At 37.4% G+C, this 124940-nt stretch overlaps 2 protein-coding genes across 15 annotated transcripts in view; one reads left to right on the top strand and one right to left on the bottom strand.

Annotated features, from left to right (window-relative positions):
- Positions 1–3298: 3298 nt before the first annotated feature.
- Positions 3299–80081, top strand: B3GALT1 (beta-1,3-galactosyltransferase 1). Of its 11 annotated transcripts, none has more exons than XM_042041568.1 (7): positions 3299–3366; positions 26532–26636; positions 26784–26835; positions 30130–30261; positions 68414–68486; positions 74640–74678; positions 75255–80081. In XM_042041568.1, exon 7 carries the CDS (start codon positions 75484–75486, stop codon positions 76462–76464), a length of 981 nt encoding a protein of 326 aa, XP_041897502.1. In that variant the 5' UTR covers positions 3299–3366; positions 26532–26636; positions 26784–26835; positions 30130–30261; positions 68414–68486; positions 74640–74678; positions 75255–75483; the 3' UTR covers positions 76465–80081. The 11 variants fall into 11 exon arrangements, with proteins under 11 accessions (XP_041897502.1, XP_041897507.1, XP_041897501.1 ...); XM_042041573.1 differs by lacking the exons at positions 26784–26835; positions 30130–30261 and adding exons at positions 70486–70672; positions 71992–72081; XM_042041567.1 differs by lacking the exon at positions 30130–30261.
- Positions 80082–94926: 14845 nt separating this feature from the next.
- STK39 (serine/threonine kinase 39) overlaps positions 94927–124940 on the bottom strand; it is an 88560-nt gene continuing 58546 nt past the window's right edge. For 3 of the 4 annotated variants that reach the window (XM_042040754.1, XM_042040752.1, XM_042040755.1), the window contains exons 14-17: positions 115467–115519; positions 113550–113618; positions 100465–100529; positions 94927–96428 (exon numbers count right to left, since the gene is read on the bottom strand). In XM_042040754.1, the coding sequence (XP_041896688.1) occupies positions 96354–96428; positions 100465–100529; positions 113550–113618; positions 115467–115519 (262 nt within the window). In that variant the 3' untranslated portion in view covers positions 94927–96353. The remainder of the gene's footprint in view (positions 96429–100464; positions 100530–113549; positions 113619–115466; positions 115520–124940) is intronic. The other variant, XM_042040753.1, reaches the window with a different exon arrangement.

Here is a 124940-nt window from a genome sequence, read left to right on the forward strand (position 1 = left end):
AGTCTGTTTGCTTTTATCTGAGAGCCAAATAAAATATCTGGAAGTGTATGTAGTGAACAGAATGAGGAGAAGTGAATTTTGGCTATTTCTATGCTGAGGGAAAGAGATGTAGTAAAGAAGACTTCAACAACCCCAAAACCATAAAGAACCTTGCTTTCAAAATGAAAGATGGAAAATTAAAAATTTCATAGTAACATTTATGGGCAAGAAGATTTTAAGTGCCTGAAAGCTAATGATCCTTCAACACTAAGTACTGTCTCCATGATAGCTCTAGTTCCATGACTATAATTACTCAGTAGCACAACACATGCTGTTCGGCCAACTAGGATTTCCGAAAAGATGTAACACATTCAAAACACCATCGAATTTCACTAATCCCTGTCTTTCAAATAGGCTCTAATAAGATTTAATGCTAGTAGTCTTTCAAGAAACAGATTTAACTAGGGAGTCAAGGCTAAAATATATTACTATCATGGGTTAGGAATCTTTACATTCAGAAAGAAAAAACATGGCATATATCTGATTATTTGATAAAAGAATGTCAAAAAATCACATCAAGGTGAAGAGGAAAGTTTTGAAAGGATCAATACTGACAAACTATGAAAAACACTGATGTGTTGCTCAGTGATCCTCAGTAAAGCTGAGTAAGAAGTTTCAGACAAATTAGAAACTTCATTCTAACTCTGTGTCCACACCTGGACTTGAACATAAAAATCATCTAATTGTTTTTGCAAGTAAATCAGAACCACTGATATGTCAGCTTTATGACTGTCAACTCCCTTGCCCAAAGCTCCCCAGAACAAACTTTGAACAGGGCAACCCACTAGTTGGATGTCAGACAAACTGTTGGGAAAAAATGCGCAGTTCTCTCCACTACCTCTATTTGATCTCACCTCTTTCCCTCTCAGACATCACCTTAGCCACCATGGTAATGGCTATTTTAAAGCAGCATCTCTCCTTTTGTCTGCTAATGCTCGTTTCACTTGGAAGGGGTAACTCCATGCCCACTCCATATTCCAGTTCCCAGATCTGAGTCATCCTCCACCTTTTGCCCTCTCTGACTGTGCAATTATTTAAAAGTAAAATGCTAAAAGAGGGATTGAAATGATCTCTCCTGTCCCCTTCTTCTAAAATCTTAATACAAGTATTTTTAAAATCCATTCTCTCATGCCTACAATTCTCTAATAAATACCAGTCCTATATCAAAAGTTATAATTATCTATTTTGTTGGTTATAAAAGCATTTAATCTAAACACGTTCTCTCCTTCAGATATCCACTTACAGCTGTGAAAAATTTTATTTTCATATAGCTTTAGTTTTCAGCTATTTCACTGGGTTTTTTAGGTCACAGCAAAAAAACCCCAGTGTATTCATTTCTCATCTCATTTCAAATATGCTGAATAAGTTTATCAGATAAAAAAATCTGACCAATTCTTTGATTTATATCATTTCTTAAGAGCTGATTTTTCGATTAAGCAATTGCCAAAGCAAGCTATATCCAAGTATTCCATGACAAACACAAGAGACTTAGACTTGCAGCAAGAGACTGAGGCTTAGACACACTTCCACCCATAGTAAACATTAGCATTTACATTCCTCTCTTCAAAAGGTGTCAAGAATGACATTGTCACAGAACCACTTTTTCCATTATCCCCTGTAAAAAAAAATTTAAAATGATCAAATAGAAGAATGTTTCTGTGAGGTAGCTAACGTAAAAAGTGACTTGTGCTACAATGACGTAGAAAATGTTCATAACTGGCATTTGAGGAAGGGCAATGACACCGATTATTCTATCACAGACTAATCTGCACCATGTGAAATTATGTTCCAGTGTGATAACCCATGACCCCTAACAAGGATTAGACAGATGTGTCACAGCTGGTTACTACCTGAAGCCAGTAGGTACGTAGTGCACCGAGCAATGGCTGTGTGGGATGCAGGGGTGTTTACAAAGCACAGCACAGCTGCAGAGAGATGCAAAGCAGTTGTAGCTGCCTGGGAGAACAGAAGCATTACAGTCAGATCAGTGTGGCCTTGCCTCCAAAACACTGATTAAAAAACTTCTTTTTCCCTTTTCTCCTTCCTGCTTAGGCCCATCTGATGCAAGGTGTAGTCATGAGTTGAGCATATTATTGAGTGTGGGTAACACACAGAAACAGAAGGCTGGGTTTCTCCTGGGCACCCCGGGTTCATTCTGCCCATGTCAAAGGGAGCTGGATGCAAGTCTACCTTTCTTCCACAATACTCTGCTCTGGCTATGCCTTGCTGCATCAGCTTGAGCACATGCCCTTCAGGTGAGCAGCCACTAGCTCCATTCCCTCCATGATCCAGGTACATCTATTTTAAGAGACTGAGAGAAAATAGAAAAATCAAAGAAGAAGGATGGGGAGAGCACTGATAAGCAGTGAATAAGGCAAGAGAGGAAAACTAAGGGAAATGCAACTGTTGTAGACAGGTATGACATGGGGAGGAGAGGGAATTACAAAAGAACTTGATCTTCAAGAAGTCAGAGAGGACACAAGTGAGAACAACAAGAAAAAGAAGCTTCAATAACAAGGGAGAGAGGAAAACATTATGGAAATGTCCTGTCATGACAGGTCAGAAAAAAGGACAGGACAGACAGCAGCACACCTGGAAATAAAAACTGGTGGTGAAACATGAGGAAAGGCAAATGAAGTATGCTTTACAGTGTGCTGGGTTTGTGATGATGGTAGAACAAAGAGGAAATGCAAGGAAAATAGCTGGATAATGAACCTGAGGAAGGGATGAATCATGAAGTGTTGGGAAGCTGGATGTCACATTCATTACAACATTGTAACTGATTAAGATGTCAATCTCATGTGGGTAAGGCAGCGCTTCCTAAAGCTGAGTTGGGCATGATATCCTGCCAGAGTTGTGTGGATGCTTTGTACTGTACACCACAGATAGAACCCCCTGCAGCCCAATCAGAGTCTTTCACTTACAGAAGTAACTCTTCTTTTAATCCTAATCACCTTTAATAGCACCCACTCTCAATTCTCATTTCTCACTCAGTGTCCTTCAACAAGTCTTCTCTTGTTCTGCTGCCATAACTGCAATTCACAGAACCCTGCATTATGCTATAGTTAGCTATGTTTATTTGCACATGCATTTTAATGGATAGTCTGAATATAGCACTGGGTTAAAGTCAGGGACACACTAATTGAATGTGAAGCACAACACAGAAAAGACAGCATTCAAATAAGAGTTTGCTTGCTAACACTGCAAGCATATGAAATTCAAGAATCATATATCTATCTTACACTTTGTTCCTGTCCAGGATATATGGGCCTGACTCACTATTTGCTGATTGGACACCACCAGCACCATCTCATGGAGATGAACTTGGTAAGCTACAGCTACTTAGATAAAACAGACCCCACCCATCCAGAAAGACCAACATGTCCTGAGTCAAGAGGCTCCCCGCACATTTCCTGTTCCATGGTACTTGTAAAGGATTTTCACTTATTCATTGGCTTAGCAGCAAAGAATACTTTTTATGTTTGCTGAAGCTTCTATGCTGCACTCATGCTTATATCCCAGGCAAACTCAAGTCCCTGAAATCCTAGCTGGATATGGGGGGAAGGTCATCAGACACACAGAAGAGCTCATATCATTCTCAGCTTCCCAATGGTCTGTAACTTCATTCATTGTCAGGCCAGGGAGGGGGCCAAATGAGATCAGAGAGCATCTAACACAGCAGATTTATACAGGCTGCACTCACTGCCTTTTCCTGCCATGCAGTGTGGATAGAGCATCCATCCAAAGAATAAGAACCGTCTTTCAATAAATGCCTTAAGAATATATAAGTGTAACATATTTCCAGGAAAACATATTCCAATTTTGGGTCTCTAGTGACACATGAGGCAGAAATAATATCAGCTAGGAAAAACAGGACCAAAAGCAAAGGTGTTCTTAATGATACACAAAATTCTAATTAAAATGTCTCAGCAAGCATTGAAGTTTATTTGCTGCTGATATTGTGACATGCATACTGAATTTAATGTGTAATCAGTGCTAATCCATTCCAACCCATGCAATATCAGCAACATTAAAGCAGACCACAAGTAGAATTACACAAATAATGAGTACAGCTCAGAAAGACAATTTAGAAAGGTCCTTAAATATCATCCAAGACTACAGCAAGATTAAAGAAATCCTGTGACCCCAGAAAACTGTCTTGCTCTCCTTCAGGCCTAATTGAAATCTGCAGCTGGGTGCAGTACTTGTTCCTTTTAACAAGATATCCCTAGTAAGGAAAAGTGTCAACACAACTGCTATAATTATTTCTATCTTAACAATAAAGATTCTTCATGCCTGCCTACAGTCCAGACCAGGAGTTGTGTGTCTGTAGAAGCTTAATTCATTTGTTCTTCTGGAAACAAGAACATATATATTTGGAGGGGCTTACTTTTCTTGCTCCTGTTGCTTCATTTGTTCTTTATAAACAGATATATCTGTACACTTTTAAGATCTCTTAGAATGTATATATTGTTTCATATTATAATTTGCTTACAATTTAATTGATGCCAAAACAGAAGCACCTACAAACATTTTAATTATCCAGCTTGAGATTACCTACTCATGTGGTTTTATTTTTAAAAATGTATCTCAATAGCTTCCTTAAGGATCAGGAGCACCAGCTGAGCAATCAGTTAATGATTTTTATCATAATTACAAGATTTAGCATCTGTCAGACCAAAACCTGTTTCCTAAAGAACAGAAGGCCTGACCTTGACTAGAAAATAAATCTCAAGTCACAATTATGAAAATTATAATTTCTCCTTTTTCCACGAAAAGCTTGCCAAGAAAGTTAAATGAATTTCAGAAATATGTAGGGACACTGCTGTTAAATTACATGGAAATCTGAATATAAAAATTCCTTCATGATCTTCTTCCAAAGTATTCTAAAATCCAAGTCAAGCATATTTTAATCTTGCACTGGTACAGACCTGCTTGCTTCTCTAAAAGGCCACCAAAATGCCACTGAAGTTAAAATGGATGAGTTAACCTTTTGAAAAGTACTCACAGCACCACAATTATTCTGACCTTTGACTGTACAATCCTTTTACTTTGCTAGCTATTCATTTAATGCCCATTTGTAATTTTTAAAATTATTACTACACGACTGAAAACATTTGTTTAGCAATCCATCACCATGACATGCAGCAGTTTGCAACAATGAAGGATTTTGGTACAGGCAGTTTTAATTATTTAACCAATAATAAATAAGGCAAGGACCTATATGTAGGGGAGGCAAAAACTACAGGAGGTGTGGAAGCCCACAGAGAATTGCTGTGAAATGTTTTCACAAGCATCTTAATGCATAAAGCTGTTTTGATAGATAAATAAGTGTTGAGATTAAGAAAAAAAAAAACCACAAAGGAAAAACACAAAACAAAACCCTTCCAGCCACCCCCCAAAAAACTGATGTGGTTGTGGCCCATCCTTCAGCAGTAGAGAAGAAAGGCTCATCTCCACAGCCCTGGGGACTTCACTTCAGCTGTAAGAGGAGAGAAATGGTCTGGATTCCACTAAATCCTGTACAGCTAATGTAGAACAAGAATTCTTACCTTGATTCTCTTCATAATGAAATGGAACTTACACTGACTAGCACAAAAATGTTATCAACAGTCATGAAACAGCAGTCTATCCCCCCACTTCTTCCGAGTTTGGTGATTGATAAAGATTACCAGGAACCTTTCTCCTCCACTGACAACAATTCACCTGTTGATCTTTATCAGCAGCCTACTAGTTGAAGCACTGGTGACAGTACATTTTGGTCAGCAATGTGACTCCACAGCTCAAGTGATCTCTTGGGCACTTGTATATCTCCAGAAGACCTCTTCTACGTGTCCCCCTCTCTTAAATGTAGAGGATCTAAGTTTGCGAGGCCATTTCAGAGAGATAACACCCAATGCAAAAGGTTGACAAAGTCAGAACACACTTCTGCCCAAATCAGATGTTGAAATACATTCATAAAGGGAGAGGAAACAGACTCTGATGCTGAAATATATAAATCAGATGTGAAATTATGACATCCAGCCAGCAGAAGAGCATAACAGCAGCACCAAAACAAAACTAGTATTTATTACTAAGTTCCACTGGCTATGGCAGTACCTTTTAACTTACTTCTCAGTAAGAACCAATGAGTAAAACTAGGTCTTAAAAATCATTCGTGCACTGATAAATATAAAGGCCAGAAGGCAAAAGCATCCAGAAGTCAGCAGTTCTGTCACCTACACTTCTGTAAGCACTTCCTTATCAACTGGAAATTTTTGAAACTGTAAAATAGAAAAATGTCAGTTCTAAAAGAATGCAAATTAGACAACTTAAGCAAAGTAAGACAAAAAATGTATCATGAGCCAACTGCTAGATATTGAATAATTTTCAGCAACTGCAATGCACCAACCCTGAAGGCAACAACAAAACCCATTGTAAATCACAGCCAGTGTATGTAGCTCTGTTTAAGAAAGTATTCAGACGCAGTTTAACAACATTATTAACTGTTCCATAGGAATCTTAGAATAGCTAACTCTCTCTTACAGCAAGAAAACACAAAAGAAGCCTATACTTCATTTTAGGTTATTTGAATGCTACTGTATTATTTACTGCAACTCTAATGTCTCTCATTTATTTAACATTCTCCAGCTATGCATTAAAAAGGAAATCTGAGTGTTTACGGTGAATATCATTTCAGCATTGACTAACCTCTCAGCACACAAGAACTGTGACAAGTCAGTCCTACTTTCAAACTTTGACAAGATTTTTAATAACTAAAGAAGCAAAGAAACTTCCAAGAAGTTCACTAGAAACATGACAACTTATACAAGAGAAAAAAATAAAAACCCTAGAAACAAGACATTGTAGTGGAAGGGAAAAAGCAATCACTGAATTTTCTAAAGAGGTGAGAAAATTGACATGTAGGCAGGTTTAAATCACAGAGGAAATAAAGTAAATATCAAATGAGGAAAGCTGACTGCTGCATCCCAGTGGAAATGTCTTAAATTAAAGCAGAGAGATGCAAGAGTGAGAAACTTACAACAGTAACCTTTTGAGATCAGGTCTGCATTACAAAACTATTTGAAAAGGATAACTAAACCCTCATCCTGTTCCGTCCTGTGTACATGGTTCAGAATTAAAGGCTGGTATCGAGACAATTCCTTCTCTGGCTTTTCTCAATAGTCTGAACAGCAGGAATCTAATGCAGCCATTCATGAAGAGCTAGACTGAAAATTGATTATGTTAGGATGAAAAATGTTCCCAAAAACTTCCATTATATATGCTATTAAATTATCAGATCAAATATATAAGGACATAACCATAACAGTAAATATAATATACGATGAAGTCCAGTGTTTTTCCTTTTAATGGGACCTTGAAAACATGTCAAATATATCCCATATATTATTCATCAAATTGACACCTTGTCTGGCTGGCAATTTTATACTTTTCAGTATATATTAAGAATATGTATTTCTGACAATTGTTTAAAAAGAAAAAGTCTTGTCAGGTGTACACTGATGAAAACAACTACCACCTAAATATTTACTCCTGCTTACAGCAGAGGTAGTGGAAAGCAGCACTACCTCTAGACCATGCTGTCCCATAGCCGCGTATCAAAGAAAGAAAAGAGAAAGAGCACCAGAAGTTGGGGGATTTTAATGAGAATTTGCCAATTTGTCAAAATCAGACCATTATGTAGAGAACTGAATGATTTCAATAAAATTATAGCAGAATTCAAAAGCAGATCTTCAGTGGAAGCTAAGAGAACCAGCTTCTCACAAGGAAGTTTCCCTGGTTTTCTGTCAGCACATTTACTCACTTAGCCAGCCCAATCTGAACCGTTCAGGTCTTCCATTTACCATCTCTTCACACCGCGGTTCAAGCATAAGACTGAATAACTGAAATGTCACAACTTTGCAATTAAAAATGCCTAATGTATAATACTTCCAAAATGAAAGAAGTTCTTCACTGATTTCTCACATCATCCGTCAGGCTAGATTTAAGTTGAATTAGTCCACTGGAAACCTTTTCCAAACTTAAAATCGACACACATTATTACAGTTTCATTGGCTAAAATAGCTAAATAACACTGGGAGCAGCAGCAGCATTTCACTTAGCAAATACCTGCTATTAGGGTCTTATGTGCAGAGACATAATAATAGAAACATAGGTAATAGGTAATGAAACAATATCCAAAATTACATACAGTTTTTCTATAACTTTACAATTCAATATAACTTGGCATTTTGATCTTCTATATTGGAAACTGTGTTACTCCTCACCTTAAGTAATGTTTACTTTTATCTGAAAAGGTGGGTAAACTCTTCCATTTTTTCAGAAGCAAGGATGACTGTCTCAAAGCATAAATTGAAACAGTTCTCTAACTGCAAAGATCAGTGCTGGAAATTTAAGATGTTATCTTAAGATTTTCTGAAAAACCACCAACAGATATATTTGGGGACTGAGGCAAAAAAAGGTGTAAAGTTCATCCACCTTCTTTCTGTTCAGTGTAGGTATGTTATAATTCAACAGTGAGAAGGTTACCGTTTGGGAATGAGTAGATAAGAAGATAAAACTTGCCAGGCACTCTAGACATCAGTTTCTGTTACCCAGAATTGAAAAGCTTTTATCTCATTCTTTGTTGCAGTCAGAAGAGGTGATTGCTTCTCGTGCTCACTAACAGTGGAATGGGTCCAGGAATAGATTAAATTGAAGCCCTTTTTTTTTTCTGGTCATACATGTTTAAAAGCAGAGTTTACAGTTTCCCGTTCACACATTCTATGTATATTTCAGAACCTAGTCTCATAATGAACATTACATGTACTAGGTTTTCAGGCACAAGATTTTCCATTAGAAGAAAAGAATTTTGATCACAGTCCATTGCAAGAGATGAAAAATAATGGAACAGTTTTTTCAGCGATAGAATTCTAGTTCACTAATAACAACATGCATCCTTTCTATTAAACACCAAATTCATCCAGCCCTACCATGACATTCACAGGCATAGCAGCAGTACGAATGCACAGTAAGATCTCAAATAGTACTGCTATTTTCTTCTTAAACACTGTAGAGACACGAAACCCAAAGCTTAGACATTAATGGTACACATTAATCCAGAAATCTAAACGATCTTAAAAACAGGAAGATAAAAAAAGCATAAGAAAGTAAACCTTTCCAAAAATCTTTTCAGGGACTGGAATGGAATAAATGCTTCTGGAAGTTGAGAAAAAAGTAGTTCTCAAAGACATGTGGTAAACTACCATTTATCATTCTCTCTAAATGTGTGATATAGATGTATGGTTAATAACACATTTTACTCTCAGTGGTATACAAACTGGGATCTGAAAGTAATACAGTCATTTGTAAAACCAGCATATGTCCTTGTGGGAAGAAATATCCTCTCAAAACTGCATTTTGGCTTTATTGCATATAAAAATGTGAGAAAAGCACAAAAATCTACCAGTTATTGATAATCACAGATGAATTAATGGATTCACAAACTATAAGTCCTGTGAATTTCCCAAGGAATGCTATTTTACTATTCATTAATTTTTGTAGAACTCCAATTCCTGGATAGTTTATTCCAGTAAGACATTTCAGAAATTCTACTGATAAATATTGTCATGGAAAAAACATCATTTTTATTTACTTATGTGCAGTGTGTGACTCAAGTAATGGAATAATTCTACTTTTTGCTTAAAAGTGTATTTTAGTGTAATAAATATTAATATATATATTCCTAATTTTCAGAATGATTTCTCACAAAAACTTTGTAAACAATGGAAATCATTGTGGCACAGGTGTGTACTCATTGCATTTACAGGTAACTAATTAAAAGCCAAGAAAGCCTAAAGAAGCTTCCTATAATGCTAAAGTTCCATTTTCCCTGCAATGACCTTCAGCCAATAAATATCACCATATTCACTCAGTAGCATGTAAGTAGGATATAACCACTTATGATGGTTACGGACCCACCAAGGATGGTAATCCAGCAGCAGCATTTACCCCTTTGGCATGAAAGCCCAAGTGCACTGGAAGTAGGACAGCCAAAACCAGTCTGGACATGGTCAGGGGCAAACAGCTCTAGGTGGCCCTGAGTTTGCCTCCAGAGATCCCTTCCAACCTCAGCTATTGTGAGATTCTGTGAAAATGGGAGCTGTAAACCCCTCTTGTTAAAGCGCAGTGAAATATGCAGCTGTTACTAGCAGAAATTGGTACCTCACTATATGTGGCACTTCAAAAATGAGAACTTGGGCCACGCTCTTCTCATTCACTAGCTGTGACTATGCAGTTTGTCCCAGCTACCTGTGTGCAATCCAACCCAGGATCCAGCAAACACTTGGGGATATGCTTACCTTCAGATATATAAGTAGTCCAGCACAGTCAACCAGCACTTTTATATGTTTGAAGGCAAATACGGCCTTTCATTTATTTTATCTCAACGCCTTTAGAGCAGTATGATGCTTAGGATTTATGATTTACTAGAGTTTATTACTCTTGTGAGCAGTATCTGCATTTTGAACTCAGAACCTGTCATGTCAAAAAAACAAAACCAGTGAGAAGAAATCACATACCTACTATGAGTGATTCCAAAGTCAGCACATGAGCTCAACAGTAAATTTGTGGAAATTATTAATAATTTACTTGCCATTTATAATTTACTTGAGATTTTTTTTCCTTTTTTACTTACTGATGAAACGTCTATGAGTGGATCACAATTTTCTCATATTTATTATTCATTACAACTATTTGCTGAATAATTTCTGCAAACAGTTCCTCTTTTGTAGCTCAATCCCATTGTGAATGTTTATTATTCAAAATTTAGTCTGTGAAACTAATTAAGCCATGTATTAGACTTTGTTCACTGTTTGCATGAACATTATTCTTATAACCAGTATGAATTCTGCAAATAGCCTCCTCTCCAGTATGAACTTAAATTGTATTATTCTGTGAACACTCCTGTAAAGTTTCTTTGCTAAAACATCCATAAAAAGCAAACAGCATGAAATAAATGAATTTTAAAATCTGTACAAATATTAGGGGTTATTTTTTCTTCAGGACCAACTAAGCCTACCAATAAAAGTACAATCTCAATTATTGACCTGCTCAAATGACGGAACAAGATCTCATTCTTCTCCTCATAGTCAAAATAAGGAACACTGTAGTAACAAAAGCAGATGCCTTTTTTTTCTTGCATGTTCCTTGTATCCAGTTTTTCCAAGTGTTCCAAGCACTGCTTGAAGCAATATGGCAATCATTTGTTTAATTGCTACATCATTGCAGGGTGAGTCTAAAACTGCTAGGGTTTTAGTGGGAAGAAGATGATGGAAAAGGGAAATATACAAAATGTAAGCGTACAATGCACACATCACACACCTCTTCCAGAGCCCCAGAGTTTTCACATAACTGACCTCCATGGGTTTGTAGAGATTCCCATCACATGCCAAGAACTTAAAGCCTTTTCACTTTGTTTTTCTGGATTTATTATAGATTTTTAAGACTTGGCTCATATCTTCAGCCTTCTTGCATACATTTGCTCATATCTTCAGCCTTCTTGCAGTCTGAAGGACCCAAGAATTTTTTTAAAACCTGAATTTAGCAGCTGGAACTTTAAGGTAAACACCAGGTATTGAGAGATGTGCAATGAATACAAGAGACCTGCCACTGTTAAAAGGCAGTAGTGTTGCAGAGCTCCTTCACAAATTTGAGAGGGGTAAAAGATTTGCCTAGCTGCACACAGCCACCCAGCAAAACACATCAAATTACTGCTCAGGACTGTAGCATTAAGAATTAGAACTGAAATAATATTAAAATGATACTCACAAAAACCTTTCTGCAGAGGGATGAATTTGACACGGACTCACCCCTCAATGGTTAACTTAATCTGAACTCAAAGGCAGTAATACTATTAATACTAGTGATGATCTGATTCAAAATTCAGTGATTTCTAGAATTAATAGTTCCACTGGATTCCAAAGAAATCATTCAGAATTTGTCTCTTTGGGAAACAACTCTTAAAAAATGTACAAATGAAAAACAAGTTTTCTAAATTTTGCTCCATTTCCACTAGTGGATACTAAGACAATTTAGCCATATCTTCCTTTCCAGGACAGATCTCACATTTTCTCATGGAATTGCTAGTTACATTCTCTTACCAGTGTGCTTTGATCTTTGTGTTAGTGCCACTCTTGTTTACAAAATGGGAATGGCGCAGTTGGAAAAGTGGTTTACAATGAAAAAGCACTTGAAGCACAATACTGATTCAGAATAGTGGAAAAATACAGTAATTAGAATGCATTTTAACCAGAAAAAAAAAAAAAACCAACAAAACAGGAGGGAAAAGCTGGATTTTTTTTTTTTTTTTTTTTTGGTCAAAAACTATTTTGCGATATTTTTGTATTAATTTTACACATTTTACATATTCTGTAGCCATTCTCTCTCCCCCAAGAATATGAATAATTATTCTAGGATCATTACTCTTCACATCTCCAAACAGTTAATGCTTTTTTCCAGCTGGAAATCTATGCACTGGTTACATTTTTTATTATCTCTTCAGAGGTATACTGCATGTAGACAATTTTTGGGTCTTTTTCCTTTCCTTCCTTCTCATCTTAGGAGCTGAGATTTTCCCTTTCTTATGTGTTAGCTTGGTGTGGATGAAGCCTCAGACAATAGCACACAAGGCATTCCCAGAGGGAACTGGAATACATTTCATGTCATTGGGCTAGCCACAGTTAAGAAACTACAGGCTGCTAGTGAAAGCTACATTATAAACTATTCCATGCCCTTTGCTGCAATTTTTGAAAATTCAAAATTTTTACAGCCTCATTAAGGAAGCTTCTTTTCTAACATAGGTGTCTTCATTTTGATGTCAGCTCCTGAGCCATAGCAAGGTACCACCACAGCAACTTCACTTTAAATTGTGCTGTCATTGGGTTTAATGTTCCTACCACGTTTTTTAAGACACTGTGAATTCCAGTGAATCCTGCAATGAATTTCCAAGATGCCATGAAGAAACACTTCACTTTCACTATTTAAGCAAAAAAAAAGCTTTAGTGAGTGCCTGTGTAAGATCAAGAAAAATGCTTAAATTACTTTAATACGGTTGCCCTTTAAACTAAAAGAAAAATAACCAAAATGGATTTCTATTACAAATACAGATATTTGGTCACAAGATGTCAGAGCTTACATCTCCTTTCCAAATACATTATACACTATAGGTACCTGATGGCCTATTAGCTCAAACTTCTTAAGGTGCCCTTGCTGACCAGTTCATGTCATTAAGCAGTGGAGACAAAGTACTGAAAGCTAAATACATATCCTGTGATTCTTCCCTTTGGTGCTATTTATGGTTCCCTTTAGAAATACAGGAGTTAGCTGTGAAAACTGCTACTTTTGAAATAAATTCCAGTGGTCCAGTGATTTGAACCTCCTTGAGGTGTGTTTTTATCCGTGTTGCCAGGATAGGTTCATCAGGACAATCTGTATCTGTCAGCAGTTCTTCAAAAACCTTTTAGTAAGCCTGCAATAGCACTGCCACAGAGATGTACATAAGTGACACTGACTATAGAAAGAAAATTCTACCAAGCTTACTTTCAATTGCTAGCAAATAATACACACAGAATTAATGTGCATACTTCACTGGAAGAAAGAAGAATTGTATTTTATTTATTAGGAATCCCAGACATTTGGAACTTTCATCTTCCAGGACAGAGTTATTTTTCCTGGGGGTTATAAAAATAGTTTTGTAACCAGTTATATGTTTTTAATTTTGCAGTCTTCTTTCCTGAACATTAAAGCAAGCTCCATGAAGTTAAAAAAACTTAATTACATCTAACTGGCTAACACCGCTGCATGTCTATAATTGTGTGTCACCTTGCAACACTACATTGTCTAAATGTTTTCTTTTTCCTTTTGGCAATCTACTTAACAATTCCAAGCACAGCTGATGAAAGATTACTTCTAGAGAAATACTTCTTATTACAATATTGTACAGAAAATAAAAATTCTTATTCAGATGTACACAATATTTTGCTGAAAGGCATTTAATATTAGTTTAGAACCTTTGTACTGACAGCTGCTCAGCAGGACAAAATCTCTCCATTTGATTAGAGTCTTCAGGCAGTCTCATGAAAATTGTTACTGAGAAAGAGTAATTAGGGTTCTCCCTCTCTTTCACCTTCGGTAATGGGTTTATCTAAATGTGCAAGGAGGCTTACTTTTAATGGTTTTAATCTACGTATATATAGAGGGGGGTTAAAACTACAGGTCCATTTTAACCCAAACTATTCTATGATTCTATGATTTATGAAGGGTATAGTTATGTTAATACAAAAACTGACGAAGGATAAATACAAAACAAAACCACCAAGTTTCATAAAACTAAGTAGTTGCATAAAATTGAAAAATAGCAGAAATTCTGAATGATAGTTTGAAAGACACTGTTAGTAAAACAGCTGCTTCAGGGTGCAGTTCAGTATGATTTGCTGACTTGTTTTTGCTAACACCATCTTATTTAGCTGTAATAAACGACTGATTATAGCACTGTGTCACGTGAAAAGGGGAGACTTCCTTTACCCTTAGTGTGGGGACATTTACTCAACTTGACTCAGAGGATGAAAGCCAGCTGTGTAGAGAATGACCTTGATGTTTGTAATCCCACTTTCCTTTGCTACAGAATGAAAGAAGGTCTAGGTCTTATGCTAAAGAAAGTAGAGCAGAGAACTGAATTGGCTTAAATTCTGCCACTGCTTCCTGCATGAACCCAAGCACACTGGTGCAGTCAAAACTGCTATGTATTCTGAGCACACAGTCTGGCACACAAAGGCTTAGGTTTGCAGAAGTTTTAAGAATTCATAAGTACAAGTTAAGTGACTTGATTTGCTACTATTAAAAACTCCAGCTCTGAACAAATGTTAAAAATTGTGTTCTTTGAGAAAGAAGGCAATGATTATTCTGCATTAGTCACACAAACTGGTCTTTGCTTTGAGGATATATTATTGTGTCATAGTACCATGCTGTAAAACAGAAATAATAATAAACACTAATTTCACAAGAGTATTATAAAAGGGAGACACTAACATTTGTAGTTTTGATGGAACCCATCAGTCTTATGAGGAAATCGATAGTGTCATATTCAGAGAAAGATTTGAATGCTGCAGTGAGCCAGGGGGCCACACACTGAATGAAGCACATCTTTAAATGACATATTTGCAAACTGTCTGTTAAATGAGTACTATTCCATCTTGTGACCTGAATGAGGCAGGCAAGGAAAGAGTTGGAGAAAAATAGTGTTCTCACATAATTAAAGTCAGTATCATAATACAGCACATTTCAGCCCAAATACTTTAAAAGTTTGGCTAAGCTCCTAGCAACAGAATGAAAACTGTTCCAATGAGAAGTTCTGGGAACTGTAAATATAGCCTTGTTTCCTGTATTAGATCTAACCTACTGTTATTACAAAAATCCTCACAAAACTAATGAAACACTTTGCAAACTAACACAAGAACAATTTGGAATAGCATTCCAATGGTGGAAGATCAAATCCTTCAAAAGGCTTTGTTTATGCTGTAAGAATTTTGAGACAGGCATTCTCTTTTGAATGAGAGCGACTTAGTCATTTTCTATGCAAGAAAAAAAATAGGAAAGAAAAAATCTTATATTGACAAGATCTGTTCATGATTGGAGCCTGGTATAATCACTCAAGATTATGACCTCAGAGTCAGTGGGTTTAATTAGTATTTAAGTGCATGTACTTCAGCTACATTTAATTACAATCCCAGATTCCTATCTGTTATTTGACAGATGATTGCTACTATTTGGCATCCAAACAGCTTCCAAAAAATAGGAAGGGAAAAACCCACTAAGAATAATAATTAGTGATACAGCATGCTGTTACACAAAACAAGCCTACAGCAAATGCTAGATCTCATAAACACACACATACAAAGACTTAGTCATCAAAGTATTAAAGCAAAAGAAAGCCCTAAACTGAGTTATGTTTTGTGTTTTCTCTTTGTTTAGATTATGATCTCACATTTCAGTTCCACAGACTAGAGGCTTGTGTGGTAGTGCCCATGAGACCCTAGTATCACAGATAAATCTAAAGAATCAGAACCTCCAGATATATATTTCTAAGGATAAAGCTGAGCACTGCATCCATACTGATACTATACAATATACTATATGCTGCCAGGCTTTGCAATATTGCAAAGTTATTGCAAAGTGTTATTGCCTCCTTTCGTAATATTGAAGAATGCCATCAGTTCAATTGATATCCAAAACAGCCACAATGATGTTTGCAATTAAAAAGTGATTCTGCAGTTGAGCTCTTCTTGCCTCCAACTTAATAGGATTTTGCCTAACTTCTGAAAAAGGAAATAAAAAAGGACAAATACACAAGAAGCGATCTAGTACCCCTAAAGATCTGATTGTTACCACTTCAGGGCATGTTGATTTACCTCAGCATTGAGAATTTGTTTGTTGTCTTTTCCTCCATCTGCTCATATTATATAATCTATTTTTAATGTTGACACATTTACATTTTAAAACAACCCAGAGACACATCTTTACTTATATAGCTTGCTAAATGAGAATAAAATTCAAACTGAAATACATCAGCTATTTCTGCTGACACCCAAAGTATGTACTTCTTTCTCTTACTTCTCTGAAACTCTTCCCTTGGATTTATAAATCCTGTCACTTTTTTGGTGTAACAGACCATATTGTCACCATAATTTGTGATTCTTAAAAATCTCACACTATTTACAAGGTTATTTGTCTTAGGTTTACAGATTCTTCAATTAAACATGTATACGAGCAAGTCTTAATCTCTTTTGGTTGTAAATTAAAAGTGCACTTTTAGGTGTTACAGGGCTTAGAGATTATATTTTTAAGGCCAAAATACCTAAAGTTATAAAAAACCTGAATGAGTAAACACCATTAACAGGGATTGACAGAACAGTATACAACAATAATGTGAAGAAAGTGTTAAATTATTTATACAGAAATTTCATCAAAGTCTCTGCTCAACTTGCTGTTTTGTTTAATAGATGAGAAATCTAGTTAGGATGTTCCTAAGTCAAGAACTGGACAAATCCTGGAACGCTAGAGTGTGAGAAATAGGAGTATTGCCAGTAAGGGAGCTAAGTGAGCAAAACCCTGAGTGGGATTGCACTGCAAGGGGGAGCTCTAGGAGTAAGAGCAGGAATCAGGGATAATAAGCAAGCCACAAGGACAAGGTACAGAAACATGCAGTGTGAGTAAAACAAAAGCAACCTGCTGAGTGTCCCAGAGCAATGAGTGCAATTTGCTCCCATGTCTGATGGGTAGGCAGCTATCAGTCAGCCTGACACCAGTCTTCAATCCTGGAAGACCAGTTACATGCAGGTGACATCTGTAGCTGAGCATTGAAAAAAAGACTACATGAATATCCATCTGAATTTTATAAACATAGGACAATTTCCATGCACAAGTATAACATGAACACTTAAAATATCTTAGATACTGCTATGTAGTTAAGCGGCCTGATTAGGTCATTGAGAGCTTTGAGTTGACAGTGATCTCAGCCCATCATTATTTTCTGTGGTTTTAGCCTGGTCTTCATTTCAGAGACAGATTTTAGTGAGATCCTCAACTTTCTCCCTATATATAGACATCTTGCTTGAAAGAAGCAGTACTTTATATGTGTGAAAGCAAATATGTGGCTGTCGACAGTTTATTTTATATACCATAGCAGAAAAATTGTCTGCAATGCCTGTGTGAACCCATTAGCACAGAGCTAGATGAGGTATTACACTTCATCTGCAGCTGAAAATTCTGTCAGTTGACAGAAAAGGGGCAGAGGGACAGGGGAAATACAGACAGGCAATAGATATAAAGAGACAGAAGTTTAATAGCAAGTATATCAGAAAAAAAGGGTATGAAATACATTTGATGCAGGTGAAAGATGTCAGCTTATTGCTTTTTATTTATAGACCTGCATAGAAGTGTACAGTGCTTTGTCATATAAAAATTAAATTGATGCAGATAGCTCAAGGAGTAGACATGTGAAATCAGAATTGGCATATAGAGAGTAGTAGAATGAGTTAAATTATTGTGGAATAGGAACTGGTTTATCTTCTGGTTATCACAATAAAAATGCAATGAATTATATGAATTATTCTGAAGAAATATCCAGTGTCTTGCTAATGAGATTCAAAGTGTCATTATACAATGTAAGGTGTTCAAACAGGAATTAGTGATAAGCAGATAAGTCTTAGGGGAAAAAAGAAGTGCAAGACTAGAAAACACATAATAGCAAAAGCCACACACAGACCTATTTGAATAAGAGATCTAATACCCTAAGAAAAAATTATTTCCTGAAAAGATGTCGTCTCAAAGACCAACCTTTTCTATAAACTAGAGAAAAGATAAAACACAAACAGAACTTCTTGAAGCACCAGTTAATTTCTGCTCCCAAAATACACCTTAAAGGTATCAGAATCCACAAACATTATCTCAGAATAGATCTTTCGTGTTTGTACACACTTAATTGTTCTGGATGATGCATGACTATTTTATTTACTTCATTAATACTTGAGTTCTACTAAGGAATTGAATGTTGTAAGGATTCAAAGGTTCAAGAGCAGTTGAACAGACTGATTGAGGTCTAAATCTAAAATAATGCTCAGCTAAGGCAATATCTCATATTCAGACCCAAAAATTATGATTACCTAACATGCAAGTGCTCTTTGGGTTGCCACCACCTATGATCTTTGTAGAAAGGAAGTAAGTTCTGTGAAGACTGAAGTAAGAGAATGAATGTGGTAATTTTCTGTGAAGTTAATTCTAGCGAAATTACTTGTTTATTTTGGGTTTTTTTTTGTAAAATTAGCACAAGGTTTGTATAAGCATAATGGATACATGTATTGTGCCTATAAATTCTCATTCATATGGGATAGACCACTGTAGCAATGCTTTGAAGTTAACGAGCCTTCTCAGTTCATTACAGATAAAAATACTGAGTTTCCACCTTCAAATGAAATGAATAACTGTCAGCTGTGTAAACAAGTTTTGAATTTAATTTCTGGTACCACGGAAGCAGCAACAGCAATTTCTTTTCATACATTTGATATATAGAGACAGGCAGCAAACACTAACTCTTCAAAAACTTCCCAAAATGGTTTTAATTACTTTTCTAATTTTTTTTTTTAAATGAAGACTTATGACAGTAACACATAGCAGAGATTATTTGTACTTCCAGCACTGTGAAGCAGTAATGGTTTATTCTTTTTGTACTTGATAGGATGAGCCTTATTTACAAATCTAAATGATTCTGAATTTTGAAAGTCTCTATTTCACAAAGTAGCAAAATGATGTTTTAGACGGGATGCATAAGAGAATAAATACTCTTGGAAAACAGAAAATTTGAGAATATTTCTAATGGGAACACTTTCACCTGACAGAAATAATATAACATATTTTCCCAAAGGACAAGGAGTTATTTTTACCTGTTTTTCTTCTTACAGAATCATAAAAAAAAAAATACTTTAAGATCATCAAGTCTAACCATCAAGCTATCACTGCCAAGTCCACCACTAAACCTTAAGTGCCACATCTACATATTTTACATACATCCACGGATGGTGACTCAGCCACTTCAATGGACAGCCTGTTCCAGTGCTTGATAACCCTTTTGATGAAGAAATTTTTCCTGATATCCAATCTAAACCTCCCCTGGCACAACTGGAGACCATTTCCTCTTTCAATCAGCACTGATTAAATGCAAATTCTAATACTCTGCACCACACACCTTCCACATAACTAAAAAAGTGTCAAACACTTCCCATTTGCTGCTGTCATTTAACATAAAAATTTATGAGGCATCTGACAATAGCTCACTAGATCACATTTACATGGATAACTCGGTCTGCATGGGCTAAGAAGGACTGAATTAATGAATGGACTGAATTAATGAATCTACTGTTGCTTCACAAGTCTGTCACTGAAGGGATAATCTGCAAATGCAGAAGCAGGGACTGGGAGATGCACTGGCTGCAGTCACTGATGACTCCCTCCTCTGCAGTCTCAAGAAGCTAATCTTGCTCAGGTCAGAGTGCTTGATCCATGTTCCTGGGAATGACTCAGGACACAAGCAATAAGACAGCATGTGTGCACACTTAGGGTTTTCTTTCTCCTCTGTCCCAATTTCATTCCCAGAAGTGCTGTACTTATGAAAGGCACAACGTGAGAGACCATAAGAGACTTACATCTTCTCTGCACAAACAAACACAGTCTGGGTGGCAGCAATGAAGCAAAAGCTTCCCTAGGGCACACACTAGGATTATCAACAAGGGAAGACTACTTCTGGATTAAAGCTTTGGCCCGCTGTCATCTATGGCAAAACTCCCACTGAAGTCAGTGTAGCCAGGATTTCACGTCTGTTGCAGCTATTTTGACTCCCTGCCTGTTCTGCCTTGGGACTTCCAGCCAGCACAAAAAGGGTCTTAACAGTGCCAGAAGCTTTTGTGTTATGAACTGCAGCAGAAGTCCTGAAACCCTTCACATAAACAACAAAATACTCATCAGCCTTAAGAAATTTAAGACACTGCCAAGCTCCAGGGGGTTCAAACCTGCATACACAAGTATGACATTTCACATTGGCACACCATGCTGAAACACCCGTATCCTGTTTAAGTGCTTTCTTTTTTTTTTTCCTTTTTATGAAAGTGTTATGGCAGAAAATTCATGTTTTGATTGAACACAGAGCAAGAAGCAAGCTAAATTATATACTCAATACAAATCTCATGCAATAATGATGAAAGTGTAAAATGACTGTAACAAAAGCAGACACTTCATGAAGTAGTCTCCTCTAAATTCAGTATGTGTAGGCAATACAGAGAAAATGGAAATGCATTAAAAAAAAATGAAACTGTAGATCAGACTGGCCAAAAGTCTTAATGAGACTGTAAAATATTATGATAAGTCTCTGTTTAAAATATACTCGGCCTTTGTCACTGCATATAAAACAGATAGAAACTTAGCAAGATGTCAGGAACATAATTGTAAGTCAAGCTGCCATGGAATTACAGTGCTCAAAAAACACAAAAAGCCAGTTCTGAGCTCCTGACACGATAAATTTTTGCTGACTTCAGCACAAAGCAAAAATAACTCAAATAATTGTAGGCTGCAGGACTAGACCTTGGTCGTTATTTCATCTAAACACAGAAGAGCTTTAGTTTAGTGAGGATGGCATGAACTTTGCAATGAACACCTATTTAAAAAGCAGTCAAAATTCTGCTGCTGCTGCTGCTACTCAATGAAGAAGCAGCCACTTCATCTCAGACAGCATACAGATGCCCTACTTACAATATGTTACCAGTCCCTACAAAAGAAATGGATATTTATAGTTGGATTTATTAGACTTACATTGTCATGTAAAGACACACACACAATACTGTATTAGATTAGTTTAGATTAACTTAAGGTGTTGGGGTTTTTTCCTAACTCTGAGTCCATATTTTAATAGAAGCTTTAAAAAAAAAGGTTTAAACTTTAGAATGGGGTATATTTAGAATTCCATTCAGCTTTGCAAGGAAAATAAAAAGGCTGCAATTCAAGATCTTCTAGGAATAAAATTTCTCCTGAAATACATGACATTTCCAAATGGAAATACTATCAGAACAAACACTTGAGATGCAATTCTAGGTCTACAGAAACATCTACAGAAAGTAGAAACAACAAAGCATTTCATTCTAAAAGTTTTAAGCATAGCCACTGGTTTTTAGTTCTTCATCAACAGTTCATAAGTCCTTAGCTGTAATTATAGCAATTAAGATAGTGCTCAGAACTGTTTTATGCTTGCTTAAAAATATTACTGCTGAAGCTTACTGAACTACTCTGGCTTGAGTAAATGCATGGCAAAAATAAAGCTTTGGAACACCTGCTTTCCAATGCAAGGACACACAATGGCATATGATCTTCCACCTTTCCTTTTAGATGGAGTCAAGGGAATAAAGTCACCCAAATATCTGTGAAAGACAGCTAACACTAAATATGTCATACATTAGGCATCATCCTTTGCAGTGATAAATTCTTTAGCAAGCTACATGTCTGGGGGGAGAAAAGGGCTGGGGAAAATGAATGTGCCTTAAACATCATCTACATCGTTCTGATGAGATATTTAGTTACACATCCCTCTCCTATTGCTAAGAAGGAGGATGCATCATGATAGCCATTCTGCAGAACATTCATCATCAGAAAATCAGGTTCCTTACAAAGCTTCTTTGCTTAACATTTTCCTATTTGTGTCTGTACCCAGTATTTTGTATTTGTAGGAAATTTTGTAATTGTAGGAAATACATAAATTTTTAAAGTATCCAAGGAAAAAAAACACGAGTTATTATTCTGCTAAAATAGTTGTCTAAAGGCAGAAAAAAATATTGCCAGATATTCAGAACTGGATATTTTAAAAATTATTTCATTCACAGGTGGTCCTTTACTAACCATCTAAAGACAACTAGGTACTTTGATTCCTATTGCTATCACTCTAAATTATTAACACTTGACTGTTAGAGCTAAATATTCAGAAAAGTATCTTCAGACTCTCCATCCTATTTCTTCTTCAGTGTTCTGGAAATCTTTCTGGATACTGTCCCTACATTCCATCTCTTCACACAAAAAGCTTTACATTCCATGTTTTCTGATTAATTGCTGTGATTTTTTCATGTGACTATTTAGTGAGAAATTTTTTAAAAAGTATGGGGGATCATGGAATCAGACTCTGGAACAAAAGAAGTCAGACAGGTGTTAATCTTCAGAAAACCCCTCAACCCTTTTCCACTTGAATTTTTTTTTTTCCTATGTGTTCCTTTGGTTTTTTGCTATGCTATCTATAATAATCATTGTTCTGTCTTCAGACTAAGTTTCTTTATACCTTCATTTACATTTTTCTTCTTCATATTCCTGTTCATCTAAGTTTATTTTTCATTGTATGGACCTAACCACCTCCTCTCAGCTTATCCCTACATTCACTCAAGCCCATGCCCAGTGATCTAAACTAGCTTTGACCATGATTTAAAAATTTTTACATTTGCCTCAAGCCTTTATACCTCCATGTTTCCCCGCATAAAGAAGTTTCAATCTCAATAATCTCAACAGGAACAATCAGTGAAAGGAGAAAAAGTGCTTGCCCAGTGCCTTGATTTTTTTTTTTTAAATATTTTGGAATAAGTAACTAAGAATAGTAAGAACGTCAAAAATATAACAGAAATGGTGTTATCACCAACAAATACATTGAACTTCAATTTTTACTTAACAGTGAAATAACAAAGTAGAACCAGACTAAAGTAACTTATTTGAAAGGTTTATCATTATCTCAAAATGTAATACCTACAGTTTAAACATAAAATTCTAATTCCATATGCAGAATTGAATCTGCTGTTCAGTTAACTTACTTACAAGTCCCTTACACTAATTCATACATATTGCATACACATGGTGAACAGAATACATTTGTTTCAATTGCTGGATTACCTGATGAAGCTCAGCTTGACTGCAAATGATTGGATGCCTGACAAAAACACAGGAAGAAACTCTTTAGGAAGAGTAATTCCTTATATGGTAATTTTGCTGGACACGCAACTCTTGACAGATGCCCCAAAACCAGTGAATACTGGGCATTTATTCCCATCTGTACTTGTAAGAAGATTATGACCTTTCATTTGCCACGTGTGCCCCACAGCTGTTTCACCGCCATCTTGCATTACCTTAATAAGCTGAAGTGCATGAGCCGAACAGCGTAACCAAACCCCCAGGGTTGGGAGCTCCAGGAAACACTTAAACCAGCACATCATCTTTCATTGTGGGTAGAAACAAGATCAAGTACTTGAGTTTTGACCACTTTAGAGAGTTTTCCTCTTTGCTGCAACTTAGATTTGCCTTAGTCCTTGGGTAACAGTCTTCAGCACATGATAGCTGAGGTCTGCCAGGAGGTCTTTAACAAAGAGCCCTCTTCTCTGCAGTGCATACACATTCTTACTGTCTGTATGTCAGGGCAAGAAGCCCCATGCTTTGTCATCAGCAAGAGCATTGTGCAAGATTGCTGTCTCTTCTAAAAGCATTCCCTCCAGGGAATTCAAAATGATCAGGCAGTTTGAGAAAAGGCAATCTCAGCCTGGGCTGAATACAAATCAAATACATAAATGAAATTGCACATCACTTAAACTTACTGATGAGAAGTATTGACAGCAGCACAGCCTTTTCCCTTTCCCAGGATTCTTCGAGTCTAACTTATATACACCAAAATAATTACACTGCTCTTCTATACTGGTTATCAAGATGCTTCTGACACTACACACTGTCAGATTTCAAGGGGCTGAAGGGTTATCTGTTAGGGCAGACTCATTAGTGGCCATTACATCTAATAGGGATTGAATAGTCACTACTGCGTGTTCTGCAAGGACGTTTGTTTTCAAAAGTATTATAGCAGTAAATCATAAATTCAAGTCTGAGTTTAACTGTAAAGCAATTCTATGCTTCTAGAATTAATAAGTTGTAATTCCTTTCTGTCTTTAAATTACAAAAATCAGAAATAGTTTCTCACTCTTTTGACCCTGGTCAAGATTTTAAACTCTCTCTTTTGGATCAATAGCTTAAGAATGGTGTGTAGTTTACAGTTTATCTCCTACCTGCTTAAAGGAAATACTTCACACTTATTTTATTCAAAACTCAGACTGGAAAGTGAGCTATGAGTTATGAAACCAAGGCAAACCATCTTGCATCCTATTTATCCCACCACACTCCTTCTGAATTATTTGCCCAGCTCGTAGGCTACATCCCAATCCAACAGAGATTTGCTTAATGGGGGGAGAAGATGCATTTTGAACAGGATTTGTTGATGGCTGAAGAGTGTAGCCAAGCCTCTCAGCATGGATAACAGCTGGCCCTACAATGCTCACCTTGAATACGGCAATATTGGGAAGGTAATCTACAAACAGGTAACAAAGGTAAAAACTTCAGGGTTTACCACATTAATCTCTAAATTGCATTAAATAGATTGATGGGCAAAGCCTGACCAATCTTTTTACATATGATCACAAACCACCATATTTCAGTTACATTTTATTATAAAAAGTAATCATTCGAGCCCCTATTTTTTTTTTAATTAGAAAATTGGCAGATTTTTTTAAAATGTGAATTTTTAATTCAAACTATTCACAGGAAAATTCAAAAGGAAGTGTGATAAAAATATTACAGAAAACTAATTCCAAGATACTCAATTTACAGACTTTTTCAGATTTCTGCCTTTGTTGCACCAAAATATAATACCAATTTCATTCAGTGCCTCTAGGCATAAAACTCCTTGATATAAATTCAACAAGAAAGAGAGCAATTACACATTCTGACCTGTATTTCTTCATTTCTCATGTATTTCTAATACAAGGGTGATTTCTATTTGCATTTTACAATTTTCTGAGTCCGCTAATTGTAAGACATTCTAAAATAAATGTAAATTGTCTGGATGGACACCATCCAATTTCTAATGGACAGGTGTTCATATAAAAATTCAACAGTATCAGCGACAAGCTAGCAGTAACTGGTGGGGTGAGGGGTAGAGAGAAATTATTTGGCTCTCAACTGAACTTCCTGTTTAACCACAGGGATGATCAAATTAGGTCAAGGTCAAGTATGTGAAAGAGCAGCTGCACCATGCAGCAAACAAGGACTACTGGTGTATCAATATATAATATAGTAAAAATGTTTTGCTTTTCTAAACCACCATTTCATGTCTTGCAATTCAAAGCTGCTGCAGGAGAAAGTGGCCTCCTGCACTCTCAGCCTTTTTTCTGGGCTCTGTAGATTCAGCTCCTTCCCAGGCTGCTTGAAGCCTTGTGGCAGAGCAGTCCCTTAGCACTCACTGCAGTAGGCCACCTCTTGTCTACATGGAAAACATTAAAGGTGTCCAACATAGCAACTAATAACCAACTAATCTTCCCCCTACGGGATGAGAGATGTTTAAATCGCCCTGGCAGAATGAAATGACTGGACTGGGGGTGACTTCCTTATCCACAGAAATTTTTCGCAGATGTCACTCATTTAGGACCCTTATTAACTACTACAAACAGATGCTTTCAATACACAGTGGTTCTGGGACCTGTAGTGCTTTGGCTTAATAATCTATGATTTTCCTCTTTCAGTAAATGAAAATAAATTGATTTATGGCAGTTAATGCACAGGTACTGAAAATGGCAGCTGCAGTTTTTTTGATACCCATCTGTCCTCCTCTTATTCCATCTGCTTCCTTCACTCATTGCACTGGAATTCAGCTTCACAAAATGCAGTCCAAACTCTTTCATGTAGCACAGTGTAAGTTACCTAGTTACCCAGCTAAAAGACATTTTCAAAATAAATCACTCTCCTTGTACTCTGTAGAAGGCAACAGACATGGATTTTATGGTTAATAAATATCAGAGCAATGTTTTTTTCAACAAAATACACAACTATTGGTAAATTTCCTGTGATTTCAGATGGTGCACTTGAAAATATTACCATAAAGGCTCATCATTTTAAACAATTATTGATTACACCGTGGGGATTTTTCACCAATTCCACTTGATGCTGCTTTTAAAATGGTAAGTACCTACATAACTCTATGATTTATAGATGGGTTAGATCTTTATAGATAATACAACAGTATAAATGAACACTAATATATAATTTCATTTGATTATGTAGCTTTTATTAAACTGTGTTGACTGACTTTTTTTATTCTTCAACAGTTCTTTGGCCTGTTAATGATTAAAGATTTGGATTTCACTCTTTACACTAAATGTAAGTGTTTAACAGGAAAAGAAAACCTAAGAAAGCACTCTCTCCTTACAATCCAAAATGGAAGATACAATATAAAGGCTGAAATGAATTTATTGAGAAATTTTGAATAGCACAATTACAAAAGCTAATACTAAAACCCATTTTTTCTACAGGATACTATAAATAAAGGATATTTCCATTATTATCCCATCTTTAAGGCAATGTGGTGCATGAGGTCAATCGAAGGTCAAGGAGGGTGGTTGCTGTTGCTCTCTAAAAGGGCTCACGCTTTAAATATCTCAGTGTTCATGTTGTCTTTCATTTCTACACTAATGTGGTACTTTGAATACCTACATGCCTTAAATGCTTTGGTTTATGTATTTACCACTTCATTATTGGCATCACATTAAAATGGAATAGTTACATTTTATTTGCACTACAAAGGTCTTTTAACTGATACTGAATTTATACAGAATAGAATATTCAAGACTAGCATACAAAATACAGTGCACAAGAACATGCATTTAGACACAACTTTGTGATCAGGGTGATAGCAACTCTATTTATCTTTTTTTTTTTAATTACACACATTATTTTACTAAAAATTCAGTAGCATAGCTGCCTGAAAGAATTGTATTGAGTCAAAAACAATAAACTACTTTACCTCTTGAGATACAGAAGTGTTTATAACATAACGAAACTTAAAAATATGTAATAAGAATTTAGGTTGGAAATTTTTTTCCAGCATGAAAAATAGAAACAAATCCTGGTAATAGCACTTTGTAAAACAGAACTTTCATATTGCAGATCCATTATCATGATGTAGGTGACTAAAAAATGAGGATTGCAATTCTTTTAATCTTTATGCGTATTTAAATACATAAAAGCCATTTTTTCCTTTCTATGACAGAGTTTGAAGTACTTACAAACGAAAGCAAAAAACCAAACTGCTGGTATTAACCATACAGAAAAAAAAAAAAAAAGTCTGTATACCTCCTGTGGCCCTTTAAAAACCATTCATAATTAAGCATTTGCATAAGGATAAAGCAAGAAAACTCTTACATGCAAAAACATGTATCTTTTAGACATCTGCAAACTACTTATCTTGATCTGTTCCATAAATAGAAACTAATTACAGAGAGACTGAAATCAAGACAATGCCCTAGAAAATAAGAGGCAATCATTTTAAAATATACTCAAAATGGTGTGAGTAAATCTGTATTGTACAGATTCATATTTAACACATAGATCTTTTTTGGTCTAACCTTCCTCCTTTTACAAGAAATGGTTAAACTTCTACTAATTCCATTAAAAGCATCATCAGCCTTGATGCATTCTTTCTCCAGTAATATTTCCTGCCCTGCAGAGTATCAATATTAACTGTGAATGGCAGAACTGTAAAGGCTCTAGTGAAAATAAAGCATTCAATCCTCTGAATTAATGCCTGAGCTCTGACTTCTAAGTGAAGAAAGAGATCAGCAAGTCAGCTACTGCTCATATTGCTTTCTTATTCATAATTGAAAAACCAGGGGCTTGGGGAGTCCTTAGCAACCTAATCCATTCCTTCTCAGGAATTTTATGTAAGTTTTCTTTTAATATAACTTTATTCTCCCGCTTTTGTTATAAATATAACTTTAGAAACAAGTTTAATCCAAGGCTAAATTTCAAACCCCAAAACTGACACAATATAGGGGCCAGCAGCAAAGTTGAAATTTCAAATATGCTGAGTCAATCCTGCCAAGGTGAGTGTTAGGGCTTCTCAGTTTCAAAGGGTACCTCAGCTGCTGTACTTGGACAGTAATATTACCCAGTCACCGCAGAAGTGCATATCAAGCTGTTTCTTAGAGCAAATAGCAACTCTTTATCAGCAAAAGGAGGCTGGCAAAGGACAAAATAGAAAACCCTTCAGCCACTCGAAGCTGGAGACCTGAGTCAGGAACATTATTTTCTTTGGGAGCTGGGAGGAAGAGGTGGTTTGATGGATCCACTGAAGTCAGCCAAGTTAAAAGTTGCATGCTGGATTTCACAAAATGAAGCACAACCATGGCCTTTATTTTTAGACATCTGTGCTAAAGGAAGGGAGATTAAGATGCCTGAAATGATTATTCTTCACAGGCAGGTCACTCAGAAATCCGATCTGTATGATTGCAGACACTTGTAAACATTGATTCACCAGGATACAGCACTAAGCTATAACTCACATAGTTTTAGTGTTTTGCAGCAACCCAGCAGTCAAAAACCATATCCCATTAGAACAGTGTACAAAGTGACAATTTGCTGTGCTGCTTTACAAAGTCATAATGGGAAGAAATACCTTTAGGATTGCCTTAAACTACCATCTGTCCAGAAAAAGGCAAAATACATTAATTGACATACAACATTTTGCCAGCCAGTAGCAACAGTAAGCATTATCCCTTTCCCCTACCCTTCACCTTAAAAGGGACTGTTCTAAATCCCTTCAGTTTTGGCATATACATTTTCTGTGACAAAAATAAATGGAAGCAACTGAACACATAACTGTGTGCAAAAAAGCACAGCCCAGGGTGCAATACACAACAACCCAGTGCACATGTTCTGTTTGCTATATACTGCTATCCTGAAGTGTAGAATATTTGCACAAATACAGGAAACCCTCAATGGCAGCAACAGGCAGCACTTTCAGCCTAGCTCAGTCCTAGTCTGTGCCTTCAGAGACCTATTTCACACCAGCTGGACATTAACCTCAATAGCATTTACCTGAGTTTCAAATAAATCACACATTCTTAGTCCTAACTTCCTGATTCACAGTCCAACGACACTATCGCTTTGGTCTACCTTAAAGCAAGGGCAAAATGAATTATGCAGCTATGTCTACGTGGAGGTACTGGGCATGGTAAAGGAGGAATGCAGAGTGATCATTTAAAGCTAAAGCTTTAAAATTAGATCACAGAAAATGCATTTAAATAGTTACAGCAGCAATGATTTAACTTCCCACTACTCAACACTACAAGACCACAACCTGAAAATTTATTCTATGACTTTTGGTTTGTAGACAGGTGCTGAACTACAGGTTTTTAGCTTTCGCGGTTAGATGATCAGAACATGCTTTTCATTCATTCTTGGTTTTTAGACTTTATTGTTAATGCAGAAAATCTGCATAATACTGAAAGCTGAGATTCAAATAGATGGAACTTAAAGTAGCAGGGCTTGTTGCAGTTTTTGGTATTTTTCTAGTATTTAATTAACTAAAAACTTTGCTTCAGAATTTTAGTTCACTGACAAATAATTTCATTAACACAAAATTATGATTGTCTGTGATGTCTCATGTTCTTCCAGAAGGCTGACTTCAGAAACATACAAACTTTGGAGGGGGTGAGTGGCAAGAAGGAAAGAAACTGAAACAACCTTAGCTTACACTACCAAAAGCAAAATTCTCTGTTCAAGTTCAAACTAAATGGCATCTTGGAGGTGAGAATAGAACAGTAATCACATAAAGCAAGTTGTGTGAATGATGACTTGGGGAACCTGGCAAAGAAAAAGAGGAGAATCCTCAAGGCAGGAGATGCACCAAACCAACTATCTGCATTACTTCAAAGAAAAAATGGAAAATGTTGACAATATGTTCACATAGGCTTTTGAAAGACAGGAAAATAAATTGGAAGGATTAAATAGGATTTATCAGTCATCAGAGGGATATGTAATTTTCTTTTCCCCCTTTCCACCTTTTGCACCATCAAGTTCAATAGGTCAGTTTTTACCTTCTCAAAGTTATGAACAGCAGTCCAGATGCCACAAACATGGCAAAAGTTACTCAGCTGTGCCTGGTCTCTCTGCTGCTGAATAATCTATTGTAATCAATGTATTAAAGAATAAACCCAATACAGTTTTCATGACGTCAACTTGAGGAGCAGTTATGTATGTATACGGTGGGGTTAGCCCTCTGTAGAGGGCCATAGGTCCAGCATGAAGCTCTTCAGCTTGCTAGGCAGACAAAACCAAATTGCACTGATCTTCAGCTCAATATAATGGTAATGCCTCCATTGCAGAGCAAAGAGGTGACATTTCATTTTACTCAAGTGTCATATCTTCTAGAAAGAAACAGCATTTCCTTGGTTTACTTATACAAGTTCAGAGGACATAGCCATACATACAAAAGGAGCACTGACTGCTGCTATATGTTAAGGATAACTGCAGAAATGTGCAAGACAGAACCATAGGCCCGGTTTTCAGTAACGTCAAGGCTGCATATTCATCCATGACGACCACTGGTGGTACACTGAAATACACCATGGTAATGGCCAGTCTGTTACTTTCCTTATTGTGCAAAAGCACTTATAGGCAACACACAACTGCTTGGTAGCTCACATGGGAACTTTTGATCTCTTCTGGTCAGGCTAGGACAGGAACCCACATCTATTTGCTAGATTAATTCTTTGTCTGTTGACTTTACCGCTTCTTTTCAGACACTGTACAAGTTTTAGCTGGGACTGAGCTATTTTTCTTTATAGCAGTTTGCATGGTGCTGTGTTTTGAACTTGTGACCAGAGCAGTGCTGACAGCATAAGGCTATCTGTTCATATGTCAGAATTTTGTTGTGTAGATGTGGATGATTTTGACAATCAGTTTACAAAAAAAAGGAAGCTTAGGACCCAGAGGGTATATTTTCAAAGCTTAAAACAAGAGGTACACTCAATAATCCATTTAATGAATAATAGGATGAGTATATACACCACTCACAAGTGGATTTCAAAAGGTTCCACATTTAGAGAAAACTTAGGAAACAGATGAAATTAAAAAAAAAAAAGAACAACAAACCCTAGCAACCTGTCAAGCAAGTGATTACTCCTTCCTATCATTTACACACAGCATTTTGCCAGCCAGTAGCAGTCATTAAGCATTATCCCTTTGCCCCACCCTGCACCTTAAAAGGGATTATTCTACATCCCCATCTATTCATGTGTAAGATGCTCAACAGTACTTTTATGTCATTGTTGGAATTAATGCTGCTGGAAAGTGGTAATTCTAGGGCAGATTTTATTGTTTTGGCTACTAACATAGAAATGCTCCTGTCCTGCTGAATCTTCTATTTCTTCTTCCCATGTTGTAAAAACCAGCACCCTGATATCTCTATAAAAGATACAACACAGCATAACTGTGTCCTCTGCATTAAAGACAGGGTAATGAAATGTAGGACCAGCATATCTCTGACAGTGCCTGCACATCTTCTGGCTGCCAAGCTACAAAATACATTCAAATTTTGGGGGTTTTCATTTATGAAAGCATTTTTTTGGGAAAATTTCCAAACAAACATTTGTGGGTGAGACGTTTTGTTTCTTTACAGAACAGACACTACATCATGAGGATCAAACTTACCCACTTCATCTCTCACTGGCAATCTAAAAAGCTCTGCAAGTTTAGTAGTTACCTGAGGATTTGCATTTCTTATCTCTTTAATCTTGACAAAAGGACCATAAAATGCATCAGGTAAAGGCAGCTTTCACAGTTACTAAGCTAGACCATCTTATTAGGAAACAAATCATAAGCACAAGTTCATTCCATACAAGCTGTAAAAGTTTCCATACAAAATCGATTTCAGCCCAAGTAAACACTGAAGAAAGATTATGTTCAAAAAAGTCGACTCTGCATCAGCTCAGACATAAACTAGTTGACATTCCTTCCAGCTGTATTGCATATCCACCACATCCAGAGAATTTTTTCAGGCTAAGATATGTTGAACTATTAACTGTTTTCACTTACAAGAATATGCATCAGCAATATCTGATAAAGCATTTGAAGCAAACTAATGGAAGCAAAAATTGGACATGTGACTAATTCACTTTTTACTTCGTCTTGGACCAAATACTATGGTGAAATTAATTGCACAGGACTACTGCTGCTGCTAATTTTCAGCAAATAATGAGCATTTCTACCACCACCCACCAGAAAATATTTCAAAATCCAAACGCAAGGAAAACCAATTATTTCCTTACATACATAATAGAAATCCTATTTATAGAAAAATTCTAGAAAAAACAAAAATTATAATTTAAACCAATTCAAAATTGACACTCAAAAGACACATTTTAGATGTAGTAATAACTGTACATCATTCAACCTTTTCAGTTTTATGGATAAAAGTGCAATTGAATGCTTTTAATTCTATGCAGATGGTTATTTTTATTCCAGTAAAGCTAGCATGAAAATGGTCTAACAGAACTTGTATCTTCTAGTTTATTCCATAATTATCTATGCATTGCAAAGGCACAAGACCATAACTTGTGAATATTCATGACAGGTATGAAATGAACCCTAACCACAGTGTTCTAATGTCTCCTATTATGTAAGCTCAAAGCTGAAGTCCAAAGCCTAAGTATTTTGGACAGTGCAAGACGATGATCCTGAAACACAAAAATAAATTGCATTTGGATTAATACCTACCCAATTACACAACAATCTTGATGAAATACCATCAAAAGATATATTCTCCCCTAGAGTATCAACAAATGGTCCAGGAAATTGAAAAGTGTCTCACTTAAAAAAAAAGTTTGACAATTCCACTTTAATTCTTGGTGCATTTGGTGTAGTTCTGAATGCACAGCGTAGCTACAGCATCTCTGGATGAAATAACCAAAGGGCAGAACAACGACAAACTCACAGGTGGCTGCCCAAGCAGAACCCTGCTTCAAACTCCCATCCAGGCAGCAAACACTGTACAGTGGCCAAGTATGGGCATTACCTTTCACCAGTTATTCCCTCCGTTTCAACCTCCCTTTAAGTAATAATTAAGTATTGCTTATTCCCAGTTTGCTGTGAGAGTCACATTGTTTCAATCTCTATTCAAAGAACTGAAGCTACCAAGTCAGTACTTCAGACCACATGAGCCCTTCTTGCCGTGACAGGGAAATGGCTTAAGCTCATATCCCAGGTCTAATATTTCTGAAGAAAACAGAATCTGATGTATTAGCTTTAAAGGGACTGACTATAACTATAGAACTGAAATTGCATCAGGGCATGTTAGGCAAGGAAGGAAAACACTTTCCACTACAGTGGCTGAACATGCTGAAGGTCGTGCTGAGACACCTTCGTGAGCAGTGAGATTAGGAATGGGAAGCATTTAACATCTTTCATCTGTTTTAACTTGCCTGATTACCTTGATATAAAATTTTTTGTTTGCTATTTTCTAATTTCAAATTTATAATGATACTTCATGTCTCCAAAGAGCCAAAATTCCTGATTTGCACAGATAGATTATTAATTGTTCAGAAAAGCGTTGGAAATCTTAAGGTCTGCACAGGCTTCTTGACCCAAAAATTGAGTTAGTATCACACAAGTCACTAATGGAACAGTGACTCAGAACAGAAGTATTGATTAAAAATAGCTTGATAACATTGTGGTCAACCGTAATGTATATATGTCCTACCTCAGGGTAGCTTCTGGCAGATGCTTGGTCATGTTTACTGGAAAGGTTTAATTTTTTTACATTTAGGTATATTTCTATTTTGCACATAGACTAGGAAAAGAGATGAAGGGAATTTCTTTGTAAATCTAAAGGAACATAAACCAACTAGAATTGTTGTAGAACACATTCAGAGGAATGCAATCTGCAAATCATTAGTCAATACCTGCAATGATACAATCATTTTATTTACTTCAGAGCTATGTCAACATGAGGTTTCATTTTACTGCACACATATGCAGTTAAAAATTTCAGGTTTTGTACACATTATTGGAGAAAAGGTCTTTCTTTCATTCCATATGGAGCATCAAGGTATTAATTTGAAAGCTCTGTTCATCTAAAGAGACCACCTGGAGCCTTATATTGTCATTATAATGTCATCCCGTAGCACATTTCTTGTACCTCATGTACATTTATTGTACATGTTGGTGCATAAGTAGCTCATGCAAATCAACGGTTCCATGGATCAGACTTTGCCCTCTGCATGTTAGGATTCTGTCAGTTGAGGTGCTAAGAATCAGCTGTTACGCACCTATTCTATTAAAAAGTAAACCACACAGAACTTCAACTTTCTATGTGCATTTCGGGAGCAACACAGCATTTAGAAGAATTAAACAATAAGGCAAGAGGCACCAACATACACGTGACTGGATGTTTCGGCTATTCAATGGGCTGTAATTTTTTTAAGATTTCCTACTTTTATCAGTCATCAAGTTTGTCTAAATGCATACAGATTAGAAATTTCATTACCCAAAAATCTGCTACAATGAACCAGAAGGCATTTGCTTCTCTATCAAAGAATGCAGAAGGTATTTGAAAAATACTATTAGTTGACTTAGCAAATATGACAAAGGCATGGTAAGGTTACAGGGTAGCTGGTCAAGACTGTCTAACTCTGTATTACAGGATGGATCATAATTCAAAGGTCTGAATAAAAGGATGGAGAGACAATATTGTCTGGTGACTGGTTAATAGTATTATCTTTCTATATACCCAATCTGAATATTAACCCATATCTCTTTATTCTTAATGAATACAAAATATTTGTAATCTTAGTTTGGCATTTTCCTAGTGCAAATATTTCAGCACTGATTCAGCATTCCCCAAATTTGTCACCTCTGTTGTTTTCTATAGAACAATTGAGGGACAGAACCCTCAGAATTTTATTAATCCTATTACTAACAAAGCTGGAGCTTTCATAGATTCTTTATATCTATAGATATAATCCCATTCAGGTATATTACTGCTGATTATTTGACTGTAATAAAATTATGGAATGACTGATCCTTTTACAGATAAGAAGAATGAATAAACTCAGAGTAAGAGATTTGCGACACAATCAAACTTTGTATTTAGTAATGTTTAGCCTAAAAATAATCAACAAAATATTAATCCATACCTAAACGTCATTGGGAATTTCAGAGAAGCCTTTGTACAGCAAAAGTACAATCTACCTTTTGTACCTAAAGTCACAGGCAGGGGTTGGAAAAAAATAACACAAGAGTATGGTTTTAATCTTCCCATGAAAGCACCAGCACATTTAAAACCATCACTCATAACAGTAAATCAAAATCTCAGTAATGCTTGTTGAAACTGGCTTTTAAGATAGAGGATGAACAAAAAGACCTTTTAAAATAAGTTTCAGGGAATATATAAACTGTCTGAACACTGCCACAGACAATCAGTTTTAACAGCATATGTCCAACAGCCTAGTATAGTTACTTGCTGTTCTGGGAGCCTGCCAAAGAAAGAGATCCATTCGGAAAATATGAGGGGGGGAAAAACTCAAGAGAAAATGGATAACAACACATAACTGACATGCATCTCTAGCGATTCTAAAGCTTTTCATTCAGCATCCATCATCATAAAATCAGTGTTCCTGACACATCTTCATTTTAATAGAGAAATACTTTTTTTGAAAAGCCTGGAACTCCCTATTGACAAACTGTACAGTAACACATATAAGATTTATCCTACTGCGTAACTTTCCCAAGGAGCATCTGAGAATTATTAATGACACAAGCATCATGGAACCATACAAGACCACCTAAGTTTTGTAGATAGAAAAGAGCAGAGGCCATAAACCAAATCAGCAGGAAACCTTACAGCACAATTAATATCTCCTAAAATATACTCCTGTTTTAACTTCTAGGAAATGTTTCAGTGGAGGATAATATTTATTAAAGCAGCAGCTATCTCCCTTTTTCAGATTAATATTTCTGACAGGCACTGGCAACTCCAGTTACTAAGGGTTCAGTTTACTATTTAATAAAGACCTTTCATGAGACCAGCTTGAGCACTACCTACCTGGATTGTTTTTAAATAAAGCTGTGTCTGCCCTGAGGAAGCATGGCATGGGTGTGTGCTAACGAGCAGGGTTTTGGCTCACCCACTAAGAGAAAATCTTCAATACCTAACAGCAGGCCATGACACTACTTCAGATGCTCAGCCCAGAGCCCAAGAACCCAGTGTGGAACTGGCTGACAGTTCAGCTTTAAAGGTTCTCACAAGTTGGTCTCTTCTGTTCCTACTCCCACACACCTTCACTGCTCCTCACATCGCGAACTGCATCCTTATGGCTTTTTCCCTGAAGCAGTGATGTAAGAAAGGGGCTCCCGAGGCAAAGACAATACTGGCCCAAGAGGCCAGAGGAGGCCACAGGCACAGCAGGACACTGTGGCCAGCAGCTTGGGCACACTCACAGCCAGGCCTGACCTCCACCATCGGTGCTCTGCCCTGGCCCAACAGCTCAACCAGCACATCAGTCTGGGAATTAAGCTTGGTCCAAAAGTGTGCTTTTGCTTCTCCAAAGTGAAATGCATTGGAGCGACCATAATTCCAGGCCTGTCTCCAACATTACATGATACCACAGTGCCCATCTGGCCAGTTAAAATGCTTGCACTCGGTCCAGAGAGATTTACAGGTCTGAGACAAAGTGAGGAGGAGTTTTGTAGCCCAGGAGCTCTGTTGTCTAAGACTGGGGAGCTCTAAATTTACTTTCAGGACTATTTATTTTTTTTACACTTAGAATAGAAAGGATCAGATTACTATCTTAACTTGGAAGGGCTCAAACACAGAACAGATATGAAATCTGCAGCTTTCCTTTGGTGCAGTGTCTCCTACTTTACCAGCTGGGAGACAGACCATGACCACCACTGAAGCACTGAATTCAGTGTATGAGCCTGATGATGGCAATAGACTGAGGCTTTCTTTTTTCGTAGCTGACTACACCCCTTTACTGTATCTACCTGCGTGCCAAGGTCAGGACTGCAACTAAATCTGAGACTGAAGAATCCTCTGAGGTTCTTAGAAAAGGAGAATTTATCAAGGAATTAAAAAAATTTTTTGATGTATTGGGTAATAGAAATCAGCCTGCCTCTCATAGGACCTGATCACTTAGGACTCTTTTCTTCCTTGTGTTCCTTGGCTTTTTTGATGATGGACTTTTTTTTTTTGTCTTTTTAATTTATATCTACATAAACTAAGTATTTCCAGGAGCAACGGCATGTGAAATTTTATACTTCTACTTCTTTTAACATAATACTTCCATTACTCTAACCTGTGTTTTTCTACTAGATCTGATTTACACTACTCTTTTCACACTTTCTACTAGTCAGTGGCTGCAGTCATCCAAAGACTGCATTGTAAATATCTGCAACAGTAGAAAAGGCTTTGCCAGCAAAAAACATACAAGAATGCCGAAGTGTTACTTAAAAATAACATTAGTTTCTGGACAGATGTGAAAGAGCTTACTTTCATATTAGTCCATGTAAGCCTACATAATCTCCTAACAATCCGGAATCTAAAATACATGCTTTGTGCATCACTGCATACTCATTTGACAAAAGGTTTGATAAAATGCTTTGATTTGCTATGGATGACTGAAATTCTGAAGAAACTGTGTGCTGCAACAAGCTCACAGAAATGTACAATTTATGGTGAGATTTGACAAATGCTCTGTACTTGTCTGAGAGCTTTTGTAGCACAGGGGATAGTGTAGTGAATATGAGAGGTAAAATGCCTGCTGATTTTAATAAAACCTAAGTTGTACAAATGATGGCTGCACTGAATCTCCAACCCTAAGTGCCAGCCCCTCCAGGCACTGTCATCTCCCAGTATTCTCTGCACTTCCAGTTGTAAGAGTCCCATTAAATGAAATATTTATATTTTAGTTTTCATAAGTTATGCTTTCACCAGTCCAGCTACTCAAGTCTACATTAATTCAGCTCTGTTTTAATGTAGCAGATGGACCAATGGGACTGACTTCTCAGTCTGCCTAATGTCTCCCCTTAAACCACAGGTGCATTTGTAACTGTCCAATATCACACCCTTTAGATGTCAAGCAGACTGAATAGAGGCACACCTCTCTAAAGAAGTGGTAAAACATCTCGATAAATGAAAGAAATGAATGTGAACTTCCAGGGAACAGCAGACACTTTCCATCCGTTCAAACTACTACTGTTGCTATTTATAGAAGCCCCCTTCATGCTAAGGACTTTGCAAGGCTGATACAGTCCAGTTTAGCAGAAGGATTTGCACTTTATGCAGAGCTTGGAATCTGGCCCTAAGTTACAACAAAGCTGAAATGAATCAAAGCTTCACAATTTATATTTAACAGAACAATGACAGTTTGCAATATTAAAACAATATTTAAAAAAAAATCTTAAAATCACATTAGTTTCTACAAACAACACCAAAAAGCAAAATTCTAGCAAAATCAGACACCTCCATGCTATCTCTGCATCTCTTATTCTCCCTGCCTAGCATAAATAATATGAAATACAAAACACCTGGCTGAAGGCAGCAATATTTCCTTTTTGCCATGACTGTCTAGTGTTAAAGCTGAATATAAAACATTTCATTACTCTAACACTTACTTTAGGCTTCAAAAACCAGTGCATTTAAAATAAACTTTTGGTGAAAGCTTTATTCCATGTCTCAGCAGTAACAAACTCTATTACAATAACATGCATGAGACCTAGATGTTCAGCAGAAAAATGATTGTATCTTTTATATCCACAGCAGGGAGATAGCTATTTCATCTCCTGTCAGGATGATTTATTCAATAAATGGAGAAAATATAAATTCTAAAATGCACAGATTTTCTTTTCCTGCATCTCAAGAAACAGCAGAAATCTTAGGAAATTAAGAAAATTAACTCCACCACAGCTATTACATCACCAGGCATTTTGGAACAACAAACTGACTATCTTGAAAAAAGAATATTGCAAAACCTTCCATGCTTTGGACGGTTAAATCAAGACAGTCTGTTCTCTCTCTTCCCTATGGCTTTGTGCTCCTGCCCCAATCTTTTATTTTTATCCACCTTCCTTTTACAGACAGGTTTATGAATTGTTCTGTATAGACAAGGATGCATGCAGTTTATATCCAGAGACAAACTCAATCTACTTTTGGTACATTAATCAGCAGAAAAAGTTATCTACTGGGAATTTTAAAAGCAGAAGTTGAAGTTTAAGCAGAAGGGGTCTGAAAGCATGAAATATCAGGTATGAAGAAGGAAAAAGGGTTAAAAACAGAATCAGGTCATTCTCTTTATTATGCTGCTTCGTAAGCCATAGTGAAGGGTACAAGCAGTACCAGCAATAGAAAAGGGATCATCTATAAGGGTAGACAATCTTGTCCATGAGTTCAGAGCCAAAATTTTTGGTTTTCATTTCCATCTGACACCTTATCAGAATCACTTTTTCAATCTCAAGTACATTTCCCTAAATTATAACAGGAAAAGTGGAAGTAAGGTAAAATTTAGCATGAAATCTTACATTTTCCCTAGAAAGTCTGGTGGTCTTAATTTCAGAAAATGCAATTGCAGCAGTAAAGGTCCAGAAGAGAAAAATGGAGCTTAGTCTCTGGCAGCTTTATAGAGCCAATGGTACTGTGGTGACTAATACTGACGCTATGAATACTTTCAGGAGGTTCTCATTCACTGTAAATTTTCGCAGCAATACTGGAAAACAGTGAACAACAGTGTCAGGAGAGGTCATAGTAACTACATGCTTTCTAATGAAGTTTTGTTTCGTGTTACAAACCCAGAAAATCTAGCAAATCAAAACTCACATAAAAGACTATGATCACTAACTCTCACATTGGTACCTTCTGAACTGTATTTTTTTTTTAAAAAAGAGACTTTGACAGCATCAGGAAAAATGACCCTAGTGAAATCCATAACACAGACTGTGAGCAGATGTCATGATGAGATGAGAACAGAGCCTTACAACAAAGCAAAGTGACCACACGCAGTGATAGCTTATGAGGATGAAGCAAGCATCACTAAGAATAAAGAACAATGAAAGAATAAAGTTGTCCTATTTTCTCATCCAAATTTCTCAACTGCTCCATTCAAAGCCCCTTCTAATAAGCTGGTAATCAAGAACATTTTAATTATACAATTTAACATGAAGGCAACCATGATAACAAGATTCACAAGGCCACACTTAGACAATGTAGGTTCTACTGACATGGGATGTATTTACTCACTGATTTTAAACAGAGCTCTTTTTGCATTACCCTAAACCAATGTGGATTTAAGATCTCCATAATCACATTTAGCAATGCACTGTGTGCAAAACAATAAAAGCAGTTATTCAGTAGGGTTTATGAGGCATACAGGGTCACATCTGGTTGACTTTTTTTCATTTGATGTTTAGGTCAACTTTACAGACCTACATGTAAGTACATTTAAATGCACATTCTCTACATTGTTTGAAAGGCCAGCATATGTCCTCAATTTTCCCCTCTCTACATGTATATGTCTCATAATCTATGCCTGATGTTTCTGTGAAAATATATAGATGTGTGAATTCAGTTATCTTCCATCAGCTGCATTTATTCTTGGTCATCAAAGAAGAGGTTTCTAATCCCTACAACTAATAGCCCAATACTCTTCTTCCATTATCCTTTATTATTACATGCAGGCAATGAACACTCATGTTTAGATACTGAGCTTAGGAATGATCCTTTAAGTTATAAATACATTCTAGGGAGCTGTTAAAAAGAAATCAGAAAGGTGCGTTACCCAGTAAAGTGAGTTCATAAAACCATACACTTTAGACGCTTCAAAGAAAATTAATGTATTCCCCCAGACTCCTTTTGTAAAATCCCAATCAGCCAAATAAATGACCTGTGAAATAAACCTCTATCTAAATTAGTCTATAACCTTCAAGTCTTTCCTCCACCAAAACCTCTCAAGTCTTTAACATGACCACATTCCTCTTATAAAGCAATCCCTAAGTTCCATAGGTTCACTCCTCGAGGAACATATCACAAAGGAACAATACAATTTCCCCTCTATTCACTTTGAGTTTAGGAAAAACATCACAGGAATGTCCAAAGCACCATCAGGCTGCGGAGAACTGGTTACCATTGCAAAATGCAGCGGTCTGATACTGCAAACATCCTCTCAAGAACATGCTTCTCCTACCCAATGTGTAACTGCTGAGTTGGCTTATCCCCAAATTTATCAGAAGCTATGGAACTGCAGTCAGTATTCATAGTAGTTTGCACCACTAAAGGTCCTGGTGTACGAGAGCTCATTGTGGAAAACACGAAGTGGAAGAAAGCAGCACTTGTACACTATTTCTCATACGCCATTTCTTTATAACACCACATATTGTTATTCCAGATACACATTTAACTATTCATAAAAATTCTTCAGTAGTTTACAAGGAGATGAACCCACACAGTGCTGGAATATGTAACTTAAATAGCAGCATTTTGATTTTGTACCACAGACATAAGTCACTTGCTAATTGGATTCTTAAATTTGGACATCAGCCTTTAATCTCATGCTTCATTGCCCAGGAAAGAGTTGCATTTGTTCTGGGCTTCCTAATTGTGATATATCTCACTGATAGTATACCAGTCATTCAGACTCACCTGATGCTTTAGATTTTCCCATTTGAAAGAGGGCCAAAGGACATGAAAGGCATTTTGTCTGTGATGTGTCCTTCTCCTCACAGTGTTCTTTAGAAGACATTCACAGGAAAAGTAGGACATCAGCGATCACTGTGTCCCATGGCTCCAAGTGAGACAGGTATAATATGGATAAGCAAATCTACATGAGTGGATAATGAAAAAAAAAGTTAACTTCCTTAAATTTTTGCATAGTAAATAAATGCTTAATGAAATATTTACATGAGAATCAGAAATTTCTAAAATAGATTGGTTTAAAATCCACAGGGTAGAATCCCACAAGTAGACACCCACCCACAAGACAGCACAATTCCAAATTGTCGCAGCAAATCCAAACCCATTTCAAGCTGTTGTCAAGCATCAATGCAAGATCCACTGATATGATGATCTTCTGCAAAAAAACCCCACCTTGTTTTCTGAAATAACAGCTATTTTTATATAAATTTGAAATAACATATGTATATGAAATAACAGATATTTCTATAGCCTAGGTTATAACAGTCTTTTTTTTTTATTATTTTCATCTCTAATTTAGTTGAAGATTTCCAATTAAAAATAATAACCCCGATCTCATTTTACTTCAGCAACTGCTAAATTATTGCTATCATATTGTAAAGTTGCTCAAGTTTATAAGGGATCTTTCAGAGACCCAACTGATAAATTAGGTAATTAAAAAAGAATATATGAACATCCTTCACCATAAAGAAGAAAAATCAAAAGTCGAGAGATTAAGAGCAGTAGAATCACCCCTGTACTCAACAGAAAATTTATAATCAATGCATCAAATGCATTCAATACTCTGTTCAGTTTCTAAGGGTTACAGTAATTGATCCTCTTTTGAATTCATGTTTTCTGAATTATTTCCATAATCTCTTCACTCTTAATACTAATTAGGAGATAATCAAGTAAATGTTTAGTCTCCAATGTTATGCTTATTACCCCACTTTTTCCCCCGTAATTTCCCCCAAAAACACCAGTTTTTTAATTTCAGATTCCAAATCACCTATTTGATTTTTTCCAGTCTACTTAGTATTTTCTTTTTAGAATATTCAGGTACTTGTTGGCACAAACAGAAGAAAAATTTCAAAACTGAATGCATGAGAATTCATAGAAATAAAATGGTAAATTCAGGCACACAAACCAGTTCTAGAAACACAAATTTATCCAGTGATTAAAATAAAGCGCTACTGTTTTGCTTATCCAAAGAGGCACAATTAAGTAGCACAGCACAATCTTTTTTAAATTGCAGTTCTTCTTTGAGACAAAAACTCAAAAGAGATTTCGGCAAATAAACACAAATACTTAAGAAATCATTATCTAAATATTGATATTGCACAAACAGAAAAATGTTAATCATACCACATTAATCATACAAATTATTCATTCCACAAATTATAGGAACAACTAGGATAATACATATCCAGGAATTTCACTTTAATAATTTTTAGGCAAACTAAAATGTCAGTTTTTAGCATTTATATGTAATTCCATGTATTGCTATGACTCACAACTCTTTATAACTTTAGAAGTAGTCACCACTACTAAAAAGGGAGAATTTGCTAGCAGTTAACACCTCAAAATTATTAAGATAACAGGAAGCAAACCCACTAATAATTTAGCAAATAATATATTGCTAAATGTCAACTTTTACATAGCAACCATCTCTCTTTTTAAAAAGTGACATGGAAGCAAAGGTGTCTATCCTTAGTTACAAAGTCCCTGCAGCAAGTCAGTACATGAATTTGTTCACTTTTGATCTTAAAAGTTCATTTGAGTTATTTCATCTCTAACATGAGGTTGACAAAATAAATAAAAACCCACAGAGATCCATTTCAAAACCAGGCCACAGCGATACTAACTTTCCAGCTAGCTGAAAGTCTCCATAGGCCTTTTAAGGCATCAGGCAAGTGCACACCACACACACACAAATATCCCAAGCCCAGCATGGGACTGTTTGTTACACGTGTGGGGCACACCCCTGCCAGGCAGATCCCCCTGTACCTTCACAGGCTGGCACAGCTCTCGCTCCATCTCACGTGTCCAGCCACAGATTCTCTGTGCCAGGGCTGACGAGCTGAGACGGTGGGGGGAAAAAAGGGAAGGATACTTTCCTGCAGTAAATTCATGGTTTGAGGATGGAGCATCATTACTTCAGATTAATCCGACTTTTCCCTGCCCTAAAATGGCACTATGTTCTATCTCCTCACCTGCTCTTCAGCACTGGCTCTGTCCAGCACCTGTCCTCAATCCTGGGCAGCTCTGCAAGAAGAGGGAGACAGCAGTGTCATATCACCTGTATTTAGGTGAATCCCTGATCACAGACTTCCATTCAGAGATGATTTTTTTATATAGGAATGCAATTTGAAAATATAAACCTTCAGATATCCTCCATAAATACCCAAGAATTACTTTAATGGGGCAACAAAAACTTTATCAGCTGAAGTCCTGTCCCGTAACTCCTACAGGTCTTATAGGATTAAATTCAGTGTCTTTTTAAAGTCTCACTACCACATAATTCTTTACTTTTAAGCCTCTTTTTCACCATCTTTTGGTCCCAGAAGTTCCCTCAAACCATGCAAATACATTTTTGAAGCATGGATTAGGTCTCTCATGTTTAATAAAAAGTCTACTTAAATTATTTTTCAGCTTTGTTATAAATTAATATCGTGAAGTCTTTCAGCAAACTGAACATATCTCTATTCTGTTCAAACAAATCCACTCCAATATTAACATTTTAAGGATTTATGTAAAATATAACCAATATACATATTGCACATCCAGTCTTTGTTCCACAGTAGCAAAGCAAAACAGAATCTTCTGATATATTCCCTGTTGAATTGCAAGTCAGAATCATACTCCAGTTCCTTCATTCTGTTTTGCATAACATTATCCATAACACTTTCACTGTTTGGTTTTCGGGATTATTACAGTCAGGCCTCACTCAAATCTACAATCAACCTGCCTCACACCACAGCTTCTCTGCCTACAGAAAGGGCAAATAACTCAAAGGACCCTAAACCTCATTTTCATTCCCAAACTTGCATCACAAATTTGGAAACCATTTCACAAAGTGACTTACTTTATAAACCTCTGTGATCTGACTTAACCCTGTGAGATAGGGCTCACACTGTGCAGGTGACCAAGCAAGGCCACTTGTGCACCAGCATTTGGCTGGGCCCCCAAGAAGGGGCCAGCACCTTCCTCCTCCCTGGCAGTGGCCTGACAGAGTTCCAGAGAGGTGGCAGGCACAGGCAAAGCTCCCAGCAGATGAGCAGGCAGGGCCTCACCTGTCAGAGACCCTGTGGAGGATGCAGAGGTTGCTCTGTCCCAGCTACCAGCAGAGCTTTTCCTGAGAGCAGCTCAGCACTGGGGAGACACCTGAGTTCAAGGCAACACCATCAAGACTAAAATATCTCTTTTCCCCTGACTCCCATCTTTGCACGTGTGCTGTGCTATCAGCCTTTCAAATTATCCCTCCATTTGCTTCCAAGTTCACTTTTTGACAGCCAGGCCACTCATATTTTGTATTTAGTCAGAATGGAACCACAGGATTAAATGATTTCTAGTTAACGTCACATTCTAGTTCTGGTTTTCTGTCCAGTTCTGTAGGAGAGATCTTATGCTCTAATCAGCATGCTTAGATAGGATTTTATGTTGAATTCCTAAATATATCTTATTTGCTTTTATGAATGATATCCACTTTTTTCTACTTACATGGTCTATATTTTGAAACTTATTTGATTGTAATCCTATTAAAACAAAAAAAACCACCTCACAGTTCTGGACTGTTAAAACCACTGTACAGCTTCTCTCACCCACATCTTCTCTCAAGAAATTTATTTTTAGAGATTTGCCATGAGCCTTTGCAGTGCTTAAGACAAATGGATTGTATTATTGAATCCCACCCTCAGGAATCATACTTCAATATAAATCAAAACCAGAACCATTCTTTCCTGCAGGCCCACTAAAAACCTGTGTAGAAAAATAATTAACAGCTTCACAAAAACAAAATAAAGTCTAGGCTTTATGTGACTAGAGTAATGTATAGAACACTAATAGCATGTTTATAATGACTAAATAGAAAATGCAGATAACAGAAAAATACTAATAACCCTCATGTACAAGGACAGTCATTTTCAAGTAGGAAAAATTAACTAATAAATTTCTGTGCAAAGTTGTCATTTATATGTAGCTGTCAACTGCTACAATTTCATTTTTTCCAAGGTCTGGAAAATGAGGTCAAGATCAGTTTCTGCCAATTAGTTCTGAGAAAACTGTTATAAAAATCACAGACTTTCTGAAAAGCAGGCATTTCTTGTGGGCTTATTAAAATCCTATTTAGGGAAAAAAAAATCCATTTCAAAGCTCAAAATAAAGAGTTATATCATTCAGCCATAGCAAACCATCAGTATCTATATATTTACAGAGAGCTCTCTCTACAGGTATATAGAAATAAAAAACTTTACATAAGTAATTACCCATAGGTTTAGTGACTTACATTGTCCCCCTACACATATGTGGGGATAATTAATATGAAGAGCTAATCCTTTACTCCTTTATAGTTGTGCAAGCCACAGGCTGGTGTCAGTGCAGCTGGTTCTTCCCTCCCTTGCATTTCTAATCTCCTGCTGTGCAAAGCACTCACCTCTTAGACAAAACTCGAGGCTGCCCTGCAGCTATACCACCATTGGGTGGGCCCTGCTTCTCTGCCCCACCTCTTGAACACATGAAAGCTGTTTGCACTGATTTGTTCCAGGGGGCTCTGGTCCTCCCACGAGGTCATCAGTGGAGACTATAACTCATCATACATAACCACCCTGCTCACCTGCCAGAGCCCCATGACCAATACAAGATGTTTACGAGCATCTGCAAGAGGCAGCTGCATCAATTTCTGCCTGCCAGGAAAATCCTGCTGAGGGCTTGAGAACCTGAACACTTGTAGAAAAAGAAATAAACATTAATATGGGAAGGAGAGACATAAAATGCTTTAGCATTTGGTATTATGGGCATAGTAACTGATATTAGATTTTTGCTTATATTATCAACATTACTCCAGGTTGCTCTTCGTGCATAAAGAATATATTGTTCAGTTTCCTCTGCAAAATGCAGCTGAAAGGTAAGAGCATTCCCTGAAAACTGCAACTTTAACCCATGAGTTCCTCAATTTCCAATGTATAGGAAGATGTGGCTGGTTTTATTGTTGTTGCTTCACCTGTCCTCACCAATTCGTATCATTTCAACCAACAATTGCCAACAAATCAGTTCAAGACCCTAATTTGACCTATGAGCCTGCCAGATTTGGAAGCTAGGTGGAGGGATCAGCTAAAAAAGCCTGTGAGAGATTTTGGTGTCATTGAGCACATTTTCATAAGAAACCTGCTCTTAATGGAAAATGTAACTACAGAGGTTTGGCCTATCTTGGGAATGAATATGGCCTCAGAGCATACAAAGTTTGGCCTTCCACAGCCTAAGCTATGCACATTTGCCTCTAACTTTAGTTTTAACTTGAATCTCTGAGGCTCCTGATTTGTTTTAGCTGTGTTAAATCAGATTTTGAACACTACAACACTGTTAGATCAGATTTCCTATCTCTGCTGTAAATGGCATTCCGTTTTCATCCAAGCAGCGTTCCCTGAGGTCCTCTTGACCCAATCAATTAAAAAACTTATTTTTCTTGTGGCCAAGCTACAAGAAAAGGTACATTTTCCTTTCATCCATTTAACCAGCGTACATTTGGTCTCTATGAGGTGAAAAGTAGAGCCACATCTTGGGGCATTTATTTGCTCTGCGACTTTCTGAAAGGAGCTAAGTTGCCCATATAAAACTACACTTCTCTAGCATGCATTCAGAAAGCTCCACACAGCTTCTGAGAGTGCAGGAGAAAGCAATTGGACCCAGAGTGTGCCATGTTCTAATTTCTGCACATGCAAAACCGGGGGAATGCTACACACCCATCCACACATTCACTGGGTGGTCCTACAGTGTGGCATCAATAGAAATTACTTAAGTAGAGGTGAGTCACTGCAGTTGATCTGTCCAGTTTTTTCTGTGCACAATATTCACTATTGCAGAATATTACACTGATATTTAAAACTAGATTTCCACCCCCCCCACCCCCCAAAATAAAGCTAAACACATGAAGATGTAATTGTGCCTTTCTATTGAGAATCAACATTAATCCCTGTTGCTTTTGGCACACCACCAATTCATCTTCATATCTCAGTTTGGTTTCCTGTAAGTTATAGCTTAAACCAGACTCCCACATTTCTGAGATCTACGCAAAATCCTTGTTGCACCACCTCCCTCACTTGCTGTACCTCACACATGCCGCAGAGCCTTTCCTGCCCCATCATACCAAACACTGCTTCTCACAAGCTGTCTAAGCCTTCCTCACTTTATCATCAGGACATTGACTTCACTGTCCCCATAGAGGATGCAGCATCTACCCCACTAAGCTAAAATTCAGCAGTAGTCCAGGTTCCAGCTCTGGCCTGGGACAGACAAGTGTCATGTGTTTAAGACACCAGCCTTTTCTTTGCAGTGCCTTGATAAATCACAAATGCTGCTAGTGCTCTGTACTTCTGTATAAAAAAAGCTAGTACATATCCTACAAGTTGGTCTTTAAAACTTACACGTAGGTGATTTTTCACATTTAGATTGGGTGTTGGAATCTGAGGATATAATCTTCCATTTTATTCAATGTGTCACAGCAGAGAATACCATAGTATGAAGAGAAAAGGCTGAGATAGGAAAAGCCAAGTCTTGGTTGCACATCTGATGCCAATGAGCATGTAGTGACTTATGCAAATCACAATGCTCTTCATACACATTTACAATAATGACAATTGATGATGATGATGAAAATAAAGTCACTGTTCTGGTATTTTATTATGAAATGTTGTCAATTTCAGCCCGTATCTGTGTTCAATAATTTTATTCCCTTCAACTATTTTAAAAATTCTTTCTGGTAAAGAGTGAGTCCAACACTTTTATTTTTGTCACTAGACAAAAACTGCTTTCCTCTTTTGTAAGAAGCAATACCAGATCTCAAATTCTGTAATGAGCTGTAATGAGGTGGTAAAAATGCAATGAAGAAACAGGACCAAAATTCAACACTAATCACTCCAATTTTCTGTAACATTCCTGAGCACTCAAAGTTTCCTATTTCAGATCAATGCATAAATTATATTTAAATTTTATTGTGACTTACACTATATTCCCAGAAGCACTCACAGCAGTAATTTGCCATTTTAGTCTAAATGAAAGGAGTACATTTTGCTCTCACTTAACCACATAACCTCATTCAGTGAAACAAGGAGCATGAGAATGAGTCAAGCCTAAGTGCAATTACAGTATGTATACAGAATGCTGTATGTGCTATTTACAATGTGAAAACATTTTGGAGTGAGAGGTAAAGCTGATCCTACTACATTAGAGCAAGATAATTTTGTCAAAGGAGCAGCAGTAATACACGATGTGTTACTGAGTTCTGCTTTAGTGTTTTTCATTTGTTAGCATTTTAATTTGGTACTGAACAAAACTATCAAGTTCACAAAAAATATTAACGCTACCATAGTCCTGTGCTGCAAGGTTAAAAGATGGCTACAGCATATTAAGGTTTTCCTGTTTAATTTAAATCAGGGAATGGAAAAGGAAATTTTATGACCTTTTTTGGAAATATTTTCTATATAGAGAGAACACATAAAGGCATGCTATATAATTAACCAATAAAACAGTGTTTCAAGGCAAACATTAGCATACTAAATAATGAGTACAAGTTTAATTTGTTGCAACTCCAGTGACTGGATATAACTGCTCCAAGCTCTTCAGGCAATCTTTAGAGGTTGAATTTTCACATCCCCACACCCACGTTCTGAAGAGCATGCTCAGCAGCCACTTCACCTCCTCCTCACCCAGCCCTCAGCCCTGTTCTGCCTCAACAGCTTATCATGGGTCACATGCATATCAAAGCACTCATGATACAATGGCTTCATAAAATCACCCAGAATTCAAAGTTACATCTTTACAAAGTCCCCAACTGCCAGACAATAGTGTAAATGTATAAAAATATCCACATAGGCATTTTATATTATAGCTTGGCAACAGAAAATTACAGTAATTATAAATAATGAAGTCTTTGTCAGGCTTCAGTGATGGGAAGACTGAAAGACACTTAAAGGGAACATCCCTCTGCCTTCCCCACACAGACATCTATTTAGTGGTGCTTTCCAACATGGGCAGAGCCTGAGAGTGAGGAGAAGCAAAGAAGTAGCTGCTCCATCCACCATGTCTCTCAGACACTGCAGGGTGAAGATCCCTTTGGGAATCAAACTTTAGGAGGGGCTCAAAGCAAACACAACTTCTGCTCTGTGAGCCAACAGCAGTGGTGCAGAGGACAGCTGCAATTTGACAGTTCCTGCTGCTCCAGCATGCACAAGGCAAGTCCCGTAATTTGGGATCTACAGCTTTGAGGAATATGTCCTTTGCCTATCCTACATCACTGATGCAAATCCTCATGGAGATTAGATTACTGTGTTCTCTTCTCTACGCTTTCTATTAAACCATGTTTGCAAAGGATTAAAAATAGCTCCAGTAAGGCTCCAATTATAATACGAAACAAACATTCAAAGTGGGTTAGGTAATATATGCAGAATTCAGACCCATTTTCCTCAGGTAGAATTGAGAGGAATAAAGCAGGTCACGGTAAGGACAAGTCAGCTCACAGACACAACCTCAACTGGCTAAAGCAAAAGATTACTTGCTGGCAAACGTTAAGCTTTCCCTGTCCATCATCTGTGCTGGCGCCACATGGTTGTGGTTGGCCACAAAGTAGAAACAGAAGTCCAGATCTGTCTGAGAAACACTAAACATATGCCACAGCTTCCACAAGTCTCCAATTTTGCAGCACATTTTTATATTCTGAAAAGCAATGACACTTTCTTACTGGCAAGTTAGAAAGTAAAAACAAGTAACTATATAGCCACACCCTCCTTTCACTCCATTCTGCAAAATTACCTGGCCATGAAGAGGAAGATAAAGATTTTAAAAATATTAAAACTTTAAAAACATGAAAAATTACATCTCAAGCCTGGACTTTAAATAATGTCATCTGCTGAAATGTCGTTATTTCTTTATCAGAAGGTTTAAAAAAGACAAGTACCCAGTGGTTTAATGGCCTTGGAAGAACATTTGGTGAGGATTGCTCACTGAATTTTGCTCCAGCATAGCTCTGTTTGGTTTGAGGTGCAAAAATAGGCTGTAATTTGTTAAAGTGGATCTACAATTTTGGGAAAATAAACATTGCTCTATCTCCCTTTGACAAAGACAGCAAACATCACCAGCACAATTGTGGGAAGAGTGTAGAATGGCTTGGCATCGCTCTTCCCAAATTCATGACCAAATTGTAAAAGTGATCCAAAAAACTGTTGGAGAAGGAAATTCATGTCAATTCAGTCACTACAGCTGACTGCAAATGCATAACAACGTACGTTTTCTCATGTTTTCCCAGACAGACTAGCTTTAAAATCCTTAAATGATTGGATGTAATCTATGATTGGAATAACAACATGAGCATCATTAGAGAAGCGTGTTTCACCAAACTGGAAGGGTTAAATAGCACAGCTACTCATAGAATTTGTACTACTTTTTCTGGCAATCCATATGCAGATTTGTCACTTGTTCAGCTGTCCCTAATAGGGTCATTTGCATAGCAGGCCTAGGGTGGCTTATACTTCAGGATGATATGAAGTTTGCAATAGCACTCTAAAAACATTCTACATTATAAAATCACTGAGCAGAGTGATTTGCTTGCTATGTGAGATGATTGGATAGTCTGCTCTGAAAAGCTCAAATTCACTTCTGTAGATATGCCTTGGCTTTCAAAGTGCTTAACCTCATTTCGAGGCTGGAAAAGGTGTTATCTGGTCTGTCATTAATGTTATGGAGAGGGTAGAACTTCTCTCTTTAATCATCATCATAATGGTCACAAAATTGTTTGTTTCAAACTACCTTAAGTTTGAGATTCTAACCCAAAACTTGATGACAGAAATGTCAGTGCTTTATTTAGACATGAAGGACACTTGAAAGCTAGGGAACATTGAATAATGCCCCATTACACTTGTCCTGTGTGGCAGTTCATCAAATTAGTAGCACATAGCAATTAAAACCACTCAGTCAGACTTTTAGTTGGTGACACTTCCCCTTGACCCCCTGGCAGCAGCAGAACTTTCAGTGCTTAACTTCACAGGCTGGATGAGCAGGAGCCTAATACAAAGGGAACTTTTATAATAAAATAGAAAATTTGAAATAAAATGCTCTACAGTAAGTACTGGAGATATATTTATTAAATTAAAAAGCATTATGAACAATTAAAAAGCATTTATGAACAATTATTTCACCTACTTATGTCCTGTACTACCTCCCGGCATCTTATTCAATCAGATCCTATTAAGTTATATCCCCAAACTTAAAAGCTCACAGTGTAATGAAAAAAACCAAAGCCAAGCAAAGCAAATTACATAAAGCTATAAATAGAGAGGAAAATATGCAAAGTAGAAGGATAATGGAAATTAATTAGTGTATTTTCTAAGTAAGACTAAGTTTGCAGGGAGAGGTAGCACTGTTCGTGAGATGATATTATATAACAGACAAAAGAACAGACATGACTTTAGGTATGCAACACCAGCAAGGCCTGAAAAAGAAGCCACAGACTTCAGCCTAAGGGCAGCTTGCAAACAAATCTCCATGTTTAAATTAATTATGATAATCATTTATTAAATTTGAAAGAAAAAGCACCTTTGGAGAAGAAGGTAGTATTAGCAAAAATGGAGATGATTAGGTCCTGTGGGATAAGCTTTGACAGATAACCAATTAATTATTATCCTTGGAACAATGAGGGTATCCTACACAGAAAACTGCTATGTATCATTAAAAAAGTTACCTATTGAATACACGATTTGTATCCAAGAGTACCCAGAAATTTCTTTTCCAAGCTCTTCTTACATGAAAGGATGATGTTAGACATGAAGCTGTATTCTCACATTCTCTTCTGTAAGAACTTTCTCATGTCAACAGTAGCAAGAAACAGAGGGTTGTTAGAAGGCAGGGAGAGCAATCTCTGGAAAAATTATCTCACCATATGACCTACTGGAAGGAGAAATTATAGTTTAAATGTACTCAGCATCTAGTTAATTTGATTACTGTTTTATACCAATGTAAAAGTCAAATACATTATGGACTTGCTTGAAACAGATTGGGTCAAAATACAAATATTTATACACCACAGTCCACTGAGAGTATACCACAGGTTTTATTTTATTGAAGTTTTTCAAGGAATTTTTAAAAAGAAGTATTCCCTGAGACAAAAATATTCATTTCCTTTGATACAGAGACTTTTTTTCCCCCTATTTTTTTTCTCTTAAAAAAAAAATTAATAGATTTTTGGAACAAAAGTAAACTGGGCAATAGGTTTGCCACAATAAAGGAGTGGAATGGAAGACACACCAAAGTAGAAGTGTAACAATGAGCCTCCTTAAAATGTCAGTGTCTCATTCAAACCCATACTAGTCACCGAAGCAAAGTTCAGGATGATTCCAATGAGAGTTGTGTCTAATAAGGAAAATGAGACCATAGCTGTCTTTGAATGAGAAATACCCCTACTTTTAAATAATTGCCTGATACCAGAGCTTTTAAGAGCAAAATGAGGTATTTTCTTCTGATGTTTTAAAAGAATTCTAAATCTAAAACTGTATATATCAACTTAAGCAATGTTCTCTTAATTTTATCTCCAAGCTCTGTAATCAAGAAACCAAACTAAAGACAATTTTAGTAAGAATTGCCTGATTAGCTTCATTTTACATTTTAAAATATAAATCTTTGAAATCTACATTCACATTTCCAAGTTTTATTGATATTCCTTTTTGAAAACTGGAGGAAAAATCATTCCCAGAAAGATAACTTTTCCAAGAGAAATGTAAAATAAGTGACAACAAGACCTTCGTTCTAATTCCAGTGACTCTGATCCTCCTAGAATGCTTCCTGGGCAACAACCAGTGCTAAGGAGACCACATTAGGAGTTCTTCATTTTAAGTGTCTGGATATAGTTACAAAACCCCCCTGTACTCCTCAATTCAATTTGGAAAAATACTAATAGTAATTCAAGATGATTGAACATATTACATAAAAACATGGAAAAATAATTCTGCTTTCATAATTACCCACGGTGAACTGCTTCTTCTAATAGCATCAGAGGTTGAAGGACACAATGTTTCCTGGTGGTGTGGCTTTGGGGAGGCTGGAGAATGCTAGAAAACTCATGCAAACACACTGACTAGTTCATAGCAGAAGTCAACTTCAGCATGTACCATGTCTCTGGTTCTTCAAACCATATGCAAAACCCCTGTGGGAAACATGTGCAGCTAGGTCCAAATAATTGCCTGGAATTTACTCTCTTATATTAGGCTTTGATACGGAAACATAGAGTTGCTTGGGTTAGAAGGCACCTTAAAGATCATCTAGGTCCAACCCAGTGTAGTTTTGAGAATTCTGTCCACGATTGTATCTTTCTATATATATATATATATATAGTATTTAGCGTGGTTATTATTGAAAACAAATAAGCAAAATAAAATAGTGTTTATAGGCTGTTTTTTTCTGATTTACTTTTCAAGTAAATAGAAACAATTTGTTAATTCAGAACTCAGACAAACTGGTCCCTGGAACTATGCTAGAAAGACAAGAACCTTGGCTGTGTGATTGACAAAATGATCAAGGCTTCTACTTTTCCTAACATAGAAATTGGCAGCATCATCAGTGCTGGACCACCGATGCAGGTGATCTTCTGACAGACAAATAGTATTGTCATGAGCAAGTGCACTACGCAACTGCTGGGCACATTTCTTTTGATATCTTCAGCAGCATCTGTAATCAATGTTAAAATCTGGAACTGTCATTTGTCAAGGGGTGTTCAGGCTTGCTTTAAAGCCATTACACTTCTAATGCTAACCTGATGGTGCCAAGAAACATTTCCACCAAATTTTTTTCAACAATACTTAAGAGAGAGTTTTGTCAGATGTGCTTCCTGGCATTCTCTGTTATGCCAGATCTTTTGATATTTAGAAGAAAAGCTAAAAGGATGAGGGTCAGTGAAATGTAAGGAATATAAAACTTTTCTTTCACTATTCCTGTTTTCATGTTGTTCATCAAAACCACAATTTGAAAACCTCAGATAGCATGAGTTTCATTTTTATTTTAATTGCTTAACTGTATAATGGTATAATAACTTAATGGCTATGCAGCAGATTTATCATGAGGAACAGGCGTTATAGTCTGACAATTCAAGATTACTGTTCTTTATACAGGGAATTCAGTGCCAATTATGCACTTTTTGTGATCTCATATTTTCACAGGAATTCCTATACATCAGAAGACAAATATAAAGGTCTGAAGCTCAGATGAGTGTCTTATTTCTGAGCATGCAATAGTGAGCTGTAAATCTCAAGTGAACAGGCACTCTGTCTCCAGTTATGTGGTGTTTACATTTCTAATGATAAGAAAAAAAATAAGATATATTTATGTACTTTAAAGCCTTTAAAATTATTTTTTTTAAAAAATAAATGAACATTTTCCACATCTAAACACATTCAAATCTAAATTAATATAATATTGGGGGATACATTTATATAAAAATTCTGATCATTAATTTTCCCTTTAAGCAATATCCTCATTAAAGAAGATGTAGATCTTTAGCTAAAAAATTAAAGAAAATATTACAGTTGCACTGACCAACAACTATTGCAACTATCTAATGAGCTCTTCTATTGGACTGTACATATTTATTTTTACATGTGTCTCAGCATCTCTACTACTGACACTACCCATCATAAAGAGCCATTTCATCAGAAATGGATTATTTTTCTCTCCACTGCAGACTAGGTATAGCAGTTGACACACAGGAGCTGCAGATGCAGTGCCTGCTGCAGTTTAGATTCTCTCAGGAGAATCTGAGACTCACTTTATCTTGACTACAGAAGGTTTATTTCTGTGTTGCTTGTAAAGCATAACAAAGAACACAGAACAGTAACTTGTATTGAGAACATCAGAAGTCCACCGGCATTTAAAAATTTTTGTTTGCCTTGTAGTCTGCTTGGTTTTTATCTTGTTTTTTCTAATGCAGAGTAAAGACTCTAAAGGCTTTATTTAATTTGAAAATAACTGTGTTTATATTAAAATGCTTGAGAGCATTAAAAACTTGATCTGGGCACAGCCCAGTTCCTATCTGTCATTTGCTCTTAAGTTTAGCTCCTGTAACAACAAAAGAAGAAGGCAGCATCTTGCTCCTAAAAAAGCTGTTATAGAAGCAATAAGCAGGCATGCTGGACATGGAAAAGGCTTAGGGTGGTGAAGGAACAGAGGTGATAATGAGAATTCTGAAAGTAGCAGTAGAAATAAAGGCCCATTCGTTTGTGAGCTGAAAATCATAGGTCCTCTTTGAGACAGACACCACTTCTTTCAGTATTTACTAGACATAATAAAGTACACAGGGAATATAAAATTCCCATCTGGTATTTAAAATTCCAGAAGCCTAACCAGCTCTTTAAATGCTGTCACATGTTAAAATAGGAAAAGCCAGATGCTACATTTATAAAGTCAATGTGCTGCATCTTCTCAAAATCCAAGAGCTGCCACTGCTCAATCTAATGTGTTGGCATCAGACAATTAATCAGTTTAACAGTTAACCTTTACCAGAGAAATAAAGCAGTGTATGGTGTGAGATACAAACAGCCATGCATTGCCCAGGCCAATTATAGACACCAGAGACAGAAAACCAGGCATCAGCAGGACTTCCAAATGATCCTTGGTAAATTAGCTTTTCCTCAGAACACATGCCGGTATTCTCATGTTTGGAGTCTACAGCTGTAGCTGCCGATCAGTAGTTAACTAGGCTGCCATGGGGCAAGACAGGGGTCACAGTAAAGAACTATATTTCTTCCATCTGTATCTAACAAATCAATCTAGGATCTAAAAAAAGAAAAAATCAGCCAAACTACAGGCCTAAAAACGTACCAGGAACACAGTGTGGAGCCATTTCAGAAGTGTTTAATACCATCTTGGGTGCTCTTGAAGAAAGAGACTAAAGCAACAAAAAGCTTGCAAATGTCACAAGTGCCATCCCACTAGAGATGAAAGAGAGATGACAGCAACAGCAGTAGCACAAGAGGCTTGACACACATTCATAAATTTAGAAGTCAAAACTGTAACTGGAAGTTGTATCTGTATGCGCACATAATCTTGGAGCAAAGAGGGTGAGTGAGCAGCAGAAAGGAAGAATCTCTCCTAAAGTAACTGCTGACAACAGGGTTTGTGTAAATGCTATTTACACTGGGAGGCCCAGGCAGACTACAATAACCCCACAAAAGTAAGAGGAAAGACAGCCACAATCTTGGCCAAAACCCCCCTCTTAAGCCACTGAGAGAGCACTGCACTCCAAGCAAGTTGTGAGTCCTAGGTGACTTCAGCAATAGATGCTGAACCTGGGCTGGGTTTGCTCCCTGAAGGTCTTCTTATGCACTGGGTGGGATAAAAAATATAACATTGTTCAGGCAAACCCTCAGGCAAAGTCTTTGCTGTAACAGAAAAGTCCAGATGACATTGTTGGGTATCTGCTACAAACCAAAGAACTCTTCCCAAATGCAATGCCTATAATTAAATGCACCATTTAAACAGAAAGCAGAGCAGCAAAGAGAGATGCATGCTTACTTTTAGCTGGCTGAGACTACTTCTGCAATCACCTTGTTCTTACTCATCAAGTCGTTAAATTGCTTAATATCCAGTGGACATCAAGGAAAAGTTTCCATCAAGCAGTAGAGCAGAAAGTGTATTATTAGGCTGCATACAATCACAATTATATAAACACCTTATGAGACCTCTTCAACCACATGTTACCCTTGAAAGTTTAAGATCATTTCAGAGCAGGAAAAAACACTGAAAAATGTGTTTAACTTACACATGTGTGTCCTACACTTGCAGAAGTCCATTTCCATGGACTCTTCTGGGTTTTTTTTAGAAAGATACAGAACTAGATTCCCAGGCCTCAACACAGATTTGCTGAGATGCTGCCCCAGAACCAACATGAGAGGTCAAACCTCGAGGCACTGGCTCTTGACCTCCTTTTGGACTCACCCCCACTGCCAGCTGTATGGAGAGCAGTCCAGGTGGGCACTCTTGGACCAGCCTCTAAAGCACCCAGGACTTCAGCCTCCATCTCCTTCAGAGTAAATGACAACTGGGTGGGTAAGAATACCTGTGCAAAGCATTGTTTTAGGACTGAAAAATCTTTTACTGTAGTGTTGTAGCACCAAGAGTCACCACTGCTTTGGTAAAGGAGTTATTCTGTTTTGTAGCTTATCAGACGAGAGGAGATAAGTGAGCACTGCAAACAGGGAAAATCCAGGGCCCAAGCACTCACAGCTCCCATTAAGTTCAGTTGCAGTAACACTGCTGAATTTTGTATAAACCTTGGAACAAAGGGACAGTAACTATGCTAATCAGAAATATTTTCCCTAGGCAAGAAGAAATGATTGAAGTAACACACCACAGCAGACTGTTACAGTCTTTTGGTCCTGACAATGCTGTATTGAAACAAAAAAATCATAGTCCTTAAAAATAATTCTTTCATACCCTGGCATTTAATCTCCAATGTCAATAGTAAAGCTATAGCAAAATGAGTTTAATGGGCTCTGTGGGCACTCAAGATCAACTGCCAAAGAAGAAAGGAAGAATTACGTGGCGCACTACATTCCTTTTCTGCATCTATCACGTAAAGTTATAGCTAAACAATTTCCAAAAAATACTGCAAAAGGAGCTTCACACTTCTCTCGGCAGATTTTTAAAGACTTAAAGGAGATCCACCAACAAAGATTATTTAATTGGTTTGGTACCTGTTTTTCAGATTGGTTTCTTATGAGCACTGTAAAATGCTGAATCCATCCTGCAGAAGGTTGCTCAGTCCCTCTGAAGCGCAGTTTTTAAGCAGCAGATGCCTAGGGACACTGTTATTTGATAGGAGCCTAATTTATGAATGACATTCAAGGCTACAGATGTCAGCTCTATAAAGACAACTCCCTGCAATCTCTCTCTGTCCATCCAGAACTTGAGATGCCGAAGCATGCTGAAATTTAAGATTTTCTTCAGTGTCTCTAGAAGTATACAGAGAAAGAGGTAGATGCCTTAGAATACTTAATCTTGTGCTGCAGTCCCTGACTTTGGGATACTGAGCAAATGTTTTTTTATCTTCCATTTTATTTTATCTAAAGGGGTGGCTGACAAATGACCTACCTCTCAATCTAATATATCTACTTTTGGAAACTAGCAATGTTATTTTTGCCACTGCTGGTTTCATCATTTCTCAGATTAAAAGATGTTATGCCTAAACCTTTTGTTACTAGACCAAGGCAACCAATTTTTCATGTATGATACTATCTGATGGCTTTTCTTCCATATGTGCCAGATATAGATATAATTTACAGGTTATTCCTGCCAGCCAGGATAATAATCTATTATTTCTTGAAGAAGAAAATACTTTTGGTGTTCCAAATACAGTGTACTGGGCACCTAAAGAGTGATTGTAGATTTTTTCTGTTGTCATATCACTAAGATGCTAAAAATCTCATCCATGCTCCTTCCAAACAGCCTAAATTGGAGAGCAAGCTTACTTGTACTTAGCTTGTCAAGTCACTTTTAAAAACTAATCTTGTTTTTTGGAGAACTTTTTCCTTTGTTTTATAATTCATAGCAAAACCATCTTCTTACATGTGTTTGTCATACAGGCTGTCATTCTGAAGTCTTTAAAAAATATTACTCAATACCAACCCTGCCCTCTCCTGCTACAGGAGAGAGACTATTTGTAGTAGTTTATTAAAATGGCAGCATAATCCCATATTAAAATTGCTTTTATTATCATAAATGTCAGCACACTGAAGTCACCATCACTTTGGATGCCTTGGGTGGCTGCAAGGTCAAATGAACACCTAGAACAAGAACAGTTTATATAAAATAAAGTTACACCCAAAGATGACAGGGAGGATTGACTTCCTTGACTGTTTTGTCACTAACCCTATCTAGATTGGAAGTTTTCTCGAGTACAGTGACTAAATAGGGTGTATGTGATACTCTCAAGGAGTAACTTTGTTCCTAGATGTGTTTTACCCCCTCAAACACCTGACAGAAAGAAGGTGGATCATTCTGCCATTGTGTTACCCAGGGAAGGTGCAATTAACATCAGGTTTATTTTGAAAATGCATGTCAACAGGAGAAAGATGTATATATCAATCTGGTGAAAAAATACACACCCTTTAGTAAAAAATCTTCTTTAGCTCTACTTATTATTACAACATCATTTAAGTGCAAGAAATTATTTTTTAAAATTTTAAAAACTCAATTTGTTTCAAACCACAACCATAAAAGTAAATCATTTGTGACACCAAATAACTTCTTGCTTTTACTTTATATGTATACAGAGAAAAACCGCAGGCAAACCCAAAGCATTATTATTTTTAGCTGACCTGAGCAATTTAGCAATTTAGGTTTGAGGTACAGATTCTTAAAGAGGATTAGCTACATATTGGCTCTTACCTTCCTAGCAGTGGACACTTTAGTCAACATTTGGAGAGAAAACATACCAAATTTTGTCGCTCTCAAAACATTTGGATGAAACTTGTTAATAGGCTTGGCCTGATGACAGAGGTTTGACCCTACATGCAAGAAATATAGGAACCTGAAGAATAAGTGATTGATATGCTACCTTCAAAACTGAGGCTTGGGATTGCATTTTGCCACAATATTGTACAACCCTTGGCAAGCAACCAGCAGTCTATCCCTCGTTATGCCATCTGGAGGAAAAAAACAATAGCAAAAAAGCCTTGGCACACACTCTGTTTTGGCAAAGGCATATGTGGGAGAATAGCCTACCTGAGCCAAACTGTCTTTGGCTTCTAAGAAGAATCTGGCTGATTCAGAGGCTTGTGACACCTCTCACTATGTTTTCATTTTCTGTCAAAATCACACAATCACATCAATCTTCAAAACAGCAGCATATTCTCAAATGCTATACTATTCATGCCCCTTAAAGCTGTTGGATTCATGACCAGATTCCTGTTAAAATCCAATTAGATTTCCAGTTTAAGTTCAGAGTGATCTTGGGAGAGTCGAAGGATGCAAGGGATCACTTGCTATTGTGAAAGCAAAAAAATTTTTAAAGGGAGAGTATTTTTTCTTAATTCTCAACAAGTCCTTGAATTGTTTTCCAAAACTTTCCAGTAATCACTGAAATTTAAACCTAAATATTTAGCAGCCAACCAAAAGCTTTTTGGTTTTTTATTTGTTTGCAATTGATGCAAGAGGAGGAAAGGAGCTGTGTGCTTGGTCTTATACTCTTGTGTAAGGAAATCTTGGGGGTACTGCTTCAGTTCTCAAGGGAGTAAGGGAGCCTTAGCTCTCTGATACTCATTTAAGGCAGGAGTGTGATCATGAAAACAGGTCTGCCCTGTTTTGCCTCATCCTCTTGTTTCAAGCTGATGATGACCCTTGGCTGTGCTGATCCAGGCTTTTGACCATGAGGCACATCTGACTGGGGAACTGATCAGACTAAAAATCATCATAAAGTATTAATGAATGCATGGGTATTTGCGTGGCAGTGCCAGCTTACAGACACACTGGCTCTAATTTCCCAGATACAAAGAAATGTTTTCCATCTTGATCTCAGGTAGCAGTATTTTTCTCAGCTCTTGAAGCACTCATCTCCAAAGACAAGGCACAAGCTGTTGAGGAGGAGCAAGATGACCCCCTTTCTCCTGCTCTCGCTCTCCCTGTGAAGGAGGGCACTGTTAAATCCCCCTCACTCACTGAGGGGTTCCTGCCTCCTGGGAGGGCCATTTCCTGGCTGGAGGTGAGGGGCTGCCCCATGGTGCCCTGGGGTGACCCAAGGACAGGCAGCCTTGGCCCTGCCATGTGCCCAGCGGCACCACTGCTCCCCTATCTGCTGCAAGTGGCATGTGTAGCAAGGGGCTGAGAGGGAGGGAAAATGATCTGGAATAAGGGTTAGGAAAAGTAAAAAATTATTGGACTTAATCTCAAAAACTTGCTATATGGAGTTTAATTGATCCAGCCAGCGCATGGCAGTAGGAACTGAAATGAAGTTTTGACCCAGCATATTTCACAGAATCAATTAATGCCTCGCTGAAAAGGTGATTTGCAGTTGGCATTTCAGGCAGCCGTACTGCCTGGCTCTGGAATTATTGTTGTATTGTTCACACAAAAGGAAAATAAACTCAACCACTTGAATTCCTTTTCCCTGAAATGTATGTCTAAGAATGTAGCTTAAAAGGGAAAGTAAATGGCAGATGGCAGCATCTTTGCAAAGTACACACACTCTGAGCTATACAGACAGGGAAATAATTTTTTTCAAAGAAAAAGACAAAGGAAGAATGAGAAAGAATAACAAAGCAGTGAAGTTCTCATTAAAAGTACTGGAGTAGCTTTTGGTTACATTGTTACCACATAGACAAAAGATAATCAAAAAGTTATTTACATCCCTTTGTTTTGTGGCATTACTCTTCACTGCATCTAGCAAGAAAGGTTTTTCAAGAAGAAATTGAAATTTTGTGCACTTAGATCATTTGTCTTCTCACCTTGAACCATTCCCTATGGGGAGGCTTCACTCTGCAACCCAGGCAGGATTGCCTGACTTCCTCTGTGTACCCAGGAAGGTTTAGCCAGACACCACCTGCCTCTCCAGCAGCTCTTGCCCCACTTCCCTGAGACTGCCAGGAAGTCAATCCTTTTCTCCCAAGCAGCAGGACGAAGCACTACTGATGTTTGCATCAACTTTCATGCTTCCTGCCTTTTTCCATGGAAAGAGCATGAGTTTTTTAAAACTTTAAAAACTCAATTTGTTTCAAACCACAACCATAAAAGTAAATCATTTGTGACACCAAATAACTTCTTGCTTTTACTTTAGATATATATATAGAGAAAAACCACAGGCAATCCCAAAGCATTATTATTTTTAGTGAGTCTGAGCACACCTGCTTCCTTGATGGACAGAGTGCCAGTGGAGACAGACCGTGGCTGTGTCATCGGCTGCAGGCCCACGTCAAGCATTCCATCCCACAGCAAAGGAGGGTTCCTTCCGCGGCCATGTGATCCCACAACAGTTGGCCTGACAGCTGCTTTACTGCATTTCTTTTCACTTTTGCGTCATGCTGCCTTTGATAGCAGAGCAGCCGGGAAATAAATGGAACCAAAGATTGCAGACTGCTTTAAACTCTCTTTTGTTCAAGAGATCTTTCAGATTAAAATAATGCTGAAAGGAGACTGCTAGAAGTGAGAAAAGGGCTTAGGATGTTGAGGGAGCCCTATACAGAGTTAAAACAAGCTCAGGAGAATCCCTGTTGTTTCCAGCCACCTTATGAGCCAAACATCTTCCTCCAGAGGTCTAGGTTCACATTATTTATATAGCAATCTCTCCTGATTCTGCTCAAAGACTAAGCACCCCCAAAGCCTGGAAAATGATCAAAAGGGGAGTTTGATCTTATGCTGCTTCTATAAAAAAAAGTCTCCCCGAAGAATGTCTCTCTGTTAAACTACTCTATTTAATTCTTACAACCCTGAGGTATGTATCAAGATTTGGACCCTTAAATTGCTTAGCATATTTTATTACTGTATTTTCTGCCTCCTTGGGGTATACAGCTGCTCAGTGAGCTTGTGTTTATAGAGCTCTTGAAGGTCCACAGATGGAGAGTGAAGAGAAGCAATCTATATTTTTACACTGTATATTCATGTACCCTCTTTTTCCTTAAGGCTTGGCCTCAAACACATGGATAACTAAGGTTTCATATGATTCCCTTGAGCATAGTGACAAAACATATTTACTGTTTATTGCCACAAAGTTGATTTCTATCAGTGGTGCACTACATTTCCATCCAAGCAGGATCCAACACATCCCAAAGAAAAGTGGGTGATAAAAAGAGAATTTTTTCTGTTGAGGTGCATCAGAATCAAGGCACAAGACACCAAAGCAGAGCAACCTCACTGTGGTCTTCAACACAAGGGGAACTGGAGGGGCAAACATCAGTCTCTTCATTCTCAGGACCAGTGACAGGATCCAAGGGAATGGCATGAAGCTGAGTAAGGGGAAGTTTAGATATCAAGAAAAGGGTTTTTACCTAGAGGGTGGTTGAGCACTGGAATAGACTCCCCAGGGAAGTGTTCACAGCACCAAGCCTGACCGAGTTCAAGAAACATTTGGACAATGCTGTCAGGCACATGGTGTGACTCTTGGGGTGTCCTATGCAGGGCCAGGAGTTGGAACAGAAAACACTGAGCAACAATGTGTGCCAGTTGCTGCATAATCCTCTCTGGAGCTGCCCTGTAATCACACACTTTACCTGTGCCACAGCAGAGTTTCAGTAAGAGTCAATATGGAGGAGCAAAACTGTTTTCTCTTATTTTCAACTCTGAATATAGTTGAGGTCATCCTTTACGTAACAGTTCTCTGCCTTTGTTTTGAGAAATCCTTCAATACAGACAAATAAGTCTACATTTATACCTACATCAGCCAATGCAATTACAGGTGGAGAAGCCGACTGGAGAGTTTCCAATTATTCTGAGAAGTTTTGGTTATGCTTCCATAGTCACAATAGGAAAAAGAGAAAGTAAAATGTGCTATCAGCATAATGAGCCCACAGAAATGGCCCCTGTTACATTTAGTGACAAACAGACAAGCACATATGCACAAACATTAGGAAGAAGTTTGTTTAGCTATATTCCTAGTTACCAGTCACTGCACGCACTCCTAAATAACAACGCTCACCAACAAAAGATGTAACAAATCAGTTAGTATTCCTGACTACTCACACAATATTTGGGATTTGAAATTTATGCTCCCTAGTGAAAGCTTTAAAAGTATATATGAAGGACATCTCTAATAACATAAATTATAAAAGTAAGTTGAAACAGGAATTCAGCTTTACTCTTTACCAAAATGCAATTCTTCCTGCTGCTTTATCAGATACCTAAGATTATCAGACATATTCTGCTCAGCTGGGAGATAACAGTTATTAACAAAGAAGTTCTTACAGCATGTTCATCAATAACACTTTGCAAGAAAACTTCCTCAATTTTTACTTTTAACAATTCTCATAGAAGTCAGGTTAAATTCCAATCTGAGCACAAATGGACAAGCTGTTTTCTTGTGCTTTCTACAGAGACACCCAAGTTTCTTCCACTGAGATTAATACACAGTTTTCACAATTCTCATAAAGGAGATACAGTGGAAAAATAAAAAGGTTTTTGAGCAAGAGGGTGGACTAGGCACCATAGTGCATATCATAGCTGATAACCCAGAATGGGTTTTCAGTTTAGCTAAGTAGGCAGCAACCCATTCATGAACCCAAACAGTATTTTTCAAACTTGTGTATCAGCTGAGGCCACAATTTGCTGCACTTTTGAAATACCATAGAAGAATGAGGACAGTTTTACTCCCATGGATCCACCAGGATATGTATTTACCAAATAACTACAGCATGCACTACTTTATTTGATTCATCCAAAAAACTCCAGTTACTATAAGCCCATTTTTAAATCATGCCACAAGAGAGACGGCCTCTTGTGTTGAGTGAATATTTAAGTGTAATATTGCCCAACCATCTATTCAAATGCAAGCTTCAGAAAACTAAATGCTGACAAATAGTCTGGGGTCATGTCTGTGAAATGCTCCATATGTGCTAGCTGAAAGAGTCTGATGCTAGCTTGCTCTCAAATGTTAATAGCTTTGCAAAAACAATGCCCTCTCTTCTGCAGCAGAAATTTTTCTTGTTCAATCCCCAATAAAAGTAGGTTTTGATTTAAGTTTGAGAAAAAACCCATCTATCATTTAGTTATGACAAAGTGAAAAGAAACCTGTTTCTTCATTCTAAGGCAATTATATACAGCTAAGAGCCAGAAGTGCTGGCCTTGAGCTACGCTGAGGTCAGTGGGCCTGTGAACACCTATGTTGGCTGGTGGCCACACCAACACTTCTGCAGAAAAGTGCCACTCCAGGTATTTAACGCGAACATCTAAGGCAGTAATTCCACTTCTTTCCAGTCAAAGAGCAAGGAAGTCCCATTTTCCCAACAGGCCTATCCCTTCTCTGCAAGGTAACTTGCTTGGGAAGCCCAGGAAGAGCTGCAGGTGCTCTGTGTGGCAGCTGGAGCAGTGTGGGAGAGAGCCCCCAGGAATACCAACCAGCTGGAGGAGAGGGCGCACAGCCAGCTGCAGGCAGCCACCGCCTGCCCGGGACAGCTGAAACTGTGTCTCTGCCAGACTTAAGGCAATGCTTTCAGAAAGCCCTGACCAGGAGAGCCCAAATAAACTGAGTAAACTGAGAGATCTCAATCATGACTAACCAATTGCCTAAAAAAAAGAAAAAAAAAAAGAAAAAAGTGTATGTCTAGGAAATGTTTTTCAGGTATCTGAGAATAAGTCATCTGGCTGAAGTATGCACTGTATCTTCCAAGTTGAAAACAAAAGTCACTCGTTTGGTTGTGGCATTTTTTCAAGTTACAGTTGATGTGACAGACATGCAATTTTAAAAGCAACAGCCTGTGTTAAATTTATCACAACTTCACAATGGGATTTAGAAACCTGAAGCTTGACTTATAAACAGCTCATGGGGACAAATGCTTTGCAACATAGCTTCACATTAATTACAGTAATCCAAACATGAAAAAAACTGTACTGCAATCTGTTTGTACGTGGACAGGTCAAGGCTCTAGGGACTCCTCAACATGAAGAATATTTCCAGGGAAAAGAAAGAAAAAAGGCCACATAGACACAGTGTCACAGTATCCAACAGTTTCCTTGGATATCTGATAATACCTAACCTTTTCCTTACACAGAAAAGTTAAATCTATGCTATTGTATGATCAACTAAATTCACTAAGTACAAAATTTTCTAGCCTCATTGCTGTGGAAGAAATGGGAAAATAACATGAATTCTAGCTACTTTTCCGCCTTAAAAAGAAATAGCTCTCCAAGAATCACATGTAAAGATACATAACAATTACAGTAAATATAGGTATTATACAGATATGCCTGAGACATTGCAGAATCTTGCCAGTTACTGTCAATTAATAAGAGGTTATAACAATGTATTTATATATAGCTGTTTCCAGCCTGAAGCATCCCCAGTTTTGATGAAGTTAAAAGCCAAGTTCCTCAAGCATCATGACTGATACCTTAATGAGCAGGCTCAAAACTATTTTAGGACTTCTCCCAGTAAATCCAAAAAGCTTTAATTGTTTGTATTTTTCTTTCAATGCCCCCAATAGCATGTGAATTATGGCAAGTAGATTCATTATCCAACTTGATGAGTTATCATCACCACAGACACTGTGATTACAGGTATTTCAGTCTTCACGTAATTGTTACTCCTCCTTTTTTGACAAAGACTAATTGAGAATAGGAGTGCCACTACGGTAGGCATTTATATAATCAAGGCCACTGTCATCTATTCTTGGTGTCATAATCCAGACCACAGTTTCACTGCATTGCTGTGAATGCAAAGGAAACATAATAGTGAAATTTAAGAAGGTTAAGACAAAGACAGCAGTACACTTGATTTCAAACCCTATTACTCAAAGGTAATTTAAAATATGGACTCTTAAATTATGTACAATTGTTTCATGAGTAATAAATATTCTATATTAAAGCAGTTCTAAAGGTTTTCACCCTTGAATTTTTTCAAAAAACTGAAAGCTTCTTTTCTTTTTTCCTTGTCCTAAACTTTCACTAGATGTAAACAATTTGGTGGTGACATGCACTAGGGAACCTTGCTGTGAGATTTTGCACTAGAACACAGCACAATAGCTGAAAAAAATAACAGTCGTGGCTATGGTAACCCAAAGTGAAACATGTTATTTGCATCAGTTTATAACCATACTGAGATGCAATTTACACATTACCAATGTAGCAGGACATGATTGGTGTAATCACAAATCACCTATCACATCATGAAGCCACAAAGTGTTTTTTAAATGTTTCTGAAAAGCATTCATGGGGAAAAATGCACAGATCTGGCCCTTGACATCTCATGTGTGATTTAAAAGAAAAGATAAAAAAAGAAAATAATAAGATTTCTGGTTTAAAATATTCTGTGCTTTCATTTTATGTTTTTAATTTCTTTTCTCTCCCTTTTAGTTAGTGCAAACGATATATGCTTAAAACGCCTTCTACTAAAGACAGCAGCAAAACTCCCATGAACTGGCTCCAGGTAAATCACTTGCAATCAGCATTACAGCAAGACAACACCTGACTGACATGTCTCAAGTTCTAGTATTATTTTGAGTTGAGTAAAATCTAGCTTATAACCATTCTAGATTGGTATCTGACCAAGCATAGCTGATTTGCTAAAACGTTAGAAACCTATCCCTCATACAGACAGTCCTTGGGTCTGTCTGGTCTGTCCTTCCATCTCCTTCCACATGGAAGCAGCTGTGTGATACCACTGGTGACTAAGTGGTCATAGTCATTGTATGCTCATGACAGAGAGACTCGGTTTTAAAATACAACCAAAACAGTAAGAGGGCTACTGGAAATGTGCCAAATGGGATAAAATCCCATTTCAATGTCAAGTGAATATCATATTTTATAAAATAATACTTTTTTTTTTCTGATTAGCTCAGAGGAAGCAGGGGGAAAATTTCAGCATAGAAAATACTTCCTGAGCTGCAAAACTTGAAGGGGAAGTTATAGCTATAATGTTCCTGATGCACAAACCAAGCCAGAGAGAAAAGCTGCTCAAACCAACAGTGAGATCCCATCTCTATATAATGTCCTTCATGACAAGCTCATATTTCCTAATAAGTAATGTATCCCATTCCCCTCAGTCATGGTAAATCTGGTGGTTTTGTTAATCAAAATATTCCTAAGTACTTTTTTCAACAGATTCATTGTCTGCAATTGAAAATTGCACTTGACAGCTTAGTCATGGTGGAAACTGTTTACTTTTTAACTTGTAAATTATTTTGCTGAGAAAGAAATAGTTGTGTAATTTGTTCTTAAACATGAGAAAGCAAGCAATGAAATTGTAGTTTAGTTGTTTTATGTGGGCTGTTTCAGCACGTCTTGAAAACAAACAGATAATCCTGTTTTTATAGAGATAGATTCATTGAAAAAATCTAAAGTGGAAAATACAGAAATGTAACTCAAGCAGATTTACTTTCATGTAGACAACTTTTAAAAGACTACAGTAGCTCTTTAAGGATTAGGGAACTTTCAGTAGCACAGGCACATTTGCTGAAAATTCTATAACTTTCATTTTCCCTAGAGAAGCTTTTGGTAAAATTCCCTAACGGACAGTACATTTTTACCTTTTGTTCACATTAGGAGCAGGTAGTAAATATTGAAAAATAATTTATAAATACCACATTTATTTCCAGAGATCAAGTATTCAATTTAATGATGAACTGCATTAAAAACTATGTGCAAATCAGCATTCACGAAAAGAGAACTGTTAGCATGAAATTTGCACTTATGCAAATACTTACTTTCACATTCAGGTGCTGCCTAGGGTAAAGCCTATCATCAATGTGTCTGTGAAGAAGGAATTATTCAGTAAATATTTGTCCTCATTGTCTTTGAGGGAAGAGAAGGGAAGACAGCCTCTTTTAACATATGACAGCTATGAGCCCCCTGAATAGAAGAATTTATTTTTCTAAAAATCATGGACCTGAAATGAATACTTGTACTTTCCTCCCTTCAGCCCAAGCCTGTGGCTTCTCCATCTGTTCCAGCCACTTTCCACAATGCTATAGAGAAGAAGGTCTTTCTTTGCAGAACTGATTTGGTTTCAGATCCATTACACCCAGGCAGAAAAAGCATTTAGAATATTTAAGAAACCTTAAATGAAGTTCCCAGAAAGGAGGTTGCAATCTCCTGCTAAATTACCTGTGCCATCTGTCCAGAATTTCCTCCACAAATTACTATGAAAACATACAGCCTAGAACATAACAGATCCCCAGATTTCCATGTAGATGTGTTCTTAATGTTCAGTATAATTATCTTCTCAACAAGATTCAGTAATAATCACAGACTTTTCCTTAGGTAATTTAAGGACTTCATAAATGGTGAAGACATTTCAGCATCTTGGTATATATACAGATGAAAGCCATGATCACAGAAAACTTACAAAAACGTCTCTTCAGGGAAAATGAGAGGAGTTTGCTACATTTACTAAATAATTTAGCAGCTGTATTCCCTGTTTTTTCCAGGAAGGGAAAAGGTACATTTTGGCAGAGATGCACAGTGTTAATTTGACTCAGTTGTGCTCTGCATAACAGACTCCTGGGTGTCAGGATGAACAGCTGTGATCTCCCTCAGCTTCTCACCCAGGATCATCCCCAGGACTCAGCATCCTGACTGCCTGCACTCAGCACCTCCCTCAGCAGTAGTGACATGGTATGGATTACAATTGTGACAACCAGCCAGGCTTCAAGAGCTGTGGTTTCTATCATGGGTATCCACTGTGATCTAGATACCTTAATGCAATTTACATTTACATTTACACAGGACAGGCTTTCTTGAAAGAAAGATCAACAGCCTCTCAGCAGAGACAGCCGCATTCCAAAATATTGGCAAAATATTGCCATGATGAGTAACGTTTGCTGAACTCATTTGGTGTCTGCCTGAAAATTGCTCATGAACAGTTAACAAGATTCTCAACTGTGCTCATTATCTGGAGGATTATTCTTGATGTGCAGTCAGCTCATAAAAGGTTTGCTGCAAATACAGTCCTCATCAAGACAATTACTTACAGAAGTTACACAGTACAGCTTTCTGTGCTCTGACTGGGCGGCTTCTCTGGCTTGCACAGCATGGGCTGTGAATAGTGCAATTAAGCCCACAACTTCGTGTCACAGTACTGAAACACAATGCTGAACATTTGCTTTTTGCAATCATCTATCCTCAATGCTTGAGCCTTTTATTACTTCTAGTATGACTATCAGGTTAGAAAAAGGGACAGATTGAATTAAAACAATTTTATAAGCAAGGATCCAAGAGCTTAAACACTGCCACTGCCCTGCTAGAAAGCTTTCTTTCACTCCAAAGAAGACAAGAAAGAAGGTGACAGCTTCCTTTGCCTGTGTAATTGCCCCCAAATGTGATAAAGTCTATTCCAACAGGCAAAATCCAAAGCTGATAAAAGCTTTCCACTCTCCCTGTGACATCCTATATGCTCCTGGTTAGAAGGTCTTTGAATTTCAACACCAAATTCAAGAAGATCATGGCACAACTGAAAAAAAAAGTCATCCTTATAGTGATGATATACTGAATCCATTATCAGGACTAAAATACAATATATAAATTAATTTGCTACACAAATATTGAAGGGAGTTTTTACTAATAAATATTTACTACTGGTGACGTTAAAAATATTCTGAACAACTTCTGGGCAAACTGCTAAAGGAAGTAAAGTAACATGGGCATTGAAGTGTTTTCAGTTGTTATTCTGATCATAGTGATCTTAGTTCACATACATTATTACTCCTCTTTTCCAAATGAGTAATTAACACAAATTTTTTAATTCACTACAATTTGAGTACATTAATTTTAGACTCTGATTTCATTCCTTTTAAGTCACATCCTTGATATACAAGTCCCACAAGGCTGTAAATTTGTTTCAGGTCACAACATATGACAACAAAAAGGTTTGCTGTCACAGACTTTGATACTGTGAATAATTTTGCAAAATTCCTAGAATTATTCCGATGTTGCAGGTGCTTGTTTAGGATCTTGATTAATTAGCATCATCTTTAATAATAGAATTTGGCAACCTCTGAAATTCTTGTCTGCTAAAACATCACTAAGTAAGTATTTCACTGCTTAGTTCATATTTCTCTGCCTAATCAAGCTATGTATTTTCTTGTCCGTGCAAGCTAAACATTACTGAAATTACTGGGCAGGACCAATGTTACCAGAAATAATTTGTAGGAGCATTTGCCCTGTGGCCAAAAAAATACACAACATAGCTACTTATCCAACCCCCTCTGTGATACTACAAAGCAGAAGAGAGATTGGTCCTGGAGGCAAAAATAATCTCACCTAAATTATAGACCAAGACTTCTCAGCTAATTTGGTATTGTATTTACACTATTTGCCAATTTTGCTTACGCTGTTTTCTTTCAAATCTCTTCCCCATGTGTAGCAAAAAGCTCAAGTAAAGAAGGAACATGAACTTTAATTTTTACATTTTCATCTCACAAGAGCTGGAATAGCAGAGAGACTTCCTGTGAGGAGGAATAGGAGGGAGCTTTCGTTTTGATTTTCCCCTCAATCTTCCCAAAAAATAATTAAATTTAAAATTTCACTCATCAGAAAACTACAGCCAGCTCACTCTTAACCACTTCACCTACACTTTGCTCAAAAATTCTGCAGGGTTGGTGTAAAACACTCCAAACCAAAGCACACCATGTCAACTCTTATTTTTCTTTTTAAAAGGCAAAGTAAACCAAAAAAAAAAAAAAAAAAAAAAAAAAACACCACCAAGTACACAACAGAAAAAGAGAAACCTTTTTCAGGAAACAGCAATCCAGGGGCCAATACAAGTAACATTCATCCCACATAGTTACCTACAGATTTCATATCTGAGAAAAAAATTCCCTACAAAAGCTCAAAAAGTTTCTTCAAAATGGAGTAAGGCTTTTATTGCTTCTAATCCTTTCAGAGCACACAAGATTGGATGTCACAGCCATGACATTGCTGGACTGAAAAGCTATTTTATGTAATTTTGCAGTTTGTAAGAAGCATTGGTTACAATTTTCCTTTCCCTCAGATATCTGTACAGTGCTCATGGTAACTAATGCACCTGCCCTTATGAGGGAAAAGAGGTAGGACATCATACACTTTTAGATAATGCGATATATAGTTTCCTAAAATAATACATCATATGCAGAATATTGCATTCATTTGTGAGACCTTAATGCTGGAGTCCATTAAACACACTGACCTACATATCTCTCACTCTACATCTCCAATCAATGACTGCTGTACTTCTTTCTTTATTAACACAGTTTTCTAGACTTTACACTCTTGTCTTCATTACATTATGGCTTTTTGCACTTGGTGGTTTTCCTCACTGGCATTGCCAGTGGAAGCATTAGCAGAGCTTCCCAGTGAAGCCAGAAACAAAACCAACTTACCAGATCAGGGATGGGTTTTGCCTTTCTCAGAACTGTATCACAGCAGGTTGATAAAGCATGATACATCTCCTCTCCAGACATTACAGTAGCACCTGTGTATATATTTATCACAACTGTATTTATTTACAAGGATGTACATGTGTCTGCCCTGCCAAGATCATTGGGTTCTGCAGTCCTATGGAGCAATTAAAAGTCTCACTTAAATGCACTGCTCCCAAACATTTGCTGCTACTGCTTGGTAGGAAAAGATCACAAACCCTGAGTCCTGTGACAAGTAATGAAGGAGACCACAGCCCACCTCTACCTCATTAAATTGCCCCAATTATAGGGCAAAACCAATTAAAAGTGATGAAGCTCTGAAACAGGCAAAAAATTCACATTACCCTATTTTGTGAAAGGGAAGAGCAGTAGGTGGGTTCTGGTCATTAAATAATTAAAAGTGCATTAATGAAGACTAGCTATAAGACTTTATGAGGAGATGACAGTCTGTATAGACTTAGCAAATGTTCAGGTTGTTTCTCTGCTGTTCTTAAGCCTCGGAGTGAAATGATGACACAGGGTACCTAACTGTCCTTTCACTCCGATTGCCTGACTAGAGGGGCGTCTGGCTGCAACGTGTCGGTGGTGTGAAATCAGAGAGGACATTTCTAAGACAGGGCTTCTATTTTTTACCTGAATATATATTTTGTTCTATCCAAAGTAAATGTTAAATATTTCAGAGACTCTTGCAGAGAGCTCCTCTGTTGCACGCTTCTACTATCCTTTAGCTCTGAAGTAATGCAACAGTAAAACTCAGGAAGGTGGAGCCTACAGGCACTCTCCAGCTACTGATGTGCCTTGGAGGAGTCAGCACTGAGCTGGCAGGCTTGAGGCAGCTTGTCTCATCCACAAAATGATGATAAACAAAACTGGTTCCCAGCAAACTTGCTAAGAGTAATGGAAGGTTCAGGGCTGGCACATGCCCTCGATCCAGGAAAGTCTCAAAGCTACCTGATGCTAGAGGCAAGACTGGAACAGCACAGGATAGGGCTGCCAGTGCAGGAACCCTGCCTGTCCAGGCAGGCAACTCTCTGCACACCAGCCAGCAAAGTGCCACCATTACTAGGCTGCCATGGTGATTTATCTTTCATGGTACACAAATGATGTTTGCTCATTGAAAGACTGGTCTGGGGGGAGAGGAGAAGGAAGGCAACAAGAATAACTGAACTGTGTTAATTTATTTTTAGAGTTTTACGGAGTCTACTCGAGTGCTGATCTTTACATGGGTAAGACAGCTTACATATCTCTCTCTCTTCTGTACCTTTCCCAGTCAGTTCCATTCTGTCTGATTTCCACCAAAGCATGTTCTTGTTAGCAGGAAAGACATTAACATTTAGACCAAATTAGATTTGTAGGTTTTTGGGTGCATAGCTGCCACAGATGTTGTCGATCCTAGAATAAAGTACACTATTTTTCACTCTTCAAATAATTTTAAAATGTTCCATAGCACATTTTGAAAGACTGGCCAGAAGAAATTCTAGGAAGCAAGAAAATGCTCAAAACCATAAAATTATTTTCATATACCTTTAAAATTATCTAAATGGTCAACATGTTATGCACACTTTCTTTCTTTTACTTAAAACCATCTGCAAGAAATTACCAATTATAAAGGCATTACCTCAGTTACGCTGCTCTATTCCAGTATGCTATTATGCATTTTGATCCCTCATGAGAAAAAAAGGAATATCTGAGAAATGCATTAAGACACTTAGCTTATTAATGGCCAACCATATATAAGCTCATTTTTCTTGCCTTAGGCTTTTATAATCTCGCAATGGAAAATTTTTCTTCATATTTTTCAGAAATAACAGAAAATTCCAAGAAATGGAAGCTGCTGCTAGTAAAAGAAGAAAAGCTGAGTACCATCAGGGTTAATAGCTCCTATTTGAGATCCATGAATGATTACAGAGTTACTTTTCTATATCGAACTTTCAAGTTTCATTAATAATATGCTGCCTCTCCAGGATACAGGTGCACTCACCGTACAAAGGCTATTTGTTCATCACATGAAATAGAAGAGCTAGAGGAACAATGGCTTCAAAGGTCTCATGTTTATACATTTTGACAGTAGTTTGCTGGGCAAGCGCTCTTTGGTACTTAAGTATAACTCGTCCTACTTCTTCCTACACGGGCCACAGACAGGTCAGTAGCATATCCATAGCCAGAAAAAACGTTTCCTTTGGCAACATAAGAACTCGACCTATAAATCCACATTCCTTTGACTTCCTTATCAATGAACCCAACAAATGTGAGAAGAACGCCCCGTTCTTGGTCATTCTTATCAGTACGACTCACAAAGAGTTTGATGCAAGGCAAGCCATTCGAGAAACATGGGGAGATGAAAACAACTTTAAAGGAATTAAAATTGCCACACTGTTTCTTCTTGGAAAAAATGCAGATCCTGTGTTAAATCAAATGGTAGAGCAAGAAAGCCAAATTTTTCATGACATTATTGTGGAGGATTTTATCGACTCTTACCATAACCTCACTCTGAAAACGTTGATGGGGATGAGGTGGGTAGCAACATTTTGTTCAAAAGCAAAGTATGTTATGAAGACAGACAGCGATATTTTTGTAAATATGGACAATCTTATTTATAAGCTGCTCAAACCTAACACCAAGCCAAGGAGAAGGTACTTCACTGGTTATGTTATAAATGGAGGACCAATAAGGGATGTTCGCAGTAAGTGGTACATGCCCAGAGATTTGTATCCCGACAGCAATTACCCACCCTTCTGTTCAGGCACTGGCTACATTTTTTCAGCTGATGTAGCAGAACTGATTTATAAAACCTCCCTTCATACCAGACTTCTTCATCTTGAAGATGTGTACGTTGGACTCTGCCTTCGGAAGCTGGGCATTCACCCCTTCCAAAACAGTGGCTTCAATCACTGGAAAATGGCCTACAGCTTGTGCAGGTACCGCAGGGTGATCACAGTGCACCAGATAACACCAGAAGAAATGCACAGAATTTGGAATGACATGTCCAGCAAGAAACATCTCAGATGTTAAGATTTTTACAAATGTAAATACCTTTTTTTAAATTTTGGTTGAGTTTGGTTATTTTTTGACAAAGTGATCTGCTGATTTACAGGTTAAACTGTGGGATATTAACTGTGAGAGGATTTTTAATGACTGATTTTTCATTCTCGCTTTGACTACTGGTTTACAAACTTCAGGCTCTTTTTCATAAGGACATTATGCCAACTGAAAGGATCTAGAGTCAAATCTCAGATTTTGTATATTATCATCTATTGCACATATCCATTCTTGCATCTGTGTGTAAAAGGACAATAATAAACTATTATGAGCTGCTTAACAATTCACACCCCAGCCTCTGAGATAAGGCTCAGGCTTCTAAGAAATGAAGAATTACAAACATACTTTTATTCTTTTTTTGACGCCCTACAACCATCTCTATTTGGAGCATTGTTAATAAATTAAGCAGTATACATTTGCACTGAACTTATACACCTACTTTGACATGTGTATTTTACAGTACATATGTAATTCCCAAATAGCTTCCTAATGGCGTAGTAGCAGAATTTAGACAGGTAAGAACATCAAAGTTTCTTTGGCCTTAGAAACAAACCCACATACTGAAATATACTTTCATCCATAAAATAGTATTTCTTTAAATTATTTCAGAATAACCCATTTCTTTACACTTCCTAAAATAGCCCATAAAATATGTAACACAATTTAAAAATGAAGTAGAATCTGTAGGTGAAATAAGACAGGAGAGATGTATGAAAAACTATCTTAAAAATATATGGGAAAAGCATGAATATCTTAACTTTTCATTTCAAAGCAAGGCACCGTCTCTCACTAGTATCAATGGATTCTCCATAGCAATATATAATTATATTGAATGCAAAAAGTGTCAATAAGCAGCATATTTCTTCAAGATCAGTCAGTGCACTATTAACCTAAAAACAAGTAACACAAAAGCAGCTTTTTAAGGGGAAGCTTTACTTTTTGCTGCAGTACATATAGGATCAAGATTCTAACAGATTTTTAATGGCATAGAAAAGAAGAATTTAGTCAAATAAAAGGATGCAATCAATTTCTGTTGATTGGACAACAGAGTACATAACAGTTATGTACACATTTCACAGCAAAATAGAGGGCTTTTAAAGAAAAACCTATTAAAATCCCCCAAAATCTAGCCTTCTTAAAAACCTTTTAAAGCCCTCAGTTTACTCATCACAGTCAACACACACTGAGGCCCCACTCAGGAGATCCCCTGGACATGCAACAGAAATCAAGTCCACAAGATTTATTCAAGTTTCATAATGTGCTTATATGTATTTTGAATATGAATGTTTATGAAATGTTATGAAAACTCTTCGATAAATTCAGGCCATCTCTATTTGGTACCACCTTATAACAAAGAGGTGAAATATGATACTGCTCAGCAAGCAACTTGGAATGAAGAACTCACACAAAGTTACAAAAAACCAAATCTCACCAAATATATTATTGGCTGTAGGTTACTCACACCATCCTCAGCACACACAAAGTCTCATTCATTGCAGCTGGCATTATATGTAACATATGCAAAACTGTTAAGTCTGTATGTTATTCAGGATGTCTATGAAGTTGTCGGAAGTTAACTGAAGAAGAATTTAAAGGGAAACTTTGACCTGATTTTGCCATAGATGTACACAGCACTTTACAACAGTAACAGAGGAATGAAGATGCTACCCTAAAAGGTTTGCAGTTTCATGGCAAATTGTTAGTCTTGTTCACAGATGCAGCACTATCATTTCAAAAGAAACTACTTGTAAATAAGGTAAAGTGTACCTGGCCTCTAAGTCACTAGCAGGAGCCATCTCAAGCAAATCAATGTCAGATCTAAAGGTGAAGCTACACAACAGGCAGTCTAGGAGTTACTGTTAACAGGAGCTTGTGTACCCTTCATAAATAAAAATAACCCAAAACAAAACCCCAGTAATTTTTATAAAAACACTAAATCTCTTGCAGCGTAATTAAGAGTTATCCTTCGCTAGTCAATCTAGTCCTTCTTAAAGCTGCTATGTCCTATCAAACTCAGGACTCCCAAGGTACAACTAAAATTGTGTACGTGAATATATAACATGCAGATTGGGTGAAGTTCAGATTTCCTTACACAAGTCCCACAATATTCTTGTTTATGAATGGAAATGAGGGTGAAATTCATGCCCAGCCCTTGGGTAAATCAGACAGCACAGATGCCATCCTACCCAGAACACACTTTGTAGTTATTTGAACCCACAGGCTGCAATCACTTCTGCTATCCCTCTGCACGGTGTAGTAATTTGGGGGTTCTGAATCACAAGCAAATGGATTTGGTTGCCTTACTTCTGCTGATGCTTCTGTGGCCTTTGGTTAGTAATCAGGAGGACAGCAGGGCTCCCAATCCAGATACCTCAGGGCTCAAGTAGCATGGCAGCCTTGAATTTCTCCTAGTACAAGTAGACTTGCATTAATAATTGCAAGGTACACCTTGAAAATAGTATCTGAAAAAATGTATTTCCTGCCATTTATAAATAGATAGACCTTCAACAGAAATGTAAATGTTCATCTTGAAACTGATGTACATATTTCTCAGGCATTTTCTTCTGTATTCAGCTGTATATATGTGTAAGTCTGCTTGCTATGTAGCATTCTGTTATGCATGGAGTTGAGTGAGGCATTATATTTGTCCAGTGTTTCAAGAGCCTTAAGCATGTGTGCCCTAACTTTTGAATGTACAAGATACTTTTTCTTTTGCTGTCAAGTGAATTGAAAACAACACAACAAAAGCCTAATTTTCTACTTCTATTAGTTTTCTGATATCAGACTTCACTAGCTCGTTACACTTAGATTTATTGTTTTCTCTTTGCTCAGAAGTTTCAGTATTGGAACCTGGATATAGAAAGGTAGCAATACATCTACTCATATGGACAGCTGTCCCTTCCAGTCAGTAGTATTTGTGCCATGTGGGATACTGTTAAGAAACAAATGTTTTCAATAGACTTCCTTTACTCAAAAAAATATGTACATTACTTAAAGGTCATTTTGTTTCATTGGGCATGGGACAAATGACAACTTGGTTATACATGCTGGCTTCTAGTCACTTCAAAAGTGACTGTAATCATATTTTGTTTCCAAAATGCATATGAACAAAGCACATTAAGCGAAGCAGCTGGGGAGGAAGTGCCTCTCTTTAGGAGGAATTTTTTCACAAAAGTGTTTTTTCTTTTTTATTTTGGTAAAACCATGAGAGTATTTAAACAGAAGTCTCAAGGTTCATTTTCCATATTTCCTAATAATAATGTTAAGTATCAATTTTGATTCCTTGAGATTTTTTTTGTCTTTATAATGTAGACAGCAATGGCAATCTGTAAATGAAGAGTGTAATTAACTAGAAAAGCTTGTCAACAGTAACCGAACTTTAGGTGTATCATTATATATGACTGGCTGTACTTATGTATTTATTTGTCTAAACTGTATATATTGTTTTATCTATAGTGTCTGTAGGAGTGCATTCTTTTAGATTAATGTATTATTTACAGTTTTGTGGGATTGCCAGCTAAGCTGCTAATCAAGATACTATTTTTTTGTATCAATGTCAAATAATAATAAAAATCAAGTGAAAAATTGAAGGTGCCCTGTAAGTTTTCTTCTTCGCTTCTTTCTAGAAATGTAAACTGTATTACCTGAAAACACAGTATCAGTGAATTGGCTCATTTTTCATGAGGAAGAATATTGTGCTGTAAAAGCAGATTTTAAAAAAAATTTGAAAAAAATAAAAAGCTAAAATATTACTTTTATTCATCATTTGTGCAACAACTTCATCAAGCTGATGTCCACACAGATCAGGTGTACTACTTCATCTGAAGCCAAAGATGTAATATTAATGCAGTCATGGCAATGTCGGGCAATATAATAGATGGGTTCATCCTCTGCTCTGCCCTATTCAGCTGCTTTGGTATCCCCAGCCAATGAGACCCAGGTTTGGCCGTTCTAAGGTGGCAAAGCTTTTTGACACCCTCAGCATGGCTCTTCTGCTACTTGCATGGTGTCTTAACATGTGGGCTTGCAGCCACCAAAAGCTGCACACAGGAGAAAAGGTGAAATGCCCCAAACCCCACATCTCATAAAACCACAAGTTTGAGGTTGCTGTGTGACCACCAGGGTCACACATACAGAGGGAAGGGGTCCTCCCCAGTCTCTCATAGACACATTGACCCTGACAGAGCCTTTTGCTTCACCCCCCACAGAAAAGCACCAGAAAATCGGTGATGAATCACAATCTGAATACACCCAGATAACCCAGTTTGTCTCCTAACACAAAATATTAAAATACTGTTTTGTCTCTCAGGAAGGTCTTGGCAACTTCAGGGTCCTCATATCAAAATAAAAGCGCAAAACAAAACACAAAAGTAGGGAAAAGTCCCTTTTCTTGTAAGAACTAGCGAGAAAAAATTCCTCTCTTCCCATTCTTCCTTTTGCAGTTTCTTATATAGAACAAAATATCTAACCTCTTTTCCACTGGCTTTAGAGCTCAATGCCCAAAATTCATTCATGAAATGGAGGGGGAAAAAAACCCACCCCTGAAAAGAAAGGTAGCTTTTGCATACCAAAGTGTATTTCCTTTGGGTCACCTGTTCCAGAAGTAGTTGAAGCCTGCAACAGAGTCCTCAGGCATCCCAGGAGTGTCTGCAGCAACACAGCAACCTTACAAACTATAATGAGATGCCTTAAACCAACCAAGAGTTTCACATACAGTAAAACCCCTCCAATCGTTTTCATCTCCCTTGTTTCCACCGAAGCAGCCTAATTGCAACACTTACATGGTGTTTAATTAATAGACAGCTTGGAGATATACAGATATTAGCACTAGTAGGGGGTAGATTTCATGTAGCTTGATTATTAATTTCAAGCATTCTATTTTCTCATTTACTTAATTGATTGTCATAGATTTCCAGTGAAATTTGCACTGCCCTAAGTGAAAAAGTATGTAAAAAAACCTTCTTAAAACTGCTGACTCTGGCCTATTAAAGCAGAAACACACCAAAAAAAAGAGATCTGTATGGCACAGAACACTGTACTGAATAGCATCTGCTTCCTTTTCTCTTGTTAAAGATACGAATTTATGAAATGGCAGAAGAGGAGTCATCCGAGGAGAAAAAAAAGAAAGAATGTACCTTATTTATTTAACCACACCTGCAATTAAGTTGTGTCAAATATCACCTCTGATGACTTGCCTAACACAGGAAAAAAATCTATTTTTCTGCTAGGTCTGCATATTAGCTGACTACATTATATCTCTGCCTCACCTGAAAGAGCCAAGAGCAAGAGGCATTTATTTGCCATGCAAGATTTATCCTTGAGCACTTATTCTGCAAAGGCAGCATTACATAACAAGCTGGACAGAATTAAGTGCAGTGATTTTGTAATGCAGACAACTTTTATTTCGGGGAAGCAAATGCCCCACACTTGAAGTGTGCTGGCTAACAGCTACCATATCCGCATCTATCAAGCATCCCTTTTTTCTTTAAGAGCTCCTTTCTCTGGCGTATTTTCTAACATGACCTCTTTCTTCAAAGAGAAATGGGATCTCTAGGTACCTTAGGACAGCAGTAAAAGCAAGGCGGGAAGCAGAGAGCACCCTACAGCATCATTACAAGCCTTTTCCTTGATTTACAAAAATCACTTAGCTTCACTCTGTTCTTCTGTACTTTTAATCTGCTTCAATCTGGTACATTTCCCTGTTATTTCCATCACTCTTTCCATTTTCCTTATGTGATTTTACATAGTTCAGCGTTCTCCCATCTAAAAGATGTAACCATTCCTACCAGCCACAAAAATAAGAACCCAGTGTTTTTGTGAAGAGAGGGCCCTTGCCTGAAGAGTTTACAGTCCTACACTGTCTCATACCTGGCAAACTGCATTCAGCTAGTTTCAGGGCACAAGTAGCACTTGAAGTAGTTCCTTCAAGAATCTTTTCTTTGATATTGCCTCTTTTAGGTATATGGAAACAAAAGATCTATCATCTTTCATCTTGCCTTTGCCTGCAGAGATCATTATCACAAGTCTAAGATTGGCTTTTTTTTCCTTACTCCTTCTACTTTCCTCGCATAACGTTGGGTAGTTCATCAGAATTTAAAACAGCATTTTTTCATGTTTCCCTTTAACTCCCACTTAATCAAGTATACTTTATCCCACAGTTTCAATGTTTTAACCTTTTTAGCTGCTTCTGCTCTCTGTGTTGCCTCCACTCTCCTCACATCTTCCTAATAGTCAGACATCTGGTATTGAATCTATTACAAGAGTATTTGCATGAAGCCTGAACACAGCAGTACTTTTCTCTGTCGCTGTCTGAGGTATCAAGAACTGCATTATTGGATTAGTTTCACCACACAGGACAGCTTATCTTACTACTATCACATACAAAGCAGAAAATGAACTTCTGCTAGCATCTGGAACAGACAGTAAGTCTACAGGGCTACAGCAGCTATAGACATGGGAGGTGTTGCAAGGGAAACTTCCCAGTCTGCCCATGCCCGAGGCTCTGGCGGTCGCACTCCCAAGGCCACACTTCCACAGCTGGGACCGGGGTAACGCAGAAACGGCTCAAGCTGGTGCCTCCGAGGAGCGTCCCTCAACAAAAGAACCCCTGGGCTTTGATCCCCTCAAGCGCCAGCGCAGGAAAGTCTCAGCTCCCGCAGTGTGCCCGTGTCCATTCCCCGGCCGGCAGCACCGCCCTCCTGCCCTTTGTCATGCAGAGCTGGCAGCTCACGGCCTCTTCTCTCCCACCCAGAGCTCAATCTGCAGCTTCAAGCCAGTTACCTGCACCTGAGTATTCCTCAACAGCTGTCTGCACATAGCCCTAGTCTTTAAAAGTATGCAGTTAATGAGTTTTACATCGAACACCATTTCCCCTCACAAAGGCCACAAAAAGGTCCAGAGCATTCAGGACAAACTCTTCAAGGTGCACCGAGGCTTTATATAATGTTTACCATCACTTTGGCAGGATGGGTTATGAAATGAAGTATTGCTGCCTCTGGAGAGTGGTATCCCGTACGGATGAGGCTTACTGTACTTCCCAAGCACCGTTTTATTCTAAGCATATCTGTACTTTGAACTAGTAAAGCGGCTGATGCCAAGGTTGATGATAGGCTGCTGTAATTGGTCATTAAAAGGCAGTATTATTTACTGCCTTTTTTCTTGGATTCAGCATTTCTACACAAGGGGATAAAACTAATGGGCTAGAACAAAGAATATATACAGCATGTAATTAAAAGCACATTTTTAATAGGGGAACACACATGCACACAGTGCAGGTGCTGTCACAGAAGTAGAGGGTATGGAAATACACATTTTAATTTGTATTATACTGCAATTTAGCTGTTACTTCAAACAGATGGGTGAGTTTTGCAACATTTTTAAACTGATTTAATTATTTGCAAAGGTATTGGCTTGTGTTAATTGGTGCAATAAATTACACAATGGTTCACAGATTCCATTAAAAAGGACTTTGAACATGTAGTACCTATAGGAAAATAAACCGAGCCTTGCAAGTCAGTATTTGACAAAACAGTTACTGGATGTTTGTTTTATCAGTGCATAAACAAGATCAAAAAAGCCCACCATTCACACAAGACAATGTGCTTAACATGATAGATAATGATGTGTAATTGTATCTCAGAGACAGGTGAATGTTGGAGACAATATATCCAGCCATATGCCTAGAGGAATGATCAGACTAAGTAAATGTAAGTGGGTTACCCCTACTTTTTCCCAAAAAACCCCACTAGTTGTGTGCAATTTATCTAGTGCGGGATGATTACTGTCATCCTTCTTTAGGACAAAGTCATTTCCCGAAACATGAGACATGGGGAAGAAGTTCCACAAGCACAGGTAATAGCTTTTGAAATATCTAGGCCTCTACTCTAGTCAATTTAAGGTTTAAGCTCCAGATGTTGCTTCTTGTCTTGAACTCCAAGAATTTCCAAAATTCCCTAAAGGCAACAAGTAGAAAAATGTCTAGCCTGTTAAGTACCACAGAAAAGTACACCTGTATTAGACAGCCAAACAAACTCTGTAGTAGCAGTAATAGGAAAGCTTTCTAGTACAACCAGGCAAAAACCTTGCAGGATCTTTGGTTACACTTTGGCATAAAGTTTACACTGGGAAAGAGCACATTTTACTTTGGAGAAAAGATGATGGTGGCCCAAAGTGTTACATTTTAGGATTTCTAGGAACTAAGGAGAGTAAGGAGAGTGAACCTTTAGCAGACAAATGTACCTCATTTGTGATAAATCATCTATTTCCTGAACATTTAAAATGAAATGCTTATAATTTTTTTTCATGGTTTTGAAATTGCTGTGCTGGAAATGTCATTGGAAACAAGCTTGCACTCTTACCTTCTGCTGAACACCAGAGATATACCACTTCAGAAGAGTACATTATGTTTTATTTGAATGCTGGGACAGACTAACAGTAAGTAAACTAAAAATCATATGAATTGTCAGTGTTAATACTACCACGTGACCATGTTTTCCCTTTCCACCTCTGATCATCAATAACTTAATTCTTTTCTTTTCTATGCCTTTAATTTCAATAGCACCTAACAATTTATTATTTTTTAATGCGTCACAATTTCTGCAAAGCTGCATTTTGTTTAGGTGGAAAAAAATGCTTAATGTAATGCAAACTTTTAAAAGAAAAACCAGAAAAAATTGCATCTGGAAAATTGTACTTGCATGCACATGGCTGGCTGGAAATATGAAATAAAGAAATAAAATGAGAAACATTTGCTTTTTCCTCAGCAAGTACTGGGAGGATAGGTGACAGCTCATGAGGAGAGATTAGGGCAAACAGCACTGCCCTTTCCCAGCTATTACTTTTACTAGTTGTGCTGTTGTTTGAGAGCAAGAAAACCTGATCTAATCAAAGACTGAGTGTTGGACCAGAAGACCTTTAAAGGTCCCTTCCAATCCAAACTAGTCTATGGTTCTGTGTTACTGCACCTTGCAGGGGGTTGGACTAGATGACCTTTTAAAGGTCCCTTGCAACCCACACCATTCTATGATAGGAAGCAAAAAGAACATCACATCATCACCACCCACAGGTGAAGAAACTCCAGACAGGAGAAGAAACAAAGGAGCCTTATATACAAGGACTAGACACAAAAAATTTGGGAACTGCAGAAATTTTAGTGGAAGCGATACACTATGGATAACAAAAATACTAATTTCTCTGAAGCCTATGTCAGATAACAAAGCTTTAGAAAAATAAACATATTCTGAAATTTCACGTACACCAGTGCTTCTAATTTGCACGTTTATTCTCCGTTTGCTGTAATGCCAGGACATGTATTTGCTTTAAGCAATAATTCACAACGGGTGAGGCAACATCATCTGTGCGATTTTCAGCTGCCTAGAACACATCAAAAGATTGTCAACAGATTTATCTTAACAGTTCTGAAAGTACATATTTGTGAAACTGTAGTTTTAATCATATCAGGACCCACACCTTGATGAAAAGCAGTGTTTTCAAGAGGAATAGTACACACTCTGTCTTCTTCCCACAAGTTTTTCCAACATCCTTTCCAATAAATTCAGTTCACTGCACTTAGGCCAAAATTACATGTTTGATATATCAAATTTAAATTATAACAGACCTAATTTAGCCATAAACCACATTACATTTCCTCAAGTAATAAGTCACCAATAGGTAAAATTACTAAAGCTTACTTCATTTTTTTTTTCCAGAAAAACTTCTTCCATGCTAGCTTGAAAGAACATCCACAACAGAAAGAAGTAATGTAAATGGCCTACACCAATAACTTAGCTTCACCTGCCTGATTGTTACAATGGAATTTATATAGGTACCGTTTTGTATCTTGCAAAGTGCATTTATATCCTTGTTCCTAGATTTGCCAATATCTCCACATTATATACAAATAATCTTAGTGTTAACTTACCATAAATTCAGACAGTAATATGATTCAGTTCTACAAGAACAAACCACCTCTCGAGAAGGCAATAAGTTTGCATTTAAGTATAAAACACTGCTTTCAGAATTAAGAGATTTCTTTTGTGACTAAGATAAGGACTGTGATCATTGTTAGATAAGCAGTAGAAGACCTAATTTTCACAGTTTGTTACCTATTTATATTAGCTAGTGTTAACATGCAAGCATATTTGTCTCCAACAGAAGCTTTTGAAAGGTTCTCATTGAGATCTGAGCATGTACGGGGTTTAAATGGTTTTGGTTTGTTTTTTCAAATGCCTTTAAAAATAGTAACAAATTGTAAATTGCATAGATTTATTTTGTCAAGCATTAGTAATGCTCCATTAGCTTAATTTGTGTTGACAGACAAACAGAACTGAGGTCTAGTAAGAAAAACGCAAGTTCAGAGGTAACAATCAAAGAAAAACACAGCACAGACATACCAAAAGCTCGATATTGTGAGAGAGAACCAGTCAGGTTTACAGCTACAGAACGGGTTTAGGTTTTTCCACCACATAACTCTTCAGGTATCAAAGCCCTGCTAGATTTTTTCACAGTTACAGTGGTAGCTTTAAAACCACAAATGGCTGCTGGAGTAACTAAACTAAACTCCTGGGGGTGTTTGTTGTACAGAACATTTAGGAATTGCTCAACATGTAATGCAGCTGCACCTTGGGCTCCAGAGCTGACCATCAAGAACTAAATCATGTAAAGCTGCGAGGAAGCTCTGAAATGGTTTTCTAGAAGGGGCAGTTTCCAAGGAAGAGTAGTTTTAAGTTCTGAAGGAGTCTGCACATAGACCTCTGCATGAACCACAACACATCTGTGGGTCCCAGAGACTTCCTTATTAGACAGCGGGATGTCCATGGAAAAGCAAAGGCAAGGGAGGGCTAGGGAAACTCAACAAGGGGCCCAATGCCTTACGTTTCTTTCAAGTGCTCATTCAAGTACTGTGATGCTAGAACCCAGACAAAAAGATAAATCTGCTTGTAAAAAGTAACATTTCAGAACAGAGGAAAAAGAAAACAAAGTATTTTGTGAACTGCAAGGTTCACAACAGTTTTATGTACCTATAGATTGGGACAGAAAAAGAAATACTGTGGAGAGCTGAACAATTACTGATGTGATTTTTGGAAAAATCAAATGTCACTTATTAAATTCGTACATGAAGTAGTAGAGTTTTGTTTGTTTAGGAAATTGCTGCCATGTACTTTCTAGATAGGAAGCAAGGACAGCATATAAACAAGCAAGAGCAGCACAAAAAGGTGTGCTTCCTCGAGGAAGTATTAAATGCTTTTATCAGGATCTTCATCCTCACCCTGAGGTTTTTACAGTCATGTACCTCTCTACAAAGTGAGTGCTGTAACCACTGAGCGAAAATAAAGAATTGTACAAGAGAAATGTGCTGGTGCAGGGTGAGAGAACCAGAGCCCAGGTACTTGCTCTCAGGCACTTACAGTCTAAATATAAGCTAGGAGGTAACAAAATACCCTGTATCTACTGGCAACACTGCACTTGCCACCCTGCTCCACAGAATTTTCTGCTCTCCTCTTTGAATAAATAACAAGAACAGGCTGAGCAGCAAGACTGCACCCAGGCAATGTTCTGGAGGTCCATCCATGCTCCTCACACCTGCACTCTGTACACACAAAGCTCTGCGATCCACAGCAACCAATGCCCCGCAGCACAGAGAGAGGATCGGCCCTGCCAGGCGGCCTCCGGGTCACCTTCAGTGCAAGACCTCAACCACCTCCAGAAAGCAGAGCAGACCCAGCTGGAGCAGCTCTGGAGAAGGCTTACAAAAGCTGCAAAAAAACAAAATAAAAGTTGTTGCTACAAAACATTATGGTATAAATAATTTCTTCTATGCATTGCCTTGGCAGTAATTAACATAAATAAATACAAAAGGAGGTATACTGGTGTTAGCCCCACCAATCCCTCACTTATGCAATAGAACAGGCCTTTTACAATTATTACCCAGTCAAAATTTAAACGTAGGCTAAAGAACACACTTTGCCTCAAATCAGTCTGAGACCATATTATCTGCATGTTTCTGTATGTCAAAGCGTATCCCTCGATAAACCAAAACGGTACCAAACATTTTCAAAATGCCAATTTCATGGCAAGTAAAACACTGTCGCTTTTCCTTACACTAAAGACACACATCTAACACACCTGTTGACTCTCCTGAACTGAAACAGAATGTTTGATTTACTTTGCTGTAATTGTTTGTATCCAACAGCTGTTTTCAGTTTAAACTGACACCAATTTGGTATGACACAAGGTTACTGGAGTACTCTTCCAAAGGGTATTTTTAGGGCTTCAGCTTATACCAGAAAAGGGAAAGAATATTAAAGTTACTGAAGTACTGTTACTTTTAGCACAAACTCTTTACATTGCCTAAACATTTTATAGGGCATATGCAAACATAACAGTCCCCCCCAACAATCCCTATTTGGATTTAAATACATTTAGCTTTACTGTAAGACTTCATCTACAATTACTTTATTAAAAATTAAAATCTTTGGCTATGAAAAAGCTCAACTAAGCTCACAACAGAATATGAAGATGATAAAAAAGAGGAAAGAGTAACGCTCATTTGCTTAAACACAGCCCTGCTTTGATTTCCACAGATCAATCCAAGCTACACTACCTCCAAACAGGACAGACCTCAGAGATTCAGACCTTTGTTGGCCTTATAAATCCACAAATACATAGAAATCCATGAGCACACAGCATTTTAAAATGAGTAATTTATGTAACACTAAATAGTAGCTCAGTAGCTCTCATGCAAGAGCCTAGATTAATCTTTGCAAAAATTCTTTTGGAGGAAAAAAAAAAGTATCAAGCAATACACAAGTGCAGGAGTTTCCTCACCCTTTCCATCTTTTGCAAAACATCAGGTTTATGGGTGACTTGGCCATGCCTCATCTGACAGGCAAATTTACAAGGTTAGCACTGAACCTAATCAGAGACAATCAGGAAATTCCTTCTGTCTGGTGTCATTTTCTGCTTGGATAGCTCTGCTATGCTATTATAAATAGGAAAAGCTTGCAGCACAAGCAGGGTAGAAGACTTCAGAGAGATTTTAGTAATCATCTTCCATTCAAATCATACCTACTCTTTAATCACTACTGGATCCTTTTCCATTTTACAGCCCCAGGAGTAAGCTGAGGAGCTCATAATCAACACAGACTGGGAGTGAAATTTTAGTCCCACTGAAGCTGTTGTGAAGTATTATTAATTCATGGGGCCGAGATTTCAATAATGGTCCTTCCCCCTGGATTCTCTGTTCTAATTCTAGGTGGATTTCTCCACCCTCTTCCTATTTCTCATAACATACAGTAAATGCTCCAGTGCTTTGCTTTAATCAGAGGTGATCTAACAAGGAGAGAGAAGAAAGAGAGAAAGAAAAAGATCCTGAATGCAACAGGATTCTTAGCTGATTCTATGAGATGATGGGGACAGTTTCAGGTTTAACAACCTCAGCCAGGTAACTATTCGACTTTTCCTCAATACAAACACTTACTTCACAAAAACCTTCCCACAGAGCTGAAAAAAATGGTTAGGAATTCTATCTAATTTCACAAATTGCCCATCTAGCCCTGTCAGAAAGCTGCAGCTTTCAGCTTATGCTATAAGATCTCTGCAACCTAGGAAGCAACCTTGAAAACCATAAAATATATTTCTTTGTACTTAGACAAAGTACGAAGTCCCGCAAAAAAGGCACAGTAGATTTACCTCTAGGAAGGTACTTTTCACATCAGAATGGAACACTGCTAACTTCTTGCTCGGGCACATTCAGAGCCCAAAGGCCTCAGCTCAATTCTCACTGCGAGAGCAATGAGCAGACTCGGCGAGGCTGGGACCTGGCTGCCACACCACGGCACAAGAGCCTCCTCCCACCAGACAGCACATGAGAGGAGCAATGGGAAGCAGGACCGATTAAACCACAGGGAAGCCTAGGAGAAGAGGAAGCATTTATACCCACACCTGCCTTGTTCTGAAAAACTCTTGTTTGCTGACCATTTGATTTTTACTTTGTTCTTTCTTGGTCAATAATAGAGTACTAGTGCAATGCAGGGCACTGGCAAAAGATACTCATTTGCCAGAACAAAACAAGCAAACTTTCAGCAACCTTAATACAAATACCAGCAGGTTAAGGTAACAGTCTTCAAAAGCTTTCCTTGCCCTTTACATTATAAAACATCACAGGTACAGTATGTGGGGGTTGGGGCACACAATTTGGTGTTTACCCACCCCCCATCCCCAAATACCAGAATGCTTCATAAAACCAATTCCAATCTTTCAAAAACAGAGATGCAGGCAGAAATACAGGCCTCTACCTTGAAGAGATGCAATACAGTCTGTCTTCCAGAACACAGCAGTTCTACTACTGTGAGGCTAAATCTTTTTTCCTATTGATTTATTTTCATAGGACATAAGTAGCACAAAGTCCACCTACTCAAACCCTCTAGACGCTCTCTGGTTCTTCTGCTTCATTATTTATCATTTCCTGTTGATGATAAACAGCTATGCACACTGCTTTTTAGGTGAAAAGACAATTGTACAAATAATCACACATTCCTATACATTTTGAGATGTCATAACTCAACTGTCCTCAAAGGAAAGAAAGCTGGATCGATGGGGTCTACAGAGTAAACATGATACAACTCAAAAAGCCTTTCTGTTCAAAATAAATCTAAAAAACCCCAGCATTCTTATTCATGAGCAGCATCTTTCCCCAATGATTCTGAATTATTAAATGGATGAAAAAGAAGCAGGTAACAATTTGGTTTCTTTCCATAAGAATAAATAAATTTTAAAATCTCCCTATTTGAAAGATAGCTGGTTTTTACTAATTTTTAAAAGTGTACCTATGGGGAAAAATTGAGTAAAGGCATGTATTTCCCACCTACTCCAATTCTATTTTGTATAGCTGTTCCTCTACATAAACACATCCACTTGCATAAGTGATTTTCTACACCCTACTGAGACAATAAACAAGCACAGCCTTTCAAATTCACACTTGAAAATTAGATGGCAAAATATGCATGTCCCAAAAAGGACAAGACTGCCTCCCTATTGGTTTATGCAGTCAAAATTGTATTTCTCCTTCTTACCACATACTCTTCCATATCCCTGTAATTGCTCACTGAGCCACCACTGCCCCTATTCTGAATGTTATTAGCAGCAGACAACTTCACAACTACTGAGTTTGATTCAACGTCTCAGATGAACACAACTATGAAAGCAGCTTGATGAGCATCAATCTAAATCATAAAACGGCTATAAAACCACATTTTTATGTACACTGCAATGTTACTCTTAGTCATTGAGGGAAAATTAATAACTAAAATGTCACAATGCTCAACTAACATGCCTGGATATTTCATCAGCTGGGCCACTGTGCAATAAATGCAAGGAAACCAGACTTTGTTGGAGTTTTCGTGGTTTGAGTAAACCTAGCTGTTCATTAGCAGAGCTCATGCACAAGGAACTCAAAGATGTAGGCTCCTGATGCTTTTCCAACTTCTCATTTTAAAATAATTAGCATTCTTTGTGCATGCACATGCATGAGTACATTGCAAGAGAGCAGAAAGGCTGCCCACTTGATGCAGCAGAAAAACCAAAAACAATTGATGAATAAAGTTCTATCACAATTGATTCAGAGAAAAAAATAGACCAACTGCTATTTCTTATCAACAAGGTCTCTCTTTTTTTTTTTTTTTTGCTGCTTTGATAAAATGAGGGAGGATAAGGTGGGAACAGGCGACAACATCCTCTGCTCCCTGCTAAACAGAAATCAGCATTTTCAATGCACTCAATTAGCAGTGTTTTAGGTCTGTGTCAGATTACTCATCAGAGCTAATTGATTTCAGGCACAGGCCAATCTCACCATCCAACATCATTATGCAGAGGTAGGTTGTGAAAAGGAAAACAAATCTCTGATTAACGAAAAGCATGAGGGGGAGGCACACAGCATTCCCTCTTAGAGAAATAACAGTGTTTAAAAACATTTTGAAGGGATGCCTCACAATCAAATTTCATAGGACTGCTCTCAAAGCTCCAAAATTGGAGATATGACATTGGACCAAGCTATGTGAAAAGGCACACATCTTTCACGTCAGGAGAGAACACAGGCGAGAGAAAATTCAATTATGTTTCCTGACTTATTTCCCTGCTCCCCCCCTTCCACTCCCACTCACAAAGTGTGTTCTAGGGCAATAGAGGAAATTGTGATAGTACATAGATAACATTTTAGAAAACAAAGATACTTACCTAGCTAGCTGAACTGCAGTTTGAATGCACAACTCTGTACATGTTGATGGGAATATCTGAGGTCAGCACTTGTCAGAAGAAAGAGATGTGTGCTCCTGTTCTCTTGGCACAAAAAGCATATGTTGCCAGCATAGGAAACAGCTTTCCTGGCCTAACGCCCACGCTGGAGTCCCACGAGATAAAAGGCTGGAAATGTCCCTTCTCTCCCACTCCTTTACACATGCAGTTAGTCTCCAGACCTGGTTCTGTGCTGAGCTAAATTCTATGTTTATATTCATCCTAACACTTTGAAACTAATAAATGCAGAACTGTGTTTTGACTGACTTTCATCTCAGTCCACAGAGCTACTTTCAGCAAGCTAAAGCACAGCAAGCTGGCATGGCTGGCTCCATGGACACTGAGATTAATCAGCCCACAGAGCCTGCAAGTGCCCAGATGCAGGCACTGGCATATAATCATCATACAGATGATTTTATTTTTAGCAGCATCTAATTAAGCCCTATTTTCCTGGCGTTAGAGACAGCTATATGGTAGCTCACCTGTTCCAGCTTCACCTCACTAATTAGAGACCTTTTCTTTCAAACAAGGCAGGTGCTGTAGCTAGCTACATCAGCACCACAACTATTTTGGATCAAGTCATGTCACACATATAAGAACTTTACCCAGCTCCTTAACACTGTTCACATAAATGTGAACACATGAATAGCTGCTAGATTTCTCCCTTATTATTCAACAGAGGATGTGTATATAATATAAAGGAAGCAAACTATTACATTTGGCATTTACTTCTATCATAGCTTGCTCACTGTTTTCTACTGCAATCTACTATGTATTTTCACCTTTTTTTAACCTGTATGTACTGAGAGTATAACCTACTTATAAACTTCATTTTAACACACTAAAGCTTTAATTACCCTTTCTTTCTACCTTTTAAAAAATTCATTTTGCTCACATTGCATTTATCCACAATATCTTAGCAGTAAGAACAACAAGAAAAAAGTTTTAAAACCCAACACAGCTGTGGTAAGTAACAGCGCCACAAAAATTTGCTGCCTCACTGAATCACAGAAAGCATCACCGTGTTTCTGCATCAGACCACAACTGAGCAACAACTGTTACCACTTTATCTTGGTACAATACTGCTGACTGCATCAGTTAAAGCATTACATTCTTTATTTAGATACCTCCTGCAGCCCCAACCAGCACAGCAGATGAGCACTCTTGACAGTTGCTACTCATACCCCAACACTTTTTCCCCAGCTTCTGGGGACATGTATAGCAAGTCCAACGTGATTTTCATCCAAATACATGTTCTATATATATTCCACTTCTTTTTCTAGATCAGTGAAAACAAAAAGCTTCCCTTTTCATTCACTTCTTTGCCAGAAAAAGTATTGCTCCAGCTAACTATTTTGCAGGTGGATTAGTAAATAACGGTGCAATACTTACAGAAATGTACATTAAAACATATAAAAATAATCCAATAGCAAGGCTCAGAATTTAACTCCTCCCGGTCCTGCTCAGCAGCCACTCCATCGCAGCACTGCAGGTTATCACCTGGGTCACTGGGAGGTGCACGTTTAAGGTACCTTTTTTATTTCCTCACACTCCCACACGAAGGTGAATGACCAGTTGCCAGCTTGCAGCCCGCCCCGAGCCTGCACAGCCGAGGCTGCCCAGAGGCCAAACCCCCGCCGGGGCCAGCCCCTGCCCGCCGCCCGGCACCCCCGGCCACGGCCAGCACGGTGCCCGGAGACACGGTGCCCAGGCCCCTAGGGAAAAGTTCACTTACCGCTGTTGTTCGCCAGCCGCACGGCTGCCAAAACCCAGCCCAGTACCAAGGCTCGCCCACCAAGAGCTCTGCGGCCACCAATCGCCCCAAGAGGCCCGACCAGCCCCAAGGCGTCTCACCTGGGCCGCGGACCCCACCCCGGGCCCTCCCGCTCTCTGCCCACACAAACCAGCAGCGCACAGGGCCGGCCGAGGGAAAACCATTGATTTCTTGAAGTAACACCTTGGGAGCCTTAAAAATGGCTTCTGCAAAGCCCTAGAGAGCAAGGAGCCAAAGCAACCCTCTGCCCCGAGGGAGTAAGCAGCATTTCCTCTCCTCCTTCCCAGCTGCTGCTCCCAAACTAAGTAAGGGCACCAACCTTTTGTAATAACAACACTGTAATCCACTCAGAGCATGGAAATTGAAAATATAAATCAGTTTGTGCAATACATCTTTATTTTAATTTTTTTAACCTTTGCAGTCATCTTGGAGTAATCATCATGTAAACAGTAGGATAGGATGGGATTACATTGAGTTGTATGCAAATAGTTCTAGAACACCTCAATGATTATGACAAGGCATTATAAATAACTTCTCTTAATAATATATATTTGCCATTTTCAGTACATTAAAGAGCTGCCACTTATCTAGGATTAACTAGGAAGTAGTTTAAATTGTAACCTCTGAGAAACACATCTCCACATGCGAAAGTCTTTCTAAAGTTCCCTAGCTCCGTAACATCTATGTCACAGGTTAGGCAGAGGACTACTTGGGTCAAAGTGTTTTCTTTGTAACAGACTTTTACTTGATCATTGCACAAAACCCTATTATTTTCACTCCACCTTGGTATTTTGCAGAACTTTAAATAAAGCTTTAGTTCCATTCTTCAAGTTTTTATTCACCTGTATGAAACCAGTTTCTATCATTAAGGGTAAGTCAGATCAGAGATGGACACAGTAGGCTTTCTACCTTAACAACAACAGTTCACAGTAGCTCTAGCTCATAGACTCCCCAATAAAGCATAGTCAAAATACTCTTAACACCTTTGCTACTGTATATCCCCTCCTTGCCCAGGTAACTAGATATATTTTTATATATTGTACCATATGTATGGTACTTCTAGAAAATGGAGATTATTTATATAAGCAGCCTCAGGCACATTCTTAAAACATTAATATCTGCAAGGCACCTCCCACTCCCTTGACAATCAGTTTGTGGACTGTTGTTTTTTTTTTTTACACACAACCAACAAAAGCTTGCTAATGCCAAATCAAATAATTTCAAGAAACCCCTAGAAGTTACCAAATACTTCAAAGACATATCTGAAACTTTTTAAAATAGTGGGAGCTTAACTGCAAATAGCACATAATCAAGTCAAATAATTTTCTTATTACTAGTATGTGTAATGCATAAATATATGAAAAATAAAATTCACAGTCATTTTTAAAACTAGAATTCAAGTTTGGCTAATAATTCTAAACTTTTATATGTATGTTAATTTCTAAATGTAACAGAACAGAGGCAGTATTATCAACCACAAGTACAGGTAAAATAGTATCACTCAAAGTCTATGAAAGAAGTAAGCTTGATAGAAAATTCCTTTTATAACCAATAAATACAGCCACCTGAGTGCATTTCCACAGGCTTTTCACTTACGGGGAATCCAAATCAGCTGCTAAGAGACATTTAGGAGCATTTTGAAAGTTAACAGCAGCGGTGTAGCTGTGGGCTTTGCTTGTTCTGACTTTGTGAATTGCTAGATAATGAAGCAGAACTCAGTGTGTGGTGCATTAATTTTCCTTTGCATCTAAGCTGGCGTTTTCGCAATCTCACAATTCGGCTTGGGGTCAAGGGACAGACATCAGCTGACACTTAACTGAGCAAAACCAATCAGTTTCACTTCATCGGGAATCTCAGTGCCATCACAGCCAGAGGCCTGCAAGTACAAACAGAAATGTTTAGTATTATCACGCTACAAAGCACCAGGATATAAAGTTTCCCCATCTCGCCCAGTCACCAAACAGCTTGGTTGAAGGAAAGCTTCAGACTGCTTCATGTAGCCTCTGTCAGTGTCAACCAGTTGCATCCTTAATTTTAGCAAACTCTTGTAGTCAATATTAAAAATTACAGAAAAGAATACTGGAAAATGGACACTGAAATACCCAAATTCTTTAAGCCAAACTTTCCAGACTGGAGCCAAATTTCCTTTTTCATGGGAGTAAATGGTTTTCACTCATGAAGAACAACTAATATACATGTACAGAATCCACTTTTTACCACTGTGCTGTACAGAGAAAATGTCTCATGAGTCCAGCCAGCAAGTTAGTTTGGAATACCAACCAGCTGAATTTTTAAACAAGAAATTGAAGCAGTCTATGAAGAGTAAATACTAATATTTGCAAAAGGACAGCTCCCTCCTGACAGTGCAATCTAGTAACGTACAGTTTAGATTCTTCAGTAAAGCCTATCACAATACAAACTGGCACAAGTGATCAGTTAATTTTTCATATGTAACAGTAAGAATATAAAACCACTTTGCTCAGGACTAAACTATTACTTTAGGTCTGTTTTAGAAAAAATATGCTGGAGGCAAAATATTTTTATGTTTTGATTTTTAAACACAAAATTGGCATCTGTAGGACAAAGTGACTACCTTTTAAATAAAGGTATTTATACATTTTTATCTGCATGTTAGATAAGACAAAATATTAATATAATTGGATTAGAAGTGTGTAACACTTACTTACTTATGACAGATGCCTTCAGATTCTTTCGCGTATCACAAAATATCCCCAACAGAACAATTGGTTCACCCTAGAAAAATCTTTTGATCCTTTTTTGCATTAATAGCAGCTGAACCCTTCAACAGAACTGGTTCATGAACACGCACTATAAGGTAAAGAGCTTTCAGACTGTGCATACAAGGTGCACCAAGTGACATAATCCATTGAATTTTCATGACAAGAAATAAACTATGTTGACAACTGTGGAATTATTACATTAGGCTAGTCCTTCAAATTTACTCTGAGCAGACACAGACAACAGAAGATCTCTCTCCAGATAGTATTTCACAGCTCTTATTCCACAGAAGTAGCAAGTTAAAGGTCTGAGATCATCACTCTTGGTAACTATTCAGATATCTGAATGGTTCTTGGATTGGGAATTTACCAAATAAATGCAGTTTGAATTTTGCACTTAAACTTTAATGCTAAAAAGTGCTAATACTACTAACACTGTTCTACACTCTAGCTAGCTATCAATCTCTTCAACACCATGCTAAGTAACATATCTAGATGCATATAGATTTTTAAATGTCTTCCTTATCAGTATTATATTTTATCTATTTAATGCACCTGGAATCTATTAACTTAGATTTTGTGCTTAGCATAAATACAAATACTATAAACAAACTGCAACATAAAAGTATTCAGTACAGACTGAACACACTCTCTCATTAATGGGTTTTTTCCCACCCTTTTTGATAAGCAGTCCTTACACAAAATGCACAATATGCTGTGCAATAATTTTGTGTTTCCTTGAGTGTTACCAAGAGTATTTGTATATTAAAGCAGCCTCCTTCCCAAAGTGTGGACAGCTGGCTCCTACAGGAAGTTTTCATTCTGTGTTAGCCAAGACAACTAGGGGATATTTAACACTATATATGTTTCTGCAGAATGACCTCTTTGTAAGATCAAAGATACACTCTTTAAAAAATATGCAAGAGGGGGAATCCAACCCCTGCCATCCAGGCATCTCACCTTAAAAATTTTGTTTATTATTTCAATAATAATTAAATACAAAAATAGTTAAGATATAAACTGTTCCTTTTCGCCCCCAAATATGAACGTTCTTGCTGTGGGAATAGAAATATTATATAGCAGCAAAATACCAGCAATAGCAGCCTTTAAGCAGTGAGATACTAACCAGACTCCATGTCCAGAAATACTAGCAACTAATCCTAGACTAAGGAATACTTTTCAATTGAATTTTCTGAATAGATATAGGATTAGCTACATTTAGACCTTTAATCCTCATTAAATATTTACCAATAAAATGTGTTTTAATCAACTCGTATACAAGCGCTCTCAGATTCAATGAGATCTTGCTAAGAAGTAACAAGACCCAGTATTGCATACCAAGATATAAGAGAGTTCTCATAGGCAACAATTCATTCAGCAACTTCACTACACAATACAGAAATAGGCAGAAGCAGAACATATATCAAATTAATCCAAGGATAAAAATAAATTAGGATACTTCTTGTTACGATCTTTCCCCATAAAATAAGAACTAGTGCAGGAAACCTAGGTCAAAAGTATCAGGAAGAAACTAAGGTTAAAAATTAACTTCCAGAATTGCTACCTATCCAGTGGAACTTACCTACAGCCGGGACATTGATTTTGGATTGTCTGCTAGTTCTGATTATGGTAAGGAGCAGGATGATAGCAGCATTCACTCACTGGAATCTGAAATACTACGTTACATTGACTGGACCCCAGCAATAAATCCAACTGAATCACCAAAAAACAGAAAAAAATATCCCAACCTAAATTTTCAAGTGGATTTGTTTTCAACATATACAACCCAGATACTATGGGATATTACATTGTGGAATCACAAGCCTCTATTTTAAGTGTGGGATCGAGAAACCCAGACTTCTGCAGAGCCTCTGGAGTATCTGTTATCTAAATGCTCTTGGTCAGATGCCATTTACTACACAATAAAGCCAAGTCAGATGTTAAGGCAGCAAGAGCACAGATCAGCTGCAATAAGAAAAGCATCAGCCTTTAAGCTATATTTATAACAAAGGCCAGAGAAACAAAAGAATTTGAGTTACATGTCTTTATTTTCCTACCCCAACCACTTCTCACAAGGAATGTGGAAGTTCTGGGGATTCTACTGGACTGTAGGGGAAAAATGAGTTCAAATGAGTCAGCTAAAACTCATCACATCTGTATAAAGAATGACATGGGAAGAACAGTCCTGAATTAACACATCATTATCAACTAGGTCTAAAAATGGCTCTCTACAGCCCATCTGAAGCAGCTGCTTTTATAAACAAAGCTGTGATTCTAGAGACCCACTTATCTAACAGACATTCAGTCTAGTCTCTCATGTGTGACTGAGTCACTCTCAGCAAAAGGTGCTGAAAACTAATTGCTATTTACATACCTAATAATTCAATAGCTTCAGGTATATAAATTTTTCAGCTTCATTTTAGCAAGAAATAAAAACAAACAGCACATCAATTCTGACTCAAGTTTTTGCAATGTAAATTTATTAATATTAAATTAAATCTATCATGCTACAATCAAAGTTGATGAAAATTCAGGACCCATGGTCCAGGGCACAAAATGCAGCACAGTAAAGAGTCCCAAGCCCAAAGCCAGGGTCTGATGACATACATACAGAAGATAGAAAGAGGTGGGGAGGGAGAAACAGTAATGAAATACAGTGGGAGAAAGATCAGCTCGCAGGTGGGGATGGTCAACTGAAAGAAGGTTGAAAAGAAGAACTAAGGAGAAGCAAGCAGTGGAGAAGGTGACCCGCATGCAAGAAAAATGGTGGCAGGGGTTGTAAAAAATGGGATTGGAACAATATGTCCATTAACAGAGGACACTTCAGCCAGGGTAGAGCTAAGGGGGTGGGGGTGAAGGAGTGTTAACCTAGCAATTACAGTTTTCTCTGCTTTACTTGTTTCTGCTATTCTTCCCAGGGGCTTTCTTGCTGCAGTTTCTCACCTAAACCTCAGACTGCCTCAGAACTCATGTGACTGAACCTCCTTCCCCATGCAGTTATGGAGCTGTCCTTTCAAAACAGAGTTTAATCTTTTTGTCTAATACACAGCAGTTTCCATCACCTTACCTGTCAACACATTTATTCAACAAAATAGCTGTAAATGACATAGAACCCAGACTCTATGTGAATATCGTGATAATTTATTTGTTTCTTCCATTGATGCTTTTACCTACCAACTTAAAAGTCAATGTTTTCAAGGCCTTTGGATCATCTACTATCTTCTGTAAGTTAGCAGCAACTGTAAAAGAAAGACACAAAAATATGATTTCCAAAAAATTGCATTCAACTTGACATCAAGCCTTTTCTTGAATCTTCCACTTAATTCTACATACATACATGTCTGTAAATTACCACTTGAATCATTTAATCACTCTCTAGCTGCTGTTTCAGAGGGAAGTTGGGCTGCCATAAATCCTGGTTCCTTTCTTTCGCAGTCACCGATATTTTGTGACTATGTGAACTGATTCAGGGGGAAAATCTGCCTGAAAACCAAATGACAGAAAAAAACCCTACTAATTTCCAGTTGAGTCTATTCCATAAACAGTTAACAATCACACAAATGCAAGTGCAAGGAAGATGGGAGAATCACACAGCCAAGGATAAGGTGATGGCTGGCATGATTTATATCACGTTTCTGCTATAGCCAGGGTCACGATCTGCACAAGTTTCTAGCAGGAGGCTGAGCTCACTGTCCCCTCTAACTGGCTTTATGCATGTGTTTCTGTCCCGTTTTTGGGCTGGCATCAACACTGACACAGACTCTTGGTGAAATGTTACAGCGCACTAGCAGGAAAAAAAAAAGAGTTAAAACATAATTATGAGTGTGATAAAAAAAGAGATGATCTTCAAACTACTCTCTTAGCAAACATGATCAAGATTTCTGAAGTAACAGCAATAAACACTTGATGAAAAAACTGAATGAACAGAGCCTGAGCATCCAGAAAAGGAAGCTCTATGCTGTAACAGAAATAGCAGGAAGGAAACAATTTACTCTTTGAAAACAGAGGAGGAGAATGCAGGAAATTAATAAACACTTTTTCTATCAAAACACCTAAGTTACATTTTTAATTGGTCTGTTTTAACAATACTGCTACCATTAATCTTGACCAAAAAAAAAAAGTATGGCTGCTTTCAGCTTTGTATGTTTACGGAACTGGCTCCCCAGCTTTGCACAGTCATAGATCCTGAACTAACTCAGACCAAATCATAAAGGGCCTTTGTTCAAGACTGATGTATGAGCACAAGATGTCATCAACAGGATATGAGCATGAGACAAATATTTCACACCTGGCAGAGCTGTTTAAACAAGATTATAAAAAGGAAACGAACAGGTATTAAGTAGCAGACATTTCTTAGTACACTGAATAGGTGAGTACCATAAAGCAGAGCAGCAAGAAAGTAGATGCTGCCCATAAATAACTCTCTCCACATAGTTCATACGGTGGAAGATACACACCAAACATTTGCATGTTCAATGTCCTACTGCTACAAACTTAGGTTTCTGCTTCCTCCATCTTCTAACATTCTGATGACAACATTTTCACTCCCACTGTGCCTGATCATGCACGATCCACTGTGTAATAACAGAAATTCACCTCACAGGGGAAGTACAGTATCTAGCAAGGGAATTTAGAGAAGTAAACAATTAGGCTAATCTACCACTGTTAAATGCAAATCAATTTTCTGTGGGTCTCATTTTCTTTATACAACTAAAATAGCATCAAGGATGTTTTATACACTTGTAATAAACTTAACCAGAGATGAAAGGGTGTTTGAAACTGAAGATGGGACTTAAAAGCAAACATAAGGTACATTTTGTAGAGAACACTTTTTATAAAGAAAAAAATTAACCTTCACAGTTAAATGAACTCAACTACAGGCACTATAATAGAAATTCTTTCCATTTTTAAGCTTCATAACCTTCATTCTAGCCATTACAAACGGTTTTTATTTTAATCACACAATTCACTTCCACAATCTTTTAAGTCAATTTTATTACAGTACCTCCTACCTGATAAAATACATGCAAATAATTATGCTAAAAATAATGCTTTTCATTACAATTAACACTTAGAACCTCATATGTAGGCAAAAAGGAACATTCAGCCTCATAGCTCCTGAAGCCAGGATAGAATAGCTTCCATTTTTTATGTCTTAAAAATCTGTAAATACAATCATGCACTCAAGAGCAGCTCAGCTCTGGCTTATCCAAATCTCTGTAAAAGGTATCTTAAAAAAAAAAAAAAAAAAGAACAAATTCTCTAGCTAGTGTTAGCTGGCTTCACTGAAATGAGGACAGTGCTACAAAACCAGATAGGCATTGGGTCCTAAATCCCAAGATTTCTAACTTCACCTAAATAAAATGTTACAAAAATACGAGCTTCAAGTGCATGTGTATCTTCAGGAGGGGCAGCCTTTTTAATTTAATGCTGAACAGCTGTGGAACAACTAAGGCAAGTTAGTGTGCTGCTGGGCTATTCCCCCCAAGAGCAAAACCCTCCAGCCGCCCTAAGGCAGCTACTGGCAAAGGTATTATTACTGCATTTGCAAACAGCAGCCCATGATCAGCAAGTGTTTTAATGAACTAGCATACAGTGTGGTAAGTGGCATCAGGGATGTCACAAGTCGTACTGAAGTTTTGAAAAGCTCTGACCCTTCAGGCTGATTGATTCTTTACCAGTGAAGAGATTAAAAATTTCCAAGTAAAAATAGCAAAATTAAACTTCCAATATATGTAAATATTTAATGCTTTGTTGTTGTTGTTACCTAAACAGTATAATAGAAATTAGTGGTATTTTGGATGGTTATCATTCCTCAAGAAAGCCAAGAACAGTGTACAGTAAAAGGCTACAGGGGACACAGTTTTATTTACTCACTTGTCTTTTAATACAACCCTAATTCAGAATTAGTGGTCACTTCAGGCAAGTAAAAAAACCCAATTAAGTGGAACTATTAGGCTTTATTGATTAAAATCTCCTCCAGCTACTGGATTTAGGCTCTTTTCATTCGGGAAAATTATTTATTAGGCCAAGACTCACTAACCCCCCTAGTACAGTTCATGTGCAAAGTTCTAATTTGGCTTAAATAAGACAAATGAGACTAAAGTTTCTAGATGCAGGTGAACCCAATTACATCTGCAAACAATAGAGAGGAAAATAACCATCCCATTCTCACCACCTTTCCCCACCCTGCAGTCCCAACAATTCTTGTATTGCAAGTCAGTGAACAAAGTCAATTTAATACAGTAACACTCTCCCTAAAGTGAAAAGGAGTTTCACCCTAGGACTTTCTAGACAGGCAGGAATTGTTTTCTCCACAGATACTTAAATTATTTGGAAACGTGAAGAGCATTGTAAAATATATGTCTCTAGGTCTACTTTACACCTTATCTCTAAGTTAAGTATACTGCAGTTCCTATTGACAAAGCCATTTTTCTTTGAAGTACTCTGAAGTCATGTCTTGGATGTTGTACTTGTGAAATTCATAGATTAGCTCGCCCGCAAGAAGCACTAATTGATAATTAAAATCCTGTTGGGAATTCACTGTTTCTACAAGACCTGTATATACTATACTCAACTTTATTTTGCAGAATGTTTCTCAATATGTTATGGCCATGCACCTATAAAAGTCAGAAGAAGAAACATGAACAAGAAAAAATTAAGCGGTGATGGAAAAATCTTTGCCAGCAGTAACCTCAGGTAAATATACTTCAAATCATGCCTTGAAGCAAAAGCTCTCTTCAAACGTTAGCAGCAGGTAGCATTAGCACAAGGGGCTTTTTGTTGTTTACAACAATAAATGAGGTGCTGTTCACTTTCTTCAGAAGGCTTCTGAAGGACATATAATCAACCTACACACCACAAATCATTCCAGGTTCTTTTGCAGGTTTTGCTCACTGACAAATGGTTGTGCCATTCTGACAAATAAGTGCCTGCACTTGCAGAACATGCAATAGGATAAAAGGTCAAACCCAGCATATAAATATACGCAACACAGGCTGCGAATTACAGATGGAATAAATAAAAAAACTCCACATAACTAGAGGCTTTGGCATGTATATAACAGAAGTTACTCTTTGCTATATGACAATTTTGGCCAACCACATAAATTACAGTTTTTAAATGACTTATCGATATAAGGTAACAGAACAAAAAAAGGCCACCTTTAAGGTCTTACAAATGTAAGAGAGTAACCATACTTCAGGCAGTCTCTAATAGCTGTTCTGCTCCTGTGATGTGACAAAGCTCTCTCTCTGGTTACTTAAAATTCTTAACACAGCATGAAACTTAACCCTAATGGCTTCTGAAGAAGGAGAACTTCTGGAAAAGTTAAAATTAATGAGACAGTAAATAAAGCTATATGAAATACAGTTAAACTATTTCCAGTACAATGCCCACCCAGCCAACTAAGCCAGAGCCATCTGGCATAAACACAGACACAAGCAGAATCTAAAGCTTGAGACGATATTTCTGGGGTGCTCTCAAAAGAATAATGATTCATCTGCTTTTCCATTTTGCAAAGAATGGATGGGCAACCTCAGAAATAGCTCATGAATTCATGCTTAGGTTCAGTAGTTTGCAAAGCTATTGCATATTGTAATCCTGAAATTCAGATATGAGGAAAGGGAAGCATTATTCAGGCACAAAATTACTGTCACCAAAAAAAGGAGAAAAATTATAACCTCTGAGAAAATGAAAAATATTTTTAATAAGTTAAAAGTGAAATATTTTTTATGTAGTCCAAAACTCAGTCTATAAAAAATAGCTACCTTCAACTGCTCCCTACTTCATCAACAGTATGGCTGTTAGAGACAAGCTCAAACCTCCACAGATTTATTGGCTTTCCTGCTGATTGTTTCAAATATTACCTCTTCCCCAACAGGAGGCAGTTATTTTACCATTTTCATCTGATACACAGAGCTCACCATAATTAACTGCCTTGGGAGTCTTCTGGTTTGAGGATTAATGCTGTATTCTCCTGTATGGGTCTTAGGAAGCGGGGTGCCTGAGTAGCAGGATATACTTTTCAGTGGAATTATCACTCCTGAAAATTCAGCTACTGGTAGGGTTTTCCTCCAAAAGGCTGAATTTATTATGCATGCTCTTGAGGCCATTTTACATATTGCAAGAGGTTCACTGCAATCTATGCATTCATTTATATTTCATACTACATAGTGGTTTTCATGCATTTGCAAGTTCAGAACCAAGTCAAAACTAAGTTTTAAAACCTAGCTAGTACTGGATTATAGTATATTATGCAAACAATGAAAACAATCAGTGTTTAGAGCTTTTGGTAACAATTCCTCCAGATCTCTGTCTGTCTTGTTATTATCTAATAGCTCACAAACTGTCTGCCTGAAAGATTAAATGGCTCTTCAAAGAGAGATCAAAAAGGTCACTTAAGTGTAATGTGATTCCATTAGTTCAACCATTCAGGATGCTAGTAAAAAAATCCCTTCTGTTTATGTTGTTTGAGAACAACAGCAAGAGAAATATTAAAGCATTTGAAGATCTGTGGCAGCTAACCAGCAAGTGTTTATTGCTAGAGAACTACAAGGACCCAGACATGATTCAGATAAGTAAGAAATAAAAGAAAACAGAAAGATCAACAGCAAACCTGGCTTCTCTTCTGAGGAAGCTATTGGACACTGATACGGCAGAAGCATTAAAAACATTTAGGAATGTATTATTCATGAAGAGGCTGTCATTAGAAATTTATCAAAGGAAGATTAGGGCTCACAAATTTGTCTGATTTCTCAAAGTGTGGTGCTGAATCAGTAGATATAGATAGAAGACAGTGGATATTATCTCCATTTAAACATTTGATACTATGATAATTTCCAACAGCTCAATTTGCAGCCTCACAATCAGAAAACACAGATTAAAGAGGGCAGGTACAGGATGACAGAAGACCAAAGCAGTTCTACATTGAAAGGAACACTGAGAGACTGAAAATGGTCTCCTACAGCATCCTAGTGAACAGGGATTCTAGAGAACAATTTCAACCTGCGCCTTCCACAGTTTAAAGTAATTATTAACACCACTTGAGCTGTGTGGTTCATGAGTTCTGAGCCCCAATACTGTATTAATTCCTTATTCTATACAGACAACCTAGGTTTAGGCTCATTCATGTCATTTTAGACATTAAGGACATTAACCAGCATTTGGCACCAGGCTATCTTGTTCCAAAAGGAAAAAAAAAAAAAAAAGAGAGACTTGGTTGGGACCAAAGCGTTAATAACTAACCAATTACCCTAGGTTATTCAAAAGCATGGCAGAGACATCAGAGTCATATATTCCTGATCGACTTCTAACCACAAATAAAGACTTTAAATACTTACCCTTGCTCAAACTGGAAAAAAAAAAAGACCCCAACACCTTGACAAAATAATAGCAGACGTCAAACATCTTCATATTAAGACCCATTAATATGGAGTATTGATATCCAAGGGTCACAGGCAAAAACTGGAAAACTGAGGACTGATAAAGTAATACACAAGTTGTAATTTTTCTCTGGTAACTGATGGAAAAATTTGCACCCAACAGAAGCAGTGTATTTTATGAGACAGAAGTACTGTATCCAAATAGAAGGTGAAATAAGTTAGTGCTGGAAATCTACCTATTTCAATTCCAAAACCACATTATTAAGCTCCTGAATTCTCAATTACTTAGTATGGATAGCTGATCCCAAGGCAACATTTTACATTCTACAATCTGTGAGAAGAGGGGGGAAAAAAAAAGGAAAAGACCAAAACTGTTATAATTGGTTTTATTGATAAATTAAAATATTAATACTGCTGGAAAATTGTACCTTTTCCCAGAAACTTATGAAAAAAAAAAGTGGTTGATATTTCAAATTGATTTTTTCTTCCCCCAGAGGATGTGAAAAATGCTTAGGCAAACCACTGCATGTTTAAAACAAACTAAAAGGATAAGTAAACAAAGTAAAAGGATATTCTACTTATCCATTATAAAAGGATAAATAGAATATATTTAGATAATTAAATACTTATCTATTTCAGACCTTGATTCTTCATGTGCCTAATGGAGTAGATTATTTAGGAAGGTGAGGGATGAGTACATACATATTTCATCATTTCCCCTTCATTTTGATGATCCTGAGCATTCTAAACCTCAGTCTATTCTCAAATGAACATTTAAAATAAAAATTTAGACCTGCTGCCCAACACTGCTAGTAGGGCTATTTAACAAGCCTGAAATATTACAGTAAACTTGTGCTCTTGCATTCTCTATACAAAAGAATTAGTATTTCATTTGCAAAAATGAAAAAATCATTTCCCTGTAACTGAATGTAGAAATCAAGTGCTGGTCTTCAGACACAGGTTTTGACAACAGTTTGATAATCATCAAGATACTGAAGACAGCTCTAACAAGTATCTTCATCACACTGGATTAGATCTGAAATATATAGATATAGGTCTATGCAGAAATAAGGCAGGTCATATTCTGCTATGCATATTATTACTTTGTAATCTCCTCTCCCTATCAGATCTTCACAAGTCCTCCTGTCCCAAGTTCAGCTATGAATTATAGATAATGTTCTGACAAAACTATTAAGAAGATGAAATAGCAGCCAGGCTACTTCAATACCTTGTATCTGAAACTTGAAACAAGGAGAATATATTTAGAAAAGACTCCCTGATGTGATGGAGTTAGGTTCTGAAATAAAATACATCTAGTTTGAAGAACCTCAATAAATCCTTATTTTGACATACTAACCACTGGCAGAGAAGTGAATGCCAAGGAAATAAAGAACAGCAAGTAAATTACTACTGAAAACAGAAACATTACATATATTGCTGCTTTTGCAATTCCTGGTTCAAATTCACAACTGGGTTTTTTTTGTTTTCTTCTTAACTAGAAAGGGAAATCCTTGAAACTTTTATTCAGATCTATGAAGGGCAGGAGACACACTCCAAGCCAAAGAGTTTATCGCTTACTGTATCAGGCAAAACACAAACTAATCTCACTAATAACCAGACAGATTTATTCCTCATTTACACAGTTAAGTAGGAAGCAGTGGACTGTGTGTTGAAAAAAGGAACTTTCTTTGAAGGTGCTTTCCAATTATACCTTTTTTTTCTTTAAAATAACTAAAAATTATTACTTGCTTTATCATGGCTGTCAGACAGGAACATTCACTGTGACACATGAACACACATATATGTATGTGTGAAGAATAATTTGCACACTTGGGAGAATTTATAGTATACATATTTATAGTTCTGCCATAACCCCAGCAACAGTGATTATTCACCTAACACAATTTTTTTTTTAACCTTGAACCTTTAAGTTTCCACCACACTGAAAATTCATCACGGTGGGATGAATTTGACTTCTGTGAAACCTGCCAGCTTCACACAATACACTTCCTCAAGTGCACCCAACACTTAAAGTCTAAAATAACTTAGGTGCAATTAGACACAAAACTTCATTAGCTGCAGGTGCAGCTCAGGCTTCCAGAGCTCCTGGCAGTCTCATCATTATGAGTCACCCTTCAGTGCATTAGCTCTAAATGAGCCAGATGTGTTGAAATATTTAAGTCCTTATTTAAACCCCGGGGATTTTAGAGATATTCTTCCACTTACAATGCATTTGCATGTCTTTCTAAAGAGATACTGAGTTATGTACACATGTTGAAGGCACGTAAGTTTCTACAAAACGCCTTAAAACAGAGTCAGGTTTTCATTAAATCTGTATGTTTTCTTTCTGGATAATATACTAAAATTAAACACAAAGTATTTTGTCTATCTAATTTAGTTGAAATTAATTGGTAAGAATTTTCTCATTACAAAGTTTATGGGTACATTGAGCTTTGGAATAAATAAAAATGTGATACACTTAACTAAAAATTCAGCTATTTCACTCCATTTGAGCCACACAAAAAAACCCCAAAACTTCTAAAAAATTTCCTAAATATTACAAAAATCAGTGCACCTCAAAATATTACTGATATTAAATGACAAACCTAAGGTGCCTTCAAATGGTAGTGCTATTCCAGTTACCCACCCATACTGCTCTTTGAGCACATAAATATATGCAGTGTTTTCCACTCATGCAGCTCTATCCCATTTACTAATTACAGTAAGATGAGTTGGAATTAGTTGAACAAAAGCCATCACTTCACTCAGTTTCAGATGACTAATCTAACAAGCCAAAGTAAAACTAGGTATAAGCAGATGCAGAGCAGAACCTAGGAAAGCAAAGGATATTTACTGTGTAAGTCCATGGCTTTTCTAGGAATGTAGATTATCAGTGCCACTATAAGGCAACTGTACTAACAAACTGGGCTTGTGCTTTTTCACTGGTACAGCATCATACTGTAAGACAGTCAGCTGTTTCAATGCTTTAATGCTTTCAAATGCTTTAATACTGTGATTAATTGGTAACTATATATTACTGCTATATTATGTTTTATATATATTACTTACTGTTTAACAACCCTTGAAATAATGCTATTCTGGATTTGGTCAGATGCATGTTCTCTGAACTCGTGGTCAATAACTTATCCACAGCCATGTTGGGCTTTCTTTGTAATTCTAGATGCCAATTTAAGTTCTGTTTACTTACCAAAGTAAACTCTATCAAACTACTATGACATCTACTGTATTCACACTTCTAAGAAAATATTCAAGATGTTGATGAAAAAGCTTGATACGTTTAAAATATAACCTCACTACAAAATACAGTCTATTGGGTTTTCAGCTGGTTCTTCTAAACACATTAGGCCTTTCAGCAGGAAGCATTTCCTCTGGTTACTAAGTGGGTATCTCCAACATCAAAGACTTTTAGCAGAAGTTAATGTCAGATGTATTTAAAAGTGAAGGTACATCTTCCATGATGCTCAACATTTTCAGAGATACTTCCTTGACAAAAACATCTTTTAAAAGCTACATTAATATAGTAGAGGGCAAATGCACATTTCTTGATGGCATGGATATCAAGGGTTTTATTTAAGCAGTATTCAGGAAGGGAGGAGGGTGGTGGTTTTATATATACTGCAATTTAATAATTGTAAATACACCTTCAGGTTCTGAAATTTAAGCAAGGACTCCAGAAAATTAACTGTAGTCTAAGGCTTCATTGCAATTATATGCACATTATATATACCAGTGGAGTAGGACTGTAACTATGTGATTTTCAACAGAATTGACTGCTGATATGATTTGAGTTTTCCTTATGGTATCAAAAATATAATGAAGCATTACCCAATGAATGTTTACCAGATAATATACACATATTGCATACACACAGAGACACATTATCTCAAAGTGAATTTTGAAAATATTCCGGATCTGATTTAATATAGATATTTCAGTACTGCATAAAAATACCTCATCAGCAAGACACCACTGTCTCCAAGGCTTATTCCCCTCTGCAAACACAAACTCTAGTCTGCTTTTAAACAAATGCTCTGTGCTGATTCCCTTGATCCGTGGACCTTCTGTGAAACAATGCTAAAGGAAAAGAAACCAGCCAATCAGACCAAAACTAAACATGCAAGCTGGGATTTTTGCTTCTCTGCAGAACAGGTAGCTGAACTTAAAGTACATCAGAAAGGAAATCTTCCTGGGAAGCCTGTGTTAAGTGAAGCAAATCCAGCAACACTCAAAAGGTGAAGCATGTTGATGCTTAGCAGTGAATTCTATAGAACTTTACATGTCAGTTGTTAAATTCTATACACCAACAATTTCAGCTCACATATGCCATGGCCATACTTTCCCAACAGCTTTTGCTGACCCCTATTTAAGTATCCTTTCAGAAGATCAGCTATTATGCTGACAAATTGTTGAGTTCAACAAAAATAGGTATTTTCATCTTCCTCTTTTGTCTGAGTCTCTACATGTTTCAACATCCATGAAAAGAATCTACAGGAACAACTTTTATGAGACAGTCTCAGAACTTTGTTTTCATTCAGGTTACAGAGGCTGAATTTCTGCCTGAATCAGCTGAAAAATGAAAGGTAATTTATCATCTGCTTTCAATCTGGAAACTAATGGAATCAGTTCTTCTGGTGAAGAAGGTTAACCAAGTTCTTCTATACTATTCCCTTTGTCCTATATAGGAAGATTTTAAACCTTATCATTTTGGGTGAACGAGGTGCTAACATAATTTTACACAGAAAATTAGTTTTGTAAGCAGATTTGCATTTTAAGCACCATCTGCTCTCTTATATGACCTCTGGCTTTAAACCGAAACACTTCTTAAGATTGCACTGTTACAGTGAAATATTCTAACAAAATACAACTTTAATTTTTTACTTAATTAAAAGCAAAATCACACTTTGCAGAACTCTTCTTTCAATAAAATATGAAATTTTAAGTAATTTTCTAGGAAGGTAACAATGTCCAAACATACTTGAAAACCTCACAGGTGAAGCAGACACAAGATTATAATACAAATTCATTCAAGAATTTGTGCCTGTGGAGCTTGAGGTAAGCTACATCATAAAAATCCCACCATAGAAACTAAAAAAAGATTAATATAAACTAAATATAAATTAGTGAAATTAAATATAAGTTGATTCATTTCATTATATACAAGAAATTTTATTTCCTTATACTTTCTAGTACCACAATAAAAAAATAAAACATGAAAGTACAGAAGGAACCATCATAATCCTAAAAATCAAAGTCTGATGCAATTCAAAACAGGGACTAAGCAAGAAAGTAAACTTTTATCACTAACTGGACAGTGTCTCTAACCAAGCCTGCTAGGGAAAAGCTTATTTAAATATTTGTGCTTCTTCAAGGGCCAAAGTCCTATCACTATGGGATGGGACTTTGTCACATGAAGGACATCTATTTTCATTTGCCTTTCTCCCATCATGCACCCTGCAATATGATAAGAAATCCCATTCACGCTGCCATTTCCACAGAAGTACTGCCACGTTGCATTGAAAGAGAACTTTGTAGCAAAGGGAAAATGAAGGAAGGAAAAGATTTCTCACTGGGTCCCAGGAGGACTTGCACTGTAGCAAGTCACCAGCTGTGACTCAGAATGCCACCTGACTGCCCAGGCAGGTGGGATAGCCAACAAATAACAATTCTTTTGTTAGCCAGAATTTTTTTTTTTTTTCCTAAGTGAAAATTCTACCAAAAATATTTTCAGCGGTGTGGTAATGACATTTTTCATACTGGATGTTTAAAGAACAAACTAAGGCCAAGCAACTGCTCTGCCTGAACCCTTAAAATAACAGCGCAGCAGAAGTGACTTTGAGAGTGCCTACAGCCTGTACCATCTGCAAGCCTCCCTAAAATACTTTTTCTTTAGAAATAAAGGTAAAAGATTAGATAGGAATTTTATTTCTTAGATCAGCTAGAATCTATCTGGATTCTGATCATCCAAAAGCAAAAAGTACTAGCTTCTCTCAGAAGGAGTTTAACTACAAATGCAGAGAGAGTGTATTTTAGATAATCTTCCAGGCAAGTTATGAACTTCCGGAGTTGTAAAACACTCTCCATACCACTGAGGAGTTTGGTAAGGAAATCTTAACGTACTGGTAAGAATTTTTTTGCCACAACACAAAAACTGACTTGCTTGTATTTCTCAATTCAGTTCTCCCTCACCTAGCATATATTATCCCCCTCTGATTTTGGTGACTATACATCTACTGGTCTTGAGCATCCAGAAGAAAGGAAGACGGTACAGAGAAATAAGCACTTCCAAATTAATCATCCTTATGGAGGCACTGAATTTCAAGTAAAAGAAAATAATAAAACATTACTAAGCATGGAAAAGAAAAATAAAGAAGTATTTTTCAGCTACCAGAAAACATTTCTGATTGCACTTATTTTTTTTTAACACAGAAATAACAACACTAGGTGCAATTTCCATAGGTCCTGAACAGTCTTGCTCCTCCTCCTATGAACCCAAACAGAAGACTTACTAACTTCAGAGCTGCCAAAGCAGACTTTGCAAAATCCTACTGACAAATCATTTTATTATTGAACAAAAAAATGAAGTTGTCACAAAAATGATCAATCATAGAATTTCAACAATCCTTCAGGACAACTATATTATATTACCCCTCTCAAACCACTGAAGAGATCTGACTTCCTAAAGCAATCCTTGGACTGGTATCAAAATTGCCTTGTTGATTGAACTATGCATACATGAAAGCAAAATTAGAACAAAAAAGATTTTCTGAAAACCACTATCAGAGAAAACATTTTTTTCACATCCATTTAACACAAACTTGTCACAAGAGCATAATTGCAAACAAAAATGTAATTTACCTATGACTACATCATGGCCATCAACCAGGCCTGCAGAGAACAGTTCCTGAGAAACGCCATCTGCTGTGTCTGTCCAAAAGGTGAAAGGAATAAGTGTAAGAGCCCACAAAAACAACAAGAAGTATCAGTCATCCAATGCAATTTATCAAAAAATGTATTTTAATTCCATCCAAAACACCCATGGAGGCAGGATTTAATTCCTTTAATTAGGAGGAAAAAAGATAATTATCTTATCAGCGTCTGCACAGCAAATCGCACAAGGTAATGACTTGATTCATTGCAAATCCCCTACAGACCTCTCCTGGCCACCAGCATTTCTCCTCTGTTATCTAGCTGCATACTTGTACACATTTTACAAGTTCAGTATTTTCACAACCAAGAAAATAAATAAAGCTTTAGTGTGGTTTTCACTGCTTTCTTTATGCCCTCCATTGTTCTGCATATCTAGACAGAGACATGCTGAATATGCTTTCTTGTTTGTTACAAGTGGGGTAAAGGAGTTATATGAACAGTCATTATTTTGAGATCTAGGTTTTAAATAGCTTTTAAGTATTATGACTCAGGAAATTCAAAGCTTTGGACTGATTTTCTACTAACTGCTGTACCTGAGTGGGTTAATTCCTAAGTCCCTGTGACTAGTACTTTCCCTGGATAAAGACCTTAGAAGGCTTAGATGTAAGTAGGTAGGAACAAGCCTAAATTCTATCTAGGTCTCAACTGTAATGTGGCCCCAACACCAAACATCCTAACGGAGCTCATGCTTTGAGGCAGTTACATGAAGCTGCATCATTTCCTCAAGAAACACAGAGGTGAAAAGCAAGGTAGCTGAGCCAGATGTGGTTTCCGGAGGTGAGAAACACAGGTGCCTTCTGGCTGCCTCAGTGACTGACTACAGAACAGTCCTGGATGTACATCCTCTTATTGTTTGAGCAAGTAAGAATACTCAAATGGCTTATGTAACTGCTTCCCAACCAACTCTTTTGGCAAACCAAGATGTTCTGCTCCCAGTTAAGTAACAGGCCTCTTTTGTTATTACTCATTGCCAAAATCAACGAGAAGGGCAGGTAGATGACACAGAATATATCCATGCACAGAACTACTGCACATCAAAGATACTATGATTTACTGTGAAAGAAATACCTCTTCCAATCTGGATTTATTTTTAGGTGAAAGCTCTTTGAAGACTATTCTAAATAAAGTGAATACTGACTTCTAAAGAATATGAAATAGGTTCATAGTTCAAAGGGCTGCAATTTACCAAGGACGATAGCTTATTACTCAAAATATTAGCCTTCTGTGCATTTTATCCGAGTAATACTTGGTTTTCTTCAAACAAAGGCAACTGTACAAGTCCTTACAACTCTTAGCACTGGAAAGCCTACAGTTCTACAAGTATGCAGTAGAGTTTAAAATTTCAGTACCAGAATTTCTTTCTGGTGATAATACTAAAGCTAGAGATACAGCTCAACTTTCAGTTGAAGACAGCATTTGAGAAATGGTGTGCATTTTATATTCGTTAATAGACCTTCTTTTATTATAAAAGGGAAAGCAACTAAAATATTACCACCATCACCACACACACCTTTATGGCTACTGTATTCTATTTCCTACGATGTTTTCCAAATGTGAAAATGGAAATATTTCTAGGCAAGATCTTATATACCATATAGATCATTTCAATAAGACATGAAATCGATAAAAGTATACTGTGAATAAAGTCTTCTAATGTATGTATTATGCAACCTTGTCACTAGAATTTACATGCATTTGCAATTCTTACTCCACTGAGGTTCAATATAAAGCTCTGCACAGTAGGAAACATTCCAGAGAGGCAGTCTGCATTAACCATAAGCAGTAATCCATTTCTGAAATACCTTTTTAAGCAGTAAGAGAATAATTCAGTTACAGGAGCCTTACCTCTGCCTGGAGTAAACTCAAACCGTATGTCATTAAGTTCCTTCCTGGAGTTCCTGAAAAACAGTCAGTGCATACATTAAAATGTAATGAAGAACAGAACAACTATTCAGTTCCTACATCCAAAGAATACATCTGGCATTGAAAACCACATTTTTGTAGCGCGTATTTCCTTGAAAATACTGCTCTCCCAAAGCACCCAGACTGGAAAGACTGCATTGCATTTTCATGGCAGTATTTTGGGGAAACTAGCAGAAAAATATGCTTGAGTTGAAAATGCGTACGGTAACATAAAGGAAAAAATTAAGTCCTCTGATAGTTTCATCTTCAAAAGACACTCTGCCTATTGACTGTAATAGTTCAACACAGTTTGAGTCATGTGTACCTTTTCCTCCAAGAGCAACAGAAGATTCACTTGGACTTAAAGCTCCCTATCTGAGCTAACATTTATACAAAGATGTTTAAGAGACAAAGTATCCAGCAAATGTTAGCTGCTGAAAAGCAGCGGTGATGCACAGTTGATGCCTGAAGTGGCCACCTAAAAACAGAGACTAGACAAAAATAAGGGAATAAAGGCAGGTATTTATTTGAAGGGCCTTCAAAGGTTCACCCTGGGGAGTCCAGAGGCTACTGCCAGGATGGACCCCAAGATGGACCGCAGGTCATGAGTTCTTCACACTTTTATGTTTGGTTCATTTGCATAGCAGGGTTAATTCTCCAAGTAAAGCTTCAATTAATGATGTAATTTCCCCAAGCTTGCCCCCCCTTTAGAGGCTTTTGGTTTGTACTTTTGGGGCCTAGGATGGTCTGAGTGTCCTCGGAGAGGAGGCCTGGAGAGGCTTTGTTATGTGTAACCAGCACGAGAGAGCAGAAATTAACAGGCTACAAGAACTTCAGAGTTACACACTAGGCAGTACAGGATTTGAAAAATACGAAAGTTAAAACCTAAGGCATCAAGTGTTTATAAAACCATCTCAAAATGAGTAAATTCTTTCACTGACCACCCTTGTCTCATCAGTGCGGTTCTACCTACACATAAAATGAACAGTAAAATGTTAAATCCCAAGGTTTCCTGTCTTCCTGGTTGCCACAAAGAGTGTTTTAACCAGTTCAGTGTGTGACACAGTCATAAGGGAGTTAATACCAATATTAAAGAATTCCTTTACAGCCTCATACTGTGCCCCAAGCCTCCATTCCTCGCATGTTTACAGCTTCAGGTTTAGTTAATAATTTCTACCATCAACAAAGCATTAGCCTCTGCAAAACAGACGTCCATCTCATTTTTGGAAATGGCAAGTCAACTGAGCACAGGGAGGAACCTAATTGCCTTAGCCTGCTCTTTTTCTAATGAATAGCTCAATCCACTTGAAATGCTAATAGCAACAGAATTTTGCAGTTCATTATTCTTCTTCTCAGCAAGGAAACTGTATGCAAGCTCATATTTCAGCATACCAGGCCATGAAGTCTTGCTGTGGGAAAACTAAATCCAATAGGCAGGCATATTCAGCTGTGACTTACAGCTGTTATTGCTTGCTAAGTACTTCTAAGAATATTACAGAGCCAAAACCAGCAACATGCAGAAACACAAAACCCAAAATGATTGGCAACACAGACAACAGCAAGATAGCAAACCCTGAAAAATGAGTATGCCACATGCAGTGCTTTAAATGAAAAGTACTCACTCACTGAATCTACTAAATGCTTCAAAGCTGAAGGAGTTTTGGGTTCCCAAAATTCTACTCTAAATAAAGAACTATAGGAATTTAAGATCACTAACACAAAGCTGCAAATAATGAAGCTAGCCAGGTACAGATTTACAAGGCTCATTTACTTCTGCTGTAGAAGTCTGCTGCCATTACATGGAATATTGCACTGTCTATTTTTGTTCAACAGAGAATTAGTATGAACCTCAGTCTTTCCCCCTTTCTCTCTGTCCTAGAAAAACATGGATAGCTTTCTGTTAAAACAAACAATAACAACAAAAAAGAATAATATTTAAAAAAAAATCAACTTAAGACCCATCTCCAAGTTCCCTTTTGACAAAAACTTGTTTTCCAAGAAAAAAGGAAAAATGCACAGAAATGTAGCATTATTCTTAAATAAGAAATGTCCTGACTGAATGTGAGATGAAACTCAAATATTCATTTCCGGCACATGCTTTGGAAGAAACAAATCAAGCGAATAAAAACTTTCGCACCTTTGCAGAGGTAAACAAAGTAAGACCCAGATGATCTTTAAGGTCCCTTCCAACCCAAACCATTCTGATTCTGTGACCAAGAAACCTAATACATTAGGTTCCCCAATGATATCTTTCCACAGACCTCCCATAAGTAGAACATCTACCATATAAAAAGGCACTAAGTAATTACAAACTCTTATGAAAATTACCAGCTTTTCACAGCTCTATGAAAGATGAGCTGCTCCTGATACACTCTTTCCTCCAGCTGCTGCACACAGGGTGTATGTTACTTTGTCTCCAAATTCCAAACTATCCCAAATAAAAAGTTAAGAAGTCAAATCAGTTTATTTTAGTCAAGGTGAAAATTCAATAAAGTTTGATATGTATTCAGCAATCCAACTTTGCTATTGAGAATTGTTACACTGAACTATTTTGAACTTAGGATACTGCTGCTTTCTCTATAATGGTATACAACTATTCAGGAAAGCAAAACAATGGCAGTTTGGCAAGATTAATTTGCTAGAAGCCTGTAAGTGCTTTTGCTTCTTATTCCATTACCTTCCAGACATTTATTGATTTCCATAAATTATGTATCCCATTATATAATCCACCAAATAGAAGATGCACTTGAGTTCTCCCCTAAAAGCTCCTCATGCTCTTTTCCAGCCTTTAGACACTTTTCTGGTTCTAGTTAATGTCACTGTAGCTGCAAATTAGTTTGCTAGTTCCCTTGGTGACAACCGTTTGGATTTGTTGATTTATTTGTAAACAGAGTTTCCAAGCAGCGTTTCATTTGTTCCTTTTTTTTTTTACTTACATCCATTACACTCTTATCATGCAGCAGCACACAAACTTTATTTCTGCTATCTAGAAATAGGATTGGAAGAAAGGCACTTAGTATCTTTGTGATTAATAATTTTATCTTCTTCATCATTTCTTAATGGTTCCTATTTTCTCAAATGCGTTTGTGAAGAAGTTATTTCTATTTTAAAATGCCAACTCAGACCTCTTCACCATTTCTTATAATACCTCTTATGTGCTTCTAGCTCCATGCCATTACAGACTAATATACCTTGATTATCATGGATAAAACCAGCCCATCCCTCATCTCTTTTTAGAAGTAGTAAATTTTAAGTACTTTTGTGCATTTTATTACACTGAAAGTTGCTTTTCATTATGCACTCACCTCCAAAGGGAAGAATTCCAAATGTTTGAGTAAGGATGACACCAAAGCACACCATGCTAAGACATTCTGGCAGCCATCTTTCTGGCAAAGTAATTTCAGAATCTAGAACTTCTCACTTTGTGAAAGCATGTTCTGCAACTCTTCATAATTATTTTGTTTACATCAGGACCACTTGATGTGCACACCAAGACTGCTAGGTCTGATTTTCAAGGGAATAATGCTTCCTCAAGGAACTCGAAAAAGCACAAGGGCCACCCGCTTAGCCCCCCACCTACAAACTCTGGCAATCCTGTCATTAGGATGTAAGAGGAAGATATTTGTTTTGAAGGAAGTTATTTGCAAAACAATGCTAATATTTACCAAAATCAGGATTGGAGAATAAACAAATTATGCAGCTGTTCAGATTGACATGGTTGTACTGACAAAATCATAAGACATGAAAGAGATTCCAGGCATTCACACTTAAAAATAAAGCCTTCAAATAATTACCTAATGATAGCATAATTCCTGCTACAGTCAATTATCTGTGTTCCACATGACTGACAAAAGATCTGTTGTTGAATTAAAAGAGAAAATTGTTTGTGTAATGATACAACTGTAAATTAGAGCCATTAAATGTCATTATTTCTTTTGTCCTTAAAAGCAGAATGTCCGTCATGTAAGTGCAATTCAAGAAATGAGATATCTTGGAATTAAACTTTAGGACTAAATCATGCTGGCATACTTTGATTATGTATCAGGCAGTAGATTTCCATTTTTTTTTATTACCTTTTTTACCCTCACAAATTTATCCACCATTTCTTATGCAGAGTTATCTAAAACATCAGCTTCTATTTCTGTCTTGGGGTGACTTATTTGGTGTACTTATTTAGTGTAGTGGTTTGGCCCAAAATACTAATTACTGCTTATCTTCCGTGAGATAAGAATTAGGAGAAACGCAAAGCAGGCACCAAACTTGAAAGAATATAAAGAAGTTTATTAACAGACTTAAAAGAAAAAAAAATTGTACCACACCTTCAGAACTCTTCTCCTCCCCCCACCTTTCTCCCTTCTCCCACTGAAAATGTAAAAAGACAACCCTTGAGATGTTCAGTCTGTTTACCACTTCTATAATAACCTTGTTCAATCCATTTAGGAAGAGGAGTCTCTCTTGTCCATGCTATGAAAACATTATCACAACGAGACAGCCGCCCAGGTTGGTTCTCTGCTCGCATGTGAGTCCCTTCCCCCCCCCGACTTGCAGCTTTTCCCACAACTGCTTTCGAGGGTCCACTCGAAGTTTTTTGGGGTACAATTTTAACGTTGAGCCGTTCAGAAATAAAAGTTCTCTTTACCCAGCTCTGGGAACATTTAATCTCTAAGAACTGAGGTTTTCTCCTTTCCCATTTGGAGCAAAAGTCCTCATTGCTTCCACCTCTCCCTGTTAAAACTTCTCATCAAATTACAGCTGCATCAGCATCTGCCTATCTCAGCGCAGGTGCTTTTGCTCACAAGTACAAGTTGAACACTCCACCCCCCCATGCCTTCATGAAATTACAATGGGTACTCTGATATATCATAGCTTTACAACAGAATTTCAGCTTTAAGCATCTCCTCTTTCTCCTCCCTCAGGTTTTCAGCTCTTCACAGCACTAAAAGGGTTAATCTCACCTTGGCCTTGCAGCTGGAATTTTGTTCATCACTGTTGGTCACATGACCTCTGCTGGACAGCAGCAGAATCTTGGCCGCACTGGAGAGGGGGAGCTGGCCATCTGCCCACAGCAGGGCTGGGGGGGGGTTCCGCGGGTGGAACAGGCCCATGGCTCCAGGATGGCCGTGGCCCGGCCTGGCCTGGCCCGAGCAGGGCCTGGGCTGGGCCCGCTGGCCCCCGCACGGGGCCCACAGCCACCTGTCCCAGCACTGGAAATGAGACAGAGCAAGTCTGCCTCAGGGTTTCTATTCTTAAGTGTGCATCACAGAGGCGGTCACAACTTTAAGTGGCTTAAAGAATTGTCCATATTCAAACTGGCCAGCTGATAGGTTCTGTCAGGTCACAGAGGAGCTGTAAGCATCACTTACAGGACTATGCTTGGCTAACCCATGACAATTTCACACAAGCTTCAGCATCTTCCAGAGCCCTCAGGGAGAGTCTGTACTCCTGGACGAGATGCATCCTACCATAGCTAAGTAACTGTATATTGTTCCTTCCCAATGTAAGAAAAATATTCTCAGACAAGGTAAACCAAAAGAAGTGCATGTGTGCATGTGTGTAAGAACACTTTTTGTCTCTGAATTGCTTGCCTCATTTTCAGACTTCAGCTACTCAGTCATCACATGTGGTTTCCAAAGACTGATGTATGGAGCTAATTGTCCAGGAATACAGGTACTGACAGAATGTTAACCACCACAGCTGACTCATTAGTGGAAGAGACAACAGCAGAATGCAGAATATCTATTCTTTTCTAGAACCAGAAATAAGCTCATCTTTAACCAAAACAGTAGGACTTTATTATGAAAAGCACCGTAACAGTGGTGCCACATGGCACCTTTTATCAGTCAGCCTTTCCCCTCCTCACACTCCTAATAAGTCCCATTCCCACCAGGACAGAATTTTCCCCACCACCAGGGGCTAATGACACTGGCCAAGTCTGTGTGCTTTAACAAAACACACACACACATCACAATTATCTCACTTATATAAAATTTCAGCCCCACAGATGCTCCTACCATCTAAAATTTGAGTTGCATTGAAACTACCATGGAAGCAAACTAAGTTAGAATGGAAAAAACAGGGCAGCATAGCCTAAGGAGCAAGGGCAAGCAGTCTGGCATTTGCAGTATCTCACTGCAGTTGTTGTTGTAATTAAAACCACAGAAAAATTCACATTACTTGTTTATTCAGACTGCAGAGAAAGCAGAAGTTCACATCAACATGAAGTGGAATAATCAGAGTTGTAGGTGGGTTGTACATCCTAGAGCTGTACTCATCCAATTTTCATCTACATCTCTGGGGCAAGATCTTCGTGCATACAACAAAAGAAAAATAATTGAGGGGGGGAAAGTGCAGAAGACTGGGGCTTGCAGGTTTGTTTAAAAAAAATTTTACTCACATTTTTTTTCTTGCTGGAAAAAATGCTGGAGAGACAAATGTTATTTGGCCTCACCAAATGTCACTCAAATTCAAAAGGTCATCTGCCTTCTCTCAATAACGTGTCACCCATTTTTTCCTTCCACTTGCTTAAGGCAGAAAGCACAAGATAAACACAGTTCCCCATGTAGCCTTGTTTTCATAGTGTTAGCTTATTTCACAAGTGTTGTATTTTTTATTAAAAGCAGAATTTTAAGTATTAAATACCTGTACTGATCATCTGTAGTATCTGTTTCTTATCTCGGTTTTGATTAATTAAAACTTTATTTCAACTTTATTTACAGAACATAGTTAATAGACTCACAACAGTGAAATACAAACTGACACTTTATTTTCAATATTATAAAGAGAATGAGGGAATAAAATTTTAGAAAGTAAACATATCCATTCACCCCATATTCAAGGTTTAACCAGGTTTCATTTTTCTATACATTTATGCTCCCTGCCTTACAATTTTCTTATGCTTCAGCTGTGGTAATTTAGCTATTGATCTAGGACAGAGCAAGTGAGAATCCTCTCCTACCTCAACAGAAATCACAGCTCACTTCTTTCCTGCCCCTGCCTCCTTTTTTTTTTCCTTGACTTCTGAAGTCATGGTACTATGCACACAGATGAACCAAAGGAGGAATAAGAGGAAGTCTGTTTATTAATGTAATTTTGTGAATCAGAACTTGAAGGCTCCTGTGAGATCATATAAACACAACAGAACAGAGCATTTGTAAAGAAGCATTAGCCTCCTGAGGATTTGCCACATGCTTATGTAAACCCCTTTCTTTCTAACACTTTCATGCTCAGTTGTCATTTACTAATCAATATCCAGGCTTCTCCATTACAAATTACCATACTATCAAGAGCAGATCATGCCTGTTCAGCACTGTGGAGATGGTTCTTCTCAACTTACTTTTAATTACTTCAGGTCAATTCTAAATTAAATGAAAAGGCATCGCTGCTAACTTTTGGTAAGAGCAAAAGAGATGTTTGAATTCTCTTCTACTTCCAGATTGCCACCAAGAAGAATGGGACTAAAATCTCCCTCTGTATTAATAAAATGTGGTCCCAAAATAAACAGTTATTTGAAGTCCATTAAAACCTTACCATTTACTTCAGTGGTAAATAAAGAAAATTTCTGGAAAAACTCCATGCATGAATTTACAACCTAGCCCCCTTTATATATATTACTGGAAGAAGGAAATATGTTTAGTATACGATGTTTCAAGATCAAGGTATAGGACTCAGCAGCTAAATACACAAAAAAATGCTCACATGATTAAATGCTTTCTTGTCAATTGCCTTGATGACTACTATTTAGTCATCACATGATCTTGGCTAAAAAGCAGATCCCTGAGATGATGCAAACACTTGTTAACCAGTACACATCAAGAAGTAACAGCAACACTAACAGCAAAGCACAGCCATATGATGCTTTCAAGAGTGGAAAACAGCCAGTGTCAAAATGAAACACTGTCATTTGGCTGTTAAGCTGCTGGAATGAGATAGCAGCTACCTGTTAAAGATTTACTATCTGTATGGCACTTACCACACAGAAAAGGCAAGTGTACATTAAAAAATCAGCCACCAAGGGAATTGTTATGGTCACAATCAGATCAGCCAGGAACACTGTCCAAGGCAGCTGACAGCTCCTCCCTCAGGAAAGGTCCTTACAGCACTTCTATCCATAGCTAATAGGTCCAAATTGCTTAAGGCTCAAAAGAAACTAGGGTGCTTTCAGTCTAGTAGAAATGGATGGGGATAGGAAACTGAAACTAAGAAAATGTGTGACAGAAGAAACACAAGAGAACTGATATGCACAAGTCTGCAAAACTATGTTTAACATTTTAAAAGTGACATACATAAGTCCTTTCTCTCAATCCACTGGTTTACAGCCCCAAGTCTACATATCATGACAAAGAAGTGTTAGAACTAGAGACATTTTAGATATATCTATATCCAAATATGCTTCTTCTCTTTTTCTGCAGTTGCTGATGCCAGAGGCTAAATCAGAACATTAAAAGCCCTTCAATTTTTTGACTTGCTATGTTCGTTTCCAGCTAAGTCAAGCAGCAAATTCTGAAACAATATTTTTTGCCTCAGTTATCAGTGACTCATTTCACTGCACAGACAGTGAAAAGCAGTATTCACTTGCATCATCTTTTTTGAGGTTCACACTTCCTACATGCTCTCATGCATCAGCAGGTGGGAATAACTTTGGGGAAGAGCTATCAAGATTTTTTGCAGCAGAGATGGCATTATTGATCATAAGTTTTTTCCTCTGAAATTATTCCTGAAGTAGCACAGAAGTTTTTTTAAGAGCAGTGGTAAAGATTTAACTTCTGAAAAGCATCAGTTTTTAACAAGTACTTGAAATACAAGGAAGGGCAGTACACAGTTATACTTAGAATTTATTAATGTGGTAAAATCTCAATGCTTGGTAGAAACCAGAAGTGATCTAAAACAGTCTTTTCCCTAGAAAGAACTGGAATTAAGTACAGATAACATCAGTAATGTTAAAAAATAATCACCTGGAAGTATTCTGAGAGAGAATTTCATAACAGAGAGGACAACATGCACATGATTTGATCACTTTGTTAAACATTACAGCGCATTGTGGTTATAGTTGCCTTTCTGGATTTGCCTATAATTTAACTTATCCACTCCGAGTGTATCTCTGAAAGATCTCTGTATTTCTTGGTACCAAATATTATTGATCAGTGCACAGTTTAAGGAAGTCAAACCTGCATTAGCTGCATGGCTGAAGTGGTACACCATCTGCCTGACTGATAAGAAATACCAGAGCAACTCAGAGATTAAGCACGCAAAGCTTTGCTTTGTATGCTTCTGCATGCCTGGTGCACAAGAAGAGGGATTATAGCCTGTTATTCCAGTGAAAAATTCTTCAAGTAAAGCGCTGAAAAATAGCCACAATGCTTGAAGCAAAATTGTGAAAGGCCAATCATTGCCAGGAGGCTGAGGGTGTTTCAGAATAGA

This window comes from Corvus kubaryi, unplaced genomic scaffold (assembly GCF_017639235.1).
Source record: "Corvus kubaryi isolate FWS band 111438036 unplaced genomic scaffold, C.kubaryi_AGA036_p1.0 37396, whole genome shotgun sequence".
Classification (NCBI taxonomy): Eukaryota; Metazoa; Chordata; class Aves; order Passeriformes; family Corvidae; genus Corvus; species Corvus kubaryi.

Bases quoted from the DNA above. Each gene is read 5' to 3' on its own strand.
- B3GALT1 (XM_042041568.1), top strand. From the start codon at position 75,484: ATGGCTTCAAAGGTCTCATGTTTATACATTTTGACAGTAGTTTGCTGG.